The sequence below is a fragment of the Dendrobates tinctorius genome, unplaced genomic scaffold (genome assembly GCF_039654945.1).
Source record: "Dendrobates tinctorius isolate UK_male_01 unplaced genomic scaffold, ASM3965494v1 ptg000084l, whole genome shotgun sequence".
NCBI classification, from domain to species: Eukaryota; Metazoa; Chordata; class Amphibia; order Anura; family Dendrobatidae; genus Dendrobates; species Dendrobates tinctorius.
Window position 1 is genome coordinate 43,950,182 of NW_027361752.1, and position 144,179 is coordinate 44,094,360.

The 144,179-nt window shown below is 45.8% G+C and overlaps 3 protein-coding genes across 3 annotated transcripts; 1 reads left to right on the forward strand and 2 right to left on the reverse strand.

Annotated features, from left to right (window-relative positions):
* Window positions 1–7,156: 7,156 nt before the first annotated feature.
* LOC141097430 (interleukin-10 receptor subunit beta-like) lies at window positions 7,157–26,469 on the forward strand. The gene is made up of 7 exons (XM_073584595.1): window positions 7,157–7,774; window positions 13,106–13,229; window positions 14,909–15,075; window positions 16,929–17,116; window positions 17,632–17,782; window positions 21,637–21,794; window positions 22,791–26,469. The coding sequence occupies exons 1-7, from the start codon at window positions 7,726–7,728 to the stop codon at window positions 22,911–22,913; spliced, it is 960 nt and encodes a 319-aa protein (XP_073440696.1). The 5' UTR covers window positions 7,157–7,725; the 3' UTR covers window positions 22,914–26,469.
* Window positions 26,470–31,285: 4,816 nt separating this feature from the next.
* IFNGR2 (interferon gamma receptor 2) lies at window positions 31,286–52,489 on the reverse strand. The gene is made up of 7 exons (XM_073584596.1): window positions 52,111–52,489; window positions 45,920–46,040; window positions 37,651–37,817; window positions 36,903–37,048; window positions 35,565–35,709; window positions 34,984–35,135; window positions 31,286–34,110 (listed from the first exon to the last, which is right to left on the reverse strand). The coding sequence occupies exons 1-7, from the start codon at window positions 52,163–52,165 to the stop codon at window positions 33,958–33,960; spliced, it is 939 nt and encodes a 312-aa protein (XP_073440697.1). The 5' UTR covers window positions 52,166–52,489; the 3' UTR covers window positions 31,286–33,957.
* Window positions 52,490–68,173: 15,684 nt separating this feature from the next.
* Window positions 68,174–111,454, reverse strand: IFNAR1 (interferon alpha and beta receptor subunit 1). Its single transcript, XM_073584597.1, has 11 exons — window positions 111,226–111,454; window positions 97,728–97,848; window positions 96,651–96,820; window positions 94,651–94,778; window positions 94,220–94,373; window positions 91,402–91,507; window positions 83,634–83,806; window positions 75,721–75,881; window positions 75,322–75,463; window positions 72,327–72,481; window positions 68,174–69,242 (listed from the first exon to the last, which is right to left on the reverse strand). The coding sequence occupies exons 1-11, from the start codon at window positions 111,362–111,364 to the stop codon at window positions 69,039–69,041; spliced, it is 1,653 nt and encodes a 550-aa protein (XP_073440698.1). The 5' UTR covers window positions 111,365–111,454; the 3' UTR covers window positions 68,174–69,038.
* Window positions 111,455–144,179: the final 32,725 nt, after the last annotated feature.

Below are 144,179 nucleotides of genomic sequence, written 5' to 3' on the forward strand. Positions count from 1 at the left end.
GTGGAGGATATGTGCCACTTCTCTCATCGCCTGGGTACTGCGGGTCCCGCCTTGGTGGTTCACATATGCCACCGCCGTGACATTGTCTGACTGTACTCTGATATGAGAGGCTGCCAGTAAGTGACGAAAGGCTCTCAATGCCAGGAAGATGGCCTGAATTTCCAGGATGTTGATGGGCATGCTCGCTTCCACTTGTGACCACTTGCCCTGTGCTCTGTGATGTAGGTGCACCGCACCCCAACCTGTCAGGCTCGCGTCGGTGGTGAGGACCTTCCATTGACCTGAGAGAAAAGATTTTCCCGTTGCAAGCGAGGTTGGCTTGAGCCACCTCCTGGTTGCCGATGTTAGCTGGAACTCCCTGTCGAGGGAGAAAGGATTCCTGTCCCAGGACTTGAGGATGGCTAGTTGAAGAGGCCTGAGGTGAAACTGGGCAAATGGTACCGCCTCCATTGCTGCTGCCATCCTGCCAAGGACTCTCATGGCAAACCAGAGAGATCGGGGGGGATTGCGGAGGAGTGTGCGAACTCCTAGACGGCGAGCTAGTGCCTTGTCCCTGGAAGGAGCACCAGACCCCTGGAGGTGTCGAATAGCATCCCCAGGAAGGTCAGAGACTGACTCGGGGCAGTCGATGACTTTTGCAAGTTGACTAGCCAGCCCAGGCGACTCAGAGTGTCGATTATGATTGAGACGCTGACCTCGCAGTCCTTTAAGGTGGAAGCCTTGATGAGAAGGTCGTCCAGGTATGGAACGACTACTATGCCTCTGGAGTGTAGAACGTCCATGGTGGCTGCCGTGATCTTGGTAAACGTTCTTGGAGCTGTGGCGAGTCCGAACGGGAGAGCCATGAACTGGTAGTGGTCCTGGTTGATTGCAAACCTGAGAAATCTCTGATGGGCGGGAGCAATCGGTATATGCAAGTATGCGTCTTGTATGTCTATGGAGGCGAAATATTCTCCCTTCTCCATGGACGCAATGATTGACCGAAGGGACTCTGCGAAAATGACGAACCCGTACACACTTGTTGAGTTGCTTTAGGTCCAGTATGGGCCGGACGCTGCCTCCTTTCTTGGGGACTACGAACAGATTGGAGTAGAACCCTCGGAAGCGCTCGGCCGCGGGAACCGGTACTATGACTCCTGCTTGAAGGAGGGAGGAAACCGCTTGGTGGAAGGCACGAGCCTTGTCTGGCGGTTTTGGGGGAACAGAGAGGAAGAACTGGTTCGGTGGGCTGGAAGTGAACTCTATCTTGTATCCGGAAGACACTATTTCCTTGACCCACCTGTCTTCTGTAATAGGCAGCCAGACTTGCTGAAAGAATAGAAGTCGTCCGCCTATGGGTGGGGTGTCTTCCGGAATTCGTAAGTCATGATGAGGAGAATGTCTGAGGTTTTCCTCCTTTGGGCTTTGCCTGGCTCGCTTTCAACTGCCAGGTCCTGTCCGGCCTCTGTGCCACCCGTGGGTTGTCCCTGCGCGGAGAGCGGTTACGGTTTTGTGCTGGACGCGAGATAGACCAGCCCGAAGAATTCCGCAAGGATCGGAATCGAGTTTGGTTACGCCTTTTGAACGCGCGTTTAGGCTTTAGTTGAGGGAGAGAGGTACTCTTACCCCCAGTGGCGTTGGATATCATTGTGTCCAACTTTTCACCAAAAAGCCGCCCACTGATGTACGGGAGATGCGTGAGGGACTTCTATGAGGCCGCGTCTGCTTTCCATTCCCGCAGCCAGAGGATACGCCGGATCGTGATGGCGTTTGATGCTATTCCCGCTACACCTCTTGCGGAATCCAGGGCTGCATGAAGCATGTAATCTGCTACCACTGCTATTTCAACCGCTTGGTCCGACAGCTCAGGATTTGAAGCTTGGAGGCCAGCCTGCAATTGTTTGGCCCAAGCCAGAATGGCCTTGGCCGCCCAGACTGAAGCGAACGCGGGAGCCAGAGAGGCCCCTGCCGCTTCGAAGATTGAACGAGCCATGCGTTCTACCTGCCGGTATGCTGCGTCCCTGAGGGTTGAGCTATCTTGCAGTGAGAGGAGGGTCTGTGCTGCTAGCCTAGAGACTGGGGGGTCCACTTCGGATGGATCTGTCCACTCCTTGGTGTCCTTCTGTGGGAAGGGGTACCTTGCCTCCAAATATTTGCGATTGGTGAATTTCTTCTCAGGCTGCGAAAAATGCTTAGTAAGTATCGCCTGAAATTCCGGATGATTAGAGAAGACCTTAGGTGGTTTCAGAACACCTTCAAAGCAAATCTTGGGTTCTGGGGCTTCCGGTGGTGGGTCAGAAATGTCCAGCACCCGATGGATGGAAGAAATTATGTCCTCAACTAGCGCTGTGTTGCTAGGGGGGCCAGAGACCTCTCCGTTTCGTTGTCTGAGTCGGAGTTACAAATGCCTTTCGAATCCTGCGTATCGCTAAGGCGTTCCCTGGTGGGCGAACTGGGACGGAGGACTTCTGTGGTCGGGGATCTCTGTGGAGATCTGCGTTGTCTGTCTCTGTTAGGGGACGGTCTAGGTGACCTGGAACCACGGTGTCTGTCCCTAGAGGGGGAAGACCGTGTGCTATAGGATGACGCAGATGAACGCGACCTGTGGGTCCGCTTACGTCTGTGAGTGTTGGAAGCGGCATGTCCCTGAGTCGAGCTGTCCCTTTGCTGGGTAACGCTCATTGCCGAGACATGACCCTGCAGTGCCTGGAGTAGTGTGGAGGTTAAGTTATCTATGGACTGCGTCATAGACTGCGACATCTGAGTAGCTCATTCTGGCGTGGTAGCAGACGCTGAAGCATTGGTAGGGGCCTCTTGGGGTTCTGACCCAGTATTTTGGATACAATCCCGGCAGTGCAGGTATGTGCTGCCACTGGGGAGGGTGGTTTTGCAGGCTGTGCAGAATGCATAAAAGCAGTCCTGCCTGGTTCTCTTCCTTGAGCCCGGCATAGTGCACAGAGTGCAGAAGGGCTGGCTATGCAGAGGGCCCTACAGGGGTGGCTACGCAGAGGAAACCTATAGGAGAGCCTTATAGGTAATATGGATTCACAGCTGAGTAAGGAAAACCCAGCTGTGATCTTACCCCACCAGTGTGCCCCTAGGTCCAGCGCCGACGATTCACAGTCCTGTGCCCCCCACAGACTGGCTGACGTTGCTGCTGATGTCACAGATGCCTTCTGCTGCAGCAAAAATGGCCTCCGAGAGGACAAGGAGGGAGAAGAAGGGGGCGGAGAGCTGAAAAGAGCACGCAGTGCCATGTAAAAATGCGCCCTTTCTGTGTCGATCCGCCCCTTCTATGACACTGTAGAGTGTCATATTCATCATCCGGGGGGCAGGCCGGGGGGCGGGGAGGAGGTGGTGGCTTCAGCTAGGCCGAAGCCGCGGTCTAAATTAGAAGCCTGATGCCCAGAATGGCGCCAGGCCGGCGCGGATGTCCGGGAGGGGGTCGGATCTGAACCAGACCCCCCCGGATTAAGAGGCAGGATAGCTGTGGGGTTAGAAGCCGGAACGGGGCCCTGTGAGGGGTCCCCCTGAGGCGCTATGGAGCTGGTGCTGGCGCAGAGACAGGGGCGCAGGGAGCCCTGTGTCTGCATGTGCCATGCCTGCCTGCACTCTCCCCCGGCCCCAACAGGAGCCTGCAGCGGGCTGGGGTCCCTGGCTTTCGGAGCTGCAGAATGCTGCCTTGTTCAGACCCTACCTGAGGCGTCTCAACCTAATGCCCCCAGAAGGGGATTAGGGAGGGTGCTTTTGTCACCATCAGGGGGCTTCATCCTTGCCTCGACCTCAACCCAGAACCCAAAGGAATTGGGGAAGGAGAGGGGGGGGTCTCGACTGCGAACCAGTACCCGAGGGACTGGGGAAGGAGCGACATGGGGAATATCCATCTCAACTTCAACCGGGCACTCCATAATAGGGGACCGAGGAAGGAGCCATGCCGGGAGTCTTGCATGAGACCCACTTTTCTTCATCTGTAATCCGTTGGAAAAAAATAAATAAAAAAAAACGGAGTAAAAAATCTTTAGATGTGCCTCCTATGCGACACTAAGCAAAAACTGGAGAAGACTGACGCCGTCCAGGGGTGTATACTGCAGAAGTCGAGCCAAAGTTAATCTTTTTCAGATTATGCATAGTGTCGCCTCCTAGTGGACAGCAGCATAACACCCATGGTTCTGTGTCCCCCAATGAGGCGACAGAGTAAGTCACTTTAACCGGGTTTTCCCCACCGCACACCATCGATGCTGAGATCACAGGGAAATACCCTTTAAAACCACATTCAATCTTTCTACCTATACCAATGTACATTTTATAATGTATGTAGGATTTTATTGTATGGCCACATATATTTCTGGTGAAGTTGTTAACAGGCAGTGGAGCACAGAACTACTTTTTGCAATCCATCTGAGCTTACTCGTGTCATGGCCAGGTGCATGGCTATTCCTATGGATACATTTACATGTGCAAATATATTATATTACACGTACATAAAAAGGTTCATTCACAGATATGCAAATAGTATCTTCCATCTGAAGTTATCATATTTGCATGGATGTTCTATGACAGATGCACCACAAGCTGCAGAACCATCTTCAGATAATCATTATCATTCATATGAGGCTGTTTTTGCTGCAGTCGCTATAAGAGGTAATATTTATGGTATTAAACGGAACCTGTCACCAGAAAAAAAAACGCTAAAACGCAGATATGGGTTTAATCTGCAGGTTAATAGCGTTATTAACCTGTCCGGCGACCGCACTTAGCCAAATACTGCGGGTAGAAAACTAACTTTATTCCCCCTGCAGGGTCCTGGTTTCAGTCACAGGATCGGCGTTGGTTCATTCTCTGATGTGACACTCCCGGTTGGCGGCATTATTGGTGCCTGTTCCCTTTTTAAACCCTCTACACTTCACTCACTCACTGACCTCTGATGGCTTCCTGAAACGCACGTCGCGGCGGACGTGCAGGACTCTGAAGCCCCTGTATACATCGGTATCTATTTAAGGTAAAACATTGTTACTATCTTCCTTGGACTATTGTTTTGCATTCATAATGGACCTTGATATGTAACCACTTGGTGATAACTACAGGGTTAATTATAGTCGTGCACTACAGATTTGATCAGTATATAGGGCTTATTTGATTGGCATAACTAAATATTATATATTGCTCTCGCCCTGCGCGATCCATGCTTTCTGATCTCTCATGCACATATGTTTCCTGCCTCCCCTGCCTGTGTTAATTATCTAATAAAGTTATTTGATATATTTTGTAATACTTTTACTCTCGATCGCTTTTTCTCTCGTTCTTTTCCATGTAACCGCTGTGAGTATACAGGGTGGCGGCTATAACCATGCCCCCGGCCCTGACTGACACTGGCTCTGCATTAGGGGTGGCTGTCAATCAGGAACAAGGTCGCGGTTATATATGTAAGAGTGGTGGACTGTGCTGTTGCATTTCTGATCCTGAAGACGCCAATCGCACTGTGTTGGGTATTATTATAATATGAATAGTGTTGTACGGGTTAAGGGTAAGATAGACTTTGGTAAAGTAATGTGAGTGTAATATGTTTAATGTGTGTAAATACAATGCATCAAGTTTGTGAAGGATATCTGTTAGCTACTGATGTAGGGAAATACATAGTTAAAGTTTGGGACTAGCCCATAGTAGGAATGAAAACCTCAGTGAAAAGAGACTGCTTCCTAATAGAAAGTTAGTTACGGAAGTACAGTAATTAAGGTGAAGTTCAAGTGCAGTGGGCTGCTATTGACAGCAAGAATCTATTGTTCGGGGGGGGGGGGGGAAGGCCTTACTGGAATCTCTTGTGGATATTCCTGCGACGTCCTGAGCTCAAGGCTCAATACAGGTCCTAAGAAAAGTACCTTTTCCTCTGGCATACAGAGGAAGTTGGACATGGATCCACGTTAAGGGAAGGTATTAGATTCCGGGTGTACTGGGGAACTGGACGGGAAATCCCTGGGGCTGACTGAGACATTAAGCATAGGGATAGTCCAGGAGGAACAGAGAGTAATGCTGAACATATGCTGTATTAAGGAAACTAGGAATGAGAAGTGCTGTGCCTGATACTGCGTGTTACAATCTGATGAGCTTTACCTGTCCAGTATGCTGTATGTTGAAAAGATGCGTTTTTTTGCATGCATTTGTATTGCGCACAATGCGCTGCTCAAAAAAACGCTAATGTGAAATTAGCCTTAGCTGAATCATATTCCCTGGTTGCCATTTGGTCCTCTTGTTGCAGTTCTTCCATCACAGCTTCCGTTGTTCCATAGGGATCTCCATAGGGATCTCCATTATCTGTCCGTGCTGCATTACAACGGTTAATCCGGAATACTGATCTTCAATTATCCACCTCACCAGGTGAGACATAACACTCAATCTTGGACCTGCCCCCATCTCCTAACTCAGGAAACCCCATGCTCCAGATCCACTAGCCTCAATCACATTTCCCCTTTACTGCCATCATTGTAGTTGGACTCTCAGTTCTAAAGACTCTCAATTCTAGGACTCTCAGTTCTAAATATTTTTCTATCGATGTAGTTGGACATTTTCTGCATTCACACATCCTTGTGTCATGGTCCGAGTACGGACTGTGATACATGGACTGTTCACAGGTCTGCTGAACCGAACTTGAGAGCCTCACTGATATACGCCAATGAGGTTCTCAGGTTGGGTTAAGGAGACCCATGCACAGTCCATGCATCATAGTCCGTACTTGGGCCGCAACGCACGGATGTGTGAATGTGGTATTCTTCTGCTACACTGGAAGCTCTCCTGCAGGTTCTGTCTCTTCAAGGTACAAGGTGGGCCATTTATATGGATACAACTGGGTGGGCCATGTATATGGATACACCTAAATAAAATGGGAATTGTTGGTGATATCGACTTCCTGTTTGTGGCAAATAAGTTTTCCCCTCCCATATACTAATTTGCCACAAACAGGAAGTTGATATCACCATCCATTCTCATTTTATTTAGGTGTAATAATAATAATAAATAATAATCTTTATATAGCGCTAACATATTCCGCAGCAGTTTACAGTTTGCACACTTTATCATCAATGTCCCCGATGGGGCTCACAATCTAAATCCCCTATCAGTATGTCTGAATTGTGGGAGGAAACCCACGCAAACACGGGGAGAACATACAATCTCCTTGCAGATGTTGTCCTTGGTGGGATCCGAACCCAGGACTCCAGCGCTGCAAGGCTGCAGTGCTATCCACTGAGACACCGTGCTGCCCATATACATGGCCCACCCTGTACTATGTCAACTCTACAACAGAAGACCACCTATACCGCCCATTTAAACGGTAAAGCCCAACGTTTGCTCACGTAGTAAAATCTTTTGTGTATAACATTTGTACCTGAACATATCATTAGTAAGGTATAAACGCGTGGGTGACGATTTTCACTACTACTACTACAACTATAGGACGGGCAAGATTAATTACAGGTGACTCGCACCTTGTACGTTCACCGTGCTGGAGAGCATGTGATTGCGGCATTCATCCCTGCTCTCGCATAGGCTTGCACAACCTGTGGGCTGATTACACAGGGGACTGCAATGAGCCGTCACTAGTCTCCTCCCTTGTGTGTGTTGCTCTGCAATGTTTTCCTGTAACTGTGTGTATTCCCCAGAACTAAAAAATGAGGAAGTGACTGAGTGTCGTTACAGTGGGTGTCAGTACATGATGTGACATACTGTACGGCACAAAGGACCCCAGAGCGGATCATGGACTATCACTATGGGCTGCTTATTTTCATCTGCTGCTGGTTTCCAGGTGAGTTGTCTCATTCCCCGTAAACTTTGAGCTCTTTACAGGGGACGTGGTAACGGGTTGTCCCTTTGTGATACATCAGGCACATTATAGCGAAAAATTCACCAAAATTTAGACTGAAATTATGGCAAAAATATTTCTATAAACGGTGTACGCCAAATTTCTCATGCGTTTTTAGACACTTTCTCCACCTCTCCCAACAGTCTTAACAACTAACTAGAAGCGGTGTGGCTCCAGGTTATCGAATAGTGTGCACCATCGTGACAAATTTGGGGGAGTTTCTGCCTCTATGGTCCCTGATGGTTCACATGAGCTTTCGTATGTCGGGCGCTTTACCATGAATTGCCGAGGTTTTGTGATGTGGTTATCGTCTGCACAGTATTCATAGGTGAAACTCGTTAGACAAGTTCATGGGTGTAAAGAAAAAGAACAAAATACAAACTTCATAGCTAAAAAATTATAGCAAAACGACATGTATGGTTTTGGCTCATTAGTTTTCAGTTTAAGGACTATAATATTAGGCCATATTCACACGTTCAGTATCTGGTCAGTATTTTACATCAGTATTTGAAAGCCAAAATCAGAAGTGGAGCAATCAGAGGAAAAGTATAATAGAATCACATCACCACTTCTGTAATTTTCACCCACTCCTGGTTTTAGCTTACAAATCCTGATGTAAAATACTGACCAAATACTGAACATGTGAACATGGCCTGAAATCTACCCACTGTTTAGTAAAAATAATCTATGTTCAATGGGAGTAATATGAAGTCTTGGGCACCAAAACAAAATCAGTGAGTGGGCCACCCCAACGACTTCATCTGGAGTATTTGCCATTTGAGGGTCTGGAAAAAGTAGGAATATCCTATACTAGACAATGTGTTGGTCTTCTTGGGGTATGTGCACAAGACATTTTTTTCAGACAAATTCTGCCTGGGACCCACCTATAAACATGCCCCCCAGAAATTCACAATGTTAAAATTAGTTGCGGTCCATATGTTCTTGTCAATTCGAAAGCATGAAGTGGCTAAAAAAAGGGACTGGCCGAATCTTCTGGCATCTTCCAAGCTATGATATATATGGAATTTAAGATAAAAAAAGCTGATGGCACAAAATAGGTCCATAGAGACATAAAAAAAGATGCCTCAGTGAAAAGACCACCGGTGGTTTCCCAAAGAGTCTTCTGTCTCAAAACAATGTGAAGTTGTTCTTCCTGTAATTACACCCTTTTTACAGGTCTTGGCCTATCACACCCCATTTCTCACCCCCTTAAAATGCCAGGGCAGCATTTATCTACAGAGCTAAAAGAACAATATCTCGGGAATGGAGAAGCGCAGGAACAAAAGAAAAATCATACTTGTGTGGGGCGCCCTGACATTACACACAAGAAACCTTCCAAAAATGATGCTCTATGGAAGGATTCAGGAGGGTTCAGCATGTGAACTGGCGATTTGCCAAAGCTTCTGGGAGTCCACATTGTCTTCCCTTTTCTGGGAACCATATGGACATTTTGAGACAGTTTGCAAATAATGCCTCATTCATAGGTCCATCTTTCAAGTGCGTGCCCTGAGTTTTTTTTTTTATGCTCATTATAGTCTATGTAGGCTGTTCACGTCTGTGATTTCTTGTGGATTGAGTTCCAAATAATAAAAATAGAGACACGTCTATTTTTGATCCGAGTCACGGATCAAAATTATTCATACAAGTCTAGGGGTTACACAAAAAACTCTGACAGTTGTATCCTAGCACTATCTGTTTTTCATTGACTGTTTTCTAGTTGAAGAATCCATCAGATTTTTTTGTGGGTGTACTAGAAAAACTGAAGAAACCCTGATGGTAAAAACTGATCAATCGCTGATGAAAATCTGATTCAAGACACTGATGAAAAGTGTTCTGAAAAAAATCCACTGAAGTCTGAATGAGGCTTAATGCTTAATGTATGGTATTGGTCTTCTTATATGGAGTAAAGAGACCTTTTGAACCCCTTTAGGTTCCTGAGTCTGGATGGACACCACACCTTCTGCAGCCCTCATTCACACCTACAGCTAGAATAAAGGGTTCCATAGCCATACTGTAGCCAAAACCAAAAGGTCCCATGGCTTTTACAGATTTCCAAAGCCTTTTAGGTTTTTTATGAATGATTCCATAGACCCTAGTAACAAATGATCACTCCTAGCCTCCAAACGAGGTTGTCTTCTGTTGGACCTTTTGGGCCTACCAGAGAATTTTCTTGTACTATAGCTGGTGGTCTGACCCTGCACTAAATACAAAAACGTATATCTAAAATCACAAGTTATGGACCTTAATAATGTTTGGAGTATTTTATTTTACCCTTTTAATATTTTTGTTTTAACTTTTGACACATTCTGCCATGGTGACAAGATCAAGGTGAAGGAGGCAAAACACGTGCGGGCATTCTATTCGAATTATTGGAAAGAAGGAAACAGTTGTTCAGTGATAGGGCTCAATAATAGCACCTCACAGTGCTAATAAGGAAACTATACATGGCACTAAAGTCATTCAGTTTGCACATAGTAAGAACTCTACACTGCATTGACGAAGTAATACCACAACAAACACAATGAGAAACATTCGTGACAAACCTCATGGAAGGATGTTTACAGCAGAAGTGACCTGGAGGTGGAAGACATAGTTAAAAAGAAAGAGAAGAATGACTCGACCCTCTCCTAAATAGCAAGTAGATAAAAAAAAAAAACAAATATGATCATAAAATAATTACTAAAAGGGTTTTTACCCCTTGAAGCATTTATGGCATATCCATGACAATAAAGGTCTCATAGGACCCCAACTTATGAAGAGACTCTTTTTTTCAGAAATGTCTTACATATTGGAGCTCTGTATGAACAAAACGAGCTTTGACCTCCATAAATATTTATTATGAGACTTATTAGTATGGAATTTTGGACCTTAAAATGATATAATGGTAAAAGGTGAAGATTAGGAACTCAACTGAGTGCATCCTTGTGTTACTCAGTCAAATTATGACTCCTATTTACATTAGATAAAAGTTGACCAAACCAGATGTCACAGATTTACCGTGACAGAGAGGAGCCAAACAACCGCAATGTCTGATTTCTCTTACTTCTGCACTGATTAGAAGCACTTCACCTTCATACTAAACTGTGTAAATTTCTTTTTAGCATTGCAGGGGTTAATCTGCTTAGTTGAGAGCTCCTGGAAGCTTTCCTGCATTAAGGCTCTCAGCTGTGCACTGTTACCCTCTCCCATCTCCTGTATAATCTATAGTCCTGGATAGCACTCATTGTCAGAGGTAGCTGATGCTGCATAGCTAGAGGTTGTTGTTGATTATTATTGGAGAAAGTGGTTGGTGGATTTATCTGTGACAGTTGCTTGGTTTTGAGTGTGTGATAATTTCCTTCTCCTACTTTGGTTTAACCTCATCCTCCACTCCCCGGTGCATTCCTCTGTTGTCTGTGTGAATATATTTCTATGTTTGGTATTTTTTGTTACCCCTGTTCGTAATACCTTGTTTGTCTGGTAGGTGTATTACGGTGCACTATTGGGTGGGGAAGGGTACAGACTGAGGGCGGATTCAGGATCTAAGGCAAGGTATGTGGCTCCGGCATCTTCACCATCAGAAGAAATCCGGGGAACACAGTGAGCTAGGGCACCCCTAGTGTTGGGGAAAAGGAAGGAGCCCCTGGTTCCGAGACACCCAATAACAGAGTTGTGACACCAGATGGCTTTGGGGGAATTGGCCAGTCATCTATTGCGTGTCAAGGCCTCATAACTCTCCCCCCAACAAATGATATCAGTGTAGATAAGGATCAGTGAGTTATAATTTTTTCGCCAGATCCCTTTTTTTTTCAGCAGGAAGATAAGCCACGGTCAAATGAGTCTGGCAGAGAATTACTCTGATTTCACAATAGATAACACATGAATGCTTGACTAAGTTGAGCGAATCTGTTTCTCAGATGTACAGGGACCTTTCGGTGTGTCTAAAATGAAAAAACTATGGAAAACAAAAATAACCCATGAAGATAAAATGAGAGCACACTTTCTAAAAGTTTAGTCTGAAAGGTTACTGTTATAAACTTTTTTGAGGCTGCTCCATAACATCCAAGTTCACCTTTGTTCGTGTCGGATAACTGAGGCAAAGGTATGGGTGAAGGCGAGGTATCTAGCAGTAATTGCTCTACGGAGGTATGTGGACAATAGGGGGTGAAGGTAAATGACAAAAGCTGAAGTTCAAAACTTAAACTTTACTCACTCGGAGGTTCTATAAACTTCATGGTTACACAATACAAGTCCAGTCTCTTGACGGTTTCAGCAATGAAAGGCACGATGGCTCAGTGGTGCGGCTTGCTGAATTTCAGTTTACTGCACTTTATCTAGCTTAGTCTTCTTTGTGGTGAGGCCTCTTCCACTCTACCTTACTGCGCCGTAGTGAGGACTTTTTCACTCTACCTCACTGTATCCCCCAAAATGTTATACTTCATGGATTCTGATACCTCAATTTTTTGCCTCACAGCAATACACTTTAACCATAGATGGCCAATTAGAGGTGCAACCTTTCCTGGTTCTACAATGGTAGACTGAAACCTGGACCATCTCGAAGAGTTGTCTGGTCCATGAATTTGACCTCAAACCAATGGACCACGCTTCAATACCTGTGGATGCCCAACTTCCCCTGTTGCTCAGGTTTATGGAAAGGCTTGGCTTCTAACCAAAGAGGTTTTCCCCTTTCAAGAACTTTTGCTCTAACATTCGACTATGTAAAAAACACAACTAAAGGACTAATTTGTTACTCACCCTCCTGCTGTCCAGTGATGGGTCTGTCCTGCCTTTCCAATGTTTGTTGCGAAATGATGTCACATCAATCACTGATCTCAGTAGTGACGTCACGTTGAAAGCGCCACAGACAATCACTGAACTCAGCAGCTCTGCCAATGTTGATGGCAAGTTCCATTGAGCTCAGTGATTGGCTGCAGCCTTGTAAACATGGTATTACCACTGACGTTGATCAACAAATAGCGGCATAAGGTGAACAAAATCACAGTTTGTTTGGGTTTTTTTTTTATCCCTGACTGTTTTGAGCAATAATCTTTGAAAGGAAACAACCCTTAAATGCTGCGGCACACACACTATGCCTAACAGTCCTCACTGTGGTAGACCCCGAGCCATGAGCTGGTTCAAGGAACTGGATGCCGTCTTGTAGTGAGCTTTTCCATATCTATATCTATATCTCCGTACAGTATTATCAAATATATTTTTGGCCGATTTGAACCATTTTTAGCATTTGTGTTAGATTGTACCTGATAATATTGATAATGATTTCTTCTGCATACACAGGTTTCGGGAAGCTTCCGGTTCCCACCAATGTCACCATGGAGTCCGTCAACTTTAGGAATATCTTGCGATGGAATCGTCCAGCTGAGCTCGGGGGTAACGTGACGTACTCTGTGCAATATAAAATGTAGGTGACATTGCAGTGATTGCGTTTTATGATTCTTCTTGTCATATAAATGTACATTGTGCATCACTTTACTCCAGCTGCTTCGGAACCTCTTTTAGAAAAAATTATTGGAGCCACATGAAATAGAGGGCTTACAACCCTGCAACAATAAAGGGGAAGCTTCAATATCAGTCACTATTAATTGATGCACAAATAATATATTCCCCATGCAGGTTTTAGAGAAATAAGAACCTTGAGCAACAACAAAAAAAATCTTGTCTTGTTGGACATTTACCATTTCATTTGAAAAAAATGATTAATTTAGAAATTGACGGCGACACATCTCAAAATTATTGGGCCCGGACCGTATCCACTATTGTGTGGCATCCTCCTCTTCTTATTACAACAGTCTGCAAAGTCAGGAAAAGGATGGAGTTTAGGAAGAGGAACTTTGTTCCCTCCTTGCCTGATGTTGGATTCTCACTGCTCCACGGTTCGGGGTCTTTGCCGGATCTTTTGTTTCATAGTGTGGCATCTTTTCTATTGTGAAAGATCCGGACAGTAGGCGGCTGGATCAGCCGAACTCTTCCGCGCAGTCGTGCTGTTATAATGGAGGCAGTATGTAGTTTTTCATTGTCTTACTATGATATAATATACAAGTCCTTCCCTGAAATAGACATTGTCTGGATGGAGCAGATGTTGTTCTATAACCTTCATATAAAGGTCAGCGCTGATAGCACCTTTCACGTATGCTGCCCCTGCCATAGGCACTAACGCCCCTCGAACTATCAGAGACGCAGAACTGTGCGCTGATAACAAGCTGGATGGTCTCTGTTCTCTGGAGTCCGCAGGACACGACTTCCATGCTTTCCATAAAGAATTTCACATTTTTATTCCTCTGACCACAGAACTGTTGTCCATTTTGCCTCCGTTCTTTATAAATGAGCGTTTGCCTAGGAAAGACGGCAGCGTTTCTGGATTGTGTTGCCATTTGGCTTCTGTAACTTGCATTTGTGGATTATACAGAACTGTGATCACAGACAATGATTTCTGGATTATTCCTGAGCCCATGCAATGATTTCTACGACTGAATCATGTCTATTTTTAATGCAGCGCCGCCTGAGGGTCCGTGGACCACGAGCATCCAGTATTGACCATTGTCCTTGTCCCTTGAGCACTCGGATTTCTTCAGAATCTCTGAATCTTGATGATATTGTGTCCCATAGATGGTGGGATAGTCACAGCCTTTGCAATTTTACGTAGAAGAACATTTTCCTCTGACCTCTGACCATCTTTGCTTCTGAGACTCTGCCTCTCTAACATGCTCTTTTAAAATTGTCCCTCCAGCTGTTTTTCATTCTTACCACTTATTTTTTCAGCCTTATGTTAACCCTGCCACAACTTTTGTATTGATGTCATCAATTTCTAAATTGGTTAATTAAAAAAAAAAAAAAATGAAAGAATGTCTAACGTTCACCTCCTGATCTGTGTTCTATGTTCTGTTGTGAACAGAACAAGGGTAGAAGAGATTTTCAAATCATAGCGTTCTTGTTTTCTTTATATTTTTATCTCTATCTATTCCATGGTAATCTTCTATGGAAGTATGTATTATAATGACATTTTTTTTTGTTTTACTCTCAATGTGATTTGCGTTACATTTTCTTCTTGCTGCTGCAAATAATGTGAATTTTATTTTCCAGGGACTTCAGCTCTGAGAGGGATAACTATAAGTATATATGTGGAAGAACACATAAGCAGCAGTGTGATTCCTCAATTATTACATACAAGTCTTATGTGCGAGTGAGGGCGGAGCTAATTTCCAAAGAATCCGACTGGGTGACTATTCATTTTGACCCTTACAATCAAAGTAAGTATTTCCCTATCTATCTTGAACGGATAGATGGATGAATGGATGTACGGCTGCACCAATGGTGCGTCTGCTCCCAGATATATACAGTATACAGTATACAGGCGCTTCTCACAAAATTGGAATGTCATCAAAAAGTTAATTTATTTCAGTTCTTCAATACAAAAAGTGAAACTCATTATATAGAGTCATTACACACAGAGTGATCTATTTCACGGGTTTCTGTTAATGTTGATGATTATGGCTTACAGCCAATGAAAACCCAAAAGTCTCAGTAAATTAGAATACGTTATAAAAAGTATGAAAAATGATTTTAAAATTTGAAATGTTGTCCTGCTGAGATGTATGGTCAGTAAATGCACTCAATACTTGGTCGGGGCTCCTTTTTCCATTAATTCCTGCATCAATGCGGCGTGGCATGGAGGCGATCAGCCTGTGGCACTGTTGAGGGGTTATGGAAGCCCAGGTTGCTTTGATAGCAGCCTTCAGCTTGTCTGCATTGTTGGGTCTGGTGTCTCTCATCTTCCTCTTGACAATATCCCATAGATTCTCTATGGGGTTAAGGTCAGGCAAGTTTCTGGACAATCAAGCCCAGTGATACTGTTGTGTCTACACCAGATATTGGCACTTTTGGCAGTGTGGACAGGGGCCAAGTCCTGCTGGAGAATGAAATTTCCATCTCCAGAAAAACTTGTCGGCAGAGGGAATCATGAAGTGCTCAAAAATGTGCCGGTAGACGGCTGCGCTGACTTTTGTCTTGATAAAACACAGTGGACCTACACCAGCAGATGACATGGCTCCCCAAACCATCACTGATTGTGGAAACTTCACACTAGACCTCCAGCAGCTTGGATTGGGCCTCTCCACTCTTCCTCCAGACTCTGGGACCTTAATTTTCAAATGAAATGCAAAATTTACTTTCACCTGAAACCAACCCCTTGAACCACTGACAACAGTCCAGTTCTTTTTCTCCTTGGCCCAGGTAAGACTCTTCTGACGTTGTCTATTGGTCTTGAGTGGTTGACACAAGGAATGCGACACTTGTAGCCCATGTCCTGGATATGTCTGTGTGTGGCGGCTCTTGAAGCAATGACTCCAGCAGCAGTCTTCTCCTTGTGAATAGCCCCCAAATTTTTGTCTGGCCTTTTCTTAACAATCTTTTCAAGGCTGCGGTTATCCCGGTTGCTTGTGCACCTTTTTCTACCACACTTTTTCTTTCTACTCCACTTTCCATTAATATTCTTGGATACAGCACTCTGCGAACAGCCGGCTTCTTTAGCAATGACCTTTTGTGGCTTCCCCTCCTTTTGGAGTGTGTCAGTGACTGCCTTCTGGACATCTGTCAAGTCAGCAGTCTTCCCCATGATTGTGAAGCCAACTGAAACAGACTAAAGGACCTTTATAAACACTTAGAAGCCTTTGCAGGTGTTTTTTGTTAATTATTCTAATTCACTGAGATAATGACTTTTGGGTTTTCATTGGCTGTAAGCCGTAATCATCAACATTAACAGAAATAAACACTTGAAATAGATCACTCTGTGTGTAATGACTCTATAATATGAGTTTCACTTTTTGTACTGAAGAACTGAAAAAAAATGTACTTTTTGGTGATATTTTCATTATATGAGAAGCGCCTGTATATACATAGATGGAAAGCTAACAGGCCGGTGGAGTGCTAGACCTTTTAGGATTTTTAGAATTTGGAACAGATATTTTGTAAAATAAATCACGGGCTGAATTCACACACTGCACCAGAAAAGTCTCATACTGCGAGTATCTGACTGCGGGCGCTATTATAATAATATACCAGATTCTACAACTAGATAATATTATATCCATTTTCTTTTATCAAGCAATAATCGGAGCTCCAAAGACAAAAGTCTCTTCAAGGGCGGAGTACCTGGATGTCAGTTTTGATGGCCCCTTTGTAAATACCGAAGAATACTTTATTGGCCAACCGAATATTGTAAGGTCGATAAAGGAGAGATATGGGGAGCTGATTTACAGGGTTTTTTACTGGAAGGAATCTGACCCTGCACATGTAAGTAATGTGTGATCGAGACCACCAGCAGGGCGCTGAACTCCGCCATATTCTGCAGCCCTATAGACAATGTACAGAACGATGCGCATGCGCGACTGCTGCCCCATTAGATCCCTGCTCTTAGGATCCTTCAGGGTCCCAGCAATCAGCCGTCTAGCCTGCAGATAGGTGATAACTTTCTAAATCGGTGCTTCTAAAGGGGAATCTATTGGCTGAGGATGACACTTTTCAGCTTGGGTTGGGCCACAGTTGTCTAATCATCATGAGAGGAGGAGGTTATAATAAAAATATATTAAGGAAGATTTACAGCTGTTTGCAGAAAACATAGAATCACACGATTGACAGGAGCTGATGAGGACACTTGAGCGTTTCCTCCCTCCTCCCTGCGCAGTGACCTCTGCACATGTCACAGAGCATGCCCATTACATTCTACCATAGATGTTACTGAGTCTGTTATATTCCATTTTGTATATTTTTAAGCTTTTCATTCTGCTTTTCTTTACATTTTATTCCAGGTTTTATATATAACTACAGAAGACAACACAGAAATCCTTCATGACTTAGAAACGTGGACTATTTACTGCGTGAAGGTCCAAGCCTACGTGCCCGAGTATAACAAGGCTGGCGAGTTCAGCCCTGTGATGTGCCAGCAAACCACCGAAGACGGTAAGCGACTATTAGCAGAGGTGCAGACACTCGATCTCGGCTCTGTTCATTGTCTATGGCACTGTTGGAAATAGCAAAGCACTGGACTTGGATTTCTTTGTCAGTCCTATAGACAGTAAATATAGTGGATATAGAGCGTCTGCACCTCCACTCCTTTCAAGATGGGGCTCTGCAGAAATCAGTTTCCATTATCCAGGACTCTGTTTTTGGCATCACTTGCAGCCCTGAGGTCAGAGCCACAGTGATTAGTAAGTTATCCTCTAAATTACAAATTTGTGAATAAATAAATGTAGGATAAAATACATTGTGAAGGGAGGAGGTGAGTTATGATATCACCTATTGTGAATGATGGATCCTGTGTTACCTACTGTATATAAAGATGTTATCAGTCATTGTACAGGAGAAGGAGGATGTGAGCTGTGACATTACCTTTGGTAAATGGTGAATCATGTGTTATCGACAGTATATAGGTGTTATCAGTCATTGTACAGTAGGAGGAGGGGAGCTGTGACATCACCTATTGTGAATGGTGGATCCTGTCTTATCTACTATAGTGTTATCAGTCATTGTACAGGAGGAGGAGGAGTTGAGCTGTGACATCACCTATTGTGAATGGTGGATACTGTGCTATCTACTCTATATAGAAGTGTTATCAGTCATTGTACAGGAGGAGAAGGTGAGATGTGACATCACCGATTGTGAATGGTGGATACTGTATTATCAGTCATTGTACAGGAGGAGGAGGTGAGCTGTGACATCACCTATTGTGAATGGTGGATACTGTGCTATCTACTCTATATAGAAGTGTTATCAGTCATTGTACAGGAGGAGAAGGTGAGATGTGACATCACCGATTGTGAATGGTGGATACTGTATTATCAGTCATTGTACAGGAGGAGGAGGTGAGCTGTGACATCACCGATTGTGAATGGTGGATACTGTATTATCAGTCATTGTACAGGAGGAGGAGGTGAGCTGTGACATCACCTATTGTGAATGGTGGATCCTGTCTTATCTACTATAGTGTTATCAGTCATTGTACAGGAGGAGGAGAAGTTGAGCTGTGACATCACCTATTGTGAATGGTGGATACTGTACTATCTACTCTATATAGAGGTGTTATCAGTCATTGTACAGTAGGAGGAGAAGGTGAGCTGTGACATCATCTCTTGTGCATGGTGGATACTGTGCTATCTATTCTATATAGCGGTATTATAAGTCATTATACAGGAGGGGAGGAGGTGAGCTGTGACATTACCTGTTGTGAATTTTGGATCCTGTGTTATCATCTGCATATACAGGTGTTATCATTCATTAAAATCCACTCTGTGTTGATAATGAAACTGCTGAGAAGTCTCCTGTACAGAGCAGGAAGTATGAGTCCAGCATAAGACCTAATGGCCACTGTGACAATTGTACGATTTATTTTTGTTTTAATATAAACATAGACGGTGGAATGGAATTTTTTTTTTTTCTCAATTCACTATTAGCCTATTTTGGACATTTATGTCAAGAGGATTCCTGACTGTGGATCTTTTGGAGTGAGCCACTTGCTAGACTAATTATTTGTGTTGCTCTATTTTAGTTATGATAGACCGACCGACCTGGGTAGTCACTACATTGAATTTTGCCCGATGCCGTTTGCCTTGATTTTTTGCCTTATGTTAGTGTTTGGTGTTTCATTGGCAGCTGTTCAGTTATTTAGGTGTTTTTATTTCCGTGTCCGGTGCTTTAGGTGCATTTGTTTCATCATAGGTTGTTGGGATTGGCACACAGGCAGGTTAAAGACAATTGCGGCTCCTTACGGGATTTTAGAAGTTCCTTTGTATGTCTTGTTGGGCTGTGTACATGTACAAAACCAGTTATCCAACATTCTTCGTGGTTTGTGAAAAAGTCATAAACCATCACATGTATTAGTAGATTAACCCCTTAACGACCAGGGGTATTTTTGGTTTTGCATTTTCATTTTTTGCTCCCCTATTTCCCAGAGCCATAACTTTTTTTATTTTTTGGTCAATATGGCCATATGAAGGCTTGTTTTTTGCAGTACGAGATGTACTTTAGCACGACACCATTGATTTTACCATGTCGTGTAGTAGAAAACGGGAAAAAATTCCAAGTGCGGTGAAATTGCAAGAAAAGTGAAATCCCAGACTTGTTTTTTGTTTGGATTTTTTACTAGGATCACTAAATGCTAAAACTGACCTGCCATTAAGATTCTCCAGGTCATTACGAGTTCATAGACAGCAAACATGTCTAGGTTTTTTTTTATCTAAGTGGTGAAAAAAAAATCCACACCAGGCAGCACTCATAGCGATCCAGCAATGACAACCACATGGGTCCTCTGCTGACCCCGGGTTGTCATGCCAAAACATCGGCGACCTGCGGTCATGCGACATGGGCGCCAATGGGAGGAGGTAAGGACGTGCTTCCTGCACGTGCATGTTAAATGCCGCTGTCAGAGTTTGACAGCGGCATCTAACATGTTAACACAGCCGCGGGTGAATCGCGATTCCACCCGTGGCTGTTCCGAGCACATGTCGGCTGTACAGATCATGTCATGTGCCAGAAAAGGTGCGGGCTCATCGCCGGAGCCCTCACCAAAGAGGAGGAGGCGTCCAACGACGGACCCTCTCCATCATTGGACATTTAGGGGTTAAAACATGAACAGGAAAAATTTTAAAAACGTGATAATGGTCGACGTGTTTCAAGCTACACTAGCTCTTAATCATGACTAATCATGACAGATTAAAGACAATTGCGGTTCCTTTCGAGATTTTAGAAGTTCCTTTGTATGTCTTGTTGAGCTGTGTACATGAACAAAACCAGTTATCCAACATTCTACCTGGTCTATTCTCATTGCTACCAGAGTCCTGAACATCTATCACACCAGGGCTACAAATATCGGCTCAAACTCTCCCCCTTTATCCGGCATGTGGGTTGCTGACCTGTTATGTGTCTTATTAAGATTTGATTTTGTCTTTTGGTATCTTACATTTAATAATATATTTCCATATTAATACCTCAACAGGTTTATTTTGCTATTGCATTTTCCTATCCCTATAGGCTTACTTTGGTATTGCTCATTTATCTATATTGTCCGGTTTTCCATGTATGCATAGATTACATGCGGCCTTGCCCTTTATGTATTGCCCTTTATCTATAAATTGGACTAATAGGGAGATTGTATTTATCTCCTTCTCTCTTCTGTTTTGGAAACCAATGTGATCCTTTACAAATAGTATTTCCCCAACTTTATGTTTTTAACATTTGGTGCATTTTCTACATATCTGCTATTTTTTATTATACTGCAGGTACTGCTTTATTATTCCTTTATGTGTTTTTGGTTCCGTATCTATACACCTATTCTCTTCTCCATAAATATAGTGTTTGGTCAGACCAGTTACTTTATTTAATTTTTCGGATAAGTACATGCAGCACGTGGGCTAATTCGAAGGTCTATGTTTTACGCATGGCTGTCAGATTTTTTTTTTTGCTACCTGGTGTAAATGCTGTTCTCCTGAATCCTGCGTTGTTTTTCTTTTGTTCCTGTGCCTCTCCGTTCTCAAGATATGGCTCCATCTTTCCTGTATATAAATCCAGTCTTTTAGCCAAATGGGCGTGGTCCTCAAGAAAATGTCACAGAGAAGAAATAAGGACTGACTATGCCTACTATGCTAAAAAGACTGGAACAGCATAAAGGGAGAATGGGTCATAGTTAAAAAACGGAGAGGCACAAGAACAAAAGGAGAGAACATCGGCATTTACATCAGGTAAAAAAAATACATATTTATGGTAAATGACAGGTCGTCTTGAATAATAATGCTGATACTAACATTATGAACTACTTCCAGATAAGACCCCAGCATGGAAAATAGCCCTCCTGTTCCTCGGGTCCATGGTACTTTCAGCCGTTTTTTGCCTTCTACTCACCTATACCATAATGAAAGCATATGAGATCACACGATATATATTCTTCCCACCATATTCTTTACCAGAACATCTGAAAGAGGTTTGTATCTGTCCTTATATTGTGTCTTCACTACTAATTAACTTTTTCAAACCTGTGAGAAAAATATTTTTGAAAGTCTAAGGCTTCAATCACACATGGGGGGAACATTTATCAGGGTCTTTGATAATTTGCATCTTTTGGCTGCAATTATAGAAGGGACGGCGTTGATCTCTGCTCACTCGTTCTTTACTTGGACAGTGCAATGACAGTGCGCTCTGTTGCCGGCTCGTCTCTTCTGATCAGAGCTGGCGAGAGAGCGAACTGTCACTGTGCATTGAGTAGAACACTGCACGGTGTCAAGAATCCACTGAGCCTCGGACGCGCGCTCAGTAGAGAGCAGCCCTTGAAAGAGAGGTCACTGATAATGCTTCGTTTCAGGGAAGGGGCAGGGGCTGAGGCAGTGACCGGAAATGGAGGTGCACAAAACATTATGATGGGCCAATAACATTATAAGTGCCCAGATTGTCAACATTATAATGCACCTATGGGTCTCATAAAGAATAAGTTACGTGGTGGCCACAAGTGCATTTCAGAGTACTGTTCTTAGAAATAGCGGTAGAGGTCCCGGCCTTCAGACCAGAGGAAAATTGTGTGCATAAATGCTCATTTTCAAAGTTGGGATAAAATGTAAGTATTAATTTGCTTGTGTTTTATTAGGTAATTTAATGGGAGTCTGTCAGTACAAAATGACTGTTCAAACCAATTATTATAATAGTCACTCGATGCCCCCTACCTCCTCCCTCTATTGCTTGATTGACAGCTCTGGTTTTACAGGAGCCAGAGAAGTTAGAAAACAAGTAGGTGGAAAGGAGCACTGAACCGTTCAGACTCGCCAAGGGGGTCACCGAGCACCTATGCTTGGTTTGAAAGGTCATTTTGTGCTGAAAGACTCCCTTTGAGTGAAATTAATGTGGATGACTTGAAACCGGCTAGAGCCAAATAAGATAATTGTATCCTATAGATATATAAATTATGATATTCTTTTTCCCCTTGCAGTACTTGAGTAAGCCATTGTACAGCGCTCCTCACCTGCCGACTCTGCCCACGGAGGAATGTGGAGAATCGTGTGCGCAGCTGACATTTATATCAGAAGAGACACACGAGATGGACGCGGCATGAGACATTTTCTATGTTCCTCGTGCCCTTTACTGATTATCGGTCTGAATGCTGGAATGGTGATCCTTCCACAGCTGCCATGGATGGGCCGGATGAGGACTTTCTTCTCCTAGGGTGACATGATCCAGCACCATTGTGGCCGGCGTCATTCCAGTCCAATTTTTCTATTTATTCAGTGAGACTTTAGATAAGTTTGGGAACATATTCGGTAATAGACGGCGCTGTTCAGTAGCCCCCTGGAGATCCGGGGAGCGTAAACTGATCAGTATGGACATTACCTATGTTATATCTCTGTTTCCATCCCTTGTGCCCTCGAGGGTGGCATTTGTCAATTCCGATTCCATCCCAGGTCATGGGTACGATTTCCCATAAAAACCTGACTAAGATTTCATTCACATCCTGTATGGGATCTACATTTAGTGTGTTTGCCAGGAATGCCCCTGCTCATATTAGGGTAAATGGACATCATAGATCCCACATACTACCCTCAGGATCTACCTCTAGGAGCCAGTGCAGAATACCAGAGGTCGCCTACGTTACCGGGCACCTCTGCAGTCTTTCAGCTTCCTCTGCTTGGAGCATGCGGGAGAACGGTTCAGGCCGGCAGTCAATCATCGGGCGCGCATCGCATCGGGGACCGGCGTGCTCCTGAAAACTTGACTTGAGAAAGCCACGTTAAGGAAAATTTTAAATGCATGATATAATGGGTAAATTGGAAGACTTGAAGGCACAGTGTCTCAGAAATCTTCCTATCGTGGACTTTATTTTTATATTGGCCTAGATGGTTATTTACAGGCATCTCATTTAGTCAAACCGGAACCATTGACAGTTGGGTCTCAGGTTTGGTGGGTATGAGCTACTTTTAATTTTTTTTACCCCCATGGATCATTGCCTTTAAAATAAGTCTCAATACAAAGTTGAACCCCTTTATTTATAGCCGGTATCCCCACAACCTAGCCACTGACTACAACATGAGTTGTGATCGGACGTGCCGGGATAAGGTGTTATCCGCCATGCTCGGGGGCTAACTGAGGGTATTCGGCGTGCTTGAAAAGTATGTCCGAGTCCCCAACATGCAAGGATTGCCTGACCAAATTCGATACTATATTTGGCTGACATGTGAGTGCAGACAGAATGGAGAAGATGGAGAATTTTTTTACTACGTCTTCTCTTCATCCATGATTGCACTCAGAACTGATCTGATTTTCTTAGATGACAAAAAAATATGCTCGTCTGCACCGAGCCTTGCACTAATTTACCAAAGTTTGATCCTTTCATCTTTCTTTACATTTTTTTCTACACTTTAGGCACTTTTATATTTCTTTTATTATATATTTAACGGAACTGCGTTGGGTATGACGCAGCGTAGATGATTTACTAAGCTACATGACTTGGAAATTTGGCTTAATTCAATAAATTAAGTCACGTAACTCAATGCGACTCCAGTTGGGGTCTGGAGTAAGATTTGTGGTCTACGGATCTCCTATGCTCGTCATGAATTTGAGGAGCAGCGGTTGGCGCCTCCCAGTGGTGCACACTTTGGGCAAAAATGGCATAAGACCACCAAAAATTGTAAAACTTTAGCACAGCCTAGCGTTGCACCAAAACTTTGCAACTTATCAAGTGTGTGCAGCAGTTACTGAGCGTGCAGATATCTCCCGTGCACTAGAGAGCAGGAACATGGGAGGGCTTCACTTTATGTCCTTTAATAAAGAAAGTGAAAGGATGGTCCAGTCCTGGCCAAGCACTTATGAATAGTACGACTTTATGCTCGCCATTCCTCTGATGATGATGTACCTCCACCACTCATAGTGAATGCTGCAGTCAGTCAGTAGTCGCTGATAGGCCGCAGCTGTCATGTGACACTGTCATGCGTCCGCAGCGAATCACAGCACTGAAATCCGAGCAAGGGCACCTGCCTCGGAGGTACAGGGTATTTTTTTTTAGGCTGGACAGTCAATCTATCCATAGGGACTGTCCAGTGGTAGAGAACCCCCTGAAATCAGCCCACCCCAATAGATGTCCTCACCATATGCATCGGCTTCCATAAAGAGGGCACACTGACTTGATAAATTAGAAACAATTTGGTTCAAAACGCGTCGGCGGCATCCTAATTTACGATTGGAAAAATTACAAAATAAATTGCAATTATTGGAGGTGATGCCGTACTCATTCATTTAGGGAGTCATAATTTTGTAAACCAGTTTCCGAGCCGTAATTTGCTCTCGTGTTATTTTGTATATCTCTGTTGTGTGTTACTATCATTATATTATCTTATATACGTATGCAAATCCTAAATTAAAGGGGCTGTTCTTCCAGATTCAGCACCGCTTCTGTTAAACTTATATTTTAGTTCTCATGAGCTACAATACCTCATACAACCAGTAGAAAAGGTGGCGCTATTAGGGCAAAAAAACCAAAACAGCCATGTTATTCTAATCCCTTTAGTGCTTTGAGGGGACATTAAAATCACAGCACAAAAGGCAACTAATGATGGCAAACGTGATAACAGACGCCCAGCAGGTTTGGATTTCTCCTAAGAGTCAGGTCATGAAAAGTTGCGGGTCACATTCACTATTATTAACCTGAATTATTAGTAGCGCTATATTGTTGATGACTCCAAGTCGCCATGTGGCCCTCAGGTTTAAAGGAAATTTGTCCTCAGAAAATTAACTATTGTTTAAAACAGGGTTTTTATGTTAAATGTGTTTAAAAAATTCTATATATTTTTTTCAATCATTAATAACGATGTTTACAAATATATATTTGCACTGGTCACTATGCATTATTATATTAGACTCACATCTACTGTTCTGTATGATGACTTTTTAGCAATTCTTTATACCTCTATATACAGTAGATAAGACAGATTCCATCATTCGCAAAAGATTGTCACAGCTCACCTCTTCCTCCTGTACAATGACTGATAATACCTCTATATACAGTAGATAACACAAGATCCACCATTCACAATAGGTGATGTCACAGCTCACCTCCTTCTCCTCCGTACAATGATTGATAACACCTCTATCTACAGTAGATAACACAGAATCCACCATTGACAAAAGCCGAGTTCACCGCTCACCTCCTCCTCTTCCTGTACAATGACTGATATCTACTGTATAGAGGTATTAACACAGGATCCACCATTCACAATTTGTGATGTCACAGCTCACCTATTCTACCTCCCTGCATTATGACTTTTTCCCAGATCAGAGTATGCTCAGATAATGCTTCCATACAAATAGCAATGGTCTGAGTCAGTATATTGCTAGGAAGGAGTCTAATGTAAGGCTTTTTTATTATTACATTTTTTTTTTATAGATTGTGATATGAAAAATGATCAAAAAAATAAAAAGGAAGTACATTTTCCATGAAAACCTGATGTAAACAATAGGGGACATTTGCTGATGACACGTTCCCTGTAATATGTTGTCGCGACTCGTCCGCATTGTGGATATTTTGTGACTCGTCTTCTTCATTTATTTATACTTTGTGATTAATTATCTTCCATAAAATCTAATAAAACAGAAATAAAAAAAAAAACGTTTGCACATAATATGTCTAGTGTGGTCACTTGTATAACACGGCAGGATTTGGCGCACATTATATATATTTCTGGTTTTTAGGGAAATTGTCATTTTATTTCCTTCAGATATACATATTAATTCCAATTAAAGGGAACCTGTCACCAGAAAAATCGCCATTAACCTGCCGATATGGGGTTATTAACCTGCCGATATGAGGTTATTAACCTGCCGATATGAGGTCATTAACCTGCCGATATGAGGTTATTAACCTGCCGATGTAAGGTTATTAACCTGTCGATATGGTATTATTAACCTTCCGATATGGGGTTATTAACCTGCCGATGTAAGTTTATTAACCTGCCGATATGGGGTTATTAACCTGCCGATATGAGGTTATTAATCTGTCGATATGGGGTTATTAACCTTCCGATATGAGGTTATTAACCTGCCGATGTAAGTTTATTAACCTGCCGATATGGGGTTATTAACCTGCCGATATGAGGTTATTAATCTGTCGATATGGGGTTATTAACCTTCCGATATGAGGTTATTAACCTGCCGATATGAGGTTATTAACCTGTCGATATGAGGTTATTAACCTGCCGATATGAGGTTATTAACCTGCCGATGTAAGGTTATTAACCTGTCGATATGAGGTTATTAACCTTCCGATATGAGGTTATTAACCTGCCGATATGAGGTTATTAACCTGCCGATATGAGGTTATTAACCTGCCGATGTAAGGTTATTAACCTGTCGATATGAGGTTATTAACCTTCCGATATGAGGTTATTAACCTGCCGATATGAGGTTATTAACCTGCCGATATGAGGTTATTAACCTGCCGATGTAAGGTTATTAACCTGTCGATATGAGGTTATTAACCTTCCGATATGAGGTTATTAACCTGCCGATGTAAGGTTATTAACCTGTCGATATGAGGTTATTAACCTTCCGATATGAGGTTATTAACCTGCCGATGTAAGGTTATTAACCTGTTGATATGGGGTTATTAACCTTCCGATATGAGGTTATTAACCTGCCGATATGAGGTTATTAACCTGCCGATGTAAGGTTATTAACCTGTCGATATGAGGTTATTAACCTTCCGATATGAGGTTATTAACCTGCCGATGTAAGGTTATTAACCTGTTGATATGAGGTTATTAACCTGCCGATATGAGATTAACCTGCCGATATGAGGTTATTAACCTGCCGATATGAGGTTATTAACCTTCCGATATGAGGTTATTAACCTGCCGATGTAAGGTTATTAACCTGTTGATATGAGGTTATTAACCTGCCGATATGAGATTAACCTGCCGATATGAGGTTATTAACCTGCCGATATGAGGTTATTAACCTTCCGATATGAGGTTATTAACCTGCCGATATGAGGTTATTAACCTGCCGATGTAAGGTTATTAACCTGCCGATGTAAGGTTATTAACCTGTCGATATGAGGTTATTAACCTGCCAATATGGGGTTATTAACCTGCTGAAATGAGGTTATTAACCTGCCGATGTAAGGTTATTAACCTGTTGACATGGGGTTATTAACCTGCCGATGTAAGGTTATTAACCTGCCGATGTAAGGTTATTAACCTGTCGATATGGGGTTATTAACCTGCTGATAAGGGGTTATTAACCTGTCGATATGGGGTTATTAACCTGCCGATATGGGGTTATTAACCTGGCAATGCAGAAATAAATACATTAGTGGGGAAAATGTCTTTGTTGCCTATCACGACCAATCACAGCGCAGCTTTCATTCTTCAAGAGCAAAATACTAAATTAAAGCTGCGCTGTAATTGGTTGCTATGGGAAACACAGTTATTCTTAGAAACGGATTCATAAATTTCCCCCAGTGAGTTATCCCTACCGCAGGGTCTTAGTAGCTGGTACATGACACGGAAGTTTTCTCTGGGGGTCCTTGGAAGCCCTGTGTTATACACCGTGCGTCCCCTCAGAACCTGTACTAGACATAAAACTGCACAGTCCAACTAACAAGAGTTTGGATTAATGGAGGAAAGAAGTCCGTGGTGAAAAGCACAATCCAGAGCTTGGTCTTTGGTTGCCATCTGTCGGGCCTAGGGGGATCCTGGCAAATTAATGGAGATTTTATTTAATGATTTATGCACAAAAAAAAAGTTGGTAAATTTTGGCTCATGTCGCATTTGGGCTAAAAATGGGGAATTTTTACTTCACTTGCTCATTCTGAAAAGGGGAGAGAAAAATGGCTGGGATTAGGCAGCATAACCAACGCCATTAATTATAGAAATCTACACCTGATTATTTCAATATCTGGTGCATGGACATCCAGAAAGACAAAAATTCATTACAAGGTTTTTTTTTTGTATTATTTTTTTTACCTAGGTGGAAAACTTATCCGTGGTGGGAGGCCGGGCAGAAGGCATAGGGTGCCCGAGCCGTGGGCTGCCGGGCAGGGGTCAGCCGGGAAGTGGGGGGGTCAGGCACGGAGCGGCCTGACAGTGGGGGGCCGGGTAGGGGTCAGCCGGGAAGTGGGGGGGTCAGGCACGGAGCGGCCTGGCAGTGGGGGGCCGGGTAGGGGTCAGCCGGGAAGTGGGGGGGTCAGGCACGGAGCGGCCTGGCAGTGGGCAGCTGGGCTGTGGGGGGCCAGGCAAGGAGCAGTCAGGTGGGGGGGCGGCTGGGCAGTGGGTGGTCAGGCAGGGGGCAGCCGGATAGGGGGGAGCCACTCATGAATAATTGTAACTGGAGTAAGTTCTCCAAAACTACGTACCATTGTCACATAAGTCACAGACCGCTGAAATCATCATGTCAGTCACTGACCTCCCTGCGGGAAGCATAGCAGTGATGATAGGTTCCCCTTAAAGGGATTTCCACATGTCCTTTTAGAGTACATAGACATATAGGGCTCTTGTATTAAATAGCTGCCATGTAATAATACAATGCCTCGGTGGTTGACTTCCCCAGTATGATGGAAGCCAAACCCGCAGTAATTTGCTGAGCTCTGCAACGGCATCAACATAAATGGGGTCATGTCTCATTAGACAAACTAATCATTGGTGTTACTTAGGGTATATACAGTAGGTACAGAAAGTATTCAGACCCCTTTTAAATTTTTCACTCTTTGTTTCATTGCAGCCATTTGGTAAATTCAAAAAAGTTCTTTTCTTCTTATTAATGTACACTCTGCACCCCATCTAGACTGGAAAAATAGAAATGTAGAAATTTTTGCAAATTTATTAAAAAAGAAAAACTGAAATATCACATGGTCATAAGTATTCAGACCCTTTGCTCAGTATTGAGTAGAAGCACCATTTTGAGCTGGTACAGCCATGAGTCTTCTTGGGAATGATACAAGTTTTCCACACCTGGATTTGGGGAACCTCTGCCATTCTTCCTTGCAGATCCTCTCTAGTTCCGTCAGGTTGGATGGTGAACGTTGGTGGACAGCCATTTTCAGGTCTCTCCAGAGATGCTCAATTGGGTTTAGGTCAGATCTCTGGCTGGGCCAGTCAGGAATGGTCACAGAGTTGTTCTGAAGCCACTCATTTGTTATTTTAGCTGTGTGCTTAGGGTCATTGTCTTGTTGGAAGGTGAAGTTTTGGCCAAGTCTGATGAGTTTTCTCCACACATACCGCTTAGAATTATCACCAAAAAGTTCTATCTTCATCTCATCAGACCAGAGAATCTTATTTTTCATAGTCTGGAAGTCCTTCATGTGTTTTTAGCAACCTCTATGCGGGCTTTCATATGTCTGGCACTGAGGAGTCTTCCGTCGGGCCACTCTGCCATAAAGGCCTGACTGGTGGAGGGCTGCAGTGATAGTTGATTTTGTCGAACTTTCTCCCATCTCCCTACTGCATCTGTGGAGCTCAGCCACAGTGATCTTGTGGTTCTTCTTTACCTCTCTCACCAAGGCTCTTCTCCCTCGATCGCTCAGTTTGGCTGGACGGCCAGGTCTAGGAAGACTTCTGGTGGTCCCAATCTTCTTCCATTTAGGGATTATGGAGGCCACTGTGCTCTTAGGAACCTTGAGTTCTGCAGAAATTCTTTTGTAACCTTGGACAGATCTGTGCCTTGCTACAATTCTGTCTCTGAGCTCCTTGGCCAGTTCCTTTGACCTCATGATTCTCATTTGGTGTGACATGCACTGTGAGCTGTGAGGTCTTATATAGACAGGGGTGCGCCTTTACAAATCAAGTCCTATCAGTTTAATTAAACACAGCTGAACTCCAATGAAGGAGTAGAACCATCTCAAGGAGGATCACAAGGAAATGGACAGCATGTGACTTAAATATGAGTGTCTGAGCAAAGGTTCTGAATACTTATGACCATGTGACATTTGTTTTTCTGTTTTAATAAATTTGCAAAAATTTCTACATTTCTGGGTTTTTTTTTTCAGTCAAGATGGGGGTGCAGAGTATACATTAAAGAGAAAACATGAACTTTTTGGAATTTACCAAATGGCTGCAATGAAACAAAGAATGAAAAAATTATAGGGGTCTGAATACTTTCTGTACCCACTGTAGGTAATATTATCTGTCAACTCGTTGGCCATACAACTAGCCTAAAGGGTCAATAGATAGTAGAAAAACATGACTAAATACTACATCCTCCTACATATTCCTTTTCTTTTCCATATCTCAATCCAAAAGATATCATTTTGTGTAATATTTTTCCTCCTCTTATGTGAATGCATCTGAAAAAATATACTAGGGTAAATACTCTGGGCCTAAACTACTTCTGGCTGGGAGGCTGCTTGCGACATAAGAAATCTTCTTCACTGCTTGGTCTCCAAGAGTTCAGGCAAACTAAGCCCCTTTCTTATGAAATTTCTCCAGAAATGAGAGGCCACCATGTATAAAACATCTTTATTTATGAATTGTGCACATCTATGATTTTATTAGTACATAATTAAGCCATAAATTACAAAAAATTAAGCTGTAAAAAAAAAAAAAAACTAAAAAAAAAACCCAATCCTGGAGGAATAGTGGTAGGATTGGCACAATACTGTAAAATTGTGAAGTATCCCAAAGTTTTATAAGGAGCACTGTAAATCAAAGTACAGCATACACATACAGAAAATTATTGAAGATGACGAAACGATTCAGCAGTTTCCCTGCAGCAGTAATGTGAAATCTTCACATGAGACGCAGCAGCACCTTGGCATCTTCCCAGGGCTGCGGCAGCACCGTGGCATTTTCCCGGGGTGGCAGCAGCACCGTGGCATCTTCCTGAGGCCGCAGCAGCACCGTGGCATCTTCCTGAGGCCGCAGCAGCACCGTGGCATCTTCCCTGGGCCGCAGCAGCACCGTGGCATCTTCCCTGGGCCGCAGCAGCACCGTGGCATCTTCCCTGGGCCGCAGCAGCACCGTGGCATCTTCCCTGGGCCGCAGCAGCACCACGGCATCTTCCCTGGGCCGCAGCAGCACCACGGCATCTTCTCTGGGCCGCAGCAGCACCACGGCATCTTCTCTGGGCCGCAGCAGCACCATGGCATCTTTCCGGGACCGCAGCAGCACTGTGGCAATTTCTCGGGGCCATAGCATCTTCCTGGAGGTGCAGTAGAACTGTGGAATGTTCCCAGGGCTGCATCAGCACTATGGCATGCTCCCGGGGCTGCATCAGCACAGTTGCATATTCACGGGGTCGCCGCAGCACCGTGGCATCTTCCAATGGCCGCAGCAGCACCGTTGCACCTTCCTGGGGCCGCAGCAACAAAGTGGCATTGTAGCAGCACAATACGATCTTCCAACCTCCTGCTACTAGTTTTATACAATAATGCAATTTTTCCAGACCTTTCATACGCCAACCATTCTGGCCTGTTTTGGCATACAGAACAAGGGTAGATTCAGTGAACCCATTGCCAATGAGGACACTGACATCACTGCATCGCAGTGGGGCCTCTAGCTCAAAAAAACTAGTTAACCACAGCTACTTTTTTTTTGGAAATACCATCATTAAATTAGACATTTACCCTAATATAAATGAACAAAATTCCCCCTTACCCTTTACGTACCACTTACTTGATCTGCTGAAACCATGACCTATATGCCAGAACCTCAGTGGGCCCATATGTCACATCCTATGTACTAAAGACACAAGTTCCCCTATGCCTTAAACTAATCAAAGTGGAAGTTGATGTGAAATGAGGCCTTTGACTGGTTTGATTGGCCTCTGAACGATCTGCTACACCAAGTGCATATGTTTCTGAACATATAATTCTGCAACATTGCAGATGGCTCAATGTCTAGAGGTTGTTGACAATAGCCACAAAACCCATGGAAGTCCTACTGGAGTTTTTGTAAATCAACGGGTTAGAATAAATCATAAGGCCTCTGATGATTCCATAATGGAGGTATTACGGCCCCAGATCACAAATGGTACACTGATTTTTAGTATATGTAATGGAGCTAGGCGCAATCAAGTGGCAAATTTCATGATGGCTTTCCTAAAGGTGAGCATAGACACAACCCCCTAGGAGGCAAGAATAAACTTCGCTCACTTTCTGTTTTACCATCTCCACTGTTTGCTTAAGTTTAAATGTGGTCATACACATTAGATCAATGTCAAACCAAACCTAATACTTCTGGTTGGACCATCCAACATTTATAGGAGTGCCCTGACAAAGAAGATGGTGGGTAAAAGAAGGATCATGTTGGATTTCAACACAAGATCTTCTTGTTCTTACAGGGAATAACCTACTACCAGAATTGTCTGGCAATGGTTTACCCCCTTTACTTCCTACAGAACACTTGTACACTTCGGTGGCCATAGGAATAATAGTTATCCGGGAAGTATGGCCATTTTTAATACTCATTTTTCTAACGTGTACTCAGAGATATATGATAGAGGTACAACTTACCCTATCCTATTCATCCATTGCCAGCCACCAGAAGTGATCTGACTCAATCCTCAAACAAGTTCTGGCTGACGACCCTATTGATTACGGTAATTCATTTCTGCATTAATTACTCATCTACTTTGACCCTCTCTGTCCTGTTGGTGGACCAAGTCTGGACCCAAACGCTGCCAGATGGCTGTCAAACTCAGACTTTTCTGCTTTTCCCACAACTTCACCTTCTGCCCAAGAGTCATATCTTCTAGAACGAGTCATTACTATTATCTGGAAAGTGGAGGAAACTCCATAAATCTGCAAACACAATCATTCTCACAAGTAGACAAGGAATCGTAAGCCACTCAAGAAAAGACGGCCTTCACAATCTAGGCATCAGGGGGAACAAGGATATGGTGATTTGTCTTCATGCAATACCCCGAATTATTTTGAAAAATGATAAGCGCCTAACATCTTTGCCTGGGTACCCGGATAGTCTTAATCATGTCTCTATCGGTGCCAGGAATCATACCTATGATTCAGGTGAAGTTCTGACACATGGCACATGTCCTGAGAGTTTACATGGTATAAGTCCCAGATATATGTGTGCCCTGAATGTGATGTGGCATCTGCACAGGCTTCATGTGATCTGATCTCACGTCGTGACTCGTGCCAATGTTTGGTCGGAGCTTCTTCAGGTTTTCTCAGTGGGCGCCGGGCTTGGCTCAGCACATGTCTGATTATCATCTGGGAAGAATGTAAATTCTATAATATCGTTGTGATGTTCTTCATTATGGTTGGCACAAAACGCTGCCTCATCGGGTTGTTCTGGAAGATTCTCCAAGAACTGAAATACATAACGTGATACACATTAATACTGACGTTGTAGATGATATAGGTGGGTGGTCTCAGGAGTAGTTGTTACAGCAGAGCTATAGCAGAGGGGTGAGTCGGGTGATGTAGAGGCATCAATAAAATCTAGCTGTTCCTCAGGGGTGTAGATTTTGGATAGCAGCCAATGGTCCGTAGTGGGGATGTCAGGGGAGGAACTCAGACGTTCCATTGATTATAATGATCCCACCACTAAAAGGGACCAATCTATCGAGAAAGTGACAGCAGTCAACTGGCGGATGGGGGTTAGCCGGATGTCTAAGGCTGGGTTCACATTGCGCTAATGGCAATGCGCTGACGGCATCCGTTACATAGCGGCACTAACGCTATGTAACGGATGCATTAGCGCAGCCATAGACCTCTATTATGTAGCGCATCGCTAACGCATGCCATAATCGACATGTGTTCGCGATTTGCCGTCATTCTGTGACGGCCCCTCGGACGCGGGCTGCAGCGTTCGGGGGTCCGTCACTGCTAGCACAGACAGTGAAGCTGCGCTATCACAAAATGACAGTAGCGTTAATGCAGTCCGTCAACACTAAGCGTTGAATGGACTGCATTAACTCAATGTGAACCTAGCCTAACCCCCACTGATCTGATGCAAATTATCTTTCCCCATCAATATACAAGTCCTTTAATATATGGGTTAGACACACTGCTTATGAGAAAAATACAAATTGTGCCGCAACTTTGGTGTCTACAAGGTAGCTCCACCTAGTGGTGGCTGCGTGCATCCTGATTTTTAGCATTTATCAGAAAAGCCCAGCTCCCCCCGTACACAGATATATCAGATAATAATCAATGCTGAGCCGAAAACGTCCGCACTTACCTCCTGTATGTGATTCGGCATCCTGAATGGAGGATACAGAAAATGCTTAAGAAGCGCGTTGTATCTATAGATCACATATCCGACGACCGAGCAGATCACACAGACCAATAGAACACAGGTGACAATCACAACCAGCTCTTTTCCAGTGTATTCTGAATATTGGGAAGAAGAAAAAAAAAAAGATGAAATTCCATATATAAATAAAATCCTTTCTATAGATCATCTGGTCGATGGATTTTGAGATGCTAATTTTATGCCATCATTTAAAAGAAATGCTCCAAGAAAAGCTGATCTACTGGCATCTGGGAGCTGGAGGGAACCCATTGCCCCTGACCACGTCTCTCGGCAGCCGCCATAGATGTTCAGCAGGGGTTAGGAGGATTTGTATGTGCTCCATACCCAGCGATCACTGGCTGCTTTATACAGATGACATCCCCTGGTAAAAATCTGAAAAATTTATGCGAAACGCTCGTTCCTCGTTTGTCAGCAGTGTTGCAAAACCCACATCAGCAAATCCGCATCCTACAATCAGAAGCAAAAGTGGCGGCTCGGGGGATATAACACCATATCGGAGGAATTACCTCTTCTCATCGTCTTTGCACATTTGGGATCGCTCAGTTGACCCTCTATAATATCAGTGCAAGCTTTCACTTGCACACAGTACACCGTCAGCTCTTCTAGGTTCTCCAAGATGAAGTGTGTGGACACTCCTAAAGGAACCTCCATCTTTGGGACACAAGACAGGATACATCAGAAGTGAACAGACATAGAAATGGAACATAACAACATTAAAGAAGTTGTCAACTACTTGGGCAACTTCTTCTCATACCCTTCGCCTGGCCTCCATAAAATGATAAAGCTTGTACTCATCTCCCGTACTGGTGCACAGGAGGCGAGTATAAGCTTTATTATTTTATGGAGGCCAAACATATGGATCAAGATGGAGTCGTCCCAGTAGTGGACAACACCGTTAAGTGATAACTAGGGGCGGTGAACCTTCCAGCACGGTATTCAATGGGTTCATATTCTGTTCAACTGACACTTTTGCGCTATATGGCACAACTACAGTATGTGTGCACTGAGGTTTCGCCTAAGAATGTGATATATATATATCGTCACCCCTTTTACATGCTTCTACTGGAAGAAGATCAATTTTGCTTTGGGTCTCATAGTTAAAAGTTATTCCCAACTTGGTAAATTATTACTGTTCCACAGGAGAGGTGACAATTTGTGGATTGCAGGGGTCTAACCAATCCTGAGAACTGGGTACATGCACACGATGCCTTCTTCAGGAGTTTACTGCCCGGTAACCACCTGAAAAAGCACTAAGAAAAAATATATATTCCGAAAATTAAAATTGTTAAGGGTCTTGGAAAATAAATTATTTTTTTTTTAAATTTCTTTTTCACTGATTACCGTAAATAAAAAAAAAAACAAAACTATACATGTTTGGTATGTGTGTGATCGTACTGACCTGGAGAATCGTTTTGCAAGGACAGTTTTACCATATAGGGAACATGATACATAGGTACAACTCATCCCGCAAAAAAAGGCAAAACGTCACACGGCTATTGGCACGGAAAAATAATAAAAGTTATGGCTCTTGGAAAAAGAGGAGGAAAAAACGAAAATGGAAAATTGCCCATTTGTGAAGGGGTTAACATATACAATAAAAAAACACGCCTGCTATAAAGATGTCTAGAAGGACGCTGCGTTCAATAAGTGGTTCTGCAGGGCCTAATTTCTCATCATGAGGAGTCCCATGGTCAGAAAGGTATCCCCGGTCATATAGATAGGGGATAGATCAATATTTTGGGAATAACCCTTCGATATCCAGATATGCCAATATAAAATCTTTACACGCAGAACCGCTCATTCTCTGGTGTTAAAGACTTATTTAAGAGTACAAAATGACGCACCTTATCCGGCGTGCCTTCCTTCCAGTAATACAGCAGGTATTTCATTCTAAAGTTGTGCGGAACCGGTGAAAACGGGGGTGAAAAATCTATTGTCACAGTGTTTGCATGGGCCTCCAGAACCAGGGACCTTACGGGACCAATTTTTGCTGCAATGCAGAAGAAGACATGTTACAGTAAAAAAGCAACACAATGCTGGACAAAACAAATAAAAGGGAAAAGGGCAACATCCTTAAAATAACCATATAAAAAAACCTTGTAAAATACCCTATAGATAGAGATCTGGGACCAGAATGGGAACCTTTACTGCGCCAGAGCGCTGGGAAGCTATAAAGAAAATCTCAGCATGGAAAGACTGTCCATTTGAACGGTAACTGTGTAATATTTCTTTCTCCCTGAGGAGGCGCTGCAGGAAAAAAAAAGTAACATCACCGGCTTGTGAGGGCGCATGTTGCTCTGCCCTACTGCAGCCAGAGCCTTAAACCTAACTGCGCATGCGCAGACACACGTCTTTCTAGCTCCTGCTTGCCAGATCCATTTCACCCATATAGTTTTGTTTCCTGCAACTGCAATTAAACTTCTCTACTGCGAATTTCGGAGGCAGAAAACAAAACAACACGGGCAAAATGGTTCTGGCAAGCATGATTCGGAAACACACGTGCCGGCGCATGCGCTGAGAGAATTTTTTCTAGTGTTCAGAACACAAACTTCCATCTAATACGTAACAAGTCAGATTATGGAGTGCACTTACTGTGTATACTGGCTTGAAAGTCATCAGGTGCTTGAGCCCACGCGGACCACCATTCGCCCAGCTCAGCCCGGACTTTATATTTACCCCTCCAAAAATGTTGGATTTTGTCAGTGAAATCGCAGTGCGTCTCCGTGATGTTCACACACATCAGATAAACAGTAGGTAACCTGAAAAATATAGGAAAAAGGGCGTCTGTTGTATAAAATACGAAGACAGCAGAATTGTAGAGTTGAAATGCAAAAGGGATGGGAGAAAGCGCAGCGCGGACGGAAGGGTTAGAGGCCATGGACAAAATTACTTTTCTACATACTTTAGTTAATAAGATTGCACTAAGTTTCATTTATTTTCTGAACTACTGATATTCAATTTGCAGCATGACCCAAGTTACAGATCGTGTAGGAGTGTTCCTCTCAGTAATACAGGCTGGCTGTGAGGTCTGTGTGTATCCGGTGGGTTTCTGTATTCATTAGCTCATAATTCAGCACAGCTTCTATCCTGCATTGATTTCCTCTTCACGTGCCTTCGTCCATATCTACAGCTGCTATGTCTAAGAGCGGCTTCAGACGTCCATGCAACTCGGTTCAAGCATGGACTGTCTGTGGCTCTCTTGACCCGATCGTCAAAGCTTCATATATGTCTATGAGGCTGTGACTTTCAGGGTAGGGAGAGACAAAGTCAGTCCGTGCTTTGCAGTCTGTGCTCGAACCGATTTGCACGTATGTCTGAAGCCGTCCGAACACTGAGAAAAGAGAGGGAGAGAAAAAAAAAGAGATGTCAGAACCCGTAGAAGGAGCTCTGGAGGATTTGCCCCATTTTTGCAGATCACTATGCTAGATAAAGGACTTATGGATACTTTCCAGAGAATTTTTTTTTGCCTTCTTGCTCGGCAGCCCCGTACTGAATGGACAGGGTGGCACACACACACAGGGTTCACTCCTCTCATCTTATATGAGGCTGATGGAAATAGCTGAGCGCTGTCTTCGGCAATCCCATAGACAATGAATGGAGCAAAGGTCGCACCCACCCACCATTCATATCGTTTTTTGGGAGTCTCAGGATCACATTGGTCAGACCTGCAACAATCAACGAGCCATAACTTTTTTATTTTTCCGTCAATATGGCCGTGTGAGAGCTTGTTTTTGCGGGACGAGTTGTACTTTTGAACGACACCATTGGTTATACCATATCATGTACTCAAAAACAGGAAAAAAAATTCCAAGTGCGGTGAAATTGCAAAAAAAGTGCAATCCCACACTTTTTTTTTTTTTTTTTACCACGTTCACTAAATGCTAAAACTGACCTGCCATTGTGATTCTCCAGGTCATTACGAGTTCATAGACAACAAACATGTCTAGGTTCTTCTTTATCTAAGGGGTGAGAAAAAATTCCAAACGTTGTTTAAAAAAAAAAAAAAATAGCGCCATTTCCGAGAGCGCCATTTCCGAGACCTGTACAATCTCCATTTTTCATGATCTCAGGTTGGGGGGGATGGCTTATTTTTTGCGCGCCAGACTGACGTTTTTAATTATACCATTTTGGTGTAGATATCTACGATCGGCCGTCACTTCATTTTAATGCAATGTCGCGGCGACCAAAAAAAACAAAACGTAATTCTGGGGTTTTGACATTTTTTCTCGCTACGCTGAAGAGCAGGTTAATCCTTTTTTTATTGATAGATTGGGCAATTCCGAATATGTGTATGTTTGATTTTATTTTTATTGTTTTATTTTGAATGGGGCCAAAGAGGGGTGATTTAAAACTTCTATTTTTTTTTTTATTTTTAAATATTTTCGTAAACTTTTTTTTTTACTTTTGGCATGCTTCAATAATCACCATGAGAGACTAGAAGCTGCCATAGTCCGATCGGCTCTGCTACATACAGGCGATGATCAGATCACCTCTATATAGCAGATTTACTCACTTGCTATGGGTGGCGCTCACAGCAAGCAGGCACTGACAACCATAGAGGTCTCCAGGAGATCTCCGGTTGTCATGCCAACGCATCGCTGACCCCTGATCACGTAACAGGGGTCACCGGTGTGCGTCTTTCCGGCCCGATGGCCGGAAGCGCTTGTTAAATGCTGCTGTCACGAGTTTGACAGGGCATTTAACTAGTTAATAGCCGCAGGTGGATCGGTGATTCCACCCGTGGCTGTTGCGGGCACTTGACAGCTGTTCAAAACAGCTGATATATCCCGGGAAAGATGTGAGCTCCCCGCCAGAGCCCTCAAAGGGAGGCATGCGACATGCGTAGTACTAGTACGGTGCATGTCGCAAAGGGGTTAAAGAGAATCTATTAGCGGGTTTTTTTTTATGTAATCTGAGAGTATCATGATGTAGGGGCTGAGACACTGATTCAAGGGATGTGTCACTTGCTGGACTGCTTGCTGTCATTTTGATACAATCAGTGTTTTCCCTGCTGCAGATCTAGCAGAGCTCAAATGCTGAGCTGTGTATAACGCACCAACACCACTGATTGGCAGCTTTCTGTGTAAAGAGGTGGTGAGATCCAGCAATGGAACCATAAAAAATTAATTCTTTATTGGATCAGCATTAAATAAAAGGAATAATCTTTAGAACATCTCTAGAAAGGAACATCTCTAGAATCCGCCCTTTTCTCACCATGGAAACAACAAAAACCCTAACTGTCGCCCTGATCCACTCCCGCCTGGACTACTGCAACGCTCTATTAATTGGCCTCCCCCTCACTCAACTTTCCCCTCTCCAGTCTATCCTTAGATGACCCTGGCTGCAGCATTATGTGGCTAATCGGTACTCGGACACGTCCGCTCTTCGCCAATCGTTACACTGGCTGCCCATTCATTATAGGATCCAATTCAAAGTACTTGTTCTCACCCACAAAGCTCTCCACAGTTTGGCACCCCCCTACATCTCCTCCCTCATTTCTGTCTATCGGCCAAACCGATCGCTGCGCTCTGCAAACCACTTTCGACTAACCTCTGCACTAATCCGTACCTCCCACTCCCGACTCCAAGACTTCTCCCACGCTGCGAAAATCCTCTGGAATGCTCTACCCCAAGAAATTAGGACTATTCACAATTTGCATAGTTTTAGGCGCTCCCTCAAAACACATTTGTTCAGAGCGGCCTATCACGTTCACTAATCACAGTCATTCTATGTGTAAGTGTGTAGCCCATTCACTATCTCCATCCATCCATGGACTTTATTTGTTTTGTGATGTTTGTCTAGGCATTGCTCCCACCTAGCCAGAATCCTACTCCACACTGATGAGGGGCAACACCCCGAAACAGCTGTCTGTGGATGGATACCTGGCCTTGGTATATCCCTTGTCATATCTGTAAACTCGTAAAGAGCTGGATATTGACTTAAAGGGCCACTAAATATGGTGGTAATGGTGGTTTCTGAAAGGAGCCACTCCTTGGCTGGGTCTTTCCCTGGAGGAAGATCTGGCTAGTCCCGTGTTTGAGACTCTTAAATGAGGCTCCATGGACTTTATTTGCATATTCCCTCTGCCTGAACAGTAACAGTGCAGAGAGCCAGAAGACGCCGAAGTTTAGGAGTTCAGAGCAGAGCAGCGGCCAGCAAGGAGAGGTGAGGATTTCAGTTTTTGTTTTTAATGTTTTGAGCAATATATGGGGCCCATCATACCTTGGAGCATCATGTGGGGCCCCATTATATACTGGAGCATCATATGGAGACTAATATAGGGCCCATTCTGTTTGGAGCAATATATAGGGCTCATTTTAACTGTATGGAGTAATATATGGGGCACATTATACTGTTTGTAGCATTATATGGGGCTCATTATACTGTTTGTAGCATTATATGGGGCTCATTATACTGCATGGAGCAATATATGAGGATCATTATTCAGTATGGAACATTATATGGTGCTCATTATACTATATGGAGCAATATATGGAGCTCATTTTACTGTATGGAGCATTATATGGTACCCAAAATACCGTGTGGAGAAATATATGGGGCATGTTATTCTGTATGGAGCCCACAAAACTGTATGGAGGACTATGTGGTGCCCATAATACTGTATGGAGCAATATATGGGGCTCATTGTTCTGTATGGAGCAATATATGGGCTTGTTATTCTGTATGGAGCGCTATGTGGTGCCAACAATACTGTATGGAGGACTATGTGGTGCCCATAATACTGTATGGAGCAATACAGTCATGGCCAAAAGTTTTGAGAATGACACAAATATTATATTTTCACATGATCTGCTGCCCTCTGGTTTTTATGTGTGTTTGTCAGATGTTTTTATCACATACAGAAATATAATTGCAATCATATTATGAGTAACAAAAGGTTATATTGACAGTTAGAATGAGTTAATGCAGCAAGTCAATATTTGCAGTGTTGACCCTTCTTCTTCAGGACCTCAGCAATTCTCCCTGACATGCTCTCAATCAACTTCTGGATCAAATCCTGACTGATAGCAGTCCATTCTTGCAAAATCAATGCTTGTATTTTGTCTGAATTTGACAGTTTTTGTTTGTCCACCCGTCTCCTGATGATTGACCACAAGTTCTCAATGGGATTAAGATCTGGGGAGTTTCCAGGCCATGGTCCCAAAATCTCTATGTTTTGTTCCCTGAGCCATTTAGTTATCACCTTTGCTTTATGGCAAGGTGCTCCATCATTTTGAAAAAGGCATTGTTGATCGCCAAACTGCTCTTGGACGGTTGGGAGAAGTTGCTCTTGGAGGACATTCTGGTACCATTCTTTATTCATGGCTGTGTTTTTAGGCAAGACTGAGAGACAGCCCATTCCCTTGGCTGAGAAGCCACCCCACACATGAATGGTTTCAGGATGCTTGACAGTTGGCATGAGACAAGACTGGTGGTAGTGCTCACCTGGTCTTCTCCGAATAAGCCGTTTGCCAGATGTCCCAAACAATCGAAAGGGGGATTCATCAGAGAAAATGACTTTACCCCAGTCCTCAGCAGTCCACTCCCTGTACCTCTTGCAGAATATCAGTCTGTCCATGATGTTTTTTCTGGAGAGAAGTGGCTTCTTTGCTGCACTCCTTGAGACCAGGCCTTGCTCCAAGAGTCTCCGCCTCACAGTGCGTGCAGATGCACTCACACCTGCCTGCTGCCATTCCTGAGCAAGCTCTGCACTGCTGGTAGCCCGATCCCGCAGCTGAAGCACTTTTAAGAGACGGTCCTGGCGCTTGCTGGTCTTTCTTGGGCACCCTGGAGCCTTTTTGGCAACAAGGGAACCTCTCTCCTTGAAGTTCTTGATGATGCGATAGATTGTTGACTGAGGTGCAATCTTTCTAGCTGCGATACTCTTCCCTGTTAGGCCATTTTTGTGCAGTGCAATGATGACTGCATGTGTTTCTTTAGAGATAACCATGGTTAACAGAAGAGAAACAATGATGCCAAGCACCAGCCTCCTTTTAAAGTGTCCAGTGGTGTCATTCTTACTTAATCATGACAGATTGATCTCCAGCCCTGTCCTCATCAACACCCACACCTGTGTTAATGGAGCAATCACTGAAACGATGTTAGCTGGTCCTTTTAAGGCAGGGCTGCAATGATGTTGAAATGTGTTTTGGGGGATAAAGTTCATTTTCTAGGCAAATATTCACTTTGCAAGTAATTGCTGTTAAGCTGATCACTCTTTATAACATTCTAGAGTATATGCAGATTGCCATTAGAAAAAATGAAGCAGTACACTTTGTAAAAATTAATATTTGTGTCATTATCAAGACTTTTGGCCATGACTGTATATGGGGCTTATTATTCTGTATGGAGAAATATATGGGGCTCATTATTCTGTTTGGAGGGCTATGTGGTACCCATAATACTGTATGGAGAGATATATGGGGCTCATTATACTGTATTGGGCAATATATGGGGCTCATTACTCTGTATGTAGCAATATATGGGGCATGTTCTGTATGGAGCACTATGTGGTGCCCATAATACTGTATGGAGCAATATATGGGGCTCATTATACTGTATGGAGCAATATATGGGGTTCATTATAATGTGTGGAGGGCTATGTGGTGCCCATAATACTGTATGGAGCAATATATGGGGTTCATTATAATGTGTGGGGGCTATGTGGTGCTCACAATACTGTATAGATGACTATGTGGTGCCCATAATATTGTATGGAGCAATATATGGGGCTCATTATTCTGTATGGGGCAATATATGGGGCTTATTATACTGTATGGAGAAATATATGGGGCTCATTATACTGTATGGAGAAATATATGGGGCTCATTATACTGTATTGAGCAATATATGGGGCTCATTATGTGTGGGGGCTATGTGGTGCCCACAATACAGTATGGATGACTATGCGGTGCCCACCATAATACTGTATGGAGCAGTATATGTGGCTCATTATACTGTATGGAGCAATATATGGGGTTCATTATAATTTGTGGAGGGCTATGTGGTGCCCATAATACTGTATGGAGCAATATATGGGGCTCATTATAATGTGTTGGGGCTATGTGGTGCCCACAATACTGTATGGATAACTATGTGGTGCCCATAATACTGTATGGAGCAATATATGGAGTTATTCTGTATGGAGCAATATATGGGGCTCATTATACTGTATGGAGCAATATATGGGGTTCATTATTCTGTATGGGGGGTTATGTGGTGCCCAGAATACTGTATGGAGGACTATACTGTCTGATTTATGACCTCTTGTAGAATGTACAATAGTTATCACTCATGTAATGTAAGAAGTGAAATCTTTGGCATTGGATACCTATATTTCTTTGCTGTATCTGTGCATTATGAATTGTGGTACGTGTTAAAGAGGCCCACTGAGACTTTCACCCGGAGCCCACAGAAACCTGGAGCCGGCCCTGTATACACTGCACAATACCACTTCTCCTGTCCTGTTGTCGAAGAGGCGACATTGGACTTTGGAAGGGTCAATGTTGGTTTAGTATTTTCAATATTACTATGGCCAAATAAAAATAAAATATTGGAAAAGCTGTTTAAATGGATTATCCCAAGTAATCCCCTCTCCTCTGGATAGGGGATAACTTTCCAATTGCTGGAGATCCGACTGCTGGGACCCCCATGATCCTGAAAATCGGAACTCTGTAGAGCAACGTGTAAATGCAGCTGTGGTCGATCATACGCACCGTGGCGCCATTCAAATGTGGCTCTTCAAATGTCTCCTTTTAGGAGAGTGAAGGGCATGACAAAGTATAGCAAAGTTCACTGATCGGGGTGAGGAGTGTTATAGTTTGTGGGCTAGTGGGGTTTGTGTGGCAGGGCTGCTTTTTTGTCCCAGTCCGGCAGTGCTCCTATCCTTGAATGTAACAACTGTGTACACTTTCCAGGCTCTGGTGACGGAGCTCCATGGAGAGCAGATGTACACTATGTAAGATAAAAGCTCTTACAGCAGGAGAATGACTGCAGATAGAAAAATCAAGTCAATTGCAAACTTGCTTATTTTCATGCTGCCTAACTAACTAAAGTAATTTCATAATGTGAGAATACTGCTTTAAAGCATGGAGAGGTGTGCACCTCTCCATTCCCAGAGGAGAGAAACGGGCACCATTCTCAAGATAGGTGTGGATCCCATATGCAGGGGCATGCATCCATCAGGTATTTATGCAATATTTTGGATGGTAATAATCCTTAAAGTGTCAACTAGTAATGCTAGAGGTATGAGATATAAACTCATATCCACACAAATTGGTATAAGGCTGGTTTCACATTTGCGTTAAAACAACGCTGCGCCCTGCGTCGTTAAGCCCCGCCCCGAGCCGGCTCCCTGCATTTCGGCGCGCACGGCGCACCGTCAAAAGTGCGTAGCACGCTACTTTCACACTGGCAGCGCATGATCTGCGCACCCTATGCTAAAGATAGGGTGCGCCGATCGCATGCGTGCAAATGCGAAAGTAGGCAGTGATCCCGGATGGGGCGGGCAGGGAGCCGGCTCGGGGCGGGGCTTAACGACGCAGGGCGCAGCGTTGTTTTAACGCAAATGTGAAACCAGCCTTAGATAGTAGATATCAAAACTGACACTACAAGCACATAGACACATTATAGGGATCGGATCACTTCATACTAAGTTAGAAAAGTAAGTATAAGCGTGCATTGGGGAGAGGGGGGTACGCCATCTACGTCAGCTCAGCAGATGAAACCTCTGCCCTTTAAAAATGATCAGAATGATCAGTGGCAGCCATCAGCCTGCAGTATACACACTGGCAAAGATCTGTCCATAGAAGGGGCCACAATGTGTATGTACAGAGGTAGGAATAAATCACGTATTACTTACAGTTCACATTCCACACGGTACGTTACTGGGGGCTGCGTATTTGGCACCTGCACGGGATCCCACCTCACTGAATGCTTCAGGTTGTAGGAATCAATGTGGACATTTGTTGGAGCAGGAAGATCTAGAGACAGGAAAAACAAAGACACAAACATGAGAATAGCTACCGAACACAGGCAGCACGATGGCGCCATTATACATGATACTTTGAATATGCAAATAGCTATATACACTACATATGCAGAGTATCGGACACACGTCTTACTCACTTAATTCAGGTTTTATATTCAGTCTCATTGCCCCCTGGTGTATAACATCCGGCCCTCACCCCCCCCCGGCATAAAATATCCAGACCCTCATATATAGTACCTTATCTTATACTGGTGTACAACCTCCGGCCCCTCTCCCCGGGTGTACAACCTCCGGCTCCTCTCCCCAGGTGTACAACCTCCGGCCCCTCTCCCCGGGTGTACAACCTCCGGCCCCTCTCCCCGGGTGTACAACCTCCGGCCCCTCTCCCCGGGTGTACAACCTCCGGCCCCTCTCCCCGGGTGTACAACCTCCGGCCCCTCTCCCCGGGTGTACAACCTCCGGCCCCTCTCCCCGGGTGTACAACCTCCGGCCCCTCTCCCCGGGTGTATAACCTCCGGCCCCTCTTCCTTATAACATCCAGCTTCTCTCCCCGGGTGTCTAACCTCCGGCCCCTCTCCCCGGGTGTATACTTTCCGGCCCCTCTCCCCAGGTATATAACCACCGGCCCCTCGCCCCAGGTGTATAACCCCCGGCCCCTCTCCCCGGATATTATACACCTGGCCTCTCCATGCGCTCTTCAGGAAGTCCACTCCTAGGACCTTCCAACACACAGGCCTCCAAGGACCTTAAATGACAGCCCATGTGACCCAAACCATGGTCACATTAGGTAGCTGTAACCACCTCCATAGGTGGGAGGTGTATGTGTGGTTAGGCCTGTTTCACACTTCGGTTTTTGTCATCAGTCAAAATCCGCCAATTTTTTTCAATAAACGGATCCGCCAAAAAAGGGGCGGATCCGTTTTTTCCTCCACAGACTAACATTAGTGGCGGACTTTGACTGACGGTTGTCCGTCTCACCCGCTTTTTGACGGATCCGCCAAGATTTTAGCGGCTCCTGGGCGGATGAATCAGACCCTGCAACGTTTTTTTGGTCTGACGGACCGCTAGTTTGAACCACACATGCCCGGAATCTTACCATTTTAACCCGTTACTGCCGTCCTGGGAGCCGCTAACAACCGGCCGATCCGATTTTGCGGACGCCGATATCACCATCGACCTCCCGCGTGATCGCGCCCGCCGATGTCACCTCCGTCCTCCCACGTGATCGTGCCCGCCGATGTCACCTCCGTCCTCCCGCGAGATCGCGGCCGCCCATCTCACCTCAAACCTCCCGCGAGATCGCGGCCGCCAATCTCACCTCAAACCTCCCGCGAGATCGCGGCCGCCAATCTCACCTCAAACCTCCCGCGAGATCGCGGCCGCCAATCTCACCTCAAACCTCCCGCGAGATCGCGGCCGCCAATCTCACCTCAAACCTCCCGCGAGATCGCGGCCGCCAATCTCACCTCAAACCTCCCGCGAGATCACGGCCGCCAATCTCACCTCAAACCTCCCGCGAGATCGCGGCCGCCAATCTCACCTCAAACCTCCCGCGAGATCGCGGCCGCCAATCTCACCTCAAACCTCCCGCGAGATCGCGGCCGCCAATCTCACCTCAAACCTCCCGCGAGATCGCAGCCGCCGTTCTCACCACCGACCTCCCGCGAGATCGCGGCCGCCGATCTCACCACCGACCTCCCGCTAGGCACCGTGACGACCGCGGTCCCTTTAAATCACGCCGCTCCACAGATCCGTTCTCCTACATGTCCAATGTCATCCGACATCATTAAACAGAGATGGATCAGTTTCTTTCATCCTTTGGCGGATTTCAGCTGGCCGCCGCCGACGGAGGTATGAAAAAGGCCTTAGCCAGTGCCGCCCAGCTCTCCAACTAACTCTGTAAGCCCCCCTATAAACAAAAACAAGGCTCGTAGGACTACAGATCCCAGAGCAACATTACTGGCTTACAGTGCAGTGGACCTCCTCTGCGACACATACCGGCCATTCACAATGACGCCGGTCACTGTCTCACCATCACAGTTACGCCTCCATTCGTATCCTGAGGAGCACATACAGCGCCCCCTAGCTGTAACAGTGGTCACTGCCTCACACCACTTTCAGAAAAAGTGTGTAAAATACCTAAAATAACGAAAGGAAGTCCACCTGTGTGCAATCTAAGTGTCATGGCTGTCAGTATATTCACTTTACCTTTTCTCAAAGGCCACAGAGGCTGCAACACCATTAACAAGAGGCATCACTAACCAAACACCATGAAGACCAAGGAGATCTCCAAATAAGTCAGAGGCAAAGTTGTTGAGCGGAACAAGTCAGGGTTGGGTTGTAAAAACTATCCCAATCTCTGATGATTCCCCGGAGCACCATCAAATCCATTATCATGAAATGGAAAGAGCATGGTATCACAACACACCTGAAAAGAGAGGGCCGCTCACCAAAACTCTCAGCCCAGGCAAGGAGGGCATTAATGAGAGAGGCAGCATAGAGACCAAAGGTAACTCTGAATGAGCTGCAGAGTTCCCAAGTAGAGACTGGAGCATCTGTCCATACGAACACAATAAGCCGCACACTCCATAGAGGTGGCCTTTATGGAAGAGTGGGAAGAAAAAAAAAAGACATGTGGGAGACTCTCCAGATGTATGGAGGAAGGTGCTGTGGTCAGATGAGACCAAAATTGAAATTTTTGGCCAGCAAGGTAAATGCTATGTCTGGTACCAAACCAACACAGCTCATCACCCCAAGTAGACCATCCCTACAGTAAAACATGGTGGTGGCAACATCATGCTGTGGGGATATTTTTCAACAATGGGTACAGGGAAAATGGTGTAAGTCGAGCGGAAAATGGATGATCTATACAGCTGACATGTGCCCGCAACAACTCGCGATTCCACCCACGGCTGTTAACTAGTTAAATGCCCCGTCAATCTCTGACGGTGGAATTTAACTCACGCTTACAGGAATCGCGTCGCTAATTGCGCCAAGACAACCAGAGGTCTGCAGCAGACCTCTATGGTTGTCATTGCCAGATTGCTATGAGCGTCACCCTGTGGTCGCGCTCAAAGAAAGTGAGCATTTCTGCTACACACAGGCGACCTGTTCTTCGCCTGTATGTAGCAGAGGCGATCGAAGTACTGCAGCTTCTAGTCTCCCATGGAGACTATAGGGGGGGGGGAACCCTCAAACAAATGAACAGCTCCATCGACTCCAATGGGAATGTGTTCTATTCAAGAAACCGTGGAAAAAACAAGGGCTTCAAAAAAACAACTTTTAATTTAACAAAGCTAAAATCATGTTTCAATTTGTAGATAAGTAAAAACCAACATAGGGAGTGGGCCTTAATCAGGGAAAAGGAAGGTTAAAATAATATGTATCCTACCAGGTCACTGTACTGTGTCCTGCCTGACCGTGGAGGTTGGCACCCTTAGGGTCCCGTTACATTTACCGATGCACCAGCGATCCCGACAACGATACGACCCGGTCAGGATCGCTTGTGCATCGCTAAATGGTCGCTAGTGAGCTGCCAAATAGGCAGATCTCAGCAGCGGCGCAGCAGCGATAAGCGATCCGTCGGCGGTCGCTCTTACCTGTCACACGGCAGCGATGATGACGACTTCTGCCTGTGTCCATGCGTCGCTAGTCGGTGCCAGCGGGAAAAAATGGCCCAGGACATTCAAGCGCGATCAGCGATATCCAGTGGGGGGGGGGGCCGGTCGCAGGTACGTGTCACACAAAGCGAGACCGCTAGAGATCTCGCTATGTGCAAAAGGCCCTGTAGTTTCTACAGTATGGCGGGGACTTGTCGGTGGCTCTCCCTGATGTCTCTATTAATCCCTACCACGAAAGAATGTCCTAATACACCTTGATACCCGTGAGGTTTGAAAAAAAATGACGGTGAGCTAGTGAATGGTCACCAACAGTATGGTATACAGTATCCAAACGGTAAGAGGAAAAGAGCGGTCCTATGCCTGATATAGTCAATATCTAGCAGGCACAGGCAGGAGTATCCTATGTATATGTATCAATATGGACATAATTATGTGCAGGTGAATAAGCAGCAATAGCTTTAGATCAGATCTCATCATACAGGCAAACGGTGCAGCAATCATGGCCTCCTCTGATTGTCCTACTGGGCTTCCTCAGCTCGTTGGCTAGCCGACTTTATCCTTACGTGGCCTTCTTATCCCCATGTTGCTGTGTTTTTTATTGTCTTTTGGGCATGCGGATAAAGTTTACTGCCTCCCGAAAAAAATCATGATTCAACTTCCTTAAAGGGAACCTGTCACCTATTTTTTGGCCTATAAGCTGCGGCCACTGCCATCAGGGGCTTATCTATATTATCCTGTAATGCTGTAGATAAGCCCCCGATGTGACCTGAAAGATAAGAAAAACCAGATAGATTATACTCACCGGGGGGCGGTCCGGGTCCGATGGGTGTCGTGGTCCGGTCCGGCACCTCCCATCTTCTAGCGATGACGTCCTCTTCTTTGCTTCCCGTTGTGGCTCCAGCGCAGGCGCACTGCTCTGCCCTGATGAGGGTGGAGTAAAGTACTGCAGTGCGCAGGCGCCGGACCTCTCTGACCTATCCCGGCGCCTGCACATTGCAGTATGCAGATTAAGTACGCCGGCGCTGGAGCCAAGACGCAAAGAAGGGGACATCACCGCTACAAGATGGGAGGTGCCGGACCGGACGGCGACACCCATCGGACCCGGACCGCCCCCCCCCGGTGAGTATAATCTAACTCGTTTTTCTTCTCTTTCAGGTTACATCGGGGGCTTATCTACAGCATTACAGAATGCATTACAGAATGCTGGAGATAAACCCCTGATGGCGGTGGCCGCATCTTATAGGCCAAAAAATAGGTGACAGGTTCCCTTTAAGGTATGTGCACACTTTGCGGTTTCCGCAGCGGTTTTGGCTCTGCAGAAACGCAGCAGTTTCTGCTGCGTTGTACAGTACCTTTATTTCCTATGGAAATAAAAAAAAGCTGTGCACATGCTGCGTTTTTTTTCCGCGGTTTTCAAAACACAGCATGTCAATTGTTTGGTGCAGAAACGCTGCAGTTTTACACCTCATCCATTATGAGGTGTAAAACCGCAGGGCAAATCCGCAGATAAACCGCAGGTCTTTGTCCTGTGGATTTCCTGCGGTTTTCTCTACAAAATCCGCAGAGACAAAAAACTATGTGTGCACATAGCCTTAAGGTTTTTGCACTAAAAACGCAGCAGAATCTCATCATACCTGTGGGGGTTTTTTTGCTGTTTTTGCACTTACCCATTACTTTCTGCAGGTGAAAAAGGCTGAGGCTATGTGCCCACGCTAGCGTTTTTAAACGCTCAGGAAAAGGATCCCTTTTCCCAGAAAACGCTCGGAAAAAGACGCGCGTTTCTTGGGCGTTTTTTTATGCGTTTTTTGACACGCGATTTCTGGGAACATTGGGGAAGGCTAAAAACCCGCTCAGCAATGCGGAAAATAATGAGCATGCTGCGTTTATAGCCGCTAAGCGATTCCTGAGCGGTTAAAATCGCACGCATTGGCACAAAAAGCCAAAAACGCATGCAGATTAATGTGAAGCTTCTTTTAAGCGTTTCTGCTGCGTCTGAGCCGGCACAAACGCTGCGGAAACGCTTACAAAACCGCATCGTGGGCACACAGCCTGAAAGGAGCGACGTGCTGCCGTTTGCAAAAATGCACAAGTTTTCCAAATCAGTCAGGGAAAAAAACAAAGTGTCCGCATGAGATTTCTGAAATCTCCTAGCTTTCGCTGGTTCTGGAAACACACGGCATAAAATTTGCATTTAAAAAAAATGCAGCAAAAAAGCAACGTGTGTACTATCCATAGCGGTTTTTTCAGCAGATTCCGACTGTAAAGACATGGCGTACTAACACTGGACATGTGAGCGGAGCCTGAAGTGTGATGGAAAAGGCCAGGAGCGACAGTTCTCCTGGATGACAATGTCAGCTCTGCTACATCGTCCATAGGACAGCTGTTTAGAACACACACCAGTCCGTCCATTACTCCCCCCTCATACCAGGAGCCGTGACTCACCCCACATGGCGGAGCCGGGCCCCAGGGCGGACAGTGCCAGGAGCAGGGGCCACATTCTCTCCGCCTCTGGCTCAGCAGACTCCTCAGTTCTCTTCCTGCTCCTCAGTCTCCTCCTTCACAGGAACACAGCCCGGCCTTCCCAGCCCCTGTCTGTCTCTGACATGATCCCTGCCCCTCATCCTGCTCTCCAGTCTATGGCAGAGGGCTGCTGCCTGTACTCTTCTGTAATGTCTATATGTCCAGAGACATCTCCATCAGGGGCAGGCAGGTCATTGGTGCAGCTACACAGAGGCCCGAGGGTTAAAGGGGCCCCTCTCTACCTCCAAAACAGCTGGAATTGTGCATTATGGTGAGAGCTCTGGAGCTGCAAAGGTCCCATATATTGTTCTTATAGAAGGACCTGTCTGTGTCCTCCAGAGACAATGGCGTAACTAGAGTCCGATGGGCCAGGTGAAATATTTGGACCTCGACCTCATTTCCACTCTGGTCAGATGTTTTGTACCTTTAGTAGTATTTTTAACCCTTTAAAGACCCCAGTTCCAAAAGTAGTGATGTTCCCCATCCTGACTCATTCTTGTAATAATCTCCCCATTCCTGGACCCCATGATCTAACAATTTCCCCCATCCTGGGCCTCATCATGATATAATATCCCCAGTTCTGGATCAATGTCCCTCATCCTGGTTAAATGCCCCCCCCATCCTAGGATACTGTCCCCCATCCTGGAATACATGTCCCCCATCCTAGTATACTGTCCCCCATCCTGGTATAATGGCCCCCCCCCATCCTGGTATACTGCCCCCCATCCTAGTATACTGTCCCCCATCCTAGTATACTGTCCCCCATCCTGGTATAATGGCCCCCCATCCTGGTATACTGTCCCTCATCCTGGTATAATGCCCCCCCATCCTGGTACACTGCCCCCCATCCTGGTATACTGTCCCTCATCCTGGTATAATGCCCCCCATCCTGGTATACTGCCCCCCATCCTGGTATACTGCCCCCATCCTGGTATAATGCCCCCCATCCTGGTATAATGCCCCCCATCCTGGTATAATGCCCCCCATCCTGGTATACTATCCTCCATCCTGGTACACTGCCCCCCATCCTGGTATACTGCCCCCATCCTGGTATACTGTCCCCCATCCTAGTATACTGTCCCCCATCCTGGTATAATGCCCCCCATCCTAGTATACTGCCCCCCATCCTGGTATACTATCCTCCATCCTGGTACACTGCCCCCCATCCTGGTATACTGCCCCCATCCTGGTATACTGTCCCCCATCCTAGTATACTGTCCCCCATCCTGGTATACTGCCCCCCATCCTGGTATACTGCCCCCCATCCTGGTATACTATCCCCCATCCTAGTACACTGCCCCCCATCCTGGTATACTGTCCCTCATCCTCGTATACTGTCCCTCATCCTCGTATACTGTCCCCCATCCTGGTATACTGCCCCCCAATCCTGGTATACTGTCCCCCATCCTGGTATAATGCCCCCCATCCTAGTATACTGTCCCCCATCCTGGTATAATGGCCCCCCATCCTGGTATACTGTCCCTCAACCTGGTATACTGTCCCTCATCCTGGTATAATGCCCCCCATCCTGGTACACTGCCCCCCATCCTGGTATACTATCCTCCATCCTGGTACACTGCCCCCCCATCCTGGTATACTGTCCCTTATCCTGGTACACTGCCCCCCATCCTGGTATACTATCCTTCATCCTGATATACTGCCCCCCATCCTGGTATACTATCCCTCATCCTGGTATACTGTCCCTTATCCTGGTACACTGCCCCCCATCCTGGTATACTATCCCTCATCCTGGTATACTGTCCCTCATCCTGGTATACTGTCCCTCATCCTGGTATACTGTCCCCCATCCTAGTATACTGTCCCCCATCCTGGTATACTATCCTCCATCCTGGTATACTTCCCCCCCCATCCTGGTATACTGTCCTCCATCCTAGTATACTGTCCCTCATGCTGATATACTGTCCCTCATCCTGGTATATATGTCCCCCATCCTTGTATAATCTCCCCCATCCTGGTGTAGGGTTGCAGGAGGTTCAAGGATGCAGTGACGAGACACGAGACTGAGTGTGGTTTGTAAAATTAACTTTTATAAATTGTAGCCACTGGGCTATGCTGAGCAAACAAAAAGGGTTAACAACAACTTGTCCACGCAGGGACTCAACAACATTAACAACACTTTTCTTATCGAAAATGCGGCTAATCCAGGTGTTATAGGCCACGTACGGCCCAAACTATGGGTCCTTATTTCCTACAGCCAACTTATCCTTCCAGGCGTCTTTCAGGATCACAGGCATGGCCGCTTAGAGGTCGCTGATGCGGCTGCCCTGGAGTCCCGATATCCAGGGATGGTTGGGGCTCGACAGGCCCTGAAGAATCTGTGCCGTTGGAGCGCAACAGGCCCTGAAGGATCTGTGCCGTTGGGGCGCAACAGGCCCGGAAGGATCTGTGCCGTTGGGGCGCAACAGGCCCGGAAGGATCTGTGCCGTTGGGGCGCAACAGGCCCTGAAGGATCTGTGCCGTTGGGGCGCGACAGGCCCTGAAGGATCTGTGCCGTTGGGGCGCGACAGGCCCGGAAGGATCTGTGCCGTTGGGGCGCGACAGGCCCGGAAGGATCTGTGCCGTTGGGGCGCGACAGGCCCGGAAGGATCTGTGCCGTTGGGGCGCGACAGGCCCGGAAGGATCTGTGCCGTTGGGGCGCAACAGGCCTGGAAGGATCTGTGCCGTTGGGGCGCAACAGGCCCGGAAGGATCTGTGCCGTTGGGGCGCAACAGGCCCTGAAGGATCTGTGCTGTTGGGGCGCAACAGGCCCTGAAGGATCTGTGTTGTTTCCTGTTCCCAGAGTGCAGATATGTCGCAGTCTCTAAGGTGACGGTTAGCCGGCCTCTGCCTAGGGTCCCTCTATAGACGGGACGCAGGTCTCTACTGCCGCCTGTGGCGAGATGGCGTCCCCTGAGGTCGGTGGTGAAAGGGCCCCAGCCGGGGGCGAATGCAAGGAGGCAGTGTCCAGGCCGCTGCAGCGTGTCTCTGAAGTAGGGGTCGCGCACACGTAAATTGTCGGTGAGCAAGTCGCTTACCCCTCACAGACCCCTGATAGTCTCTCAGCTCCACAACGCCCATTACACCATCTCTCTCTATATCATACGGATTCTTCTCTCCTGTCAGCCATACTGCCAAGTGACCGCACCCCCTGCTCCTTTTACCCTTGCCCCGCCCTCCGTCGCCCGGCAACCTTCAGTTGTCTCTCTCCCTTTGTTGCCCCCCCCCGATGTTTCTTCAGGAACCCTGATGGCGGTCCCCTTAGTTCCGGCCCAGCCACCCTATGGGAGTCCTCCTCCCCACACTGGTATACTTACGTTCTTCTCCAGTACATTTTAAAAAGAAACAAACAACTCTACCCACCTTCCCTACCCTGTGGCGCCCTCTTCTGTAGGTGTTGGAGGAGCTGGCATCTAACTTCAGCATACAAGCCCAGGCAGCGCATTACGTCACAGACACATGCTGGCCTCTGATTGGCTGGCGGCGTGTATTGCAATGCAGGGATGCGGCGGGTCTCTGCGCTGCGGTAATTTCACCTGCAGGTGCGTCCGTGACAAACCGCATACACAAAAGATATTTATCCGAGTCAACCAAAATAGGTTCTCCTGACTTTTATCAAACGTGGTTATCTCTGAAATACCACTTGAAAGGATAAGCAGCGCCACAAGTGGTGACAGAGGGGATTTAAAAAAAAAAAGACATTCCTCCCCAACAGGAAAAATAAAAAATGTTTCTCACAACACTGAATTATAAAGTACATTAGATTTGGTCGTGCAGAACACGAGGTTCTTCCTCTTTATAAAACGCACATTTCCTGTTATTTTTGCAGATGTGATGTTTATGTGAATTACACAAGATCATCAGAGGGTTTGTGGTCGACAGAGGAGACAGTTTTTTTTTTTTCTCAAAATATCAAAGATTTCTCATAGGAGTTGTCACATGGACACAAATCATAGGGCCCTATAGCCCAAACCGTAGGGAGAACTCCACCCCCACAAGAGGGAGACGAAACCATGGAACGTCGACCACAACAGAATTTAGGTTATGTTCACACGTTGCATTTTTGATGCATTTTTTTTTCCCCGCCGGTAAAACCTCCTCACTTGGCAGTAAGAAACTTGCTGCAAAAAAACGAACAAACAAGTTTTGTTTAGTTTTTTCTGCATTTTTTTTTACATGGTACGTTTGTCTCTTGTGCATGCTGATAATAATAATCTTTATATAGCGCTAACATACTCCGCAGCGCTTTACAGTTTGCACACATTATCATCACTGTCCCCAATGGGGCTCACAATCTAAATTCCCTATCAGGCTGTGTGCACACGCTGCGGATTAGGTGCGGATTCATCCGCACGGATTTTGTAAAATCCGCAGGTGAAACTGCAGGTCAGAAGACCTGCGGTTTTACCTGCGGTTTTGCCCTGCGGTTTTTCATCTCCACATTAGAGGAGATGGCAAACCGCAGCGGAATCCGCAGAAAGAGTTGACATGTCAATTCTTTCTGCGGATTGAAAACCGCAGATAATCCGCGCGGAAGATTCCGCACCGTCTGCACTGCGGTTTTTGATTCCCATAGGGAATCATGGTACTGTACACTGCAGCAAAATCCGCAGCGTGTGCACACAGCCTCAGTAAGTCTTTGGAATGTGGGAGGAAACCCACGAAAACACGGGGAGAACATACAAACTCCTTGCAGATGTTGTTCTTGGTGGGATTCTAACCACTGAGCCACTGTGCTGCCCACCAATGCTGATAACGTTTAGTGCAAAAAAGAAAAAAAAAATCTAAAAGTTCTTTAAAACAGTAAAAAAAAAAAAAGAAAAATGGAAAAATTCAGGAAAATCTCTGAAGCATATCCTGATGGAATGTGCTACAAATTATTCAGCACTGTCCATTCAAAAAGCTGAAAAAAAAAAAATTTATAGGGAAAAAAAACCCTCTTATAAAATACTTAAAACTGTTTAAAAAAAAAAAACTTCCCAAAAAGGGACAAGGTTTTTGAATGCCTCAAAAAATTGTATGTGAACCTCACCGCCAGGAGGCGACCTCGCAGCAACACGGACTTCAGTAGTTTATATGGCATGGATTCCCATAGAAAAAATGAATGTGTATGATGGGCACTGAATCCAGTAAAGGGGTGCAATTTATTAAAAAAAAAACCAAAAAAAAAAAAACCTGTGCTTTACTCACCCTTCTTGGGTGCAGCACTGAGTCTCCGCCTCTGCTCCTGGTGCCAGTTACCATCTGCAGCACGGAAGATAAGTCAACACCACTGCAGCCAATCAGTAAGCTCAGTAGCTCCGAGTGGCTTGCGCCATCAATTCGGCCAGAGCCGCCGAGCTCAATTATGGGCTGCAGGGCTGTCGACGTGGCATCAGCGCTGCAAGCGTAAACAGACACAAGGAGAAGAGGCAGAGACTCAGCGCTGGACCGGGGGATGGAGAGGAAAGCACAGTTTAAGGGGGGGATTTCAGAAGATCTTAACAAAAAATATATAAAAGGTATGTGCACGTCGGATTTTAGGGTTTTTCCAGGCGAAGCCGCTTCAGGTAAACCGCCAGCGGGCATTATGTTCCTTTTACAGGGCAGAACATATGCAGAGAAAGTCGTCTTGGCGTAGCAGTGCGGGCGTCAGATCTTTTAGTATTGAGGATAAAATATCTATTATTTTTAATTATAGATAAATATCTAACTTTTAAATATAGTAATCCACATTAGTACGCGATTTGTTTACCGGCATTGTTGTACATATGGGGCTCGCCAAACAAATGGATGCACAATGGAACAGACTTGTGTCTATCAATATACAGTGGCATGTAAAAGTTTGGGCACCCCTGGTCAAAATTACTGTTGTTGTGACCAGTTAAGCAAGTTGAAGATGGAATGATCTCTAAAAGGGCTAAAGTTAAAGATGGCACATTTTCGTATTTTAGGCCAAAAAAATTATATATTGTAATTTTTTACATTTTAAAAATTACAATAAGGAAAATAAGCCAATGCAAAAGTTTGGGCACCCTGCATAGTTAGTACCTAGTAGCACTCCCTATTAAAAATATCACAGCTTGTAAACGTGTTTAGTAGCCAGCCAAGAGTTTTTCAATTCTTGTTTGATGGATTTTCATCTATTCTTCCTTGGAAAATTCTTCCATTTCTGTGAGATTCCTGGGTCGTCTTGCATGCACTGCTATTTTGAGGACTAGCCACAGATTTTCAACGATGATCGAATCGGGGGACTGTGAAAAACCTCTAGCTATCGCCTTTTGAGGTAGTCTATTGTGGATTTTGATGTGTATGATCATTATCCATTTGTAGAAGCCATCCTGTTTTCAAATTCAGCTTTTTTACACATGGTGTTATGTTTGCATCAAGAAATTTCATTGACTCCATTCTTCCCTCTACCTGTGAAATGTTCCCTGTGCCATTGTCTGCAACACAACTCCAAAGCATGATTGATCCATCTCCATGCTTAATGGTTGGAGAGATGTTCTTTTCCTGAAATTCTTTGCAATTGTTTCTCTGCACATACGTTTGATCATTGCGACCAAAGAGTTTTATTTTAACTTCAACGATTCACAGGACTTGTTTCTAAAATGCATTGGGCTTGTTTAGATGTTCTTTTGCATACCTCTGATGCTAAATTTTATGGTGAGGGTGCAGGAGAGGTTTTCTTCTGATGACTCTTCCATGAAGGCCATATTTGATAAGGTGTCTCTGAACAGTTGCCACAATTACCACAACTCCAGAATCTGCTACATCTTTCTGAAGGTCTTTTGCAGTCAAGTGGGGGTTCTAATATGCCTTTCTAGCAATCCTACAAGCAGCTCTCTCTGAAATTTTGCTTGGCCTTCCAGACCTTATCTTGACCTCCACTGTTCCTGTAAACTGCTATTTCTGAATTACCTATTGAACTGAGGAAAGGACGACTTGAAAACGCTTTGCTATCTTCTTATAGCCTTCTCCTGCTTTGTGGGCCTCCACCATTTTCATTTTCAGAGTGCTAGGCAGCTGCTTAAAAGAACCCATGGTGGCTGTTTATTCGCACAAGGTTAGAGGAGGCTATGTGTTTCTAAACCTGTTGAATCTGCATCAGCTGGCCTTTCCTAACATTGAGGGTGAACAAGCCATATCCATTACAGGCTAATTAGGCTGTGTGCACACGCTGCGGATTTTGCTGCGGTTCCGCAGCGGTTTTGGCCGCTGCGGACCCGCAGCAGTTTCTGCTGCGGTGTACAGTACAATGATTCCCTATGGGAATCAAAAACCGCAGTGCAGACGGTGCGGAATTTTCCGCGCGGATTATCTGCGGTTTTCAATCCGCAGAAAGAATTGACATGTCAATTCTTTCTGCGGATTCTCCTGCGGTTTGCCATCTCCTCCATTGAGGAGATGAAAAACCGCAGGGCAAAACCGCAGAGCAATCCGCAGGTAAAACCGCAGGTCTTTTGACCTGCGGTTTCACCTGCGGATTGTACAAAATCCGCGCGGATGAATCCGCACCTTTCCGCAGCGTGTGCACACAGCCTTAACGTCTGAAACCTTGGTCAAAGTTATCTGAGCACACAAATCTCCAAAGGTGCCCAACTTTAGCATCGGACCATTTTTCTTTTTGTAATTTTTAAAATGTGAAAAAATTACAATGTGTATTACTTTTTAGCCTAAAATACAAAACAAATGTGTCATCTTTAACTTTAGGCCTTTTACAGATCATTTTATCTTCAACTTGCTTAACTGTTCACAATAACAGTAATTTTGACCAGGGGTGCCTAAACTTTTGCATGCCATCATAGCATGCACATGCGTCACACTACCATACTGTACCAATAATATCCACACAGTGGATAGATAACATGTACCCGAAGTCAGTCTCTCCATTTCCAGCCCCATCATGGCCAACAGAGTGCAGCCGGTAGAGAGTAGTCTTAGCAGAGTATAGCGGTTTTATTAACGTTGTTGCTCGAGCGTAGTAAAGAAAAGCCAAAGGAAGCATTAAAGGGGTGGGAGGTTGCCCTCGCCATCAGCCACCTGAACATAGTCCAACTCCCCCCCACCCCCCAATTGGAGGAGTACATCCATCCCATCATGCCTCCTAATTAAAGGCATAAATAGAAAAGATGGAAGTGCCCGTGCCTAATTTTTGCATAATCTGGAACCAAAGGTTACTACAATATACCATAGACCGAACTGCATGCCCATCGCAACTTCGATTGTTGAAATTTAAGCTGTACCACGACTATCAGTTGATTACTGTATTATCCTATAGATCTCGTAATATAGGGATTCATACCTCTGAGACCCCAAAATCTTGAAAATGGGGACTGTGCAGTGAAAGCCAAGGTGCCAGTGGCCATAGCAGAGACCCAACCATGGAGGCATGTGCATCTTTTTATTATAGTCTATGGGAGTTAAAAATGACCCTGAGGACAGAAAAGTCACTAGACATTTCTCATGTATAGTTGCCCTACCTGATGCTTTCCTTGTGCCTCCTCTTCTCAGTTCGGCGTGCCTTTCCTCCGGCTTTCTTAGTCGGCCTACTCCATTGGCCTGGAGAGTAAATCGGCAAGTCTAAAACAGGTCTTCCCTGTGCTGTCAGGAGTGGGTTAGACCTACAATGCCCTCCCAATGACACTTTGTCGGCATTCTTGGAAATGGAAACACGACAAAAGGCGCGCCGAACTGAGCAGAGGTGTCATCGGGAGGTAAATGAGGACAGCAGGTAGGTCGACTGTATATGTGAAATGTTTAGCCACTTTTTAGCCCCAGGTTGGAGAATCTCATTAAAAGAAAGAGTTTAACCAAAACAGTCTTGGCTAAAATACCTCTTAAATGAGTTTTATAGCTCAGCTTTACTCAATCTGTTACTGACTGCCGTTAGATGAAAGCTGGAGTTGTTTGTAATATATATAGCTTAGTTCTACTCACCCTCCCCCCACACTGTGCCATGAGATGAAAGCTGGAGGTGTTTGTAATGACACACAGCCCCGGTCAGCTGTAACCCCAATCTCACACAAACTACCATGAAATGAAAGCTGGAAGTGTTTGTGTTTGTAATAATACATACCTTCACTCTACTCCCTTTGCCTTCACTCTGACTGCCATGGGATGAAATTTGGGAGTGTTTGTAATGAAGCGTCACTTAGCTCAACTCCTTCTGTCATGAGATGAAAGCTTGATGGTCTTGTAATTACTCAGTTCTGCTGTCAGATCATGGAGTAGAGCAGAGCTGTCTGTCATTATAGGTCTCACACAGATAAGGCTAGGTTTGACATTCTCTGGGGGGAAGGTGTTCGTTTCTCCTTCCCTGCACAACGCCTCCTTCTTATGATTGGTCAACATCATGCAGAGGAAAAAAATACACACCAGCAGAGAATCTCTCCTAACGCCCCCTTGGTTTTGGCATAAATCAGAATCTAAACTTTACAAGTCAATATCTCTGCCAACAGAGAGGAAAATTAAAAAATAAAAACTGTTTTTTTCAGGATGTGTCCAGTTAATATGGTAAAACTGGTGACATGTGCTCTGTAAATGAGGCTTAGCTGCAATACCAGACACGACCCATGGCCAAGAGTAGCGCTGTCACTGTAACAAAGTAACCATGCTTGTATAATATTCGTGTACGGTTTGTCCTCCACAATTTATCAACAGGCTAAAAAGAAGGAACGGAGAAGACAGAAGATAACATTGGTTATTTTTTATTTAAAAAAATATAGAAAATCAAAAGGAAGCAAAAAAAAAGGTTTTATACATATTTTGGTAAGTATCTTGCAATATCGCACTCAAATATAAAACCTATATCCATAAAATGTAGACATCCTAAAAAAAGTAAACAATTTAAGTGCAAATGATGTCACAGAGAATGGGATTGGATTTACAGTAGCACGCTAGAAATTTTTTGCACTTATAAATGGCAACTCACCGCCATTATTCACCTTCATACAATCTTTAGACTGACTACGAGTCCATTATATGATGTACTGTGTAGACAGGAAATCAGTCTGTGACTGCCTGTGAACTAGAAGATGACATTGCCCATCATATTCGTCCTCTCAACTATCAGAAGCCAGCATCACCTGTCTCCTTCCTCTATATTCCCCAATGCACAGTGCACTGACCAAGTTAGTCTTTGTTATTTGTTAGTGCATAAAGTCAACTGTATTCTTACAAGATTCAGCAGTGTATCTTATAATTTGTATTTTCATACTGCTCTTCCCTTTCTTCTGCTTGACACTGAGAAACCTATCACAAGCAGGAGGCAGGGGAAGGCAATGTGAAGCAGCTTTGTACTTGATTCAATGAGCTCTCTGCATGTTAAAGGAATAATCTGGACTTTCTGTCTTATAAGAAAGTACAATGTAGAAAGATTTATGAAAAGTTTAAAATGGAAAAGGACAATAGTCCTAGGTCGTGAAACACTTGACATTTGCTGCCTTTAGATAAGACTCAGTGCAAAGTAAATGCGCTGTGGAGGGACCCCATCTTTTTCTAGAAAGTGATTGTCATAATGGGGTCAACCACATCAGAGGAAGGTTAAGAAAGAAAATATGGCATATTTGGTGTATGAACTAAACAGGTAAACACAAGGCATACATTAGTGTCTCTACATTATCCTTTATTATTAGTCTACGCGGCAATAAACTGGCATCTACAGGTGGGTACAGAAAGTGTTCAGACACCTTAAAATTTTTCACTCTGTTTCAATGCAGCCATTTGGCAAATTCAAAAAAGTTCATTTTTTTCTCATTAATGTACACTCTGCACCCCATCTTGACTGAAAAAACAAATGTAGAAATTTTTGCAAATTTATTAAAAAAGAAAAACTGAAATATCACATGGTCATAAGTATTCAGACCCTTTGCTCAGACAATCATATTTAAGTCACATGCTGTCCATTTCCTTGTGATCCTCCTTGAGATGGTTCTACTCCTTCATTGGAGTCCAGTTGTGTTTAATTAAACTGATAGGACTTCATTTGTAAAGGCGCACACCTGTCTGTATAAGACCTCACAGCTCACAGTGCATGTCACACCAAATGAGAATCATGAGGTCAAAGGAACTGGCCAAGGAGCTCAGAGACAGAATTATGGCAAGGCACAGATCTGGCCAGGGTTACAAAAGAATTTCTGCAGTACTCAAGGTTCCTAAGAGCACAGTGGCCTCCATAATCCTTAAATGGAAGAAGTTTGGGACCACCAGAAGTCTTCCTAGACCTGGCCGTCCTGCCAAACTGAGCAATGGGAGAAGAGCCTTGGTGAGAGAGGTAAAAAAGAACCCCAAGATCACTGTGGCTGAGCTCCAGAGATGCAGTAGGGAGATGGCAGAAAGTTCCACAAAGTCAACTATCACTGCAGCCCTCCACCAGTCAGTCCTTTATGGCAGAGTGGCCCGACGGAAGCCTCTCCTCAGCGCAAGACATATGAAAGCCCGCATAGAGTTTGCTAAAAAAACACATGAAGGACTCCCAGACTGAGAAATAAGATAGAACTACGAAGATAGAACTTTTTGGTGATAATTCTAAGCGGTGTGTGTGGAGAAAACCAGGCACTGCTCATCACCTGCCCAATACAATCCCAACAGTGAAACATGGTGGTGGCAGCATCATGCTATGGGGGAGTTTTTCAGCTGCAGGGACAGGACGACTGGTTGCAACTGAAGGAAACATGAATGCAGCCAAGTACAGAGATATCCTGGATGAAAACCTCTTCCAGAGTGCTCTGGACCACAGACTTGACCGAAGGTTCACCTTCCAACGAGACAATGACCCTAAGCACACAGCTAAAATAACAAAGGAGTGGCTTCAGGACAACTCTGTGACCATTCTTGACTGGCCCAGCCAGAGCACTGACCTAAACCCAATTGAGCATCTCTGGAGAGACCTGAAAATGGCTGTCCACCAACGTTCACCATCCAACCTGATGGAACTGGAGAGGATCTGCAAGGAAGAATGGCAGAGGATCCCCAAATCCAGGTGTGAAAAACTTGTTGCATCATTCCCAAGAAGACTCATGGCTGTACTGGCTCAAAAGGTGCTTCTACTCAGTACTGAGCAAAGGGGCTGAATACTTATGACCATGTGATATTTCAGTTTTTCTTTTTTAATAAATTTGCAAAAGTTTCTACATTTCTCTTTTTTTCCAGTCAAGATGGGGGTGCAGAGTGTACATTAATGAGAAAAAAATGAACTTTTTTGAATTTACCAAACGGCTGCAATGAGACAAAGAGTGAAAAATTTAAAGGGGTCTGAATACTTTCTGTACCCACTGTATATACTGTATGTGAATGTTGGGTTATATCCCTTTAACAGGGGATTTTAAGCCACTTATCATTTCAGATGATGTAGCTAGGTATCAGCTCCTGACCTCCTGCTGTGCGGGGAAATAGCAACACATCCATATTCAAGAGCAATGAAAAAGTAAAAGTGTCAGATCGATTTAGTATAAAGTGCAGAGTGCCCCCTTTGTTCTAGGCCCATGGAGGAGGGGATCTTTGTTCTTCCAGCTATCAGTGCTGTTTGCATGGCTTTTTGGCATATTTTAAAAACCCATATTGCATCAGCAAAGTACAATATATAAATAAAACGCTCATAAAAGAGTCGGCCGTAGATCTAGTAGCAAACGGTCTTTACGCAGGGGAGCCAGGGAGAAGGGTCCGGTGACATCAGAAGCATGGCGGGTTTTGACATAAGCATTTTTTTTTTTTAAAAAGACTGAATCCAAAATGCACAATGACATGTTAGTTATTTAGTAGCCCGAAACCCAATGACATGATCCCTTTAATAAAGTGGACCTATTGCTTCTTACTGAGATAACTGCAGGGAGGTATGGGTAGGGGCAATTCTATACAGCACCTTGTGCTAAAATTTGGCCTGTTTCTCAATTTTTGAGTCTCTGTCCCATAGAGTACACGATTTTTCTCATAAATTAGAGAAGTACAAACATGCTGAAATAATTCACTCCTGCATCTCAAAGTGCTTGTGAATCAGCAGAAGAAAAATCAAGAGAAAATGTACGTCGCTTCCCGCCAGGAGCTTAAACGTTACTTCATCCAGAATATTGTTACAGTGGGGAAAAAAGTATTTAGTCAGTCAGCAATAGTGCAAGTTCCACCACTTAAAAAGATGAGAGGCGTCTGTAATTTACATCATAGGTAGACCTCAACTATGGGAGACATACTGAGAAAAAAAAAAACAGAAAATCACATTGTCTGTTTTTTTTTCATTTTATTTGCATATTATGGTGGAAAATAAGTATTTGGTCAGAAACAAAATTTCATCTCAATACTTTGTGATATATCCTTTGTTGGCAATGACAGAGGTCAAACGTTTTCTGTAAGTCTTCACAAGGTTGCCACACACTGTTGTTGGTATGTTGGCCCATTCCTCCATGCAGATCTCCTCTAGAGCAGTGATGTTTTTGGCTTTTCGCTTGGCAACACGGACTTTCAACTCCCTCCAAAGGTTTTCTATAGGGTTGAGATCTGGAGACTGGCTAGGCCACTCCAGGACCTTGAAATGCTTCTTACGAAGCCACTCCTTCGTTGCCCTGGCAGTGTGCTTTGGATCATTGTCATGTTGAAAGACCCAGCCACGTTTCATCTTCAATGCCCTTGCTGATGGAAGGAGTTTTGCACTCAAAATCTCACGATACATGGCCCCATTCATTCTTTCATGTACCCGGATCAGTCGTCCTGGCCCCTTTGCAGAGAAACAGCCCCAAAGCATGATGTTTCCACCACCATGCTTTACAGTAGGTATGGTGTTTGATGGATGCAACTCAGTATTCTTTTTCCTCCAAACACGACAAGTTGTGTTTCTACCAAACAGTTCCAGTTTGGTTTCATCAGACCATAGGACATTCTCCCAAAACTCCTCTGGATCATCCAAATGCTCTCTAGCAAACTTCAGACGGGCCCGGACATGTACAGGCTTAAGCAGTGGGACACGTCTGGCACTGCAGGATCTGAGTCCATGGTGGCGTAGTGTGTTACTTATGGTAGGCCTTGTTACATTGGTCCCAGCTCTCTGCAGTTCATTCACTAGGTCCCCCCGCGTGGTTCTGGGATTTTTGCTCACCGTTCTTGTGATCATTCTGACCCCACGGGGTGGGATTTTGCATGGAGCACCAGATCGAGGGAGATTATCAGTGGTCTTGTATGTCTTCCATTTTCTAATTATTGCTCCCACAGTTGATTTCTTCACTCCAAGCTGGTTGGCTATTGCAGATTCAGTCTTCCCAGCCTGGTGCAGGGCTACAATTTTGTTTCTGGTGTCCTTTGACAGCTCTTTGGTCTTCACCATAGTGGAGTTTGGAGTTAGACTGTTTGAGGGTGTGCACAGGTGTCTTTTTATACTGATAACAAGTTTAAACAGGTGCCATTACTACAGGTAATGAGTGGAGGAAAGAGGAGACTCTTAAAGAAGAAGTTACAGGTCTGTGAGAGCCAGAAATCTTGATTGCTTGTTTCTGACCAAATACTTATTTTCCACCATAATATGCAAATAAAATGAAACAAAAACAGACAATGTGATTTTCTGGATTTTTTTTTCTCAGTTTGTCTCCCATAGTTGAGGTCTACCTATGATGTAAATTACAGACGCCTCTCATCTTTTTAAGTGGTGGAACTTGCACTATTGCTGACTGACTAAATACTTTTTTTCCCCACTGTATATAGCAGCTATGTAATGTAAGAGCCAAAAGGATGGAGGGCACCACTGTAAGGCCACTTTCACATTTGCGTTTAAGGCCTGCGCACAGCCGCCGCTAAGCCCCTCCCCCTGCCGCGCCTCCTCCTGTAGCATGACGCTGCATGCGTCCCCTATCTTTAGCACTGGGGACGCAGGCCGTGCGCAGTATGCGTTTGGCGGCAACCAAATTGCTACAGGTTGCGTTTGGCGCTGGTCGGCGCACCGTCAAAAGGACGCATGCACCGCTAAACGCATACTGCGCACGGCCTGCGTCCCCAGTGCTAAAGATAGGGGGCGCAGGCAGCGTCATGCGCCGGTAGGCGGAGCTACCGGAGGCGCGGCAGGGGCGGGGCTTAGCGGTGGCCGTGCGCAGGCCGTCGCTGTGGCCTTAAACGCAAATGTGAAAGTGGCCTAAGGGATCACCCGTACATGCTAGTAACAACATATAACAAGAAGAAGATGCATGTACACACCAGCATGTATATTTCTTAAATATGCCACTGTGATCATTATTTCTCCGCAGCTATATAGTATGCTCAGCATGTCAATCTGATGTACTTGTGAAAATTGCAGCTTTACACTTCATCAATATGGGCATATCTTTATGATGTCATTGTGGTATTTATATACATTGGAATTGTGCACGGACTGCTCTTGTGGTGGGTGAAAACAGGCGTCCTTTTGTGACCCTATTGTGGGTATGTGGATTGTTCTGATTGCTTTTTTGCAGTTCTAATGTTTTTAATCCAGTGTGTTTTTGTAGTGTCCTAATAAAGATGAATTTTACACTTTATCAGAGCTTGGTGATCCCTGGTGTGTACATGCATCTTCTTCTTGTTGTTATAGCAGCTATGTAATATGGCACCCCTGTTTTATACAATCTAAGGGAGGATAAAGCTGCTCCTAAAGCGTTAATCTGCACGAGAAATACATAGCCGCTTCTAAATGGTTAATCTACTAGAAGAAACAGGTTTTTTGTCACAATCTTTTATACAACACAAATGAAAAAAAAAAAAAAAAGAAAAGAAAGTGGTTACCTTTAGTGGCATTCAATAAAAATGATCCTATTTTAAAAAAATAAAAAGACAAAAAGCTGCTTCTAAAAGGTTTATCAGAGTACTTCACTACATAAACACTGATGCTAGAGCAGACAAAAGGAGGATAAGCTGTGATAGTTTTACCTCTATAGCGGGGCGGCACGGTGGCTCAGTGGTCCCACCAAGGACAACATCTGCAAGGAGTTTGTATGTTCTCCCCGTGTTTGCGTGGGTGGGTTGATGTGTGCAAAAATGTAAAGCGCTGCGGAATATGTTAGCGCTATATAAAAATAAAGATTATTATTATAGCAGTTTCTTCTAGCCTTCTTTTGCTGAACTAGAATATACAGGAATCCATTTTGAAGTGCTTCTTTTATAGTACTACATCTAGTAAGAAGGACAGAAACACAGCTCTCTCAAGGTTTACACAAAGTCTCCTGCTCCCAGTTTAGATGCAAGGAAGTCTCACAAAGCCGTCAAGATATTGAGACAGTGGAGAGACTGATTTCAGTCTCCCTCTTTAAAAAAACAAAACATAAAAACAAAACTATTTCTATGCTGGGGATTTCAATGCTTGGAGTTCTAATGAGTCCGAGTGTATTAACAAACTAAAAAACACAGATATTTGAACCAAAAATAACAATGATAAAAGTGGAGAGAACCAAAGTCTTCCACAGGCCTGATTTCTTTTGCTAATCCCTCTGCCGCGGGTAAAAGTCAAGTAGAGATTCAGCGCAGATCTATAATATCAGTGCGGTCTGTGTACATGAGGAGAGTTGAGCGAATTTGCTCGGGTTCCTGCTTATTCGGCAAGCTATAGCGCTTACCAAATAAGCGGCAGAGAGAACCCGGCTTCCTGGATCGCGCCGGCTGATCAGCTGTTCGGCTACACAGCTGCATCTCATAGAGAGAAGGGGCCGAGTCCTGTTTAGTCCTAGCTTCTCTGTGGTTGGAGGACCTGTTCAGCACTCCTCCATCCAAAAGACCTACTCTGGTATCAACAATTGGGGGTGAAAACTTGGTAGATGGACTATGAAGGGGACTCTCCTCTCCGGGATACCACAGCCAGAATAAGCCAACTCCATCATGTAGAGGAGCCAAGAGAACAAGGAGGCCATCACTGGCCCAACATGTGAAGATCACTGGGTGAACGTCTGCCCCGTAGTTTGACCCTCGTGAGAATAGTTCCCAGAATCCTGGCTGTTGGCCTGAGATGTTTTATTATAATCATCTTCCCCCAAATCTTCAGTATGGCCGATCTCAATAGTGCAGTTGTCTGTGATCTCTTCTTCATAAGAGAAGAATGGTTTCCTGATACAATCCAACGATTGATTCCCCAAACCCTGGGAAAGGGAAGAAAAAAAAAAAAAGTTTGGACTCCGCAAACAAGCAAAATTCTCAACAATACATTTTTAAATAAGATTTTTAATTTCACTATCGAAATAAAAAAAGAAATGAAAAAAAAAAAAAGAAAAGATCTGTGATTTACAACATCCATACGCCGGGTCCACACTTTTTGCACAGAAAATTTTTGGAATCTGTAGATGAGATTTGGTAAAATGTCATCCAGATGATTGCTACTGGAGCCCACTACAGAGTTACTGCACAAATCCACTAAAAAAAAAAAAAAAAAAACTGCAGCAAATCTGTACCGCGCGCACGATCCCAATAATCCCTCCTGGGTAAATGTTTGTGCTTATGCTTTGTTTTCTTCTCCCCTTTTCTGATATAGTTGTATGAGGGCTAGATTTTTTTTTTCACGGGACGAGTTATAGTTTTGGAATTACATCTTTCCTTTTACCATAACCATATTTTTCAGACTATAAGACGCACTTTTTTCCCCAAAAATTTTGGAGGAAAACGGAGGTGTGTCTTATAGTCCGGATGTAGTCTCATCCCAGGCTGATGTGCGGCAGTTTCGGCGATGCTTGGTGGTGCGGGGGATCCGCCAACATTTTGTGAAAGCCCGGAGCCCCCGCACTTCCATTGCTGTAATACTGTGGTCTCCAGGAAAACGGCTCCCGGAGGCGGTGCACGAGCAGACTGAGATCTCGGGAGACGATCTCATTCTGCACATACGCCACCTCCGGCGGCCATTTTCCTGGAGACCACAGTATTCCAGCAATGGAAGTGCATCTCCAAAAGTGCCGCGCACCTGCCTGGGATGGATATGTTGGGGCTCCAGGATTTAACAAAATGTCGGCGGAGCCCCCGCACCACCGAGCATCTCCAAAACTGCCGCGCAACATCCTGGGATGGACGTGTGGGGGCTCCGGGTTTTCACAAACTGGCAGAGCCCCCCCCCCCCCCCCCGAACCTGTCACACCAACCTGGGATAAGTCAGATCATCGCCAGACCATTGAACACCCCCTGTGACACCCCCCGCTCCACCAACGCTCCCGATCACACCCTACCCCCGGGTAAGCTGAATAATTCGGACTGTAAGATGGACCCTCATTTGACGCATTAATTTTTTTACCTATTTTTCTTCTGAAAATTTGGGGTGCGTCTTATGGTCCGGAAAAAAAAAAAAACACAGAAAATGTACTGAGAGGCAAGAAAAAAAAACATGCTGTGAAACACCAAAAAACAAAAAAAAAAACAAAAACACAATTGTGCCACAGCTTTTTGGGTGTTCGTTGTGCAGTAAAAATTACCTGGCGGCCCCATTCTCCAGGTCAGCATGATTTTTTTTTTTCTTTTTAATTTAAATTTAAGGGTTAAAAACCTTTTGGGGGTTAAAAAAACAAAAAAAAACCCTTTTTTTGGCACTGGTTTTCTTAGACTTGTAAACTTTATTCTTCTGTTACTAGAGTTGTGTGAGGATTTTTTTTTTTATATATATTTTTATTGGTACATAAGTTTTGACTACTTTTTTATTTTATTTTTAAGGGGGAGGTGTGGTCACCTAAAACCAGCACCTCTTGTATTTACATTAGGGATTACATCATTTTTATTTTCCATTTTGAGAGATTGTACTTTTACGGACGCAGCAATACCAAATATGTTTATTTTATTTCTTTCATTTGAAACTAGGAAAAGGGAGGGTGATTTAAACTTGTGTAATTTTTTTCCTTTTTTAATATCTATTAAAACATTTTTTTTTATATTTTTCATTTATTTTTAATAGACCAAAGGGGAAAATTGAAGCAAAGAGGTGAACAAAAATGTCCTCCCATGAATACCACTAGGGGGAGCTTAACTGTTTACACACAGCATGCAATAATATCGCACACGAGAGTGATATTGTACAATGAGCTCCCTCTAGTGGTGGCTACAGGTATAAAAGCGATAACACAGTATTGAGTGTGCTCCCATTAGGGGTGGCAGTTGGTATAATAATCTTTTTTTTTTTTTTAATTTTTATATAGCGCTAACATTCCGCAGCGCTTTACATTTTGCACATATCATCATCACTGTCCCCGATGGGGCTCACAATCTAAATTCCCTATTAGTGCTAACCACTGAGCTACCGTGCTGCCCCTGGTATGAAAATTATATTGTACAGTGAGCTCCCTCCAGTGGAGGCTGCGTGTATGAAAGTGATATTGTACAATGAGCTCCCTCTAGTGGTGGCTGCAGGTATAAAAGCGATAACACAATGTACAGTGAGCTCCCTCTAGTGGTGGCTGCAGGTATCACAGAACACATTGATCTCACTGTAGTGATGGCTGCAGGTATCAAAGTGATAACACAGTATTGAGTGAGCTCCCTTTAGGGGTGGCAGTTGGTATGAAAGCGATAACACCGTATAGAGTGAGCTCCATCTACTGGTGGCTGCAGGTATCACAATATAGTGATCTCCCTCAACTGACGGCTACAGGTATCAAAGCAATATCAATATTGAGTGAGCTCCCTCTAGTGGTGGCTGCAGGTATCACAGTATATAGTGATCTCCCTGTAGTGATGGCTGCAGGTATGAAAGCCATAACACCGTATAGAGTGGGCTTCCTCTAGTGGTAGCTGCAGGTATGAAAGCGATAACACCTTGTAGAGTGAGCTCCATCTAGTGGTGGATGCAGGTATCAAAGTATACAGTGCTCTCCCTCCTGGCAGGTATCAAAGCGATAACAGTATAGAGTGAGCTCCCTCTAGAGGTGGCTGAAGGTATTACAGTATTATGTTTTTACTGTACATCCATGAAGTAGAATTGGGCTCTGTATCGGAAAAACAGTGTTCCAGCTCTTATAGATATGCATCAGAAAACTAATCAGAACAGACTTTAGCATGTTAAAATGACAAGATGGGTTGTCCTACACTGTTTTTAAGATGCAAGTGTGATAACCTGCCCTGGTAAAGCTGCCCAGCCATCTACGGTGTATCAGCTCTGTAATGTTTGGAGGCAGCACCTGCAGACCACGATGGGTGTGACATCGGGACATACAGGCTGCAGTCCCGGGCGGTGGGCCGCCCCATTAGTCTCTTACCTTCTCAACGCTGGACGGCAGCTTGTTGGATGGGAAGAATATTTGCTTCATGTAACGCTTGAAGGGGCAGAAGCAGAGGTAAAGGATGGTGGAAGTCAGCACTATTCCCAAAAACGTGAATCCAATTATCCATGCAACCAAATAAGACCTAGGATCTAAGACAAAAGAGATGATCGTCCTTATGACAGCTGAAGGGGGACATCCGGGGTCCTATGGTGACCTGAACCTGGGGCAGAGGGGTCCAGGAAGCCCTGAGAATAAATGTAGTAATAAATATACTCAGGAATATTTGTGGAAAAAATCGAGTGTTTGAAACGCGTTGCTTTGTAGGTCGTCATGCAGACCCTGCATTTGTAATCAACTTTTAAAGAGGTTTTAGTAAACCTTTCAGATTTTTATGAAGCTGGAATATACAATATGTTTTCATTACAGGAATATTTGGGCTGTGACCGAACCTTGGTGATTTCAGCTCTGCAGGCCGCTAGTTTTGATGTAAAATGAAAGAACTAAGATGCAATTGAAGTGGAGACTTTCAGTTTTTGCTAAAGGGGTTGAACAAAAAATATCCTGTGAAACATTTAGGAATTGCAACCATTTTTCTACAAAGCCTCCTAATTTCTGGGGCTCATAAGTAATTGGACAAATCAATTCTATCATAAATTAAATGTTCATTTTTAACACTTTGTAGAGAGTCCTTTCCAGCAATGACGGCCTGTAGTCTGGAGCCATGGACGTCAGCAGGCGCTGGGCCTCCTCCTATATCAGGCTTTGCCACCTTTACTGCAGTGACTTCAGTTGTTTGTGGCTCTTTCTGCCTTAAGCCTGTGAGATGTTGCTCAATGGGCTGAGATCTGGAAATGACTCGGCCATTGCAGAATATCCCACTTCTTTGCTTTCCCAGGATGTTTTGGGTCTTTGTCCATCAGTCATGTGAAGCTCCGTCCAATCAACCATACTGCATTTGGCTGAATCTGGGCAGAAAGTCTGGCCCTGCACACACAGGGTTCATCCGGCTGCTTCTGTCAGTCGCATCATCAATAAACACTAGTGGCCCAGTGGCCATTGGAAGCCATGCATGCCCGCACCATCACACCGCCTTGTGTCACAGAAAATGTGGTGTAGTGAGGATCATGAGCCGTTCCAAGCCTTCTCCAGGCTTTCCTCTTCTGGTCCAGGTTGATCTTAGTTTTGCTTGGGCGGCTTCCTTAGATGTTTTTTTTTGCAAAGTCTAATCTGGCCTTAATATTTTTCAGGCTAATGAATGGTTGGCACCTTGAGTTGAACCCTCTGTATTTGTTCTCATGAAGTCTTCTCATTACAGTAGATACTAAGACACCTACACCCTGGAGAGTGTTCTTAACTTGGATGGATGTTGAAGGGGTTTTTCATCATCCTTGAAAGTTTTCTGTGATCATCCACCACTGTTGTCTTCTGTGGACATCCAGGCATTTTTAGTTCCCAAACTCACCAGAGTGCTCTTTTTTGTACGTAGAACGTATTCAACTGTTGATTTGGCCTCTTCTAACATTTCTGTTATCTCTCTAATGGATTTCATCTTTTTTTTCAGCCTAATGATGTTCTGTTTCTCTTCCATTGAGAGCTTTCACCGCGTGTTGTGGGTTCACAGCAACAGCTTCCAAATGCAAATGCCACACCTAGAATCAGCTCCAGACCTTTTACCTTCATATTTGATGATGGATTAATGAGAGAATAGCCCATGCAGCCCATTACAGAGCTTTTGAGATAACTATCCAATAACTTTTGGTCCCTTGAAAAAAAGAGACACCTACAAATTAAAGAGCTGTAAATCCTAAACCCTTACTGCAATTAGCATGTGAATATCCTCAAATTAAAACTGAGAGTCTGCACTTTAATCCTGTATTTATTATATAACTGTGTCTTGAATATGATTTGGTAAACAGCTAAAATACCACAACTTATGTCACTGTCCAAATATTTCTGGACCTAACTGTGCGGTAGAAAATGCGCCTCAACTAGACGCACTCTGTTTACGACGTCCTTCACTCCTTTCTAAAAAGACTCCAAGTTCGGGCACAGCCACAAAACATGCAATAAAGTTGCCGGTTGTGGTTTACATCTGGGTCAGAACAGAACTGACTGTGCCCCTATATCAGGTAGAAACTGAGAAGTTTTGTATTTTCGGTGTAACAGGAAAAGAGACTAAGTCAGAGATAACTGCGGCGGCAACTTCCCAGGAATCTCATGCTGGTGACCTTGCTTAATAGGGCCAATACCGCTGCAGGGAACTACACCTCCACCTCCTATTGATTGGAATGGGAGTTGGATGTATAGTACCATACCTCTGCCACCATCAGAAGACGGAACAACTCCGCAAGTACGGTAAGTTCTTCCAGCCGGCGGCAGCCAACACCAATAACAGCTGTTCGCTGGGGGTGTCTGGTGCCATTCCCAATCGATCAGACATTGATCATCTATCCTAAAGTAGTGGACAACCTCTTTAAAAGCAAAATTATTGGCCAATGTGGCGACTTTTCGGTTCAGTGTGAACCTTTCTATCCAACTATCTTATATCCATCTATATCACACCTAGCTAAGCCACGTCTATCTATTGATCTGGCTCCTAGCCATCGATATCATAGCTGTCAGCTACGCAATATTTATCTCATCTCTCTATTTATAAGCATGTGCATCATGCTATCTAGCTGTCCGTCCGTTGGCCCGCCGTCCATCCGTTGGCCCACCGTCCGTCTTTTAGCCCGCCGTCCTTTAGCCCTCTGTCCTTTAGCCCACCGTCCGTCCGTCAGCCATCAGTCTGTCCTTTAGCCGTCCATCCTTTATTAGTTCATCAATCTATTGTCATTTATCTATCCGTCCTTTATCCATCTGCCCTTTATCCGTGTCTCACATAACTATCAATATCATATCTATCTCGTGCCTCTACTGATCGCACACCTGCCCTTTATCTATACACCCACAGATCCGTAATACACATCACGTTCCCCCTTGTACACACCTGTTGTGATACAATACTCCTGGCTGTACAGACTGCTCCTGTTACTTTTCATGCACTTCTTCTTTGCTTTCGCGCAGTACGTGGTTGATGGCTCTAGTGAATCGATTGTATAAAATGGCTGCTCATCTTCCTTCACCATTGCCTGTAACACAGGATAAAACAGAACAGATCGGTCAGATACAAATATTCCACTTGATCTTAGGCAGCTATGAACACTGGAGTAACTCGCCCCTGACCCGACCCTACAGATGCTGATGTCCGTGCTATAGAAGAAATATCTACAATTGCCGCTTCCCTTACTCAATCTACAAATAAGAGTGGGGGAAGGGAGCCGACAGCGGCGCTCTGCATTTCAGGTTCACTTTATTCGGGGCTCTATAGGACACGTATAGAACTTACCTCCCGGGGATCTGTGGAATTGATCCAATAGCTCAGGCTGGTCCGCCAGGTACAGTAGTTATATATCTCCGAGTGTCTGAAGCCTTCAGGGTCAGTCACATTAATGAACAGTTTATGTTCTATAACGCCCATCTTCAAATATTTTGGAGGCCCAAAAACAGCTGTAAAAATATATATATGTTACACATCAATCCTTTATACTGGTGTCTGAACACTTTCGTTCCTAAAGGAGGGAAATCAGGACTAAGGCCCAGGAGAGGCTGCGGCCCGTGCTCTGCACAGCAACATGCGTGTCACAGGCAGTGTGTGACCTCCACCCTACAGAGGGGCAGATATTATTACTCGGCCATATCCTTACATCATTTACACCAAGAAGCCTGCACAAGATTAACCCCTTCCCGACATGGCCAATTTCCGTTTTCTTTACTTTCATTTCTTCCTGCACCTTCTTCCAAGAGCCGCAACTTTTTAAAAAAAATGTTCTTTCCATATAGACCATTGATGGATTTTTTTTTGTGTGTGTGTAATGAGTTGTTCTTTTGAATGACACCTTTCATTATATCACATGTTGTACTGGAAAACAGGGAAAAAAAAAATTCCAAGTGAAATTGCAAAAAAAAAAAAAAAAAAACCCCACAATTTTGATATCAATTTGTCAGGAATTATTTTTATGGCGTACAATAGGTGGTAAAAAATGACCTGATATAGGGATTTTTGTGTTCTCACCGTAAAATCCTTTTCTCCGAGCCAATCATTGGGGGACACAGAGACCGTGGGTGTTATGCTGCTGGCCACTAGGAGGACACTAAGTAAACCAGAAAAAAAGGTTAGCTCCTCCCCTGCAGTATACACCCTCTCGCTGGCTGAGATTTCTCCAGTTCGGTGAAAAAAGCAGGATCATAAACAGTCAACAATAACCATAACTATGCCAACGCCTAAGAATGCTACAGTGAGCCAATAGGCTTAACAGGGTGGGTGCTGTGTCCCCCATTGATTGGCTCGGAGAAAAGGATTTTACGGTGAGTACACAAAAATCCCTATTTCTCCCACGCCTCATTGGGGGACACAGCGACTGTGGGACATCCTAAAGCAGTCCCTGGGTGGGAAGCATACACCTGCTAATACCCCATGTACCACTGAGTCAACACCGTGGTACTGCCGATTACAGGCAGAGTCAGCCGAGAGCTGCATCCGCAGAAGTCTGAGAATGAATTAGGCAATGCTTGTAAAGGTACGCAAGCTGGACCAAGTCGCAGCCTTGTGGAGAGGCCTGAGAATGAATTTGGTAATTTTTTGTAAAAAGTATGCAGACTGGACGAAGTCGCAGCTTGCAGACCTGTTCGGCTGAGGCCCGGTGCCGAAAAGCCGAAGAGGCGTCCACTGACCGGGTAGACAAGCCCTAATCCCCGCTAGGACAGGCGCGTTCCTGACACGGTAGGATTCCTGAATCGCCAAGCGAATCCACCTGGCGAGCGTTGCTTTTGACGCGGCTAGACCCTTCCTATGCCCCTCTGGAAGTATGAACAGGGCATCTGACCTGTGGAAAGGAGCCATCCGCGAGATGTACCGTCTCCGCGCCCTAACCACATCCAGGGTGTGGAGGGCCTTCTCAATGCGATGGACTGGAGCCGGAACAAAAGGAAGGCAACACAATTTCCTCGTTGAGATGGCAAGAGGAGAGGACCTTGGGCAGGAAGGACGGGGACATCCTGAGAACTACCTTTTCCTGATGAAAATTCAGAAACAGAGAACGGCAGGATAGGGCTGCCAATTCCGAAACTCGTCTGATTGACGTAATTGCCACTAGAAAAACCACCTTCCAAGAGAGGACGGTCAGTGACACGTCCTGCAGCAGTTTGAAAAGGAACCTCCTGAAAGGCTTCGAGAACCAGGTTAAGGCCCCATGAGTCCAATGGCCTTCTATAAGGAGGCGCCACATGGTAAACTCCCGGAATGAACGTCTTGAGCAGAAGCTTGGTGGCGATTTTATGTTGGAAAAGCAATGACAAGGCCGAAATTTGGCCCTTGAGCGAGCTAAGTGCGAGGCCTGATATTAATCCAGATTGAAGGAATTCCAATATGGCCAGAATGGAAAATACCAGAGATGATTGACCATGAACCTTGCACCACGAAAAGAAGGTTGTCCAGGTGCAGTGATAGATACGCATGGACACAGGCTTTGTAGCGCTAATCATGGTGGAAATCACGTCGTGGGAGAACCCAGCCTGAGCTAAAAACCAGGATTTAATGACCACGCCGTCAAAGACAGGGCCCCGGAGTTTTGGTAGTAAATCGGGCCCTGCGAGAGTAGATGCATACGATCTGAAAGTCGCCAGAGGACGTCGGCGACTAGTTGTATTAGTTCTGCATACCATGCTCGGCGTGGCCAATTTGGCGCGACTAGGATCACTAGTACTACCTCCGCTCTGATCCTCTTGACCTTTGGAAGCAAAGGAAGGGGGGAGGGGGTGAGATGAACAGGAGCCGGTGCCATGGCGGAACTAGAGCGTCCGTTTCGATGGCGCATGGATCGTGCGATCGGGAAGTGAACAGCGGAACCTTGTTGCTTAGTCTTGAGGCCATGAGATCCACATCCGGAGTCCCCCAACGATGACAAATCTGCTGAAAGATTTCCGGAGGAAAAGACATTTCCCTGGGGCAATGCCTTGGTGACTGAGAAAATCTGCCTCCCAATTTTCCAAGCCCGGGATCGGGATGTGGCTTGCTGAGATGGGCGAATGGTTGGTCTCGGCCCCATGGAAGATGCAACTCACTTCGTGCATGGCCATCCTGCCCCGGGTACCTCCCTGACGGTTGATATACGCTACAGCCATGGCGTTTTCTGATTGAGACCTGATGGGGAGACCTGCGAAGAGATGGTGGAAACTCCGTAGAGCTGTTCGTATCTCCAAATGTTAATGGGGAGACGTGACTCTTGGGTTGACCAATGACCTTGTGCCGACCAGAGACCGCACCCCAACTGAGGAGACTTGTGTCGGCGGTTACTACCAACCATCTTACTGGGGGTAAAGACCTCCCTTGATTTAGGGAGGACCTCAGTGTCCACCATCTGAGTGCTTGCCTGTCCCGCAGGGACGGAGGAATCCGACGGTCCAGGGAGAACGGGTTCTTGTCCCAAGCTAACAGCAACGCATGTTGTAAGGGACGGAGGTGGAGCTGTGCAAATGGAACTGCTTCCATCGCTGCCACCATCCTTCCGAGAACTCTCATGCTGAACGAATGGAGAAACTGGTCAAGAAAGAAGCCGCGCTGCTTGTTGTAAGGCTTGGGTCTCTCCTGGAGGGAGAGTGGTCAACCCGTGGGAAGCGTGAGCCAGTCCTGGGAAATACTTTTTGCAGTCTATCTTCCACCCTAGGCAAGAAAGTGTATTTACTGTTATCCACAGGTTCCTCGCCGGCTGGAAAGGATGGACCCTTGATGAGCAGGTCGTCCAGATACGGTAACACTACTACTCCAAGAGAGTGAAGAATGGCCGTGACAGCCGCCATGACCTTGGTAAAGACCCTGGGAGCGGTGGCGAGTCCGAAGGACAAGGCCATGAACTGGAAGTGTTCCTCATGAGTTGCAAAACACAGGAACTACTGGAGGGACGGGCAGATTGGAATGTAAGCGGCCTTGATGTCGATGGATGCTAGGAACTGTCCCTTTTTCATTGAAGCAATAACTGATCAGAGAGTTTCCATTGAATTAACAATTTGAGATTCAGAATGGGTCGCATCGTCCCGTCCGGTTTTGGACCACAAAAAAAGGTCTGAATAAAATCTCCTGAACCCGTCGTGAAGGGGGACCGGAATGATGACTCCGTCCTTTAGCAGACCCTGAACAACCCGAAGGAAGGCTCTTGTCTTTCTCTTGGGGGAAGAGGAAAGGAAAACCAGAGTTGAAGGGGGAGAAGAAATTCTATATTATATCCGAAGACCACCGGCTTCCTGACCCATTTAACGTCATTGGGTAGATCTATGAGATCTGGCTCCCCTAGATCCAGAAGCCCTAGGTTTCCAAGAACGGTTAGGTCTGTACGAGACCTGGGAGTCTCTGTCTCCGTGTGGGGACCGACCTGATCCAAAAGAGAAGGTGGAGGAGGACCAACCGGAATTGTTGCGAGAAGATCAAAAATGCATCGGCTGTTGATTGCGAAACGGCCAAACAGCCCTTTGTTGAGGAAGGAATTTACTTTTTCCCCCCGGTAGTATCAGAAATGAGCTGGTCCAGTCTCTCTCCAAAAAGACGATCCGCTTGAAAAGGGGGGAGAAGTCAACGATCTTTTAGATGTGGCATCCGCCCACCAGCTGCAGATCCCTGGGGTTCTTCTAATGGAGCTCGCATTAGCGGCAGCTTGAGCCGCGCAATTGGCGGCATCAAAAGAAGCGTCTACTACAAAGTCCGCTGCGTGAAGCATCTGGCGACAGAGGTTGCCTCCGGAGGAAGATTGGTGCCCTGGCAGGAAGTAATCAGGACTTCTGTCGAAGCGGCTATGCCTTAGTGACCTAAACTGCCGCGAAGGATGGGAAAAAAACGCCGCTCCTGAATCTTCCAAAAAATTGCGGAGGGGTTTCTGACTGAGGAACCCTCAGAAACAGATAGGAGCGTTGTAGAAGCCAGACGCGGTACAGGAGGGTCCACCGGAGGGAACTGTAAATCGACCCTTCATTAGGTCTGGATAAAAAGGGTATTTAGCCAGAGTAACCTTTTGCCCAGTGAACCACTTATGTGGCCGATCCCTATGTTACTGGACGGCTGGTAAATAACCAGCGCACACGCTTGTTCCTTAAATGAGATAGGGAGTGCTGGAGCGGGAATATTTTCCTCATCTAACTTCAGAATCCTGTTGACTGATTCTACAAGAGAACCAAGCGACTCTTGATGAGATGGGGGATTCTGAGGGGCTGACGCGACAGATACGAATTCAGAGTCATGCTTGCTGTGAACCTCAGAAGAGGGCGCGCGAGACAGGAGTCGCTGAAGCAGAGGCGCGAACGCAACTGGGGGACGCGCCATGAGCCCGCTTTTCCAGAGACAGTCCTCCCAGAGGGAGAATATAGCCTGGGTCAGAGACTCCACCGACCGTGACAAGGGCGCAGCCCACTCAGGGGTACCAGACGCAGGAGGCCCGTCAGCAGCGGCTGCGAGGGGCGTTGGAGCGCAGGTCGGGGCACAGTATGGGCGCACGTCGGATCGGGGTCCGTGTATAACGGATTAGGCCGGTTTCACATTAGCGCTTTTAAGCGCACGCACGGCCGGGGGTAGCTCCGCCCCCGAGCCGGCTCTCTGCCCGGCGTGCCCGCCCCTTGCTTATAGCGCCGCCTCCTAGCGGACAGCGGCGCCTGCGATCGGCGCACCCTATCTTTAGCATAGGGTGCGCAGATCGTGCGCAGGCCGTGCGCTAGTTGCGCTTTGACCTGCGCTGCGCACTTTTGACGGTGCGCCGTGCGCGCCAAAATCGAACTTTTCGGATTTTGGCGCGCACGGCGCACCGTCAGAAGTGCGCAGCGCAGGTCAAAGCGCAACTAGCGCACGGCCTGCGCACGATCTGCGCACCCTATGCTAAAGATAGGGTGCGCCGATCGCAGGCGCCGCTGTCCGCTAGGAGGCGGCGCTAGAAGCAAGGGGAGGGCACGCCGGGCAGAGAGCCGGCTCGGGGGCGGAGCTACCCCCGGCCGTGCGTGCGCTTAAAAAGCGCTAATGTGAAACCGGCCTTAGTTTGTGCACTGGGTAAGGCCGACTTGCAAGTGGTACACACGGTAGAAGAAAACGCAGTGTGCTTCTTAGAAGCCCGTTTAGCCTCCTGTGAGTGAGGCATAGCGCTCCAGAAAGGGTTAACGGCAGAGTCTGACTGCAGCTGCAGGGAGTGTGCCAGGAAGGGGTTAAGCTTTAATCTGAGGGCAGATGCAGCTTACCCACGGTCCTGCGTTATGTCCCACGGGAGGAAAAACAGTGGCCCTGTGGCGTCACCCGGTATTCGGCTGCTCCTGAAAGGGTTAACTGCAACAGAGGTAACAGACATGGCCCCCGAGATTAGAATTGTGCGTCTCGTTAAGAATGAGAGGCGACGTAAGCGCGGGCGGCGCTATTCAAATTGCGGCCTAGCAGGCCGGAAAAGCCGGGGACTAAATTTTTGGCCTCCCCGTGGTAGGCGCCGGGGACGGGGAGGGGGGCGGCGCTATCGGGGGCGGCGCTATTTAAATTGCAGCCTAGCAGGACGAAAAAGCCGAGGGCTAAATTTCTGGCCTCCCCGCAGTAAGCGCCGGGCGGGAGGGGGCCGCGACCGGGTGCCAGTGTACCGCTGCTGACGCTAAGTCATCGCTTCTCCCGGGGACCAGGACCCGACCCCATATCTCCACTCCTGTGCTCAGTAAGGTCGTCGCTGTCCGGGATCTTCCAGTCTCATCCTCCGGGCAATGTAGCAGAGCTGGAGGAGGTTTTACAGGGGGGGTATTGCTCAATCGATCCTCCCTCTGGGCAGGGGGACGGAGAGCTCTGGGGCTGAGTCAGGGCATCCGAAAAAGCGCTGTTCAGGTCTTTCTCCATGCACTCCTGTTGCGCTTGCCCTCGTATCCGTGGAACCATCGTCAGAGGAATACAGCCCCATTCGTCGCAGGAAAGGGTACGTGAAGGGTTACTCCACATGCTTGCCTGTTGTTGGTTCGGGGGAGAGCGGGCTGTAGAAAGGAACCGTCGCCCCCTTCACTCCGTTCAAAAATAAAATAAAAACGGTGGGGTCTGAAACCAGACCCAAGTGCCTCCTACAGACACTAAGCAAGAACTGGAGAAATCCCAGCCAGCGAGAGGGTGTATACTGCAGGGGAGGAGCTAACTTTTTTCTGGTTTACTTAGTGTCCTCCTAGTGGCAGCAGCATAACACCCACGGTCTCTGTGTCCCCCAATGAGGCGTAGGGAAAATATGATTCTCCCCGTCAGTACAATTATGGCGATACCAAACCTGTCCAGTTTTTATATTATTTTAGTGATTTAAAAAAAAAAAAAGCAGAAATTTGTAAAAAAAAAAAAAAAAAAAAAAAAATTTTTTTTTTTTTTTTTTTTTTACTGTCAGGGATATACTCCCCTACCACCGTCTAGCGCCGCTCTTATTACAGTGTACAAATATATGAGGGGACAGTACAGAAGTCTCTCAAATGATCTTTTTACACCTAGGCCTAGATCTGTGACAAGGAGGATCCTCTACATCTAATAAAAAGAGAGTTTAATCATCATCGCCAGCAATTTTTTTTACTGCATGAGCAGTGAGGCTATGGATTCTCTACTGTACGAGCAGTGAGAATATGGATTCTCTACAGTACGAGCAGTGAGACTATGGAACTTTCTGCCACATGATGTTACTGGTTAATTTTCTTAAAAAAAGGTGAAGGAGGGTTTGCATGCATTTCTTAATAAATATTACAGATTGTAAGTATTAGAGTTTTAGAAATGACACATTGATTCAGGGATTCTTCTGATGTGACATCAGTTTTTTCCTCTAATATGGGACAATTAGCATCTGCCTCATGATGGGGTTTTTGCCTTTTTCTGTATCAACATAATTAATTATAGGTTGATCTCGATGGTCTTACGTGTCTTTTCCTCCCCCTTTCTTGGGATTCTTCTTCTTTACATCTAGATACAACATTCGGTAACTGCTTAGTAAAACGATGTAGCTGAGTTGGCTTAGTTTAAAATGCGATCCTTCGTGATAACACGCGGGATCTCGTGCATTCATGTCGGCAGGGACCCCCAGAGAGTTGTGGGATCTTGCTCTGCTTGTTGGAAGTCGTTCGCACCTGATTTTTTTTTGCTAGACAGTCTGGAAACTCTGGGAATTTTCTAACTTTTTTTTATATCTTAACAAATGAGTAACATACATGACTATATAGTACATCATCAGGCTGATTACTTACTATCTTCAGAGGGGGAAAACATTAGAACGCTGGAGCTTTTTTCTCTTCGTCGGCCGTGGTACACGGAGACACGGAGGATAAACTTTCCGATGAACGTCAATCCTGAGCAGTTACACCGAGGAGTCGTTATATTTTCACACCCTTTTATTTTATTGCATCCTTTATAATTAAGGCTGAAAACAAATCGGATAGGCGTTAGCTGTTCCCTGTGAGTGTCTCCTCGGTACTCCTGTGAAGCGCAGCCGCAAGAGATCATCATATCCATTATATACCGTAATACAGCGGCACGGCGTTATAGAGAACACGCAGGATCATATCCCCTAAGGCTGGTTTCACATTAGCGTTTGGAGGCGCAGCGCACGGTCGCCGTGAAGCTCCGCCCCCTGCCACGCCATCTCCGGTCAGCTCCGCCTATGGGCGCATGTCGCTGCATGCGGCCTGCGTACTATAATCTTTAGCATTGGGTATGCAGGCCGTGCGCAGGTATGCTTTTGCCGCCGCATGCGTCCTTTTGACGGTGCGGCGACCTGCGTCAAACACAACGTGTTGCATTTTGGTGCGGCCGTCGCACCGTCAAGAGGACGCATGCGGCGGCAAAAGCATACCTGGCATGCACCCATAGGCGGAGCTGACCGGAGGAGGCGTGGCAGGGGTGGAGCTTAGCGGCGGCCGTGCGCTGCGCCTCCAAACGCTAATATGAAACTAGCCTAAGAGGACTAAAGAAAATAAAGAAAAATAAAAGAAAAACACAACAATTTTAAAAATATATAGTAAGCAAAGAAAAAAAAGGAAAATATTTTGCATTTTCACATCTAGCAAAATATTAAATTACCGTACTTAAATTTTACTGTAAAAGAAAAAAATTTACACATAAAAAAAATGAAATAAAACACAATCAAAACTTCATATGCACTCCAAAATGTTAGCTCACCAAAAACACCCTCAAACAGCTCCATCACCAGAAAAAAAAAAAAAAAGTGACTCAGTGGCCAAGTGTCTCCTGATCAGGACCCAACCGAACACCTATGGGGAGTTCTGCAGAGACCAGTTGTCATCACTCTCCATCCAGCATCCAGGCTCTAGAAGAGCTCGTTCTTGGAGAATGGAGAAAGTGACATGCGGCAATACGTCGCCAACTTGTTCATTCCAGGCCTAGAAGCCTTGGTGCTGTCCTTACAAATCATGAGGTCTTAAAAAAAAAAAACTATTCCATCTTTTATTTTGTATCAACTAAATTTGGGTAAAACAGAACATTTTGTAATCAAAGTTATATTATTAACTTTACTTTCATGCTATGGGTTAAAAAAATGACGTCCTTGAAGACGAGGTACAATATATATATATATATATATATATATATTTTTTTTTTTTACTATAAGCACTCTAGTATTACATGCACCCCAGGTGTAAACAACAGAAAATAGGAAAAAATTTTCTACTAATGAAAACTTGAGCAGATTCTAGATCACTAATATTAATGTACTTGAGCAGAATAGTGATGGAGCAGAGGATGTATTGCACACACATCACTTTACAACACATACACCATGTGAACTCTCCGCAACACACACATATACAAGACACTGCTGCATGCACAGTACAAGCACAGCTCTGCTACATACACACACACAACTCTCCTATATGTGCATGTACAGCTTCAGCTACCTACAGTTACATGCCCATGCACAGCTACAAGCGCATGCACAGCTTCAGCTATCTACACAGCTACATGTCCATGCACAGCTACAGGCGCAAACCGTTTCAGCTACCTATACAGTTACAGCTACCTACACAGTTGCATGCGCATGCACAGCTTCAGCTACCTACACAGCTACATGAGCATGCACAGCTTCAGCTACCTACACAGCTATATGTGCAAGCACAGCTTCAGTTAACTGCACAGCTACATGCACAGCTTCAGCTACATGCCCAGGCACAGCTTCAGCTACATGAGCATGCACAGCTTCAGCTACAAGCGCTAACAGTTCCAGCTACCTACACAGTTGCATGCGCATGCACAGCTTCAGCTACCTACACAGCTACATGAGCATGCACAGCTTCAGCTACCTACACAGCTACATGCGCATGCACAGCTTCAGCTACCTACACAGCTACATGCGCATGCACAGCTTCAGCTACCTACACAGTTGCATGCGCATGCACAGCTTCAGTTGCCTACACAGCTACATGCGCATGCACAGCTTCAGCTACCTGCACAGCTACATGCCCATGCACAGCTTCAGCTACATGAGCATGCACAGCTTCAGCTACAAGCGCAAACCGTTTCAGCTACATACACAGTTCAGCAAGATATGCACACACAGCTTAAGCTACATGAGCATGCACAGCTTCAGCTACATGAGCATGCACAGCTTCAGCTACATGAGCATGCACAGCTTCAGCTACATACACAGTTCAGCAAGATATGCACACACAGCTTCAGCTACATAAACAACTCAGCTACATGCGCACACAGCTTCAGCTACAAACACAGCTCAGCAACATGCACGCACAGCTTCGGTTACCTACACAGCTCAGATACGTGCGTACGCAGCTTCAGTCAATGACACAGTTCAGCAAGATAATCACACAGCTTCAACTGCATACACAACTCGAAACCAGGGGAAGAGTCTTGAGGAGATCATTTGCATATTCCCAGTGCCTTCTGGGATAAGTGAAGAGTCTCCGCGAGCTCAACGATCACTGGGTTTTGGCCGTTGCAGCTGAAAAGAGGAAATCGGAGAAACCAGGGGAAGAGTCTTGAGGAGATCATTTGCATATTCCCAGTGCCTTCTGGGATAAGTGAAGAGTCTCCGCGAGCTCAACGATCACTGGGTTTTGGCCGTTGCAGCTGAAAAGAGGAAATCGGAGAAACCAGGGGAAGAGTCTTGAGGAGATCATTTGCATATTCCCAGTGCCTTCTGGGATAAGTGAAGAGTCTCCGCGAGCTCAACGATCACTGGGTTTTGGCCGTTGCAGCTGAAAAGAGGAAATCGGAGAAACCAGGGGAAGAGTCTTGAGGAGATCATTTGCATATTCCCAGTGCCTTCTGGGATAAGTGAAGAGTCTCCGCGAGCTCAACGATCACTGGGTTTTGGCCGTTGCAGCTGAAAAGAGGAAATTGGAGAAACCAGGGGAAGAGTCTTGAGGAGATCATTTGCATATTCCCAGTGCCTTCTGGGATAAGTGAAGAGTCTCCGCGAGCTCAACGATCACTGGGTTTTGGCCGTTGCAGCTGAAAAGAGGAAATCGGAGAAACCAGGAGAATTTTGGCTCATCTTTCATCTTTTTAAGAAATCTCAAGATGGAAGAGGCCAGGAGCCATTTGGTGAGCTGCATTTCTTGCTACATGTTCACAGATTTACCAGTGGAAAAGCCAAACTTCACATGCCACAAATGCAAGCTTGTGACCCTGTTGGAGGAAAAGTTGCAAAATCTCGAAGAGAGGTTAGCTACGTTGAAGATCATTAAGGAAGGTGAAGAGTTCTTGGACAGAGCAGAATTATCTCTTCATGTTACAGAAAGAGAAGAAATTCGAAGTGCACCTGAAGAAACAGAGGAATGGAGACATGTGACCCAGAGAAGCAGGAGGATCAGGAGGCAGTCAGCACCCATACTGCTCAGAAACCAGTACCAGGCTCTCACGCAGGAAAACGATGAAGAAATACATCAGGATAAGACTTTGCCAACAAACAGCAACCTTGTACGCCTTCAGAGTCCTCCTGGATGGAGAAAGAAAAATGTTGTGAAGAAGAAACGGAGAGTGGTGGTCATGGGGGATTCCCTGTTGAGAGGAACAGAGGCCGCTATCTGCAGACCAGATATAACTTCAAGAGAAATGTGCTGTCTTCCAGGTGCAAAAATTAAAGATGTGTCTGACAGGATATCAGGACTCTTCAGACCTACAGATGACTACCCATTCCTGCTACTACATGTGGGGACAAATGACACCGCAAGAAACGACCTGGAAACCATCTGCAGAGACTTTGAAGACTTAGGCAAGAAAGTGAAAGAACTGGGAGCGCAGGTGGTCTTCTCTTCCATCCTCCCAGTGGATGGCCATGGAACAAGGAGGTGGAATAAGATTCTGCAGGTGAACAACTGGCTACGTCGATGGTGCCGTCAGCAACGATTTGGATTTCTGGATCATGGAGTGAACTACTTATACGATGGACTACTTGCTAGAGATGGGGTGCACCTTACGAAGACTGGAAAGCAGGTATTTGGAAGTCGCCTTGCTACACTTGTAAGGAGAGCTTTAAACTAGAACAACATGGGAAGGGAAGCAAAAGACCAGAAAAAGCCATACACCTGACAAATGCTACTGAGAACTCTGCTATTAGAAGTGGAAAGGAAGAACAAAGACGAAAGAATCTAATTAAAAAAAATATTGGAGAAAGAGAAACCAATCACAAACTAAAATGTTTCTATACTAATGCACAAAGCATGGGCAACAAACAAGGAGAATTGGAACTACTAACACAGGAAAAGAAATATGATGTCATTGGAATCACTGAAACTTGGTGGGACAATACACATGATTGGAATACAAGACTAGAAGGATACAACTTATTTGCAAGAAACAGACTTGATAAACGAGGAGGGGGTGTCGCATTGTATGTTAGAAATGCGTATATCTGCACAGAGATTGAAGCTTCAGAGACTGGGAGTTCTGTGGAAACTGTTTGGGTAAGAATACAAGGACAGAACAATGGAAAGGACACCATTGTAGGCATTTACTACAGGCCGCCTGTGCAAGCTGAAGATATGGATGAACTCTTTATGCATCAAATGGCCAAGTTCTCCAAAAAATATGACATAGTTGTCATGGGAGATTTCAACTATCCAGACATTTGTTGGGAATCTCTCTCAGGTAAAACTAACAGGTCAAGGAAATTCTTATCCTCTCTTGCTGACAACTTTATCTTCCAAAAGGTAAAGGAGAAAACAAGGGGAACTGCTACCTTGGATCTAATCCTTATAAACAGGGAGGAAATGGTTGAGGAGGTAAAAGTGGCTGGGACCCTAGGAGGTAGCGACCATGCTATTTTAGAATTTTGGATAACTAGAGGCGGAAGACCTGTGAAGACTCAGACGTCAAGGTTAGATTTCAGAAAGGCAGATTTTAAGGGATTCAGAAAGAGAATTGGAGGGATCCAATGGCTGGATATCCTTAAAGACAAAAATGTCCAGGAACGATGGGAAATCTTGAAAAATGAAATTCTCAAAGCACAGTTGTTAACAATTCCGAAAAGAGGGAAGAATAGGAAGCATTTAAGGAAACCAGGATGGATGAACACAGAACTTAAGCACATGCTAAAAAGGAAGCAAAAAATGTTTATAAAATGGAAAGAAGGAGGCATATCTAAAGAAGAATATAATGCTGTCTGCAGAACCTGCAAGGCACAAATCAGATTATCTAAAGCTGAAAATGAATTGAGGCTTGCAAGAGATGTCAAAAGCAATAATAAAGGATTTTGGGGATATGTCAAAAGTAAAAGAAAAGTCAAAGATGCTATAGGATTTTTACAGGATGAAAATGATGAAATGGTAAGACAGGATGTTGAGAAGGCTGAACTTTTAAATTCCTATTTTGCATCTGTTTTCTCTCAGAAAGGAAATGTAACATCAACTGTTATTCACTGTCCTATTAAGGGAATAGAAGAATCCAGGATATCTATAAACAGAAAGATAGTGAGGAAACACTTAGCTAACCTAAATGTATTCAAGTCTCCAGGTCCAGATGAATTACACCCCAGAGTACTGAAGGAGATAGCAGAAGAAATTTTTGAACCCCTCTCCATAATCTTTGAAAATTCTTGGAGAACAGGAGAAGTGCCAGAAGACTGGAGAAGAGCAAATGTTGTTCCTATCTTCAAAAAGGGGAAGAAGGTGGACCCAGGCAACTATAGGCCGGTGAGTCTGACTTCTATACCAGGAAAGATCTTTGAACAAATTATTAAACAACATGTATGTCAATACCTGGATAAGAATGAAGTGATTAAACAGAGTCAGCATGGGTTTGTAACTAATAAGTCATGTCAGACTAATTTAATTTCCTTCTATGATGGTATTACTGATTGGGTGGATCAAGGAAATGCTGTAGATATAGTATATCTTGACTTCAGCAAAGCATTTGACAAAGTCTCTCATACAATCCTTATTGAAAAAATGACTAAGTATGGAATGGACAAGGCAACTGTTAGGTGGATTCATAACTGGCTTAGTGATCGGACCCAAAGAGTGGTCGTAAATGGCTGCACATCCAGTTGGAAGAATGTCTCAAGTGGGGTACCACAGGGCTCTGTCCTGGGCCCTGTATTGTTCAACATCTTTATCAACGATTTAGATGAAGGAATTGAGGGTAAACTGATTAAATTTGCTGATGACACAAAGCTAGGAGGGATAGCTAATACTAGAGAAGAGAGAGAGAGGATTCAAAAAGATTTAAATAAACTGGAGAAGTGGGCAGCAACTAACAGAATGGTTTTTAACAGGGAGAAATGCAAAGTACTACATCTGGGCAATAAAAATGAAAAAAGCATATATAGAATGGGAGGAATAGGGCTAAGTGACAGCACATGTGAAAAAGACTTGGGTATACTAATAGATCACAGACTGAATATGAGTCAACAGTGTGATGCAGCAGCAAAAAAGGCAAATGCAATTCTAGGATGTATTAACAGAAGCATACAGTCTAGATCACGTGAAGTCATTATTTCCCTCTACTCCTCTTTGGTCAGACCTCATCTGGAATATTGTGTCCAATTTTGGGCACCACATTTTAAAAAAGACATCAACAAACTGGAGCAAGTTCAGAAAAGAGCGACCAGAATGGTGACCGGTCTGCAAACCCTGTCTTATGAGGAAAGGTTGCAGGATTTGGGAATGTTTAGTTTGCAAAAGAGAAGACTGAGAGGAGACTTAATAGCTGTCTACAAATATCTAAAGGGCTGTCACATTGTAGAAGGATCAACTTTATTCTCATTTGCACAAGGAAAGACTAGAAGCAATGGGATGAAGCTGAATGGGAGGAGACACAGATTAGATATTAGAAAAAACTTTTTGACAGTTAGAGTGATCAATGAGTGGAACAGGCTGCCACGAGAAGTGGTGAGTTCTCCTTCAATGGAAGTCTTCAAACAGAGGCTGGACAGACATCTAACTGGGATGATTTAGCGAATCCTGCTTTGAGCAGGGGGTTGGACCAGATGGCCCAGGAGGTCCCTTCCAACTCTACGATTCTATGATTCTATGATTCTACATGCGGACACGCATCTTAAGCTATATACACAGCTCAGTTACAGGCGCACACATAGCCAACTCACATCATCAATACACACACCTGGACGCCACACTGTGTGTATACACATTGCTACATTTTGAACTTCCTTCCAGGAATATGACTGATCACACAACCTGAAATGTCCTTCAGCTTGTCAGGACCTGCAGCATTTGCACAGTTTTCGTGATGTCCAGGTCCTCTTAGTTGTGTCTCCAGTCCTGCGCTGACCAAACTGATCAGTGATGAGCAGGAGGAGAGATGTGTCAGCATTGCCCTCGATCATAGGAAGCTGCGTCTAAACTATAAAACACCTATTGTTTTTAGCAAGGTTTTTTTTTGTGCGTCTATATTTTAAAGTGAGTTAAAATAGAAGGCGTTACACCCCACGTCTCTGATCTTCTATGCATACGGTACTGAAGCTCGGTCCTGCACAGAGGGCAGATCTGCAGCGACTTTCCTCTTTTATCAGGCCGGAGCACTCACCATCTTTCCACAGAAAATGTGGCGTTTGGAGATTGGTCAAAGTCCCAGTCCCACTTCAAGATGTATGTCAAGTCTAGTGCGTCCATGCTCAGATTATTTGGTGGTCCTGTAAGACGAGAGAAAGACGTAAGAAACAAAACCCTGAGATGATATCTGTCCGGTTGTGATCTGAGGAGTCAGTGCTGGGAATTCAAACTTAGAAGACATATGCAAATTAGACTGGAAGTGCACTGGGGGCGTGTGAATGGATGGATTCACCCCAATGCACTTCCAGTCTAATTTGCCTGTGGCTTAAGCGCTGAAGGTCAGATGACTTTCAAGGCACTATGTTAACCCCTTCCTACTGCAGAACAGCCGCACTCCTGTAGTATTGAGGCACCGCCTCCCTCCGATCCTCCCTAATACTATGCACTTGACTCCGCTCTAGTGACGAATTCTACAACTGTATTATTTCTGCAAGGAATTTGTAGCTCGGAATCCAAAAATTGAGCTCTCACTGTTACAAGGATATAAACAGGAAATCAAATCAGCACACAGATTTTGGACCTATCTGAATTAAAAATGGGGAGGTTCGCTTCAGTATAACTTTCTCTCCACTGTCTGTTGCTACAGATGGATTACAGCTGACAACACAGACAGATCAGCCGGTGCGCCCACTCCAGGAAGTCAGGGGCGGGTCCTGGCCACACCCTAGGAAGTCAGGGGCGGGTCCTGGCCACACCCTAGGAAGTCAGGGGTGGGTCCTGGCCACACCCTAGGAAGTCAGGGGCGGGTCCTGGCCACACCCTAGGAAGTCAGGGGCGGGTCCTGGCCTCACCCTAGGAAGTCAGGGGCGGGTCCTGGCCTCACCCTAGGAAGTCAGGGGCGGGTCCTGGCCTCACCCTAGGAAGTCAGGGGCGGGTCCTGGCCTCACCCTAGGAAGTCAGGGGCGGGTCCTGGCCACACCCTAGGAAGTCAGGGGAGGGTCCTGGCCTCACCCTAGGAAGTTAGAGGCGGGTCCTGGCCACACCCTAGGAAGTCAGGGGCGGGTCCTGGCCTCACCCTAGGAAGTCAGGGGCGGGTCCTGGCCTCACCCTAGGAAGTCAGGGGCGGGTCCTAGCCTCACCCTAGGAAGTCAGGGGCGGGTCCTAGCCTCACCCTAGGAAGTCAGGGGCGGGTCCTAGCCTCACCCCAGGAAGTCAGAGGAGGGTGCCAACCTCAACCCAGGAAGTCAGGGGCGGGTGCCAACCTCAACCCAGGAAGTCAGGGGCGGGTCCTAGCCTCACCCAAGGAAGTCAGGGGCGGGTCCTGGCCACACCCTAGGAAGTCAGGGGCGGGTCCTGGCCACACCCTAGGAAGTCAGGGGCGGGTCCTGGCCTCACCCTAGGAAGTCAGGGGAGGGTCCTGGCCTCACCCTAGGAAGTTAGAGGCGGGTCCTGGCCACACCCTAGGAAGTCAGGGGCGGGTCCTGGCCTCACCCTAGGAAGTCAGGGACGGGTCCTGGCCTCACCCTAGGAAGTCAGGGGCGGTCCTGGCCTCACCCTAGGAAGTCAGGGGCGGGTCCTGGCCTCACCCTAGGAAGTCAGGGGCGGGTCCTAGCCTCACCCTAGGAAGTCAGGGGCGGGTCCTAGCCTCACCCTAGGAAGTCAGGGGCGGGTCCTAGCCTCACCCTAGGAAGTCAGGGGCGGGTCCTAGCCTCACCCTAGGAAGTCAGGGGCGGGTCCTAGCCTCACCCTAGGAAGTCAGGGGCGGGTCCTAGCCTCACCCTAGGAAGTCAGGGGCGGGTCCTAGCCTCACCCTAGGAAGTCAGGGGCGGGTCCTAGCCTCACCCTAGGAAGTCAGGTGCGGGTCCTAGCCTCACCCTAGGAAGTCAGGGGCGGGTCCTAGCCTCACCCCAGGAAGTCAGGGGCGGGTCCTAGCCTCACCCAAGGAAGTCAGGGGCGGGTCCTAGCCTCTCTCCAGGAAGTCAGGGGCGGGTCCTAGCCTCACCCCAGGAAGTCAGAGGCGGGTGCTAGCCTCAACCAAGGAAGTCAGGGGCGGGTGCTAGCCTCACTCGAGGAAGTCAGGTGCAGGTGCTAGCCTCACTTGAGGAAGTCCGGGGCGGGTCCTAGCCTCACTCGAGGAAGTCAGGGGCGGGTCCTAGTCTCACCCCAGGAAGTAAGGAGGGGTCCTTGCCTCACCCCAAGAAGGGGTGGAACCTTGCCTCACTACAGGAAGTAAGGGGCAGGTCCTGGCCTCACTACAGGAAGTAAGGGGCAGGTCCTGGCCTCACTACAAGAAGGGGCGGGTCCTTGCTTCACGCCAGCAAGTAAGGGGCGGGACCTTGCCTTACTACAGAAGGGGCAGGTCCTTGACTCTTTTGGCTTTTTTCACTACTCTCCTGTCAGTAAAACTACATACAGGCATAAAAGGGAGGATGGCTTTTAGTTTAGAAGTGAGGGAAAAGAACTTCCAGCACCTATAGTGTCCCCAAAACATTGAAGAGGAATCACACCCCTTCAAAACGTGGATGGCAAGTTACAAAGCATGCAAATTAATAATGATCCTGCACCTATAGGTCTGCTAGGTACACCAAAACCAAAAACTAATTTCTGGAGAGGAGGGCGACAATACAATGCTTTGTGGGTAAGGACGGGCACACTAATTTCTATGGGTGGGCTGTCACGAATGATGGAGAATTTATCACCCCCCCTCTACTCGAGTCAGGAAAATAAGTCCATCGGTAAGAAAATTTACGAATGAGAATAATACAATATAGAAATGTCCATTTCCTAGTATTACAGTACAAGAAAAAATTAAATATAATAATAATAATAAATACAGTATATCAGTTTCTTACCTGGAGCGGGCGCTGTGAAACATTTTTCTGGGCTGAATGGACTCAATTCCAATGTACTGATGTCATAAACAGTCATTTTTAGGCAATAAATCTGCTCGGGAAGGAGCTCACTGGGAGGGATTATATAATTCTGCAATCGTGTAACTGCAAATTTCTAAATTAAAAAAGTAAATAAATAATTAAACAAATATATATATCACAGTCCACACGGTATGACAGCGGCATTGCGATAGACCTGCACCTCTGTCTGCAGGCTGCAATGGTGCCGTATGAGGGCATGCACTGAGCGGCGGCCCCCTCATTCCTCCCGGCAGCCTTCTTTGCGGCGGTCGCACGGATCTAGCGCCAGACTTTTCAGATCCGCCATTATTATTACTACATGTCGGTTCAATCAACGTTATAAAAGGTACAAGCAACCGTGAGCCACTAACCTCGGAGGAGGAATCGTTTCTTCTGAGACTTAGGTTATATTCTTTCCCAAACAGAGGTTCCTCTTGGATTGAAACTACGACCAACGCGTTGCCGGATGTGATGTAGAAGACGGGCGGAGGTTTCATCTCTGGTGAAACGTGAAAGATTAAAATGTGCTAATTGCAAATTTATAATAATAAAAAAAAAAAAAAAAAAAAAAAACACAGCTTCCTCTATACTGGTATAGTGCCGCACAGACCATTATGGCTTTGCCTGGTACTGCAGGACAGTGTGATTGAGCTGCAATATCAGGAAAGCTATTAGCACAGATCACTATGGACAGGAAAAAGGACCGGAAAATCTCGTAAACTGCTAAATAAAACTGGATACAAAATGTCCAGAAAGTGCATCGCTGAGAACCTCCACTGTTTGGAGTCGCCGTGGTTGCAGGTCTCGTGGCTGTTCCAACGACTACAACATATGGAAGGAGTGTTAGACAATCCCTGCATGTTTTGCAGCTGTTGAACATCCGTGAGACATGCAGCCACAGGGACTTGAAACATAATATTTGAGCATGCCGAAGATCGTCGGTTAGCCCCCGAGCATGCTGAGATAACACCTTATCTGAACACGTTTGGTCATCACTAAGTGCAAGTTCTTTTCCTTTCCATACTGCAGAACCGTGCATGTACAAATGTTTTTAGTCCCGCAACTCGTCTGAGCACGTTTTCAGATACATTTCCAAAATTTTTTCCACCACTTCAATAGGAAACCATGTTTGATATCTGCATACTTGTACTGACCTGGAGGAATCAAACTTCCAGGTCACTTTTACCATATAGTGAAAATTGTAAATTAAAAAAACAAAAAATATGGAATTGCATTATTCTTTTGCAATTTCACTGCGTGCACTTAGAATTTTTCTCCTGTACACTATATGGTAAAGTGAATGGTATCATTCAAAAGTACAACTCGTCCTGCTAAAAAACAAGACCTCACATGGTTAAGGGGAAAGGGAGGAGAAAAGTGAAAAAAAAAAAAAATAAAAAAAAATAAAGCTATAGCTCTTGGCAGAAGGAGAGAAACAAACAATAAAATAAAAAAAAATTGGAAAATCATCCGGGGGTGAAAGAGTTTTCTGAAGATTCTTCAGAATCTTGTAAGAAGAATAAGGGCTCATTCACATGTCAGTAATTTTTCATCAGTAATTTTTTTTTTTTGGCAAAACCAGGAGTGTCTCCAAAATACAGGACAGGTGACAATCTTTCAGGTATAGTTTTTCTCTGTACGTTCCACTCTTGGTTTGAGCACGGATGAAAAATCACCGACGTCTGAACGAACTCTTAGAAAATCAGGGCAAACTCCCCACCAATACGGCTGTGCCTGCATTTTGGCAGTAGTGAACCCACATCACCGCTGCAGCCAATCGCTGAGCTCAGTTCATGTAGACAGGAGCAGCAGTGGAGAGATGGCGCTGAAACTCGGGGGAGGAGTATCATCTTAGATTTCCTGCAGCGCTGGCCAATAATGGAAAGATCCTAGAAAGTGGTAAACCCCTTTAGTGTAGATCAAAAAGGAGGGGCGGCTAGATCAAAGAGGGGCGGCTAGATCAAAGAGGAGGGGTGGCTAGATCAAAGAGGAGGGGCGGCTAGATCAAAAAAGAGGGGCGGCTAGAGCAAAAAGGAGGGGCGGCTAGAGCAAAAAGGAGGGGCGGCTAGAGCAAAAAGGAGGGGCGGCTAGAGCAAAAAGGAGGGGCGGCTAGAGCAAAAAGGAGGGGCGGCTAGAGCAAAAAGGAGGGGCGGCTAGAGCAAAAAGGAGGGGCGGCTAGAGCAAAAAGGAGGGGCGGCTAGAGCAAAAAGGAGGGGCGGCTAGAGCAAAAAGGAGGGGCGGCTAGAGCAAAAAGGAGGGGCGGCTCAGGAGCACAAACTGCTGCTCTGTTCAATGAGTTGTGCTGCAGAGTAGGACAATGGAAATATTCATGGAAAAAAAGAACCAAATCAGCAGAATTAAATCTACTTACCCCTGTTGGGATAAAAGTCTTGGGAGGCTGATGGGATTTCCCTATCGGGAGTTCTAGCGGTGACCCACAGAGTATAATTATGGCTGCGATCGAGTGCAGCAGACGGGATCCAACAGGAGCAGTCACCAGAAACGTCACACGTCTGGGATTCATTGTCCGGTGCTCCTAACCTTGAAAAGAAATCAAGAGGGCCCCATCACTGCAGGAACGGCGCGCCATCTATAGCTCTCCCTGCACTCGTGCCCGAGCCTCCGGGAGGCTGCAGACCGCCAAGACGGGATTTCTCATTTCTGTGCCAGTGTAACTTTTTTATTTTTCTCTTGACAAAGTTATATCACTGCATGATTTGTTCTACTTTTTATTACTTACACTGTGTAATCAATACGACTTTCTGATCTCTTTATTTCTTTCTTTTTGGGAGGCAAATTGAACACTTACGTTTCTTTTTTGCCCCCGTATTTCACCATATGAGATACATACTATAATTTCTTTTAGTTCACACAGAAATAACAAATATGCATGTACGATAGACACACACATTTTTTTTTTTTTTTGTTACACTTGTTTAGATTTTATTTATGTTCGGAGAAAAAAAAATGTTAAGTAGCAGAACTGCTGTTTCACACTTCATTCATCCTCCTCCCCACTTCCAAAAAAAAAAAATAGATCAAAAAAGTCGCAACACCTCTCAAATTGGTACAAATCAAAACTACAGGTCGTACCGCAAAAAAATAAATAAAATAAATCGTCCTATAACTATTGAGTGAAAAATAAAAATTTATGTTTCTCACAATATGGCGAATTAAACCATTTTTTTTTTTTTCGAGGATTAAAAAAAAAAGAAAAAAAAAAAAAGGTATGGCTCTTGATACGGGAGGGAGAAATACACAAAAAAAAAAAAAAAGGAAAATATCTGCATCTTCAAGACGTTAATGTTGTACAGTTTATGCGAAACTTCATTACATAAAGACTCTGATCCCCCCACGTTTGAGGTAAGTGAAGAGATTTTCGCCATTTTCTGATCACCCAATTTGTCGGACCCTTCCACAACAAACAGAAAAGCGGTGAGGAACATACTTCTTATAAACAGCTGTAAAGGTGACGTTTCTTTCATCCAACAGACACTGGTAATCCCAGTCCAGCGTCACCCGAAAGCCACCGGGAGTTTTCGAGATATAAATATCAATGGTTTCCTCATCTGTAAAATAAGGAATTTTTTTTTTTAGTCTAATAATGACATTCTTTTCCATTAATTGTCAATGTAAACTATGGAAAAAAAAAAAATAATATTGCATTGTAACATGGAAACCGTCAATAAGCAGGAAACAGACTGATGAAGGACCTTACATAATGTGATATAGAGGCTTTCTGCACACTGGGGGGGGGGGAGGGAACCACCTCCATAGAAATGCCATGTAATAAAAACCATTGATTAAGTGGACTTGCTGATGGTCTCAAAACCGCAGAGGTAGAGGTCAACTTTTATGGAATTTCCCCCACAGCGCTTGTCAGGGGCCGAGTAGCGCGTGTCGGGGGCCGAGTAGCGCGTGTCGGGGGACTAGTAAGGAGGTTTTGTAAAATCTCATCCACAGTAGTGGACATTTAAATACAGAGCAGGTTTACCACCAGGATATAAAAAAATTTGCTATACTCCTCTCTCGCACCGGCACGGCTCCTTCATACTCGCAGCTGTATCTACTGCCTGCAGTGAGCGCGTTGTACCCCGCTCCCATCGGGTGGGAAGGAAAGGCGGGGCACTGATTGGTTGGGGTTCTGTTGATGGACCACCTTGTCTGTCATTATGATCCTCCTGTGAAAGCCGGCCTATGGCGGACATTTATAGGCGATTGTGATTTCTGCTATACACAGGAGACCTGTTGAACTACTATATATATTAGTACAAGCGATCAGACGAGTGCAGCTTCAAGTCCCCTAAGGGGACTATTAAACACAGTAAAAAGTTAGTGTGTGTGTGGAGGGAGTATCAAAATATGGACGAACTTAAAACGAAAAGCCCACAAAGGTTCAAGTGACCCTTGATCCCTATTAAAGCTCATACTCACTTGCGAGACACTCGCACGAAAACCTGGCACTGCCCCCGGCACTGAGACAGGAGCGTGTGGCTGCATAGAAATACATGTAGCCGCACACTCCGGTCCGAGTGCCGGGTTTTCATGCGAGAGACTCGCTATCAGTGTGTCAAGAGTGGGAGAACAGGGTTGCACTGACAATCCAACACAATGGGCAGCACTTTGAACATATTTTATAAGTGGTCATAAACTTGTAAATAACTCATGAAAGAATAAAGTTACGTTAAAACCAAGCACACAATTGTTATTCTTGTGAAATTCTCAATAAACTTGATGTGTCACATGACCCTCTTCCCATTGGAAAAAATAAAGTTGGATCCACAATGGCCGATTTCAAAATGGCCGCCATGGTCACCATCCATCTACAAAAGTTTCCTCCCTCCCATATACTAATCTGCCACAAACAGGAAGTTGATAGCACCAACCATTCCCATTTTATTTAGGTGCATCCATATAAATGGCCCAACCTGTAGTTATGGCTCTTGGTAGAAGAGGAAAAACTTTTTTTTTTTAAAAAAGGAAAATGGAAAGATTGCCTGGGGTTGAAGGGGTTAAAATAAATAAGTACTATCAGTTGTGTTTATGACGCTCGGGTCGGAAGCGCCACTGGCCCAGTCCGAGCATGACAGCTACAAAGAATTACATGGAGCTATGCCGCTTGGGTCAGATGAGCCGCCAGCCAGTCCGAGCATGACAGCTACAAAGAATTACATGGAGCCATGCCGCTCGGGTCGGAAGAGCCGCCAGCCAGTCCGAGCATGACAGCTACAAAGAATTACATGGAGCCATGCCGCTCGGGTCGGAAGAGCCGCCAGCCAGTCCGAGCATGACAGCTACAAAGAATTACATGGAGCCATGCCGCTCGGGTCGGAAGAGCGCAGTCAGTCCGAGCATGACAGCTGCATAGAATTACACGGAGCCATCATGCTCAGAACGGAAGACCCACCGGCCAAGTCCAAGCATGACAGCTGCATAGAAATACATGGAGCCATGACGCTCAGGTCAGAAGAGCCGCCAGCCAGTCCGAGCATGACAGCTGCATAGAATTACATGGAGCCATGACACTAGGGTCAGAAGAGCCGCCGGCCAGTCCGAGTATGACAGCTGCATAGAATTACACGGAGCCATCATGTTCAGATCGGAAGACCCACCGGCCAAGTCCAAGCATGACAGCTGCATAGAAATACATGGAGCCATGACGCTCAGGTCAGAAGAGCCGCCAGCCAGTCCGAGCATGACAGCTGCATAGAATTACATGGAGCCATGACACTAGGGTCAGAAGAGCCGCCGGCCAGTCCGAGTATGACAGCTGCATAGAATTACATGGAGCCATGACGCTCGGGTCGGAAGAGCCGCCGTCAGTCCAAGCTTGACAGCTGCATAGAATTACACGGAGCCATCATGTTCAGATCGGAAGACCCACCGGCCAGTCCAAGCATGACAGCTGCACAGAATTACATGGAGCCATGACGCTCAGGTCAGAAAAGCTGCCGGCCAGTCCGAGCATGACAACTGCATAGAATTACATGGAGCCATGATGCTCGGGTAGGAAGAGCTGCCGGCCAGTCCGAGCATGATAGCTAGCTACACAGAATTACATGGAGCCCTGACGCTCCAGTTGGAAGAGCCGCCGGCCAGTCCGAGCATGACAGCTGCATAGAATTACATGGAGCCATCATGTTCAGATCGGAAGACCCACCGGCCAGTCCAAGCATGACAGCTGCACAGAATTACATGGAGCCATGACGCTCGGGTCAGAAGAGCCGCCGGCCAGTCCGAGCATGACAGCTGCATAGAATTACATGGAGCCATGACGCTCGGGTCAGAAGAGCCGCCGGCCAGTCCGAGCATGACAGCTGCATAGAATTACATGGAGCCATGAAGTTCAGGTAGGAAGAGCTGCTGGCCAGTCCAAGCATGACAGCTACACAGAATTACATGGAGCCATGACGCTCCAGTTGGGAGAGTCGCCGGCCAGTCCGAGCATTGAGTGCCTGCGCTCAGTTTATCAGAAGTAGGTTTTCCTACAATCCTAGCCCCAGATAATATATTGTGGTGTCATGGAGTTTCCAGATCTCTAGCTTTATATAGGACTGCATGAAAATCTAGTGTTTTCCAAAACACAGACAAAGGGTAGATGGCACACGGCCGGAAATATCGGACGGGAGCTGTTTGTTTGATGGATAGCACTTGTCCCCATGTTATTCAAAGAGGCAGTGCAACATGTCCGACTGTTTCCTCAGTTAGTCCCTGTTCAAGGAAAAAATGCAGCATTCCCGAGTTTAATAGAATATTCGGATCATACTCAACCATGTAAGTCAATAAGTGTGATAAGCTCCGCCAGACGTCGCTATGCCGAGAGCGGGCTCCCATCACAGCACGCCATAAAGCGCAGACATGAGGGAGGACACAATGATTATGTATCTGCCCCATAGACTGAAGGCCGCAGTAAACCCAGAAGAGCTCGGAGATAATAATAAACCCTTGTTACCTGTAGTCTTATCGGAAACCACAGAAGCGAAAATGAAAAGGGAAACTGACAGCGGGGGAATTCCACCCACATGTGATCAGTGCCAAAGAGATGACTCAGAGGCTGCAAAACCAGAAGTGAACCAAGTTTTATCCCCTTCCAAACTGGACGATTTTTGCTTCTTTTATTTTTTTTTATCTCCCCTTCTTCCGAGGGTCATAACTTCTTTTTTTATTTTAATCGAGATGTTGTGTGCTGGACGAGTTGTAGTTTTGAATGAAACCATTTAGTTTACCGTATAATATACTGAAAGTTGGCTGGGGAGGAAAAAAAAAATCCATATGAGAGGAAATGGTTAAAAAAAAACAAAAAAAAAAAAACCCAATTCTCACCTGAATTTTTAAGGTCAGCACAGTGACGGCAATACCAAACAAATAGGGTTTTGTTTTGTTTTTTTAAAATTATGCCATGATCGCATTTTATTGCATTTTTTTTTTCTCTTTGCTGTTCAATACATGGGTTACATAATTTTATATAAATCAAAATGTTCACGGACTTTGATGGTCAAAAAGAAACCAAGCCGGAATCGCTTCCCCTCCCCCCTTCGCCGTAACGCCGGCCTAAAAAATGCGATGTTATCAAAACGTCATCTCTACTCCAAAATGTTATCAATAAAAACGGGCGTAAAAACTAATAAATGTTACCGATCTCAAAAACATTGTATGTATTTTTTAAAGTAATCATAAATTAAAAAAAAAACAAAAAACTATACAGGTTTGGTAATTGCTGTAATGTAATTGGACAGCTTTGATAAATCTGGCTTAGGGTGCTTTACATAATGCCAGTGTGGTGAATGATGGGGGGAGAAAGAGACAAAAAGCTCAGAATACAGGAAGGTGAGATGTGTTTGTGGTCACCGAGGAAATAATGTCTCAGCATTGGCACAGGAAGAAAGAAAAATAAGAAGCAGCCAAGTAAAATACATCTGTGATGCTGTAGCTGTTTCTATACTACTGCTGGGAAAAATTGTATTTTTTTTTTTACTTAATGCAGGATATAAACTGTGTTCCAAATTATTATGCAAAAAGAGTTTAGGAGTGATAAGGTTAGAATTTTTTTGTTTGCCATTTTGTCTGGGCCAGACAAAAGTATTGGCACCCTCAGCCTAATACTTGGTTGCACAACCTTTAGCCAAAATAACTGCGACCAACCGCTTCTGGTAACCATCAATGAGTTTCTTACAATGCTCTGCTGGAATTTTAGACCATTCTTCTTTGGCAAACTGCTCCAGGTCCCTGATATTAGAAGGGTGCCTTCTCCAAACTGCCATTTTTAGATCTCTCCACAAGTGTTCTATGGGATTCAGGTCTGGACTCATTGCTGGCCACCTGCTGGCCACCTTAGAAGTCTCCAGTGCTTTCTCTCAAACCATTTTCTAGTGCTTTTTGAAGTGTGTTTTGGGTAATTGTCCTGCTGGAAGACCCATGACCTCTGAGGGAGACCCAGCTTTCTCACACTGGGCCCTACATTACGCTGCAAAATTTGTTGGTAGTCTTCTGACTTCATAATGCCATGCACACGGTCAAGCAGTCCAGTGCCAGAGGCAGCAAAGCAACCCCAAAACATCAAGGAACCTCCACCATGTTTGACTGTAGGGACCGTGTTCTTTTCTTTGAATGCCTCTTTTTTTCTCCTGTAAACTCTATGCTGATGCCTTTGCCCAAAAAGCTCTACTTTTGTCTCATCTTCTTCCAAAATGTTTTAGGCTTTTTCAGGTAAGTTTTGGCAAACTCCAGCCTGGCTTTTTTATGTCTCGGAGTAAGAAGTGGGGTCTTCCTGGGTCTCCTACCATACAGCTCCTTTTCATTCAGAAGCTGACGGATAGTACGGGTTGACACTGTTGTATCCTCGGACTGCAGGGCAGCTTGAACTTGTTTGGATGTTAGTCGAGGTTCTTTATTTATCCAACATCCGCACAATCTCGCGTTCAAATCTCTTGTCAATTTTTCTTTTCCGCCCACATCTAGGGAGGTTATCCACAGTGCCATGGGCTTTAAACTTCTTGATGACACTGCGCACGGTAGACACAGTAACATTCTGGTCTTTGGAGATGGACTTGTATGCTTGAGATTGCTCATGCTTCCTCACAATTTGGTTTCTCAAGTCCTCAGACAGTTCTTTGGTCTTCTTTCTTTTCTCCATGCTCAATGTGGTACACACAAGGACACAGGACAGAGGTTGAGTCAACTTTAATCCATGTCAACTGGCTGCAAGTGTGATTTCGTTATTGCCAACACCTGTTAGGTGCCGCAGGTAAGTTACAGGTGCTGTTAATTACACAAATTAGAGAAGCATCACATGATTTTTCGAACAGTGCCAATACTTTTATCCACCCTCTTTTTTATGTTTGGTGTGGAATTATAACCAATTTAGTTTTAGGACAAATTCTTTTTGTATTTTTTCATTTAAGAAAAATTAAATGAAGATAATAATAACAAAGAATTCGTGTTTGCAATCATTTTCAGGAAGAAACGGAGTATTATCTGACAGAATTGCAGGGGTGTCAATACTTTTGGCCACAGCTATACACACACACACATATATATATATATATATATATATATATATTCCTCTCATCTTTTGTTTGCTTATTTTTGTTTTATGCTTTTTCTAATACATGATATATATTCCTTGACCAATTGGTATGAGGTGTTGATTTCTTTTTTCTTTTTACAAAACAAGTGTTTTGTAGATTTACATATTCGCACTAATTACTTTGCCAAATGTTTTTTGTTTTTTTTTAAATCAACACCTCATACCAGTTGGTCAAGGAATATATAAATTCTTTCACCAACTGGTACGAGTTGTTTTCTTTTTTTTTTTTGCAAAGTGAGGACTTTTTTTTTTTTTATTGAATTTATAAGTAGTTTTTAGGTGGCGTTCACCACATTCTCTTAGGCTACTTTCACACTTCCGGATTTTAAATCCAGCGGGCTGCGGCAAAAAGTTGTCAAACCGCATCCGGTAGAAGCCGCAGCCCGCCGGATCATCTGATTTTGTCGGATACGGTGCAGGAGAGGGAGTCTTCGGGCATGCGCTCTGCAAAAAAGCAGTCCGGCGCTGTCAAAAAACGTTGCATGGAACGCATGGCCATCAGGCACAAAGCGGCGATAATGCAAGTCTATGGGAAAAAAGCCGGATCCGGTGGCAACAGGCGCCGGATCCGGTTTTAACGTTTTTCGCCGTATCGCACCTGATGCTTCAAAACGGAAATGTGAAAGTAGCCTTACTTTACAAGACTTTAGTTTAAGCTTTTGGGACAGATCTGTGAACGGTGCTGGATTTTAGGCAATTGGTGTATATAAAAATCCCCCTCTCATGAATGATCCCGACATTTAAGAAGAGCCGTTCTATTGGTCACACTCTTAGGGAAGTGTCAGTTTAGCAATTATCTAATATGTCTCAAAATATACACCAAAGGGTCCAACATGCAAATGCATTGGAAAAACTCATTTGACCCATCTAGGAATGAATTGGAAGGCAACAATCTAGATTGTGACAGAGCTGTTCTGCAAACCTGCGCTTGCTTCAAAAAGTTGCACTTCTGCCTATTTTCGGGGTGGTTCTCCTTGGACAGGACTTGAGGGTAGTCATAGAGTGCTGTGTGAGGACAGATGATGCTTCCTGTAGCAATGGATCAGGAAATTGTGCCCACCTTGAAGCAAAACTTCTTGGGTTGGGATAACTTCTTAGACGCCTCTGTCAAACGTGACAGCGCAGTTAAGAGGTTGGAAATGAGGAACGGCGTCCCTTCTAATGCCATTGCCCCTCCATGGCATCGTCATGGCAAGCCAGAGGATATACTGAAGGCCTCTTATGTCGGCCATGTTTGCTTGTGGCTGGGTTTCATAGAGGACAGGAAATTTTACAATATCACATTATTGCAGTGTATCGTACAAGCCACCAAGAGATCGCAGGTTCATGCAAATAAAGTCAAAATTAAAAAAAAAAATAATAAATTTACCTTCTAACACCCCCTTGTTTCCCCAGAATGTTAATAAAATCTAAAATCTAATATTTAAAGCTCAAGTGTATGTATGTACAGTATGTATGTCCGGAATTGGCATCCGCACCGTCGCAGCTACCAGGGCTGTGGAGTCTGTAAGCCAAACCTGCAACTCCGACTCCTCAATTTCCCTTCCACCGACTCCACGACTCCGACTCCCACATATATTGCTTATATTTAAGTGAAAAATTTATTGTAGTACAATGTGAACATCAGACATTTAATCATTTCTATGATACAATAATCAAGACATTTAGATAGAACATAATATTTATTTATTGGAATACAACTTTAGAACACATAAAACTGTAATAAATTGTAAATATGTAAAACACTATGTAATATCGATTACATATATATATATATATACAGTATATATATATATATATATATACAGTGGGGAAAAAAAGTATTTAGTCAGTCAGCAATAGTGCAAGTTCCACTACTTAAAAAGATGAGAGGCGTCTGTAATTTACATCATAGGTAGACCTCAACTATGGGAGACAAACTGAGAAAAAAAAATCCAGAAAATCACATTGTCTGTTTTTTTTTCATTTTATTTGCATATTATGGTGGAAAATAAGTATTTGGTCAGAAACAAAATTTCATCTCAATACTTTGTGATATATCCTTTGTTGGCAATGACAGAGGTCAAACGTTTTCTGTAAGTCTTCACAAGGTTGCCACACACTGTTGTTGGTATGTTGGCCCATTCCTCCATGCAGATCTCCTCTAGAGCAGTGATGTTTTTGGCTTTTCGCTTGGCAACACGGACTTTCAACTCCCTCCAAAGGTTTTCTATAGGATTGAGATCTGGAGACTGGCTAGGCCACTCCAGGACCTTGAAATGCTTCTTACGAAGCCACTCCTTCGTTGCCCTGGCGGTGTGCTTTGGATCATTGTCATGTTGAAAGACCCAGCCACGTTTCATCTTCAATGCCCTTGCTGATGGAAGGAGGTTTGCACTCAAAATCTCACGATACATGGCCCCATTCATTCTTTCATGTACCCGGATCAGTCGTCCTGGCCCCTTTGCAGAGAAACAGCCCCAAAGCATGATGTTTCCACCACCATGCTTTACAGTAGGTATGGTGTTTGATGGATGCAATTCAGTATTCTTTTTCCTCCAAACACGACAAGTTGTGTTTCTACCAAACAGTTCCAGTTTGGTTTCATCAGACCATAGGACATTCTCCCAAAACTCCTCTGGATCATCCAAATGCTCTCTAGCAAACTTCAGACGGGCCCGGACATGTACAGGCTTAAGCTGTGGGACACGTCTGGCACTGCAGGATCTGAGTCCATGGTGGCGTAGTGTGTTACTTATGGTAGGCCTTGTTACATTGGTCCCAGCTCTCTGCAGTTCATTCACTAGGTCCCCCCGCGTGGTTCTGGGATTTTTGCTCACCGTTCTTGTGATCATTCTGACCCCACGGGGTGGGATTTTGCGTGGAGCACCAGATCGAGGGAGATTATCAGTGGTCTTGTATGTCTTCCATTTTCTAATTATTGCTCCCACAGTTGATTTCTTCACTCCAAGCTGGTTGGCTATTGCAGATTCAGTCTTCCCAGCCTGGTGCAGGGCTACAATTTTGTTTCTGGTGTCCTTTGACAGCTCTTTGGTCTTCGCCATAGTGGAGTTTGGAGTCAGACTGTTTGAGGGTGTGCACAGGTGTCTTTTTATACTGATAACAAGTTTAAACAGGTGCCATTACTACAGGTAATGAGTGGAGGAAAGAGGAGACTCTTAAAGAAGAAGTTACAGGTCTGTGAGAGCCAGAAATCTTGATTGCTTGTTTCTGACCAAATACTTATTTTCCACCATAATATGCAAATAAAATGAAAAAAAAACAGACAATGTGATTTTCTGGATTTTTTTTTCTCAGTTTGTCTCCCATAGTTGAGGTCTACCTATGATGTAAATTACAGACGCCTCTCATCTTTTTAAGTGGTGGAACTTGCACTATTGCTGACTGACTAAATACTTTTTTTCCCCACTGTATATATATATAACACTATGTAATAAACTATGTAAGTGGCAAAAAACAGTTTTCAACAAAAACATACTAAATAACATTTGTGCAGTCTATGAATTTGTTCTAAGAAATAGAATTGCCTCCATCAGATCCTCCTTCATAGATGACCTCAAATCTGACCTAATAATTTTAAGGCCAGAGAACAACCTCTCTACAGTAACTTGGGTTGGAGGCAAAGCCGTAACCACATGGGCAACATCTCTAACAATTTCCGGGTATAAAGGAATTGCCTCATGCACAGTCAGTTTTGATGAACGGTTGAATTTTTCTTTTTCTTTGACAGCAATTGAAACATTTTGCTGAAATATGGTCAATCTGCTGCTATAGGAGACGGAGTGAAATCTTTTTCCTTGCAGCAACGCTTTCCCTGCTCCATATCATCCAAATACTTGTCAAAGTCAAACTCCTCATCTGATGAGGATGAAGATATAGCAGCAGTAGCACTGTCAGGACTCAAGTCCTCTTGCGCCTGGCAGTCCTCCTGTAGGCCACTCATCCTAACTGCTACCTCAGTCAGAGCTTCTTTTCCTTTAGTAAGCTGTTGATCATCAAGCAATATGCGATGACTTGGGTCCACATAAACAGCTGCCAGAAAAATTTTATTTTCCAATCGCTGTGTCTCTCTCCGTTTCATTGAAGCAGAAATGCCATCTGCGATTAAATCTCCTCGTTGGGACAGGCAAAATAGCAAGTTCTTCCACTCCCTTATGAAAATGCCGGGAGTTAAATCCTCAGCTCGTAATTTTTTAGTCACGGTAAATAGGTGATTAAGCAATTCCTTCAATTCAGCCACCTGTGTCCATTGACCTTCATTTAGAGTTACCCGAGGGTTCACCATATCTATAAGAAACGGTTTTAGCCAGGATCAAAACTGGGGGGGGGGGGGGGGGCAGAACCTCATACTGTTCCGCAGAATCTCATGCTGCACACCTCAGCTGCTGCAGAACCTTATACTGCACACCCCTACACTTGAAAATAAAGCCTGCACCTTAAGATGTGGTGAGTGCAGTCTATTTATTACAACTATCAATTGATGTTGATGTGTTGCTGAAGACGAGCAATGCCTGTCCTGGGCGTCCTTTTGGGCAGCTATGAGGTGTACCTGACTGGTGCTAAAAAAAAAGGAGTGTTAGTCTGTGTGCTACCCGGCTTTCATTCTTTTTGGTACAGATAAGATATGGATAGACAGATATGAATAAATGGATAGATAGAGCAGATTTCTAATCTGCTTTTGCTATTGAAATTATCTATGAGCTCAAAAACCTTTCAGGTGATGCAGTTTTTTAAAAACCTGATCTGCTTTTGCAGCGGAAAAACGTATCCTCAAAAAACGCAGCAAAAAACACTGTGTGTGAATGTAGCCTTAGATCAGGAATATAACAGCCAATTATAGGACATTTCATAACTTTCCCAAATTCCTATGAAAAAATATTCAGCACATTCTGCATTGAACTACTGTACCCAATTTATTATATATTTTAGGAGTCGGACCATTTTATACCGACTCCAACTCCACAGCCCTGAGCCAGCTACAGCCACAAAATTTGGCACAGTCACACGTCTGGGAGTCCTAGGTTATGTTGTGAGGCGAAATTTTAACCCCGCGCGTTCCAATTCACCAAACAATTTTGCTCCTATCTACATAATGGGGAAAAAGTGTGTGTATCAAGCCCCGCCCCTCATTATGATGTCATAATGGTTCACTATGGGATGGAGGATGTGTGATGGGTATATGGGCACGGGACTATGGGATGGCGAATATGTATGATGGGTATATGGGCACAGGACTATGGGATGGAAGATATGTATGATGGGTGTATGGGCATGGGACTATGGGATGGAGGATATGTATGATGGGTATATGGGCATGGGACTATGGGATGAAGGATGTGTGATGGGTATATGGGCACTCGACTATGGGATGGAGGATATGTATGATGGGTATATGGGCATGGGACTATGAGATGAAGGATGTGTGATGGGTATATGGGCACTGGACTATGGGATGGAAAATATGTATGATGGGTGTATGGGCATGGGACTATGGGATGGAGGATATGTATGATGGGTATATGGGCATGGGACTATGGGATGAAGGATGTGTGATGGGTATATGGGCACTGGACTATGGGATGGAAGATATGTATGATGGGTGTATGGGCATGGGACTATGGGATGGAGGATATGTATGATGGGTATATGGGCACGGGACTATGGGATGAAGGATGTGTGATGGGTATATGGGCACTGGACTATGGGATGGAAGATATGTATGATGGGTGTATGGGCATGGGACTATGGGATGGAGGATATGTATGATGGGTATATGGGCATGGGACTATGGGATGAAGGATGTGTGATGGGTATATGGGCACTCGACTATGGGATGGAGGATATGTATGATGGGTATATGGGCACGGGACTATGGGATGAAGGATGTGTGATGGGTATATGGGCACTGGACTATGGGATGGAAGATATGTATGATGGGTGTATGGGCATGGGACTATGGGATGGAGGATGTGTGATGGGTATATGGGCATGAGACTATGGGATGGAGGATGTGTGATGGGTATATGGGCATGGGACTATGGGATGGAGGATATGTATGATGGGTGTATGGGCATGGGACTATGGGATGGAGGATGTGTGATGGGTATATGGGCATGAGACTATGGGATGGAGGATGTGTGATGGGTATATGGGCATGGGACTATGGGATGGAGGATATGTATGATGGGTATATGGACATGGGACTATGAGATGAAGGATGTGTGATGGGTATATGGGCATGAGACTATGGGATGGAGGATAATTATAATTTGCTATAACTAACCACAGTTAGTTACTATGCCCGGGCAGCGCCGGGCTCTTCAGCTAGTAAATAAATAAATCTGCCGTCTGCGTACAGCATCTGAACTAATAAAATAGAATATTCATCTCATACGGTGAACGGTGAAAATGGCGGGAGGAGAGGAGGGGGAAACAATACCAAATTATTCCTTTTGCCACCCTCCCCCCCAAAAAAATGGAATAAAAAAAAAATAAAGTAAATAAAAGTTGTACGGACCCCAAAAATGCACTGTAAAAAACGCCACAGACCTAAAAACAAAAGTAATAACTCCTGGAAGGTGAGAAGGAAAAATATGAACCCAAAAGGTGCCCACACTGAGGAGTCTCTGGCATCAAACGGACGCTGGTCCTGACCCCCAACACTGCCCCCAAAAACGAGCCCGTTGGCCCTGGCCCCCCCCCCCGCCGACACACAGGCCCACTGCCCGGCCCCCCCCGGAGCAGGCCCCATACTCGATAATGGGACTGTCAGTTCTAGAGACACAGAACCTTCTCCCCAATTTTTTTTTAAGTCTGTTTACAGGCCGCTGTGTTTTCTTTTTGTTTCTAAATCAAAGAAAAATGTCATTTCTTGTTTTCACACTGCACCATTCTGACATAACATAGGTGTGGACAGTATATGGAATGATTGTATATTTTGCACAGTGCAGTTCGGGCTGGGATTGCAGAGCATCAATTCTGCTGTAGATTTCCATATAATTGGCAGGATGAGGTGTCATTAGCAGCATCCTATGAGGACATCACAAATGGTCCTCACGAAGGAGTTGAGAATGAAAGTCCGGTACACACCCTGGAGGACATTTACGTTGCACCAACAGGATTGCAACTATCATTTCATCAAGACAGAGAGAAGAATGTAAACAGCAATGTGATTGGACGCTCCAAACTTGCCATCTAACAAACAACCAATCCGATTGCAGCTTTCATTTTATCAAGCTAAAGAGAAGAATGGAAGCAGCAATGCGATTGGTTGATAAACACAGCGGTGCCACAACTGCACTGGCAGGAGGATAGTGAGCACAGGGCAATAAACAAGCGCCACATTGTCAGTGTGCCTTACCTTCCGACCCGGCTGCCATCATAGGCAGAATCAGCAGCAGAGTGAAGAGCGTCCCCGCCATACCCTGCCTCATCCTCCTCAGATTTTCTCTGCCGTGCTGTTGTACCAGCCTGTGGTTGTTCCACTCTACAACCTTCATCCCTCCCACCACACATGACACCTCCTTCCAGGGCTGGAGCTTTCACACTTGAACAAATGTCTCCAAAATTGGGCGTCAGCAGCCATTTTGTTGAAGTCAATCTCTTGTACTCTATGGAGTGAGCGCAGGAGAATGGCTGCAGAGACAGGGACAGAAAGAAACTGCATTGCTGGTGTTTATACGCAGGCTTTCGCTCAGTGAGGTCTCTCACAATGAGGAAAAGGGCAAAATGGAAAATGCTCCCATGTGCCTCTCATGTACTCCACAGTGCCCCCCTCTACTAAAGCCTGTCAGATTCTCCCAATTATTTCCAGCTATTGGCTATAATGCCACAAACCTGTGCCCCATAATAGTGCCTATCAGATTATTATTCATTTTGATAGCACCATTTAGTCCTTGGCACTTTACATGTGACAAGTACAATAAACATGAGCAATACAAGGCACACACGAGTACAAAAGGAGAGAGGACCCTGCCCGCGAGGGCTCACAATCTACAGGGGTGGGTGACGATACACTAGGAGAGGGGAGAGCTGGTCGTAGACTGAGGATCACTGCAGAGCCTCGACATTACTGAGCAATTCTTATACCACTGATTACCAGGGCCCAAACCAATGCCAGACCGTATCTCCATAAAAGAGCCATTCAATGCCCCATAATAATTCCAACTCATTGCTCCATTTTTTTTTACTTTAAATGGTGCTCCATAACATGGCCAACCAGTCCCTCCAGGATATTGACAGCTCCCTGTAACAGAATACGCTCCATACCAAACCCAACTGGTACTCAATTAGTGCCAAACAGCACGCCATTATCTAGAACAGTGCTTCCCAATACTGCCACCAGTCCCTCCAGGATATTGCCAGATAGAACTTATAACTGGTGGTGCCCTATAATAGTGCCGGCGTATAGCTCCATATCAAAGCCAACTGGTTCTCCATTACAGTGCTAAACCGCGTGCACAGACCCAAGCCATGCAGGATCTTCATAGCAGCCAGTTTGTACTCCTCTATTAATGCCAATCAGTTGATCCCAATTGTATACAGCCAATATCCTAACAGTATCAACCAGTGCTTCATAATAGTTCCAGCCAGTACTTATGTTACTGTAATACCAGCGCCCCTACGTGGTTCCCCGTCCTCCTCCATGCAGGTACACAGACATACTGCTCCGGCTGCGCAGCATGGTCCCCGCTGTGGCTCCCTACTATCTGCACGCGTCACTTCCCTGTGGCACCCCTAGAGAGCACACATGCTCTCTGTTCTTAAAAGATGCAGTGCGCGCACTTACAAAATGCCCCCTGCCAATAGCTAGGAGCCATTTTGTATAAAAGGCACCCCCCCAGTGGGGAGGTGCCTGAGCAACCCCTGTAGTTCCTTGTGTAGTGTTTGTACAACTGTATGTTGCCAGGTCCCCCGTCTTAGTATTTGGTGGAGTTAGTTCCTGAACCTAAACTCCTGGTTCTTTTGTTGCCAGAGCCTAAACCACTGGTCCTTGCGTGGCCAGGGCCTGAACCTGCACCAGCGGTATCCAGACCTGTAACCATTCCATCTGTACTTGAGTTCGCACCTGCAGGCTCGGTCTGGCCTGGCGAGGTACCGAGTAAATGCACGGTGGGCCCCGAGGGTCGCTGGGGGCCCTTTAAAAATGCTTCCCTTTTAAGTGTGTGGGCCCTTTAAAAGCGTGTCCCATGATTTGAAGGAATGCGCGCGTGCGCATACCATAGCGCGAGCCGGCGCGGGCCCAGCATACCCCCGTCTGAGGCGCTGACGCGGCGTCGGGCGACCCCCTTGTTGGCTCTGGGTCTCTCTGATGACTCACCCAGCCCCAGGACCTTGCCACATGACGTCAGCGCTGTTCTTGATGGGCGGTGAAACGCCCCGCGCTCTGCTTTCCGGCTCTGTAGCTGGCTGACTAATAGCATAGCAGCCAGCGTGAGAGAGAAGAGGATGCCGCCGAGCTCCGCTCTCCCTGCTGCTGCTCCCGCTTCTACTATGCTCTGGTCCGGTGAGTAGAGTCTAGAGTGAGTGGGTAACGGGTGGTCTGTGTCCCTGGAGAGGAGGGGAAACAAAGTCTCCATGGTAGAGGCCAGAGGGGTCCGGAGGAGGAAGAGGAGGGAAGAGGGGTCTGGAGGAGAAAGAGGAGGCCAGAGGGGTCCGGAGGAGGAAGAGGAGGCCAGAGGGGTCCAGAGGAGGAAGAGGAGGCCAGAGGGGTCCAGAGGAGGAAGAGGAGGCCAGAGGGGTCCAGAGGAGGAAGAGGAGGCCAGAGGAGGAAGAGGAGGCCAGAAGGGTCCAGAGGAGGCCAGAGGGGTCCAGAGGAGGCCAGAGGGGTCCAGAGGAGGAAGAGGAGGCCAGAGGGGTCTGGAGGAGGAAGAGGAGGGAAGAGGAAGAGGAGGCCAGAGGGGTCCAGAGGAGGAAGAGGAGGCCAGAGGGGTCCAGAGGAGGCCAGAGGAGGCCAGAGGGGTCCAGAGGAGGCCAGAGGAGGAAGAGGAGGCCAGAAGGGTCCAGAGGAGGAAGAGGAGGCCAGAGGAGGAAGAGGAGGCCAGAGGGGTCCAGAGGAGGGAAGAGGAAGAGGAGGCCAGAGGGGTCCAGAGGAGGGAAGAGGAGGCCAGAGGGGTCTGGAGCAGGAAGAGGAGGGAAGAGGGGTCCAGAGGAGGAAGAGGAGGCCAGAGGGGTCAGGAGGAGGGAAGAGGGGTCCGGAGGAGGCCAGAGGGGTCCGGAGGAGGCCAGAGGGGTCAGGAGGAGGGAAGAGGGGTCCGGAGGAGGCCAGAGGGGTCCGGAGGAGGCCAGAGGGGTCCGGAGGAGGCCAGAGGGGTCCAGAGGAGGAAGAGGAGGCCAGAGGGGTCCAGAGGAGGAAGAGGAGGCCAGAGGGGTCTGGAGGAGGGAAGAGGAAGAGGAGGCCAGAGGGGTCCAGAGGAGGAAGAGGAGGCCAGAGGGGTCTGGAGCAGGAAGAGGAGGGAAGAGGGGTCCGAAGGAGGAAGAGGAGGCCAGAGGGGTCCAGAGGCGGGAAGAGGGGTCTGGAGAAGTAAGAGGAGGCCAGAGAGGTCCGGAGGAGGAAGAGACGGGAAGAGGGGTCCAGAAGAGGAAGAGGCCTGTGCTGTATATCATGTGGGGCTGTGCTGTATACCATGGTGCTGTATACCATGTGCTGCATACCATGTGATGCTGTGCTTTATATCAAGTGGGCCTGTGCTTTATACCATGTGGGGCTGTGCTGTATACCAATGGGGGGCTGTGCTGTAAACCATGTGATGATGTGATATATACCATGTGGGCCTGTGCTTTATACCATGTGGGGCTGTGCTTTATACCATGTGGGGCTGTGCTGTATACCAATGGGGGGCTGTGCTGTATACCAATGGGGGGCTGTGCTGTATACCAATGGGGGGCTGTGCTGTATACCAATGGGGGGCTGTGCTGTGTACCATGTGGGCCTGTGCTTAATACCATGGCACTGTGCTGTATACCAATGAGGGGCTGTGCTGTATACCAATGGGGGGCTGTGCTATATACCATGTGAGGCTGTGCTATATACCATGTGGAGCTGTGTTATATACCATAGGGGGTACATTATACATTATATTCTATGGGGGAGGCTGTGTTATATAATATGGGGGGCTACATTATATTCTATGGGGAGGTGGGCTGTATTATATTCTATTCGGGGCTACATTATATTCTATGGGGGGGCTGTATTATCTTTACTATATTCTATGGTGGTGATCGCATCATTCTATGAAGGGGCTACATTATACTATATGAGGAGGCTACATTGTATTCTACGGGGGGCTGCATGATATTTTATGGGGGGCTAGATTATATTGTAGGGGGGCTTTATTATACTTCATGAGGAGGCTACATGATATTCTATTGGGGCTGCATTATACTATATGAGGAGGGCTACATTGTTTTCTATGGAGGGGCTACATTACACTATATAAGGGGCTGCCATATATTCTATGGAGGGGCTGCATTATACTCTATGCGGGGTTACATTGTATTCTGTGGGGTGGCTACATTATGCTCTAAGGGGTGGCTGCATTATACTATAAGAGAGGGGCTGCATTTTATTCTATGGGGGTTACATTATATTGTATGGCAGGGCTGCATTATACTCTGTGGGGTGGCTGCATTATGTTTTATGGGGTGGCTGCATTAGGTTATATGTGGGCTGCATTATGTTATATGTGGGCTGCATTATACTGTATCGAGGACTATGGGGAATACATTATACTATATGAAGAACTATGGGGTGCATTATACTATGGGAAGTGAATTGTACTACATGGATGACTGGCGGTCTATTATACTATATGGAGCACTATGAGGAGTGTATTAAACTATATGGAGGACTGAGCAGTGTATTTTAATATATGAAGGACTGAGGAGTGTATTATACCAGGGTTTCCCAACTCCAGTCCTCAAGGCACACCAACAGATCATGTTTTCAGGATTTCCTTTGTATTGCACAGGTGAAGCAATTATCACCTGAGCAATACTAAGGAAATCCTGAAAACATGATCTGTTGGTGTGCCTTGAGGACTGGAGTTGGGAAACCCTGTATTATACTATATGGAGGACTATGGGGGACATTATATTATATGGAAACTGTAGATGTGCTGCTGATAACATGATACTGTATGGGGACAGATTAATCCATTAGTGATTGTTCTGTCCCCATCATTCTTTCTCAGACGGTGGAAAGAGGCCGGGAAACAAGTGTTGAACGACTTCAATATTGTCAATCACACTGATTCGGCGTCCTGAACTCAGTGCATGTAACTACAACCAAAATGCTTCTGTGTGATGTGCAATATGTTAGCATTTGGGGCCCCATTTTAAAATTGGCCTAGGGCCCCACTTTGCCTAAATCTGGAGGTTTTAGGAAGTTTCGTCCCCAGCAGTTCGCCCCCAGCAATTTGCCCCCAGCAGTTCGCCCCAGGAACATTTCGCCCCCGCACATTTCGCCCCAAGCAGTTCGCCCCAAGCAGTTTGCCCCTGGGTGTTTCACCTCCCAGCAGTTCGCCCCCGGATGTTTCGCCCCTGGATTTTTCGCCCCAGCAGTTCGCCCCCGGATATTTCGCAATATAGGCAAAACATGGCAAAACAGGGTACACACATCCGGGGGTGAACTGCTGGGGCAAAAAATCCGGGGGTGAACTGCCCGGGGTTAAAAATCTGGGGGCGAAATATCCGGGGGTGAAACACCCGGGGGCGACCTGCTGGGGGTGAAACATCCGGGGGCCAACTGCTGGGGGCGAAACATCAAAATCCCAAATCTGGCCCTGGTCATACACATGACATGATGCAGCCTCACAGATCACAATCTCTGCCAGTGCCTCCTAGATAAGATACACACGCACCACACTCTTATATGCCCTAATATGTCATATGAGGCCAGTATACCGACCGTACAGACCGCACTATCATCCTCCTGTATGCCGTACATAGGCAGAGAGTGCGGTCTGTACAGAGGCAACACTCTGTATGTCTTATAGGGGCATAATAGGAGGCCGACACTCAGTATGTCTTATAGGGGGCCTAATAGGAGGCCAACAGTCTGTAAGTCTTATAGGGGGCCTAATAGGAGGCCGACACTCAGTATGTCTTATAGGGGGACTAATAGGAGGCCAACAGTCTGTAAGTCTTATAGGGGGCCTAATAGGAGGCCAACACTCAGTATGTCTTATAGGGAGACTAATAGGAGGCCAACAGTCTGTAAGTCTTATAGGGGGCCTAACAGGAGGCCAACACTCAGTATGTCTTATAGGGGGCCTAACAGGAGGCCGACACTCAGTATGTCTTATAGGGGGCCTAATAGGAGGCCGATAGTCTGTATGTCTTATAGGGGGCCTAATAGGGGGCCAACACTCAGTATGTCTTATAGGGGGCCTAACAGGAGGCCGACACTCAGTATGTCTTATAGGGGGCCTAATAGGAGGCCGATAGTCTGTATGTCTTATAGGGGGCCTAATAGGAGGCCGACACTCAGTATGTCTTATAGGGGGCCTAACAGGAGGCCGACACTCAGTATGTCTTATAGGGGCCTAACAGGAGGCCGACACTCAGTATGTCTTATAGGGGGCCTAATAGGAGGCCGACACTCAGTATGTCTTATAGGGGGCCTAACAGGAGGCCAACACTCAGTATGTCTTATAGGGGGCCTAACAGGAGGCCGATAGTCTGTATGTCTTATAGGGGGCCTAATAGGAGACTAACAGTCTGTATGTCTCATAGGAGGCTTAATAGGAGGCTGACAGTCTGTATGTCTTATAGGGGGCCTAATAGGAGGCCGACACTCAGTATGTCTTATAGGGGGCCTAACAGGAGGCCGACACTCAGTATGTCTTATAGGGGGACTAATAGGAGGCCGATAGTCTGTATGTCTTATAGGGGGCCTAATAGGAGGCCGACACTCAGTATGTCTTATAGGGGGCCTAACAGGAGGCCGACACTCAGTATGTCTTATAGGGGCCTAACAGGAGGCCGACACTCAGTATGTCTTATAGGGGGCCTAATAGGAGGCCGACACTCAGTATGTCTTATAGGGGGCCTAACAGGAGGCCAACACTCAGTATGTCTTATAGGGGGCCTAACAGGAGGCCGATAGTCTGTATGTCTTATAGGGGGCCTAATAGGAGACTAACAGTCTGTATGTCTCATAGGAGGCTTAATAGGAGGCTGACAGTCTGTATGTCTTATAGGGGGCCTAATAGGAGGCCGACACTCAGTATGTCTTATAGGGGGCCTAACAGGAGGCCGACACTCAGTATGTCTTATAGGGGCCTAACAGGAGGCCGACACTCAGTATGTCTTATAGGGGGCCTAATAGGAGGCCGACACTCAGTATGTCTTATAGGGGGCCTAACAGGAGGCCAACACTCAGTATGTCTTATAGGGGGCCTAATAGGAGGCCGATAGTCTGTATGTCTTATAGGGGGCCTAATAGGAGACTAACAGTCTGTATGTCTCATAGGAGGCTTAATAGGAGGCTGACAGTCTGTATGTCTTATAGGGGGCCTAATAGGAGGACGACACTCTGTCTTATAGGGGGCGTAATAGGAGGCCGACAGTCTGCATGTCATATACGAGGCCAACATGCCGTACATACCTCAATATCAGCATCCTATATACTGTACATACCACACTCTCAGCCTCTTATAGAAAGTATCTGTTATAGGAGACCGAGAGTGCGGTCTGTATGTGATATAGGATGCCAAGAGTACAGTGTGTACGATACATGGGAGGCTGAGAGCGTTCTCTTTTGCACACTGTACAGCTTGCTAAAAGGCACACGTTTTAGTGGCAGAGGCCAAAAACTAAACACATAAAACTCCTAGGTAAGCCCGGCACCATGGCGCAGTGGGTCCATGAACGAGTGCGACAACTTATAACACTGATAAACCAATGCAAGGTAGTAGCTCCCTGACAAAGCCAACCAGGGTTCCCAAACCAGTGCCACACAGTATCTCCAGAACCGAGCACCTCTTCTAATATGAATCAGTTACCTTGCAAGTATCAATAAACCAGTACCAGCTAGTGCCCAATAATACAAGCAATCAAATCCTCCATATTATTGCCAGTCAATTCTTACACCACTAGTAACCAGTAAAAATAATCAAAAGAATATTCACAATTATATCAAAAATATTAAAATCCATCCAACACCATTAGGAAAAAGCAGATGTGTTTTAGGCACAGCCCTTAGTCATTGTGTTTAGGATTCTTTTTTGCACCACTGTGATTTTTGTGTGCAGTTGGTATCCTTACCTTACCCCTCATGTGAGCGGATCTTCCCTCTTATCCTGGTACTGATAACCAGTACTCCAAACCAGGGACAACCAATCCAAGGCCCAAACCAAAGCCAGACAGTATCTTGATGACAGAGCCAGTCCGTGCTCCTCTGCTAGTGACGATCAATTCCTTCACGTTACCCCAGTCAGCACCTAGAACAGTACCAACCAGTGCCCAATTTAATATTTGCTTGCGGTTTTATTTTCTGAGTGCCGTAATGCTTTCAATTTTCAGGATTTGGGGCTGTGTCAGGGCTTATTTTTTTTGCCTATTTTTTGCGCACTGAGCTGATATTTTTACTGATACCATTTTGGGATAGATACGATGTTTTGATATCCTCTTATTACATTTTATTGCAATTTTGCGGCGGCCAAAGAAACGTAATTCTGGCTTTTCAATTTAATTTTTTGTTACACTGTTTACTGATCGGATTAATTTATTGTATATTTTAATAGATCAGAGTTTTATGAACGCAGCAATACCAAATCTGTACTTTTTAATTGTTTTATTTTTAATGGAGCTAAAAGGAGGGCGATTTAAATTTGTGGGGAGGTTCATATTTTTTTTAATTTATTTATTATTTTAAGTTTTCCTCTATTTAATAGTCCCCATAGGGGACTTTAAGCCGCCATCATCTTATCACTGGTGCTATACAAAAACACGGTCTCCTATGAACGCCAGCTACAGTCTGGTTTTCACAGGAGTATCATAATGACAGGCATGGAGGTCTTCAGCAGACCCCCGGCTGTCAAAGTAACCCATCGGCGTGGGCAAGCAGATGTGTGGGTGGAATGACACGCCCCCCTAGGCGGCTCATATTAAATGCTGCTGTCAGAGATTGATGGAGGCATTTAACAGGTTAATAGCCGTCGGCACCCGAGACTGTTAGGGTATGTGCACACGCTGCGGAATGCTCTGCGGATTTGGCCGCACGGATTTTGTAAAATCCGCAGGTAAATCTGCAGTTCAAAAGACCTGCGGTTTTACCTGCGGATTAGCCTGCGGTTTTGCCCTGTGGTTTTTCATCTCCCCAATGGAGGCGATGGCAAACCGCTGCGGAATCCGCAGAAAGAATTGACATGTCAATTCTTTCTGCGGTTTTGAAACCGCAGCAAATCCGCATGGAAAATTCTGCACCGTCTGCACTGCGGTTTTTTTTTTCCATAGGGTATAAAAGGTACTGTACAGCGCAGCAGAAACTGCTGCGGATCCGCAGCGTGTGCACACACCCTTAAAGGCACATGATAACAGATTAAATCAGCCATCATCTGTCGGGAAAACTACGATCTAGGCGTACAAGCCTGAATCAAAGTCAGGGACACGACATATGACGCAACTGTATGTCAAAGATCTTGAAGGGGTTAAGGGCTTGATTTTCTCATGTGAGTGCCATCTATGGTTTTCATGGATAGGATATTCTATGGGACATGCTTTTCTCAGATGAAGACATGTCCAATTTTGATCTTAGCAAAAACGCTGAGAAAATACTCAAGAAGACACCTGGGGGATTCCAGACATCTTTTTAACTTTTCCATCAACTTCTGTTACAAAGTATTGAGTGCCTGCCATGCAGGAAACACCTGAACAATGGTCGGGTCACTTCTTTTAAATTCTTGGCATTCTTGGAATCCTCAACCTGATAAAATGCGCTCAGAAGCATGAACATATGAAATGCAAGTAGTTTTTACATAGAGCTGGACTTGCTATTTCTTTTGAGCATGTTCCGAGCGCTTTTTCAGACGGTTTTCGGAGCTGACCTCCAAATCCACCTGAGAAAGAACACTGAATGAACAAACCCTTAGACAGATCTTGCACGGTTTTCTGGTCATTGCCTTCTTCTGGATGGATTCAGCTTTTGGACCCCTCTCCTTCCTTTCAAGATTTTTGTGTGATTTCTGTACAATCTTTACTGCATTGTGCAAAACCTTTACAAGATCCAGATTATGGCAAAGTTTAGTCAATATACTCACAAAGATTAAGATCCAAATTCATAAAGCGCTAAAAACAGTGACACAAATTGCACAAACCCAATGCAAGGTTTCACCTCACGGCTTCATCTGGGGCATTAAACAAGTCCCTGTAATCACACATTAAACACATAATGTTTAGAGGCTATGTCACAGGAATACTGTAGGTTAGATTGATCTACCTTCATCAGAAGTATGCAATATAGAAATATACTGCTAATAGGATCTCACTTAGGCTTTATTATAGTATTTAATGTTTCATTTTTTCTGTGCTGCAAAAAAAAAAGAAGTGGAACGACATTAACCAGCACGATGTAGACCAAAAGGGCAACTTTTTAGCCTATAATGAGTCAATGGGACCCTATTGAAATGTTTAATGTATAGAACAGAGCAGGGCACGTCACTGGAGGCAGGCAGGGCTACATCTCGGTGAGTGACAGCAGTCTGCACACATGCTTAAACTTCACTGTCCTCTCTGCTTAGATGCTGCTTTGAAGAGCCGTCCGTTCAGCTGACAAGCCCTGCGATGTGTTCATCATTAGAAAGTATATTACAGGGCTTGTCAGCTGGAGTTATGGCACTTGTGAGCTCGGTCATGTGTGATGCCATCTCCAAGCAGAGAGGAGAGTGAAATCTGATATGAGCATGCGCGCTCAGACTGCTGTCACTCACCGAGACGTAGCCCTGTCCCCCACCAGTGACGTGCCATGCTCTTTTCATCCGATTACAGTCCCCATATCAGAAGTGGCAGAGCCAGAATCAAAACAGAAGGATATATATGACCCACAGAGAGATGAGCTTACAGGAGCAGGGCAAGTAATCAAAGTGTATTAGAGAAGTGTTAGCTTGCATGAATTGGGACAAATGAAAGGTGGTTAAATTAGTAGGGGAATACCTCTTTAAATGTGCCAGGGGTATTCTCACCTCCAAGATCCTATCCCAATATGTAGTAGGTGTAATAATAATAATATTAGCAAATACCTCCAATTAGAAATTTAGTTACGTCTTCAGATTCGTAGTATAGTTCTTCTGATTCGCTATGTCACTTACACCATATGCAGGACATTGTAGTAGCTTAGCTATCTGTGGTTACGACCACTAAGATCTGTCTAATTAACGTCACTATATGAGTGGATGTAACCATGGATGTCTAAGCTACTGCAATGACCTGCATATGGTGTGACATAGCGCATCAGAAGAACTATACTACATTTCTAATTGGAGGGATTTGCTAATATCACACCTACCACATATTTGGATAGTATCTTGGAGATGGAAATACTCATTTAAGTGGGGACTTAAGCATTATTGTTATAGGGGCACTCAGAGTACTGTGCCTGTAAAAGGTGCACATGGGGCATTACTACTTTCTAGGGGCAAAGTATGAACACTGTTTTCTAGGGCACTTGCACAGGGAATTAATATTTTCTAACCGGCAATTTTACCATCTAGAGCAGTGGTCCCCAACCTTTTTTGCACCAGGGACCGGTTTCAAGCAAGACCATTCTTCCATGGCCCGGCAGGGCGGGGATGGAGGTGTGGCAGGGGTGGGGCTTTTGTCATAAGGGGGTGGGGCTATGGACACGGTTGTAGTGTAGCAGTGCATACTTATAATTAAATAACATTTATAATGTGACTCAACTCACCATAGGTTTTGAATGAGTGCTCCATCACCCCCTTCTCCCCATCATTGCCTTCACCCCATCACTCCCTTCTCCCCATCATTGCCTTCACCCCATCACTCCCTTCTCCCCATCATTGCCTTCACCCCATCACTCCCCTCACGGTCTTCTCCTCATGTCCCCATCTCCTCCAGGGCCAGGCTACACAAACACAGACCAACACACACACACACACACACACACACACGTACACACACAGACAGACATACACACAGACACCACCTCTCTCCTCTCACCTGTCGCAGCATCGCCCGCGCTTCCTCGCTCCGACACAGCAGCGGCCACGCTCTCCTCTCTGTGTCAGAGACAGAAAGCGCGGGCGGCGGGCAGGAAGCTGGACGCAGTGGACGGGTCCTTGCAGCTCCGCTCCTGCTATTCCCTCTTGCAGGCAGCGGAGCTGCTTGGATCGCTCCCTGGCCGCCGCTAAGAACTGCTGCGCGCCGCCCCAGCCCCCGCTACGCCACTGACCGCCCCTGGCTCCCCTTGTGTCCGCGGACCGGCAAGGGCACTGCAGCGGCCCGGTGCTGGGCTGCAGACCGGCGGTTGGGGACCCCTGATCTAGAGGGCAAAAACAAAAAGGCATTATTGCTATGTAAGGGGCATAGTGGTGGCATTACCATGTGGGGCAGTAAAAGGCACGCTATTTTTGTGCCACACAGCAGGTGCAGTAATAGGGATGCAAAAGCGGCTCAGTATTGGAGTATCAGCAGGATAAGGATTTTGTGCAAGTTGGGGATAGATGGCGATGGGGCTGGAAATGTGAGAAGTCAGATGTGTCTTTGTTGTAATCTCTGCAAACGAGTCCTGGCTGGAGAAGTTGTCGCGACGGTCTGGGCCAGACGGACGAGATGGGAAAAGTTTACAAGCCCAAAAGAAATAACATCACCCGTAAGTCACTATCTGTAACTGTGCTGTGATCTTGTGTGTTCCGCATTACTGGTATCTACTACAATGTGTCACCATATGGCGGTAATATTAGTGTTGGTCTTCGTGTAGATGTATTTTCAGTGCGGTCATCTGCTGAGGTTCCCCTATACCTACGGCATAGGTACCGGCACCACCTATCACAACTTAAAAACGTGAATGTATAACACTAGCAAGAGAAGTGCTCACCCACACCTCTGACGGGAGGGAAATATAAGGGTGCTGTTATGTGTTCCGAAAAATCCCGTTACCGGTAAGTAACTAAGTCTTTATCAATCACGCATGACAGCACCACAAGAGAATTACAGAGAAATAAGAATTCCAGGAGGGACCATGGCCTGGAAGACCCTTCTCTCAAAGGTGAGGTTAGAAGAGGAAACCATAGCCTCTATATAAGGTTTATACTGTAGAAAGTGGAAGGAGAAGACCAGGTTGCAGACTTCTTACAAATCTGCTCGATTGTGTCTTTGGCACTCGCACTTTACTTTTTTCACATTGTCAGTGATTACATTGCAATTTTTGCTTATATTTGCAGATTCAATGTATTTATTTACTGTTCACACTATACGCGCTATATATTTTTTGTTTTTTGTCTTATATTACATTGATTTTAAGATTTTTTCAGCACATCTTTGTACTGTGATTGTATATTTTGGATGGTAGCGCCCTTTAATCCTTTTTACTTTGTACATGGATTCTTTTTTTCATTATTAATCTCCTGTAATATAAATAAATCTCATTATTAGCATGGACTTAAGGTCGGTTTTGGTTTTTGCATGTATCCTGTAAAGGGGGTTTTACACATAGCGATATCGCTAGCGATATCGCTATAACGTCACCGATTTTGTGACGTTATAGCGATATCGCTATGTGTGATACTTACCTCCGACCGGCTCCCCCGCTGTCCATCGCTGATCGCACCGAGAATGTCCGGCTCCATTTCTCGTTGGGCTTCCTGCTGGGCTTCCTGCTGGCGCCGACGAGCGACGCGTGGAGGCGGGCGGGAGGACGTCAGGATCGCTGTGTGTGAAAGGTGAGTATCGTGCGCTGCGTCGCTGCTGCATCGCTGTGAGGTCTGCCTGTGTGACAGCTCACTAGCGATCATTTAGCGATGCACCAGCGATCCTGACCGGGTCGGATCACTGGTCGGATCGCTGGTGCACCGCTAAATGTAAAGGGGGCTTTACCAATGAAAACAGAACGCTACTTTAGGTAGGTAGTATGGATAGGGCTTCAAAATTACCCTGTCCTCTAGTTTATGAATAGATGGTGTACCTTTAGAATGGGCCTGGATGTCACTGACTCTTGGGGCAGATGTTAAGGCTACCAGAAGGGCTGTTTTAAAAGAACCTTAATGGACGCTGATTCTATGGGCTCAAACGGTAACTTCATCATGGCTGTTAGGACTAGGTTTAAATCCAATTGCACTAACTTTTCTCTAAAAAATGGGCCTGGATCCAGATGAAGGTCTAATAAACCTTGACAATAAATAATTTGCAGCTAAATGCCAGAGCCCCTAGAGCGCACACCTGGACTTTGAAGGTACTGGAGGATACGCCTAGTTCAAGAAACTTTTTTCACGAACTCCAGAATACATCCCACTGGCACCACATATCTTTGATCCTGAAGAGGTTAGAAACGTTCTCCAAGTTCTAGCATATATTCTTGTTGTAGCTCCCTTATTACTTTGAAGTATGGAAGAAAGGAGAAAAAAAATTCTTAATAGCACCTTCTCAAATTCTTGAATGAAGTTTGGCTACTTGTAGATGGTGCACTGGCCCCTGTGAGACGAGATTGGAGGACACAAGGATCAGTAACGGACATTATCCTCAACCAAGAAAACCATGGTCTTCTAGGCCAAAAAGGAGCAATCAAAACAATCCTTTCCCTGTCTTCCCTGATCTTCCTTATTACCACCCTGATTAGGGCTACTGGTGAAAAGGCATATGCCAGGCCGAAATCCCACGGAATCAGGAAGGCATCTACCCCCCCCACCCGGGACCTTCTCTGGGATTCAGGGAACAAAATCTATTCACTTTTCTTATCAGTTTGGTGGCAAATAGGTCTATGTCCTGACGACCCCACATCTATGCTAATTTGTTGAAGATGTACTGATTTAAGGTACTGTCACACTTAGCGATGTACCAGCGATCCCGACCAGCGATATGACACGGTCAGGATCGCTGGTGCATCGCTAAGTGGTCGCTAGTGAGCTGTCACACAGGCAGATCTCACCATCGACATTGCTGGGGACGGGGGTCGTTACTTACCTGTCACACCAGGCGATCCTGCGTCCTCCCGCCCGGCTCCACGCGTCGCTCGTCGTCACAGCAGGAAGCGCCGCAGGAAGCTGACGACGAGAAACAGTCCAGCCTGTTCTCACGCGATCAGCGATAACCAGCGGGGGAGCGGTTGTAGGCAAGTATCAGACAGCGATATCGCTAGCAATATCGCTATAACGTCACAAGTTATAGCGATATTGCTAGCGATATCGCTTAGTGTGACAGTACCTTTAGCTTCTTGCCTTAGTTGATTGCTGCTCAAGAGGTCTGCACTGATGTTCTCTTTTCATTTTATGTCAAGATCCATCAAAGAAAGGAGATGACTCTCCACTATCAGAATAAGCGATCTGTTACCTCAATGAAGGGTCTGGATCGGGTCCCCTCTGGTGATTTACGTATGCCACTGACACCCGATTGTCGGAGAGGATTCTGACATTATGACCCTGTATGGATAAGAGCATCGTTACTGCCAACTGTACTACAAATAATTCCTTTGAGTTTGATGAAAGTGCTACATATGTCCCTGCCCAGATCCCCTGGACCATTTTATCCTTTAGATGAGCTGCCCACCCTTTGGGACTTGCATCCATGATGACCACCTGCTTATCTTTATTTACCCGGGGAATCCCCCCAGGACAGCTTAGATACATTCAGCCAGGGGCTGGCTGGCAAATTTTAGCCTGGGGGGCAAACACAAAGCACTGGCCCAGGAGTGGTGGCCCTTCTTTTTATTAAAGAGTCTCACTTACAACTCAGCGTGAGTAGTGCGCATCCGAGGTGCAACTGATAAGAAACCTTTTCATACATACTAAACTTATTAAATTGTCTTAGTAGAGCTGAGCAAAGTTTTCAAAATTTGGTTCCGATTATTATGATCAGCGGCAAATATTGTATTGGCAATATGCGCCAAACACAGCCGAACGTCATTGGAGTCAATGGGAGTGGAAATGACTGAATATGTTGGTACCATTATGACCCGAATATGGCAAACTCAGATTCGGGGAACGATTCTGAACATATTTGCTCAACTCTACTACTTAGAAGTCATACCGTAAAGTGTTACACACAACAAATGCTACCTGAGATGCCAGCCTTAACCTGTTTATGTCTATAATCACATGCCTCCTTGCAGTAACACTTGAGTGTGCAGTCACACATAATGTAAGATTGATATACAGACATGACAAATGCCTACGAAACTTTAGTTTTACTTGTGTACTGAATCCACTAATACACTTAGGCCACAATTTATCAAAGTATTTTTGCTACAATTCTGGCATAATGCACTTTGAAAAGTCACAAAATTTGTGCACATCTCAAAGTTGTTAAAAAAAAAAAAAAATGTTGTGGCTTTTGCCATTTTCACCCAGTCTTAGTCAGATACACCAAAGTAGGAAGAACATGGGCGGCAAGTGGTACGGCGAAGCCCGTCAACCAAATTCTTCAAAAGTTACAACACTTTAGTGGCCTAACTTAATCCAGAAATGCCTCTTAATGAATGTTACACCTGCACTGCCAACATTAGAGGTATGGACCGGTACCTATAATGTCCTTGGTAAATTTCTATCCTTACACCCTCTGGCTATGTGCCCACGTTGCAGAAATGCTGCGGAATTGTCCGCAGCATTTCCGCAACTCCCCGCCGCAGGTAAAACGCATGCGGAATCCGCATGCGTTTTCCCACAAAACACAAGACAAACACATTGGCGCTGGCAGAGGGTAAGTATATCTCTTTTTTTTTTTTATTATTATTATTTTTAACATTCTATGTTTTAGTATTGATGCTTGACAAGTGTGACCAACCTGTTGATGCTTCAAATCGCTTGGAAAAGTGCTAGCATTCTGCAAGCTAAAAACGCTTGTGTTTGGACATTGAATTACTTGCATTAAAAGGTAACTTCAAGTCTCAGAGAGACAGAAGAATCTCTGAGTACAAATTTATGAAAACTGTCGACACATTTAGTGCAGGAATGAACGTGTCGCATGGATTTATGTCTTTTTACATCAATTAAGGATTTTGCTCTTCAGACCTTCTGAGGTCATCACAACACAGAACTAGACCCCATCAGAGGGCAATAAAATTTTCATGGTCCTTATCTATGAACTGCTCCTTTATATTTAACCCTCTCCCATAATGACAATTCTGCTTCACATCACTTGTCTTTTCTATGGCATTATTTCTGTGCTGTCTTGTGTATAAATATATGATTCTTCAGATGTTGTATTAGTCTAGCCTGATGAAGAGACCTGAGTAGTCTCAAAAGCTTGCAATTTGTTACCACTTTTTCAGTTAGCCATTAAAAGGTATCAATCACTGAGGACTCTCAATTCTAAATATTCTTCTATCTACTGGCTAACATGGTACAAAGATATATATCTTTCCTGTATCAGATTAGAAGTTCCCAATCGTTTGATGATAGATTTCTATTTTCCTGGGACCAGGGATCCTGGAGCCATAACGCGTCTAGGTGAGCTCCCCACTCCCAAGGACTGGTGTCTGTTGTGACTACTTTGGAGGCTGTGTATGTCCAGGGCACTCCTCTCGTGGTTGATTCGGATCTGTAACCACCACCTGAGTGATTGGAGCACAGAGTCCGGGAGGGTAAGTGGGTCGCCCTCCCAGGGCTGTGGGTTACTCAGTACCGGGCCCGATGAGCTTCAATGGGAGATGTCACGGCAGCTGGGACCCGGCCCGTGGCCCTGGGCGCCCACTGTAAAAGGGAAAGGTTCAGTGTTCATATGATGAGTGATTCGTGACGCCACCTGTGGTGTTCGGCAATAGAGATGTACTGTAAGCCGACTCTGCAGACAGATCCTCTGGGACAGATGGTGTGGTGCAGCAGTGATGTTATAGCCCTCCACAGGCAGGGCTGTAGTCCCAGGGCAGTGTAGGTGAAGTGACACTTAGATGGTGTAGTGTCAGGCGCAAGGGATGTAGCCGTGCTGGGCAGGTTGGCGCAGGAATAAGTGGAGGACACCAGGGCATGTAGTTCCAAAGCTTTACTCTCAGTCTATTGCAGGTACAGGTGCCCGCATCTGTGTCGTGTCCTCCGGGTCAGGAGCTCAGCCAACCCCCAGGCAAGGTGAAGTACTCCTTTCCAACACTCCGCCAACATATGTGCCTTTTCTGAACGTCTCCTCTTATAGCGCCTTTGAATGAAGTACTCCTAGTACTGAGTTACACTGGAGTTCCTCCTGTCAGATGTTCCTATGAACTCTACTTGTACGGCAGACAGCTGTAGCCTGCTTCGGGGACTCCTTTGCTACTAAGTCCCGGCTCACTAGTATGTTGCTGTTGTGCCCCCAAGTCTTGTGTGGGAATAAAGTGGTCACTACTTCTATTCCTCCGGTGTCTGCTGCAGGACCATTAGTATCCGTACCACCTTGGGGACCAGACCCCGGCCTTTCGCTTAGAACTTGAAAAGGGTTCTCCTCTAACCCTGGTCCTTGTTCTCTTATTCTCCTTACGTTCCGTGCTAATCCTTCTTCCCAATGGAGAATCAAGCTTCCTTTCTCTCTTTCCTGTGCCAGCAGACCCAGATCACTGGCCTGCTGCAGCACTTCCTTCTTCCATCCCTCTCCCAGGGATCTTCTCTTTCTCATACTCTGTCCTTCTACATCCTCACTCACTGACTGAATGAAAGATTGACACTTGAACTCAACTCCTCCCGCTCTTTTATGTGAACTAAACTCCACCCACTTCCCAGCACGTTTCGTGTTCCAAGCAGGGAGCCACCAAGGGGTGCTAGGCAACACTCCAAGCAGGAAGCCGCCGAAGGTGCTTTGCTACACTACTTTGTGGTGTGGGGTGCAGGTGTTAGAGTGTGGTCAGGTGTCTCCACCTTACCTGGATAGTGGGGTGCCACACCTGAGGAGGAGGTGCAGTACCTCTGTGGCGACTGAACCCTCAGGGGAGCCACATAAGCTTTCGCTCTAACTGCCCCTGAAGTCTTAGGTCGTTCTGCAATACACACCATTGTAGTTCCCTCGTATGGAATTGAGTCCATTTCACCGCCGGCATGCAGGAGGTTAGAGACCCCAACAAGGACATTGCTCTTCTTGGTGTCATGTCTGGCTTTTTTATTGTCACAATTAACCGTTTGATTCTTTCCTCTTTCTCCTCTGGAAGACGACACTCCTGCACCACTGAATCCACTGTTAGCCCCAAGAAATTCTGTATCATCGCTGGTTTCAGCTTGGATTTTTTTTTTAGGTTCAGCTGCCATCCCAGCGTCTGTAATGTCTCCTTCACTATCCTGACTTGTTCCTGACAGTGAGAGAAATTTCTTCCCAGTATCAAGAAGTCATCCAGATATGGTATTATTAGAGTAGCTTTTTCTCTGAGATGCGCTGTGACCTCTGAAATCAACTTTGTGAATACTTGAGGGTAGAGTTGAGCGACTTTGGTCGGATTGGGTTTCGTGAAACCCAAATGAAACAAAATTTGTTTCAGATGAAACTGGTCCGACTAGGGCAAAAAAAAGTTGGAGTTTCGCCCGAAACAAGACCCCAATGCAAGTCAATGGGAAATAAAAGTCGGCATTGAGCGGATGACATTCATCCACTCAATGCCGACTTTTATTCCCCATTGACTTGCATTGGGGTTGGGTTTCGGACGAAACTCCGACTTTTTTTGCCCTAGTCGGACCAGTTTCATCTGAAACAAATTTTGTTTCATTTGGGTTTCACGAAACCCAATCCGACCAAAGTCGCTCAACTCTACTTGAGGGGCTATCGCTAATCCAAAGGGCAGAGCCCTGTACTGAAAATGGTGTAACTGTGACTCCATCTGTACTGCCACCCTGAGAAACTTGCGATCCTGCTGCCGGATTGGGACGTGGTAATATGCGTCCTTGAGGTCTAGGACTGCCACATAACACTGAGGAAAGAGGAGCTTTACTGCTGATCTTATTGTTTCCATCTTGAATGACAGAATTATCAGATACCTGTTGAGGCCCTTCAGATTTATGATTGTCCTCCAAAAATTGTCCGGCTTTTTTATAAGGAATAGGGGGGAGTAAAAACCTTCCTTTCTTTCCTCCACCGGAACTTCTTCCAGGACATGTTTGTCTAGGAGTGAGATTACCTCCATTTCCAGGCTTCGTTGTTTTTCTTGTGAGGGCTGTACAGGGGTCTGCATGTATCTTTGCGGCGGCCAGTTGTGGAACCTTAACTACAGACCCGATCTCACGATCTGTTGGATCCAGGTGCTGGATGAAATCCTCTCCCAAGCTGAGAGGAAGAGTGCAAGCCTTCCTCCCACCTGAGAAGGGCAGTCACTGGGAGGATTTCTTGGTCTCTCTGGAGGGCTTACGAAGTAGAAGCCTCTCCCTCCCCTGGATCGCTTGTCAGAGTTGTTTCTGTCTCGATCTCTATACTGCAGTCTTCTGAACTTCCGGCCCTTCTTAAAGGAGTGCTGAAATGACTGAAATGGCTGCTTTGGAAAATTTTTCTTCTTGTTGCCGGCTTTTTCCAAAACCTCATCTAATGCCGGGTCGAACAAGAAATTTCCTTCACATGGCAGAGAGCAGAGTTTCATTTTTGCCTGTGTGTCCCCCGGCCAGCATTTAAGCCATACCGCATGACGTCCCACATTGCCCAATGCTGCCGATTTCGCTGCCAGCTTTGCTGAATCAGCTGAGGCATCAGCTAAAAATACTGCCGCTGCTCTGATGGCCGGTATTGCCTCTAAGTTAGTCTCCCTGGGGACTCTTTGCTCTAGCTGATCTTCCAGGTTATCAACCCATATCTTTAGGGATCTAGTCACACAAGTGGCCGCAATCGACGGCCTTAGTGCTCCTACCAAGGCCTCCCAGGCCGTCTTAAGACAGCCATCTGTCTTTCTATCCAGAGGTTCCTTCAGGGAACCCAAATCCTCAAAGTGTAGCGAGGAGTTTCTGGGGACTTTTGAGATTGCTACATCAAGTTTTGGAGCCTTATCCCAGGATGAAGGTGCTTCTTCATCAAAGGGTTATCTCCTCTTTAGAGAATTGATTATCTGGGTCCTCCTTTCTGGTTTTTCCCATTCTCTTTTAATGAGCCCTTGCAGCTGCTCATTAAGGCCTGTTTCACACATCATTTTTTTTCGTCAGTCAAAATCCACCAAAATGGCTGATAGCGGATCTGTTCCTGTACTGACCACAACGTTTGTCACCGGACCGTTATTTTAACGGATCCGTCAAAGGAAGAATTTTAAAGGAACCGCTGCCTGGGGAAGGAGAAGGAGAAAGAGAGAGAGAGAGAATTTTTCAGCCGCCAGAACAGAGTTTAGGGTTAAATTTCCGGCTGAGTGAAGTCTTTCGGGCATGCGCAGTGAGAAGTGCGGATCCTGCCGCCCGAAAAAACGTTGCATGGTCCGTTCGGGCATGTCGGCGGACGTCAAAATTTTGGCGGATCCGCAAAAAAACGTATCCAACTGATGGCCTTCCGTCAAGATCCGCCGGTAATGCAACTCAATGGGGAAAAAAACGGATCCGCCAAGAAAAATGGCGGATTTGTTTTTTTGGCAAAACGGCGGATTTCGATTGATGGACACAAACGGATGTGTGAAACAGGCCTAATAGGGAAGGCTCTACATCTTTTCTTTTGCAAGCCGCCGAACATGAGTTCCTGGGCTGTCTTTTTTGCTTTCTCATCCACCTACCATCCTACTGGAAACGTATCTTCCTCATCTGAACTACTTTCCGGGTAACGTGATCTATCTGAATCCTCCTCTGATCCTGTGGAGTCCTCTTGAGACATCAACAAGGGGCTGGATCTGTCCCTTGATTTGTTATATGCATCCGTTGTCTGTAATGCCTTCACTAACTTACAGACCTCTGACTGTATCAGGGATCTTAGGTTTTCAGCGAAAGAGGGTGTCTCCTCCACCACTGTCTTATCAATACAGTCCTGACAGTTTTTTTTTTATCCCAGGACGCCCTTAAGTGACTTCTGCACAGGGGACACTCCTTATTCTTAAGGAGGATTGTTTCCTCTTTTTGAGGTTCTCATGTTAGAGTAGGACTGGCAAGTGTAAGGAACTTTGACACAGTTTGCCAGCTTCCGTATTAAGGCCTTAATATCAACCAATACCTTACATATATTGATATGTTTTTTGTGCACTTTTTATATTTCTTTCAGGGTGCAGTTGGGCCCAAATGGTTCTGCAAACTTGTGGCCTCTGTTCACACGGGATGCATTCTAGTTGGCACTGGGCAGCCCCCCTATATGGTGTTACTAAGAGGTTGTGAACCAGAAGCCCTGCATTCCCTGTGTGCCACATGCGGATTATTTCTTCTGCACTGGTGTACCACACGGCCAATCCCTGATTGTAGGCTGGCTGTTTCATTTGGTATTATTGCACCTGTGCAGCAGCCATTTTACTTGGGTCCGCTGCACCCTGTATTAGTGCAGATGCATTTAGGCCTGTCTGGTTTGTATCTGAATTTTTTGGAGGATTTTTTCCTCTTTTTGAGGTTTTCATGTTAGAGTAGGACTAGCAAGTGTAAGCAGGGGCTGGCTGGCAAATTTTAGCCTGGGGGGCAAGCACACAGCAGTGGCCCATGAGTAGCGGCCCATCCTTAAAGGGGTTGTCGGATTTTAAAGGGAACCTTTCAGCAGTTTGGGCCGCTATAAGATGCGGCCACCGCCTTTCAGGGCTTATCCACAGCATTCTATAATGCTGTAAATAAGCCCCCCTCCAACCTGCAAGATAAGAAAAAATAGGTATTAGACCTACCGGTAATGATGTTTCCAGGAGTCCATCCTGACAGCACTATGGAGGACGTCCTCCTCCTCATTACAGGGACAGGAAAGCACACGAGAGGTTAAAAGGCCATGTCCCACCCCCTTTCCCTCAGTGATTTGACAAGTACCACAAGGTGGATGATGCTAGTAACGGTTTAATGAAACAGTCATATTACAGCATATGACATAACATAATACAACATAGTATAACATAACAGGGAGGGAACTACCCGTGCTGTCAGGATGGACTCCTGGAAACATCATTACCGGTAGGTCTAATACCTATTTTCCAGGACGTCCACCTGACAGCACTATGGAGAGTACCAAAGCACCTCCTCAGGGTGGGATTACTGCTTGGAGAACTTTTCTCCCGAATGCGGTTTGTTGGCCAGCTAACACATCTAGTTTGTAGTGTTTGCAGAATGTATTAAGACTAGCCCAGGTTGCCGCTCGACAAATTTGATCAACTGACGCCCCTGCCCGCTCGGCCCATGAGGCCGATACCGCCCTTGTAGAGTGGGCTTTTAAGGAATCAGGCGGGCTGGCGCCTTCAGCCTGGTAGGCGTCCGAGATTACTGAGGTAATCCAACGCGCTATGGACGCCTTAGAGGCCTTCTTCCCTTTATTCCTACCACCAAAGAGAACGAACAGGTTCGGGTCGATACGCCAACTATTGGTGGCCTCTAGGTATTCTATAACTGCGCGCCTCACGTCTAGCGAGTGGAGCCGCCGCTCCTTCTCATTTCGGGGATTATCACAGAAAGAGGGTAACACTACCTCCTGGTTCAGGTTTCTTGTGGAGGCTACCTTCGGGGTAAATGCCGGGTCTAACCTAAGGATTATACTATCCTCTCTTATCTGGAGGTATGGATCCTTAGTGGATAGGGCCTGGATCTCCCCTATTCTTTTGGCCGTGGTAATGGCTACTAGAAAGGCCGTTTTACGAGTGAGAGCACGGATGGGTATTTTCTCACTAAGGGCGAAAGTGTCCGAGCAGAGGAACCGAAGTACCAGGCCCAGGTCCCATGGCGGGGTGAGCTGCCTAATCGTGGGACGCAGGCGTTGTGTGGCTTTTATAAACCTTATCACCCAGGGATGTGCAGCTAACTGATAATCAAAGAAGGCGCTCAAAGCTGAAACCTGGACTTTTAGAGTGCTGGGCTTGAGGCCTTTATTAAAGCCTGCCTGCAGGAACCCTAGTATGTTAGGGAGATCCGGGGTACCTGCCACGAGCTCGGACCTGCCACCCTCCAGACAGAATCTCCTCCATATCTTCCGATAGATTGCCGACGTCACCGGCTTCCTGCTGGCCTGTAGGGTGGATATGACCTGCTCCGACAATCCTTTTACCTTCAGGATGTCCCTCTCAGGATCCAAGCCGATAGATGGAGTCTTGCTGGGTCCGGGTGGTGGATCGGGCCCTGGTGGATGATGTTCTTCCACAAGGGCAGCTCGACTGGATCTTCTACTGCCATGGCTCCCAGAAGGGAAAACCAGCTTCTCCTCGGCCAGTATGGCACTATCAATATCACTCTTGCGTGGTCTGGTCCTCGCGTATCTTTCTGAGCACTGCCGGTATGAGGGCCAGTGGTGGGAACGCATAAGAGAGGGATTCTCCCCAAGTCTGACTCAGGGCGTCTACGCCCTCTGGATAGTCCATCGGATTTAAGGAGTAGAATCTGGGAACCTTCGCGTTCTTGCGGCTTGCGAAGAGATCTATACTGGGGTTCCCCCAGCGCTGACAAAGCTGGTTGAAGATCTCTATGTTCAGTTCCCACTCTGTCGGGTGGATCTGTTGTCTGCTCAGGTAGTCCGCCACTTCGTTTTGGGAACCTTCTAGATGTACCGCGGTCACGGATCGAACTGTCCGTTCTGCCCACGTGAATATCTTTTCCGCCAGTGCCTGAAGTGGTTGATGTCTGGTTCCTCCTTGGTGTTTCAGGAATGCCACTGTCGTCGTATTGTCGGATAAAATGCGGACATGACGACTCTTTAGTACCGACCGGTTTCTCCGCAACGCTTCCCAGACCGCGAAGAGCTCCTTGAAATTGGAGGATCTGGCCTTGATGCTTGCTGGCCACTTCCCCTGGAAGATCTTCCCTTCTATGTGGGCTCCCCATCCCCACGCACTTGCGTCTGTGGTGACTACCACGTATGGAGAGGTTGTCCAATGCACGCCCACCTGAAGATTCCTGGCCTGTAACCACCAGCGAAGGGACTCCTTTACTCGTCCTGAGAGTCTTAGGGGTTTGTCTAGCGACGCCTGACTCCTGTCCCACCTCGCGAGAATTTCTCTTTGTAACAACCGCGAGTGGAATTGGGCCCAACGGACACACTGGATGCAGGCTGTCATAAGGCCCAGGACCTCCATTGCTTCCCTTATGGAGCATTGACGCTTCAACAGACCTCTGGTTCTGGCCTGAATGGACTTCTGCTTCTGCTCGGGTAGCCAGGATATTCTGTCGGCTGAGTCTAGGAGGACTCCCAGGAATACCTTTCTGGTGTTTGGAGTGAGGTCCGACTTCTCCCAGTTGATCACCCAGCCCAGGAACTCCAACACGGTAGTTGTTCGGATCCTGTCTCGGATGAGCGCTTCCTTGGATCTTGCCACCAGTAAGAAGTCGTCCAGGTACGGCACAATCACAATACCCTGATCTCTCAGGTAGGCCACCACCTCTACCACCAGCTTTGTAAAGATCCTGGGAGCTGAGGCCAGCCCGAATGGAAGACCCTGGAACTGAAAATGGCAGGTCCGGGCTGGTGAACTGATCGCAAACCTTAGTAGGCTTTGGGATGAGGGATGAATAGGAACCTGATAATATGCCTTTTTTAGGTCTAGGGTGCACATAACTGCGTCCCTGTCTATCAGAGGAATTGCGGATCGGATTGACTCCATCCGGAACCTCCTGTATCTGACCCAAGCATTTAGTGGCTTCAGGTTTATGATGGTGCGGGCCTCTCCGGATTTTTTTGTAATTACAAACAGGGAAGAGTAGTGACCTTTCCCTCTTTCTGATGGTGAAACTGGTATTATGACCCCTGAGTCTAGCATGTCCTGAAGATCCGACCACATTGCGGAGTCCTCCTGGACGACAGTGGGGGCAATATATCTGTCGGGGGGAGGAGAATAGAGCTCTATCCTGTAACCCTCTCTGATGGTTCTGAGAACCCACTGATTGTTGGTGACTCGCGACCAGTTTGCTGCAAAGTGGCGAAGTCTCCCCCCAATGCCTATGGCGTCATTGTCTCCTCGACCTAGATGTCGATGCAAATGGGGGATCTCTGCTCTTCCCACTTTGGCTGAAGGAGCCTCTGTAGGAGCTTCTATTAGACCTCGCCCGGCCCCTAAACTCTGACTCTCCTCTGAAGAAGGAGCCTCTCCGAAAGGACTGGGACCGTCTGGGCTTTTCTTCCGGGAATCCCTTATTCTTATCAGACACCAGCTCAAGGATATTATCCAGGGCTGGACCAAACACCCTCAGACCCGAGAAAGGGATGGCACATAACTTGGCCTTAGAAGGGTTATCTCCCGACCAGGATCTAAGCCAGACTGCTCGCCGGGCCGCATTAGAGAGGGAGCTGTTTCTGGCCGCGAACCTAACTGATTCCGCCGACGTATCCGACAGGAACGCCGTGGCTGATTTCAAAAGAGGAAGAGATGCTAGAATCTCTGACCTCGGGGTCTTGTTGGTTAGGTTTTCCTCCAACTGCCCCAACCACAGGAACATAGACCTGGCCACCGAGGTGGCTGCTATGTTGGCTCTAATCAGGGCCGCCGACGTCTCCCATGTTCTTTTTAACAAGACGTCCGCCTTTCTATCCATTGGGTCTCGAAGACCGGACGAGTCCTCGGCTGGGATAGCCGATTTCTTCGTAACCTTGGCAACCGGGACGTCGATCTTAGGGACCTCTTCCCACGCCCGAGTTTCCTCGGGATCGAAGGGCAGTCTATTTTTAAAGTTTCGGGAGAGTGTCAAGCGACGCTCTGCTTCCTTCCACTCCTCCTGGATCATTGCTTTGATGTGCTCGCTCACAGGGAACACCACCTGTTTGCGGGACACCAGTCCTCCAAACATTAAGTCCTGTCTGGACTGTGGCTTAGGGACTTCTTCCATCTGCATGGTATTTCTGACCGCGTGTACCAGCTCGTCCGTATCCTCCAGTCTGAACAGGTACTTTCTGTTCTGTTCCTGACTATCCCCCAGGATCTCGCCTTCTTCCTCCTGATCTGAGTTCCGGAAATCGGATTCCTCGCTAGGGCTCGCCTCTGATACTGGGACTGGTTCCCACCTCGGACGCTTGCGACCTGGCCCAGGGCTGGGGGATCGACGCCGGGACGTAGAGGCCTGAATCTCTTCCCTTATCAGCGACCTCATTTCGGAAAGCAGAGATGGCTGTTCCTCGCCTATGACCCTGGAGGTACAGGGACCGCATAGGGTCTTGCTATAGGTGTCTGGCAGCTTTACTCTGCACACCGGACATCTGACTGATTTGGCGGTAGCTTTCGCCGGGTCCTTTCCCGAGGGGGACTCAGCCGGGGTTCCCTTTTCCTAATAATATAAGGGGCACCTCATCAGATCTGGGCTGTGGGGACGAGAGGGGAGGGTGGTCTGCGCTATGCGCACTTACCCCTCCACCAGATGCAGTGTTGCCTTCCATCCCCTGGCGTCCGATGCAGTCACACAGCCTGGAACCGCCTGAGCCGACTCTGGAGAAGGCTTTGGACCAGGAGCGCGCGCGCCCTGGATTTGAAACCGGCGTCTGACGTCACCGGATGTGACGCTGGTAAGCCGCGCCTCCACTTCCTGCCGGGCATCTGCGCGCGACCGCGCTCGGCGCGAGCCCTCCGGCTTCCACTGCCCAGCGTCAGCGTCGTTCTGCGGGCTCGGCCCGCCGCCCCGCTTCTGTCGGTGCCCACATGGCCAGCCGCCTGCGGGGAGCCGACCTGTCCTGGAGCCGAGAGCCCCCCCACCGGGAGGAACGGCTCCCTCCAGGAGCGCCGTCCTGCTCCTGGCCTTTGGAACCGAGGGACTCCCCACCGGGAAGTTTCGGCTCCGGGACCTCTTGACAGGGGAAGGATTGGACCGGCCGCACGATCCCCTGGGTCCCTCCGGTAAGCTCTCGCGTGTCCCTCCGTGCAGGGACAGGAAAAACACTGAGGGAAAGGGGGTGGGACATGGCCTTTTAACCTCTCGTGTGCTTTCCTGTCCCTGTAAGGAGGAGGAGGACGTCCTCCATAGTGCTGTCAGGTGGACGTCCTGGAAATAAGTATTATTATACTCACCCGGGGTGGGGGGGCGGTCCGGTCCGATGGGTGTCGCAGGTCCAGGTCCAGCGCCTCCCATCTTCTTGTGATGCAGTCCTCCTGCTTGCTTCCTCATCTCTTTCCGGCGCAGGCGTACTTTTCTGCCCTGTTGAGGGTAGAGCAAAGTACTGCAGTGCACAGGCACCGGAAAAGGTCAGAGAGGTCCAGCGCCTGTGCACTGCAGGAATCTGCTCTGCCCTCAACAGGGCAAATCAGTACACCTGTGCAAGAGCGCGACACGAAGCAAGCAGGAGGACGACATCGCATGAAGATGGGTGGCGTCGGACCCGAACCTGCGACACCCATCGGACTCAACCGCATAGGACCGCCCCCCGGGTGAGTATAATAAAACTTATTTACTTTATCTTTCAGGTCGTATCGGGGGCTTATCTACAACGTTATAGAATGCTGTAGATAAGCCCTGAAAGGCGGTGGCCGCATGTTATACCGGCCAAAACAAGTGACAGGATCTCTTTAAGCTACATGTCTCCAGTCACTATGTGTGCCGACACCGGGAACAGGTGGTCTTGTGGCCGCAAGCATGATATACAGTACAGACCAAAAGTTTGGACACACCTTCTCATTCAAAGAGTTTTCTTTATTTTCATGACTATGAAAATTGTAGAGGTGACTACCTCTTGAAGCTCATCAAGAGAATGCCAAGAGTGTGCAAAGCAGTAATCAAAGCAAAAGGTGGCTACTTTGAAGAACCTAGAATATAAGACATATTTTCAGTTGTTTCACACTTTTTTGTTAATTATATAATTCCACATGTGTTAATTCATAGTTTTGATGCCTTCAGAGTGAATCTACAATTTTCATAGTCATGAAAATAAAGAAAACTCTTTGAATGAGAAGGTGTGTCCAAACTTTTGGTCTGTACTAATTATATATATACTTAGGAAGCAACACTGATTGACAATCAATTTCATATTCTGTTGTGCAAATGGAATAGACAACAGATGGAAATCATTGGCAATTATCAAGACACCCTCAATAAAGGAGTGGTTCTGCAGGTGGGGACCACAGACCACATCTCAGTACCAATGCTTTCTGGCTGATGTTTTGGTCACTTTTGAATGTTGGTTGTGCTTTCACACTCGTGGTAGCATGAGACGGACTCTACAACCCACACAAGTGGCTCAGGTAGTGCAGCTCATCCAGGATGGCACATCAATGCGAGCTGTGGCAAGAAGGTTTGCTGTGTCTGTCAGCATAGTGTCCAGAGGCTGGAGGTGCTACCAGGAGACAGGCCAGTACACCAAGAGACCTGGAGGGGGCCGTAGGATGGCAATAACCCAGCAGCAGGACTGCTACCTAAGCCTTTGAGCAAGGAGGAACAGGAGGAGCACTGCCAGAGCCCTGCAAAATGACCTCCAGCAGGCCACAAGAGTGTATGTGTCTGCACAAACTGTTAGAAACCAACTCCATGAGGACGGTCTGTGGGCCCGACATCCACAGATGGGGGTTGTGCTCTCAGCCCAACACCGTGCGGCTCTCCAAAGAAATGCCACCCCACACCATTACTGACCCACTGCCAAACCGGTCATGCTGAAGGATGTTGCAGGTAGCAGATCGCTCTCCACGGCGTCTCCAGACTCTGTCACGTCTGTCACATGGGCTCAGTGTGAATCTGCTTTCATCTGTGAAGAGCACAGGGTGCCAGTGGCGAATTTGCCAATCCTGGTGTTTTGTGGAAAATGCCAAGCGTCCTGCACGGTCAGTATATACATGGAAATAGAGAAAAAGAATAAGTAAAAGGCTGTGTGCCCACGTTGCGTTTTTTAAGCGTTTCTGCAGCGACAAGGCCACCGCGGAAATGCTTAAAAAATGCTAGTTAAAACACATCCCATGCAATTCCAATGGGATTCCGCAGTTGCTGTGCCAATGTTGCGGATTTTTCCACTGCTGAATCGCATTGCGGAAAAATCCGCAGCATGTCCATTAATTTGGCGGATTCGCGGCGGTTCCGCTGCCATAGGATTGCATTGAAATGCTCACTTTACGCATGCGGCTATGCCCACCATGCATGAAGTGAGCGCGTCATGTGCGGATGGTACCCAGGGTCTGGAGGACAGGAGACTCTCCTCCATGCCCCGAGTACCACATCCCTGTAAAAAGTAGAATTAAAATAAAAAATAGTGATATACTCACCCTCTGTCAGCCCCCGGAGTCCTCCCAGTCCTCAGCGGTGCACGCGGTGGCTTTGCTCCCAGGCGTGCTTCGCGCCAAAATGACCTTTGTGATGTCGTGGTTGTGTGACCGCTACGTCATCAGAGGTCATTCTCGCAATGCTGCATCACTGGGAACGGAACTTGCCGGCAGCACCGCTGAGGAGTGCCACTGAGGAGATCGAGGGCGTATATCCATATTTATTATTATTTTATTTTTTTTAAATTCTTTTACTACTGATGCCGCATAGGCAGCCTCAATGGTAAAATTTGGTAAAACTTGTCAAGCGCTATGCTTGTGTGTGACCAACCTGTCAATCACTTTTCCAAGCGATGCTACAAATCACTTGGAAAAGCATAAGCATTCTGCAAGCTAAAAACGCTTGTATTTTGCAGGGGGGGGTTGCAGAATGCTGCGGACAATTCCGCAGCATTTTTGCAATGTGGGCACATAGCCAAAAATACAGTAAAAAAGAAGATAAGGAAAAGAAAAGGAAAAAAAAAAAAACGGGAATATGTCCTGGAGGTGGGAACAAATAAGATATGGACTACAATGAACATGGAATGTCAGTAAGGTGAGGAGAAGAGTTAGGCTATGTGCACACGTTGCGGATTCTGCTGCTTTGTACAGTACCATTCTTTGCAATGTTAAAACCAAAAACGCAGTGCACATGCTGCTGATTTTTCCGCGCGGATTTGCTGCAGGTTACAATCCGCAGCATGTCAATTTTTGTGCGGATTCCGCTGCGGTTTACCATCTCCTCCATTGTAGAGGTGTGACAACACAGGGCTAAACCGCAGGTAAACCACAAGTCTTTTGACCTGCAGATTTTTCTAAATCTGTGCAGAAAAATCCGCAGCACTTCAAACTACGTGTGCACATAGCCTAAGGGTATGTGCACACGCTGTGGATTCCGCTGTGGATCCGCAGGGGATTTGGCACTGCAGATCTGCAGCAGTTTCTGCTGCGTTATACAGTACCATTATAACTTATGAAAAACAAAAATCGCTGTGCACATGGTGCGGATTTTTCCGCGCGGATTTGCTGCAGTTTCAAATCCGCAGCATGTCACTTCTTTGTGCGGAATCCGCAGCGGTTTTACACCTTCTCCATTGCACAGGTGTGAAACCGCAGGAACCTCAGCAGATGACCGCACTGAAAATACATCTACACGAAGACCAACACTAATATTACCGCCATATGGTGACACATTGTAGTAGATACCATATCTTTAGGGATCTAGTCACACAAGTGGCCGCAATCGACGGCCTTAGTGCTCCTACCAAGGCCTCCCAGGCCGTCTTAAGACAGCCATCTGTCTTTCTATCCAGAGGTTCCTTCAGGGAACCCAAATCCTCAAAGTGTAGCGAGGAGTTTCTGGGGACTTTTGAGATTGCTACATCAAGTTTTGGAGCCTTATCCCAGGATGAAGATGCTTCTTCATCAAAGGGTTATCTCCTCTTTAGAGAATTGATTATCTGGGTCCTCCTTTCTGGTTTTTCCCATTCTCTTTTAATGAGCCCTTGCAGCGGCTCATTAAGGCCTGTTTCACACATCATTTTTTTTCGTCAGTCAAAATCCACCAAAATGGCTGATAGCGGATCTGTTCCTGTACTGACCACAACGTTTGTCACCGGACCGTTATTTTAACGGATCCGTCAAAGGAAGAATTTTAAAGGAACCGCTTCCTGGGGAAGGAGAAGGAGAAAGAGAGAGAGAGAGAATTTTTCAGCCGCCAGAACAGAGTTTAGGGTTACATTTCCGGCTGAGTGAAGTCTTTCGGGCATGCGCAGTGAGAAGTGCGGATCCTGCCGCCCGAAAAAACGTTGCATGGTCCGTTCGGGCATGTCGGCGGACGTCAAAATTTTGGCGGATCCGCAAAAAAACGTATCCAACTGATGGCCTTCCGTCAAGATCCGCCGGTAATGCAACTCAATGGGGAAAAAAACGGATCCGCCAAGAAAAATGGCGGATTTGTTTTTTTGGCAAAACGGCGGATTTCGATTGATGGACACAAACGGATGTGTGAAACAGGCCTAATAGGGAAGGCTCTACATCTTTTCTTTTGCAAGCCGCCGAACATGAGTTCCTGGGCTGTCTTTTTTGCTTTCTCATCCACCTACCATCCTACTGGAAACGTATCTTCCTCATCTGAACTACTTTCCGGGTAACGTGATCTATCTGAATCCTCCTCTGATCCTGTGGAGTCCTCTTGAGACATCAACAAGGGGCTGGATCTGTCCCTTGATTTGTTATATGCATCCGTTGTCTGTAATGCCTTCACTAACTTACAGACCTCTGACTGTATCAGGGATCTTAGGTTTTCAGCGAAAGAGGGTGTCTCCTCCACCACTGTCTTATCAATACAGTCCAGACAGTTTTTTTTTTATCCCAGGACGCCCTTAAGTGACTTCTGCACAGGGGACACTCCTTATTCTTAAGGAGGATTGTTTCCTCTTTTTGAGGTTCTCATGTTAGAGTAGGACTGGCAAGTGTAAGGAACTTTGACACAGTTTGCCAGCTTCCGTATTAAGGCCTTAATATCAACCAATACCTTACATATATTGATATGTTTTTTGTGCACTTTTTATATTTCTTTCAGGGTGCAGTTGGGCCCAAATGGTTCTGCAAACTTGTGGCCTCTGTTCACACGGGATGCATTCTAGTTGGCACTGGGCAGCCCCCCTATATGGTGTTACTAAGAGGTTGTGAACCAGAAGCCCTGCATTCCCTGTGTGCCACATGCGGATTATTTCTTCTGCACTGGTGTACCACACGGCCAATCCCTGATTGTAGGCTGGCTGTTTCATTTGGTATTTATGCACCTGTGCAGCAGCCATTTTACTTGGGTCCGCTGCACCCTGTATTAGTGCAGATGCATTTAGGCCTGTCTGGTTTGTATCTGAATTTTTTGGAGGATTTTTTCCTCTTTTTGAGGTTTTCATGTTAGAGTAGGACTAGCA

Excerpts from the sequence above, each read along its gene's own strand:
- LOC141097430 (XM_073584595.1), top strand. The coding sequence starts at position 7,726 with ATGGACTATCACTATGGGCTGCTTATTTTCATCTGCTGCTGGTTTCCA. Across the intron at positions 13,230-14,908 it reads TACTCTGTGCAATATAAAAT|GGACTTCAGCTCTGAGAGGG; the intron begins GTAGGTGACATT and ends TTTATTTTCCAG. Across the intron at positions 17,117-17,631 it reads AGGAATCTGACCCTGCACAT|GTTTTATATATAACTACAGA; the intron begins GTAAGTAATGTG and ends ATTTTATTCCAG.
- IFNGR2 (XM_073584596.1), bottom strand. The coding sequence starts at position 52,165 with ATGTGGCCCCTGCTCCTGGCACTGTCCGCCCTGGGGCCCGGCTCCGCC. Across the intron at positions 35,136-35,564 it reads TGCAAAGACGATGAGAAGAG|AATACACTGGAAAAGAGCTG; the intron begins GTAATTCCTCCG and ends CCCAATATTCAG. Across the intron at positions 34,111-34,983 it reads TGCCGAATCACATACAGGAG|TTCTTGGAGAATCTTCCAGA; the intron begins GTAAGTGCGGAC and ends TATGTATTTCAG.
- IFNAR1 (XM_073584597.1), bottom strand. The coding sequence starts at position 111,364 with ATGAAGGTTGTAGAGTGGAACAACCACAGGCTGGTACAACAGCACGGC. Across the intron at positions 96,821-97,727 it reads TTTACAGCTGTTTATAAGAA|GTTAGGAGCACCGGACAATG; the intron begins GTATGTTCCTCA and ends TTTCTTTTCAAG. Across the intron at positions 75,464-75,720 it reads ATTCCACAGATCCCCGGGAG|GCAATGGTGAAGGAAGATGA; the intron begins GTAAGTTCTATA and ends CCTGTGTTACAG.